General features: G+C 33.4%; 16 protein-coding genes across 27 annotated transcripts; 5 read left to right on the top strand and 11 right to left on the bottom strand.

Moving 5' to 3' along the window:
• Positions 1-3,054: 3,054 nt before the first annotated feature.
• On the bottom strand, positions 3,055-4,454 carry LOC111014369 (ethylene-responsive transcription factor ERF024). The gene has a single exon (XM_022289064.2). It carries the CDS (start codon positions 4,232-4,234, stop codon positions 3,680-3,682), a length of 555 nt encoding a protein of 184 aa, XP_022144756.1. The 5' UTR covers positions 4,235-4,454; the 3' UTR covers positions 3,055-3,679.
• A 15,654-nt stretch (positions 4,455-20,108) lies between these two features.
• PTL (Duplicated homeodomain-like superfamily protein) lies at positions 20,109-23,278 on the top strand. The gene is given in 4 exon segments (XM_022288923.2): positions 20,109-20,718; positions 21,514-22,039; positions 22,420-22,899; positions 22,901-23,278. Coding segments are annotated over 4 exon segments (1,491 nt in total). The 5' UTR covers positions 20,109-20,344; the 3' UTR covers positions 23,012-23,278.
• A 3,515-nt stretch (positions 23,279-26,793) lies between these two features.
• LOC111014312 (fructose-bisphosphate aldolase 1, cytoplasmic) lies at positions 26,794-29,511 on the bottom strand. Its single transcript, XM_022288992.2, has 3 exons — positions 29,341-29,511; positions 27,945-28,172; positions 26,794-27,821 (listed from the first exon to the last, which is right to left on the bottom strand). Exons 1-3 carry the CDS (start codon positions 29,366-29,368, stop codon positions 27,001-27,003), a joined length of 1,077 nt encoding a protein of 358 aa, XP_022144684.1. The 5' UTR covers positions 29,369-29,511; the 3' UTR covers positions 26,794-27,000.
• Positions 29,512-34,923: 5,412 nt separating this feature from the next.
• On the bottom strand, positions 34,924-36,916 carry LOC111014260 (DUF868 family protein, putative (DUF868)). Its single transcript, XM_088123680.1, has 2 exons — positions 35,720-36,916; positions 34,924-35,170 (listed from the first exon to the last, which is right to left on the bottom strand). The coding sequence occupies exons 1-2, from the start codon at positions 36,609-36,611 to the stop codon at positions 35,163-35,165; spliced, it is 900 nt and encodes a 299-aa protein (XP_087979806.1). The 5' UTR covers positions 36,612-36,916; the 3' UTR covers positions 34,924-35,162.
• Positions 36,917-41,432: 4,516 nt separating this feature from the next.
• On the bottom strand, positions 41,433-44,046 carry LOC111014264 (D-mannose binding lectin protein with Apple-like carbohydrate-binding domain-containing protein). The gene is made up of 2 exons (XM_022288928.2): positions 42,875-44,046; positions 41,433-42,318 (listed from the first exon to the last, which is right to left on the bottom strand). Exons 1-2 carry the CDS (start codon positions 43,713-43,715, stop codon positions 41,660-41,662), a joined length of 1,500 nt encoding a protein of 499 aa, XP_022144620.2. The 5' UTR covers positions 43,716-44,046; the 3' UTR covers positions 41,433-41,659.
• An 8,735-nt stretch (positions 44,047-52,781) lies between these two features.
• PSK3 (PHYTOSULFOKINE 3 PRECURSOR) lies at positions 52,782-53,460 on the top strand. Its single transcript, XM_088124288.1, has 3 exons — positions 52,782-52,985; positions 53,070-53,143; positions 53,228-53,460. Exons 1-3 carry the CDS (start codon positions 52,892-52,894, stop codon positions 53,339-53,341), a joined length of 282 nt encoding a protein of 93 aa, XP_087980414.1. The 5' UTR covers positions 52,782-52,891; the 3' UTR covers positions 53,342-53,460.
• Positions 53,461-54,618: 1,158 nt separating this feature from the next.
• LOC111014280 (pre-mRNA cleavage complex 2 Pcf11-like protein) lies at positions 54,619-62,198 on the bottom strand. Of its 4 annotated transcripts, none has more exons than XR_015790858.1 (9): positions 61,395-62,198; positions 61,245-61,304; positions 59,389-59,490; positions 58,785-59,039; positions 58,278-58,391; positions 57,738-58,190; positions 55,580-57,529; positions 55,160-55,332; positions 54,619-54,985 (listed from the first exon to the last, which is right to left on the bottom strand). XR_015790858.1 is itself a non-coding variant. In XM_088124001.1 (8 exons), the coding sequence occupies exons 1-8, from the start codon at positions 61,779-61,781 to the stop codon at positions 55,318-55,320; spliced, it is 3,336 nt and encodes a 1,111-aa protein (XP_087980127.1). In that variant the 5' UTR covers positions 61,782-62,198; the 3' UTR covers positions 54,619-55,317. The 4 variants fall into 4 exon arrangements, 2 of the variants coding, with proteins under 2 accessions (XP_087980127.1, XP_022144638.2); XR_015790857.1 differs by having other exon boundaries at positions 54,619-55,032; XM_088124001.1 differs by having other exon boundaries at positions 54,619-55,332.
• A 2,354-nt stretch (positions 62,199-64,552) lies between these two features.
• LOC111014381 (Ribosomal RNA processing Brix domain protein) lies at positions 64,553-67,207 on the top strand. Of its 2 annotated transcripts, none has more exons than XM_022289082.2 (7): positions 64,553-64,885; positions 64,971-65,080; positions 65,225-65,428; positions 66,027-66,272; positions 66,342-66,584; positions 66,669-66,734; positions 66,836-67,207. In XM_022289082.2, the coding sequence occupies exons 2-7, from the start codon at positions 65,012-65,014 to the stop codon at positions 66,953-66,955; spliced, it is 948 nt and encodes a 315-aa protein (XP_022144774.2). In that variant the 5' UTR covers positions 64,553-64,885; positions 64,971-65,011; the 3' UTR covers positions 66,956-67,207. The 2 variants fall into 2 exon arrangements, with proteins under 2 accessions (XP_022144774.2, XP_022144775.2); XM_022289083.2 differs by having other exon boundaries at positions 64,553-64,871.
• Positions 67,208-68,418: 1,211 nt separating this feature from the next.
• On the bottom strand, positions 68,419-71,689 carry HSFA3 (heat shock transcription factor A3). Its single transcript, XM_022289042.2, has 2 exons — positions 70,633-71,689; positions 68,419-69,676 (listed from the first exon to the last, which is right to left on the bottom strand). Exons 1-2 carry the CDS (start codon positions 71,200-71,202, stop codon positions 68,549-68,551), a joined length of 1,698 nt encoding a protein of 565 aa, XP_022144734.2. The 5' UTR covers positions 71,203-71,689; the 3' UTR covers positions 68,419-68,548.
• A 1,700-nt stretch (positions 71,690-73,389) lies between these two features.
• On the bottom strand, positions 73,390-85,730 carry LOC111014235 (serine/threonine-protein kinase CTR1). Of its 3 annotated transcripts, none has more exons than XM_022288894.2 (15): positions 84,935-85,728; positions 83,318-83,619; positions 83,096-83,237; positions 82,732-82,835; positions 81,894-82,102; positions 79,006-79,416; positions 78,822-78,862; positions 78,129-78,197; positions 77,942-78,042; positions 77,723-77,804; positions 77,491-77,589; positions 76,911-76,979; positions 76,691-76,822; positions 74,081-74,175; positions 73,390-74,010 (listed from the first exon to the last, which is right to left on the bottom strand). In XM_022288894.2, exons 1-15 carry the CDS (start codon positions 85,544-85,546, stop codon positions 73,899-73,901), a joined length of 2,580 nt encoding a protein of 859 aa, XP_022144586.2. In that variant the 5' UTR covers positions 85,547-85,728; the 3' UTR covers positions 73,390-73,898. The 3 variants fall into 3 exon arrangements, 2 of the variants coding, with proteins under 2 accessions (XP_022144586.2, XP_022144587.2); XM_022288895.2 differs by having other exon boundaries at positions 79,006-79,404; positions 84,935-85,727; XR_015790745.1 differs by lacking the exon at positions 73,390-74,010 and adding an exon at positions 75,288-75,389 and having other exon boundaries at positions 84,935-85,730.
• Positions 85,731-93,219: 7,489 nt separating this feature from the next.
• LOC111014286 (DNA glycosylase/AP lyase ROS1) lies at positions 93,220-103,873 on the bottom strand. 5 transcript variants are annotated; one of them, XM_022288960.2, is made up of 21 exons: positions 103,598-103,860; positions 102,566-103,192; positions 100,351-102,072; positions 99,881-100,273; positions 99,274-99,364; positions 98,660-99,176; positions 97,820-98,572; positions 97,647-97,726; positions 97,406-97,490; positions 97,241-97,332; positions 96,474-96,542; positions 96,326-96,362; positions 96,169-96,251; positions 95,140-95,616; positions 94,897-94,933; positions 94,726-94,789; positions 94,425-94,564; positions 94,260-94,325; positions 94,061-94,175; positions 93,952-93,990; positions 93,220-93,504 (listed from the first exon to the last, which is right to left on the bottom strand). In XM_022288960.2, the coding sequence occupies exons 2-21, from the start codon at positions 103,086-103,088 to the stop codon at positions 93,386-93,388; spliced, it is 5,502 nt and encodes a 1,833-aa protein (XP_022144652.1). In that variant the 5' UTR covers positions 103,089-103,192; positions 103,598-103,860; the 3' UTR covers positions 93,220-93,385. The 5 variants fall into 5 exon arrangements, with proteins under 5 accessions (XP_022144652.1, XP_022144651.1, XP_022144649.1 ...); XM_022288959.2 differs by having other exon boundaries at positions 97,820-99,176; positions 103,642-103,859; XM_022288957.2 differs by having other exon boundaries at positions 97,820-99,176; positions 103,598-103,859.
• A 14,532-nt stretch (positions 103,874-118,405) lies between these two features.
• On the bottom strand, positions 118,406-125,902 carry FK (Ergosterol biosynthesis ERG4/ERG24 family). Of its 2 annotated transcripts, none has more exons than XM_088124500.1 (13): positions 125,569-125,902; positions 125,330-125,464; positions 125,147-125,217; positions 124,819-124,891; positions 123,819-123,910; positions 122,995-123,042; positions 122,734-122,854; positions 122,595-122,641; positions 121,369-121,450; positions 120,550-120,626; positions 120,347-120,466; positions 119,654-119,728; positions 118,406-118,794 (listed from the first exon to the last, which is right to left on the bottom strand). In XM_088124500.1, the coding sequence occupies exons 1-13, from the start codon at positions 125,614-125,616 to the stop codon at positions 118,641-118,643; spliced, it is 1,143 nt and encodes a 380-aa protein (XP_087980626.1). In that variant the 5' UTR covers positions 125,617-125,902; the 3' UTR covers positions 118,406-118,640. The 2 variants fall into 2 exon arrangements, with proteins under 2 accessions (XP_087980626.1, XP_022144726.1); XM_022289034.2 differs by having other exon boundaries at positions 124,819-124,875; positions 125,347-125,464; positions 125,569-125,898.
• A 1,968-nt stretch (positions 125,903-127,870) lies between these two features.
• On the top strand, positions 127,871-132,680 carry HD2C (histone deacetylase 2C). The gene is made up of 10 exons (XM_022289059.2): positions 127,871-128,058; positions 128,975-129,045; positions 129,123-129,334; positions 129,478-129,491; positions 129,592-129,636; positions 129,711-129,886; positions 130,446-130,574; positions 130,688-130,778; positions 131,891-132,029; positions 132,405-132,680. Exons 1-10 carry the CDS (start codon positions 128,046-128,048, stop codon positions 132,466-132,468), a joined length of 954 nt encoding a protein of 317 aa, XP_022144751.1. The 5' UTR covers positions 127,871-128,045; the 3' UTR covers positions 132,469-132,680.
• A 1,706-nt stretch (positions 132,681-134,386) lies between these two features.
• Positions 134,387-135,322, top strand: LOC111014321 (Thioredoxin superfamily protein). The gene has a single exon (XM_022289003.2). The coding sequence runs from the start codon at positions 134,478-134,480 to the stop codon at positions 135,162-135,164; it is 687 nt and encodes a 228-aa protein (XP_022144695.1). The 5' UTR covers positions 134,387-134,477; the 3' UTR covers positions 135,165-135,322.
• Positions 135,323-135,790: 468 nt separating this feature from the next.
• On the bottom strand, positions 135,791-138,478 carry LOC111014319 (glucomannan 4-beta-mannosyltransferase 9). The gene is made up of 7 exons (XM_022289002.2): positions 137,827-138,478; positions 137,277-137,739; positions 137,051-137,187; positions 136,844-136,957; positions 136,563-136,762; positions 136,274-136,471; positions 135,791-136,150 (listed from the first exon to the last, which is right to left on the bottom strand). Exons 1-7 carry the CDS (start codon positions 138,142-138,144, stop codon positions 135,988-135,990), a joined length of 1,593 nt encoding a protein of 530 aa, XP_022144694.1. The 5' UTR covers positions 138,145-138,478; the 3' UTR covers positions 135,791-135,987.
• Positions 138,479-139,547: 1,069 nt separating this feature from the next.
• On the bottom strand, positions 139,548-140,548 carry LOC111014332 (plant/protein). Its single transcript, XM_022289019.2, has one exon. The coding sequence runs from the start codon at positions 140,397-140,399 to the stop codon at positions 139,788-139,790; it is 612 nt and encodes a 203-aa protein (XP_022144711.1). The 5' UTR covers positions 140,400-140,548; the 3' UTR covers positions 139,548-139,787.
• Between the last annotated feature and the right edge of the window lie 983 nt (positions 140,549-141,531).

Here is a 141,531-nt window from a genome sequence, read left to right on the forward strand (position 1 = left end):
TACATTTAACTAACACATAAAGTTCTAATTACTTAGAGACGAAAAGTGAAAAATGTACCTCATAAACAATTCCATATTTGTCTGAGTATATATATATATATGGCTAGTTTAAATTTATGTAGTGTCATTTCATCTCCAAATTGATATTAATAATTCCTATGATATTAATAGAGAATCATATAATTTTATTTCATTTTTCTTTATTACGCACATAAACCACTCGAAAAATAGTTAAAAAATAAAATATTCTCTCAAAATAACAAAGGGAATCACAGGACAGCAGCTCTCCAATAGAGGGCCCTTTGTTAAAGGCCTCTGTCCAATGAAATTTGGCTATCATTCTGGGAAAAAAATAGTAGAGGGGTAAAAAGGTACTTTGCTCCAAGTGTATATATATATATATATATATATTTTACCTCTTCTTTGTATGAAAAAAAAGCTCATGTATTTTTTTTTCCTGAAAATGATTCAGTGCTCTCTCTTCTAAATGTGCAAGAAATAAATCAACAAAATACCAAATCATATACTTATGAAAACACTCATAAATTCCTATCTATACGATCGTACTGCCTTATTAAAAAAGTTCATGAGACGTAGTTGCAATTTATTCCTTCTCTTTCGCCCTCCACGTCGAAGGTCTCGTCCCTTGTTTAAGCACATCCATTTATATAACCCGACACAAGTGTACAATTTGGTCATCTTCCATATTTCCTCATAACTTTGATTTAAAGTTATATGAAAAACACATCTATTTTTTCTTTATGTACCTATAAAAACTTTCAAATTACCCCCAACCACCCCTCTTTTTCACCTCATGGAGTAAGGGACCCCTTACAAACAATACCAAACTTAGAGTAAAGAAACATGATTGTTTAGCTTTTCATTTCTTTTCATCATGTGAATATAATTAGAAGTTTCAAAAGTTCTGCCAGATAAAAATGACTTAGGATCAATCTGACCCCTAAAATAACTCTGTCCTTGAAATATATTTTTTTTCTATTTCAATCAAGTAAGTTTTAAGGAACGCGCCATATCAAAAAAGCAAGACACCCATGAAAAGTACGTGCATCTTAAAATGAATAAACATAACATATATTATTATTCTTAATTACATGTCAAATTTGGTTGTAAATTTAAAAATCATGGACATATTTGATTCTTGTTATTCATAACGAAAGAGTTTGAAAGATATCAATATAATTCCTCGAACAACTTTACACTATCATTGAAAATTCTCGAAGCTAACCAAACATAAAAGGGATACAGGAGAATTTAGTTTTAAATTGAGGCGTAATAACTTTGGAATATATATGCGAGGGACAATAATCAAATAGATGCATGACTTTGGGAGCCATTGTAAAAGGAAGGTGGAGGGTCAGTGTTTCTTCTTATGCAGACATTCCATTCACTCAGTTTTCTTAGCTCATCAGAGTGTGAATGTGACACGTCAACCAATTACATTTTTTTTTTCTTTTGCATAGAAACAAATTCTATGGAAGGAAAAAAAGTGAAAAATGAGATGAGAGAAGTAGAAGACATTATATGGAGCAATGCAATGCAATTTGGAGCCATGTTTAGGAATATTTGGTTGGAGAGAAATAGTCAAGCACGCGGACAACAATAGTTTTCTAATTTTTTCAAAAAAAATAAAAGTTTTCTAACTAATCTTTGGGAGGATATAAGAGCTCTTCATCGTCCTCTAAATCAAAACTCTTGTGTAATTATGATATATATCTACCATTTCTCTTAATTGAAACGCTTTAAGCCTCCCGCTTTTGTATGTTTCTCACCTACCTTTAGGGATGTTCGTCTATTCGGGACGGGACAGGCAGCCCCTTACTTGTGGATCACCTGTGGTTACCAGACGGGGCAAGGTGGGGTCGGGGAGCCATCCCCACCCCTGCCCCCGTCCCTGAAATTTTGGGGGCAGGGATGGGGCGGGAATTCCCTGGAACTCGTCCCCGTTATAAATACATTTTTCTAATTTTTTAATTTAATTTTTAATTTTTTAAAATTAATTTTTGTTATTATTAATATAAAAAGTGAATAAAAAGTGGCTAAATGGGGTATTAGTTTGAGTTTTTTTTTTAATTTTAAATTATTTATAAAATTAATATATATTAATATTATTATATAAAAAAATAGAAAAAGTAATAAAAAATTAAACGGAGTGGGGGGACCAATCCCCGTCCCTGCCGGGGAACCCGATTGGAATCTCCGGTTTGATGCTGTCCCTGGTCAAACCGGGGAATCTCCTACCCAATCGAGTTGCGTACCGGCAGGTAGTTTTGCCATTCCTACCTACATTTAATGAGATGGTACCTCTAAAAAAAGAAAAGATAGGAGATGTTTTTTTTATATATTTTTTGAATGAAAGGTCGTGTTTTCTTTTAAAAAGAAAAAAAAGTTGGTTTGGTATATTTAATAATACTAGAAGATTAAAAGATAAGTGTTACAAAAATTAAACAAGTATATATGTAAACCCATAAATATAGGATTCACAATGGTATTCACATTGTTCTAGAGAATGCAATTTATTTTTTTTTTCCATTTTTTATTAATTTTTATTTTTTATAATCTTGGTGTGGGACCCTGAAGTTAGGAATCATTTTGACTAAATACCAACAATGGAAATGTGGGATGGGAAAGCAAGTGGCAATAATTAATTTGGCTAAAATTTTACACACCCCTTCAATCTAACTCAACTAGTCAAGGTATTAATAATTATTTATAAATTAAAAGTTCAAATTTTTACACCTATACTAAATAATACAAAAGTTAGCAAATAATCTACACCTATACTAAATTATACAAAAATTAGCAAATAATCTGACACCTATCTTTTGTGAATCGCCGTTAAAATTTTGATTGACAAATAGAAGAGAGAGAATATTTCTTTCATGACCTGTTAATTTTTTAGTGGCAGTAAAGAGTAAGTGGTAGTAAACAGTAAGATAGTAAGATAGATGTTGACGATAAAATATATTTTATCCGATTTAAAATCTTAGCAACCATAAAATATTTGATAAAATGCAAACCACACATGCCTAGAAAGTCCCTCGTTCAATCAAACTTCTCATTATTTCAACTGACTTAACCTCCCAACTTGCTTTGCTTTTGCTTGTTTCTTCACCAAACGACTGCTCTCCTTTTCAATGGAAACCACAGCCGCAGCTGAAAAAATTTACTCTCCAAATACTCATACTTCACATACTCAAAGATCTCTCCAAATTTTTCGGCCATGGCGGCCTTTCGAGTCTCCGAAGAATAAGCTTTCGAGGAAAAAGATAAGAGCAAGAGCTGCAGTTGATTAGGGTTCATCTCATGGGTTTCGATTTAAATTTCTAAAGGGAAAACAATCGATGGGTTCTGCTTGGCTATTTCTTCAAATTCTTGGCAAAAGGTCACTTTTTTCGTGTTCTTTTGGAACATGATTTGACTATTGCAGAAACGTACTTGAATTCATTGTTGAAGAAGAACCTGAGGATCAATAGGAAGTATAATTCGAGAGATTAATATGAAGGGTGCGATATAACAGCACCTCTCTCTTTTATATATATATATATACACACGAATATACAAGGTCTATGAAATTATATACCAGGTATATATATATATATATATTTGTTGTTATAGTTATATAATAATGGTGGGAGGTTGATATAATAATTTGGTGCTTTTAGGGAAAATTCCAAAGGTTTTGGTCTCCGTCGTCGTCTCCGTCATCGTTGTCTCCGCCGTGGACGTTGAAACGAGGGGGGCTGAGGAGCATTCCCTCAGCCATGTTCATTAAAACGTTAGGCATATCAAAGATCAAATCCTCGTCAATAAACTCACTCCCTGACTCCCCTTGATCATATCGTGCTCCACGGACGTCACCATAATGAGTTCCCGACGACGAATAGTTACGGGGATGAGAATTCCCAGCCTCCATGGCCGCGGCGGCCGCTCCGAGCGCAGCAGCAGCCGAAGCAGCAGCTGCCTGAATATCGGACGGGGAGCGGGAAGCAGGGACAGGGAGAGAGGAGGCGGAGTTAGGGAAGTTGAGCTCCGCGTCCTGGCCCTTGAGGGCAAGGGCGGCGACATCGTAGGCGACTGCAGCCATTTCAGGAGTGGGAAAAGTGCCGAGCCAAATCCGATTAGGCTTCCTCGGCTCGCGAATTTCAGAGACCCATTTGCTGGTGTTGCGGCGGCGAACGCCTCGGTAGACGGGGTGGCGGCCGGAGGAAGCCATGACAATTGGGAAAAGGGAAGAAGAAGAGGGTGGAGGTGGGAGTGAAGAAGGAGAGAGAAGCCATTTATGGAGGGATTGAATTGGGAGAAGAAGGAGAAGGAGAGTGCAGACCAGTTGGAGATGAACGGAGTTCTGTAAAGCCACAGGCGGAGCCAGCTGCTTGGTGATTTGGGCGACGAGAGAGAGAAGAGAGAGAAAGAAAGAGATATTTGAAACTTTTGGACGTCAAGATTGAGAAATAGTGGAGGATTTAGAGGGCATTATATGGAGTTTGAGTTGACACAGGATTTGGGGGAACATTTGGATTATCAAATATATGTGGAAAGTTTGTAAGAAATCCAATTAGTTCAAACATTGTGGGACATAATGGTGGCTTCATCAAGATCAGGCCATACGAGAGAGAGAGAGGAATATTGTTTTTTTCTCCTACAACAAGAGAGGAATGCTAAATAAAAACGCTCAAATTAAGTGATCGGATGAGATATCGTAGTTACAAAAAGAAATAGACTTAGAAGGTAAAGAGAAAGCTAAAACAATAATTGGAGACATCTGCGAAAGTTCTATTATTTCTCTCCAACTAAACTGACCATAAAATGGATCCCTATAGTACATATACTTATAGTGAAAACCCTAATTTGATTATTGTTTTTTTTTTCCTAATTATCCTATACATACTTACTTACAGAGAAAACCCTAATTTGATTTGTGTTTTTTTCCCTACTTTTCCTCTACATACTTATTATTTATAGGGAGAAAATCCTAATTTTTTTTAGTACAGGAGAAACTCCTAATTTGATTAGGATTTTTTTTCCTTCCTAATTTCCTATACTTATATATGCAAGAGGTCATTGATTGATGGAAGACTGGAAGTTGCTTTATATGTGACTTGAGAAAATCCTAATTTGATTAGGGGATTTTTTTTTAAGGATATACTATAATTTTTCCTATACATGAGGGAGAGATTTGATTGAAGAAAAACCCTAATTTCCCCATACATAGACAGAGAGAAATTACTTTGATTGAAGAAGACCCCTTTCTTTCCAATACATACATATAGAGAGAGGGACCCCTCATTTCTCAGAAAAAATATATTTTAAGAATCCTTTTTTGCAACATTCTCATTTTCCTTTCTCGTTTCCAACTTTTAAAAATTGCAAGTATTTGATAACTATTTTTTTCCTTTTCTGGTTTCTCATTTTTAAGAAATTAGTTTTGGAAAAAACAAAATAAATTTTTCATTTTTATTCTTTTGTTTTTAATTTTTTAAGTACATAATAATTATATGAAAAGATAAATATAAGATAAAATTTTAAATATTTAATTACAAAATTTAATTTTCATATAAACATTTTACTTTTTTAAATTTAAAATTTTAGGGAACGAGAAGCAATAAAAATTACCAAACAAAATATTTCGATGCAATATTTTTAAATAAAAAGAGAAAGGAAGAAACAAGAAATAATTAATAAAAGTAGTTGTGTTTCTATTTATTAAAAAAGAAAAAAAAGAAACACGAACGCATTACCGAATGAGTCATTTTTTTGTATTTTTTATTGAGATGACTCTATTGAAAAAATTTAGTTATCTAAAATTTAAGAGTCGATTTTAAGAGGGTTTTCTTAAATAGATAATTTAATAGTTTGATCAATTAGTCACATTATTAAGTAATTTGATTCTAGTCAAATTGGGGAAAGTACTGATTGATATTAACCAAGTTAGATGTAGAAATTACACATTAAAATCAAAGAAAAATTGAAGTGTAACACTCCAAATAAAATTATACAGAATTATATAAAACTATTGTATTAATGACATGACATCATGCTTGGCATAATGAAACAATTTAACAAGATAACTTATTAATAATTAAAAAAAAACTAAGGACATTATTAGTCTATTAATTAGATATCAATTTCTTTGATCATTTAATTTTTATCTTACCACACTTTGTGCAACCATTTTTAAGTTTTAACTAAATTCCAAAAAATGAAAAAAATTTCTTCTTTTTTTTTTCTTTTTTCATTAAGGAGAAAAAAAAAATTTCTCTGATCAATTACTCGTTTGATAATGTTTTGTGTCTTGTTTCTCGTTTCTCATTTTTAATTTTTGAGAAATTCAAGTGTTTCGTAACTATTCGTGGTTTCTCGTAAACAATATTTCTAAAATTGTGCATGAGTATTGTTTAACATAGCAAAATCAAGTTTCTAGTTCCTTTGGTTCTTATTTCTATTTTTTTTTTCAAAAATATTATTTTATCATTCTTGACTTATAAAATTCATGATTATAAAATATAAATAACATACCAATTTTGAATATTTAATAAAAATTTTAAATTTCATATAAAATTTTGATTTTTTTTTAATTAAAAAAAATTTAGAGAATGAAAACAGGAAAAAGTTAACGTAAACATGTTTCTCGATATCTTTTTTCAATGGATAAAAAAAGCACTAGTAAAAAGAAATAATTATCAAATGTAATTTCATTTCTATCTATTAAAAAAGCGTAAACAAGAAACGAGAAATAAGAATGTTACGTACCAAACAGGCCATTACTTTTTTTTTTTTTGTTATCTTTCTACACTTATATAAGAAAAAAATTGATTAACCAAATTTGTACAAAGGATTACCAAACATGTTTTTCTGTTTCCTTGTTTCTACACTCACATACCTCTTATTGGAATGGTTGGTATCTTAAAAAAAAAAAGAGAGAGACAAGAAAAGAAATTGTAATAATACTTAATTACTTGAAAAATTAATAAGGTACCTAAAAGATGTACTTTAAAAGTTTTTCTTTTAAAAAAAATCCTCAAAAAACAAATGTTTTAAATGTAAAAATAAAAATAAAAATAATTTATGAGTCCTCACATTTTTGTAATGTCTAATACCACAACCACAATTCTATTGGATTAATTAACTTGCATGTGAAGTAAATCAACAGTAAAGTAATGAGAGACCAATCACCTAATTAAAGTAGTGCTTTATAATTTCACCATCATTCTACTTTTTAGAATATTATTTAATTAGCGTATACAAGTTGAAAACGGGTTTAAGGAAATTATAAAAATAATTTACAATGATTTATTTTCAATTAATAAAAAATACACTATATTTGATCCCTAGTATAGATATTGTCGATCCCGAATTTGATCGAGGTGACACTTTAGTAGGCAAGCTGAAATGAACGATTCTGAGACAAGGGAGCTGATTGTTGAAATATAACACTAACTATCTAAAATCTTTTTGGAGTGTCTACATATTTCTCTTAGGGGTAATAGCGAGTCTTTCTAGATTTTTCTTGAAGATGGTAAATAAATATCTAAAAGAAACCGGTCTAGAAACATTTTAGACCTTTTCTTTAGGCTCCAACGGATTCTAGAGAAATCTTTTGGATAAGTATAGATAAAGAATTATCTAGAATATGTAAAATTTAGGAGAAGCCTAGAATGATCTTTTTGTTTAGGCTCCTAAGGATCTTTCTCATATAAATAAGAGAGATGTCCATGTGAATCGAGTGAAGAGAGTGAATCAAATGAAGTGAGTGAAGAAAGAGAGGAAGGTTAGAAAGTATGGGAGAGTCTTTCATCAAAAGAGTCCATATTCATACTTTTCTAATAAAAGTTTGTTTCTTCAAGTGATTATCTCTTTCCTTTTGTGCTAATTTATTCAACAAGTGGTATCAGGGCTGCGCTAATTTATTCAACACTGATCACCTGCAAATAGAACCTTGCACCAACATAATGCTCGATTATAACGTACATTAAAAACCTTAATTAATATAGTTAAATAGTTGGTCGAGCTGATATTTAATTAGCAAGGATGCATAGAATGTACTTATGAGTCCCTCAATGTTAACTTCAAAGGATCTATGATCTGTTGAACTATACTTTTATTATGATGTTTAATTTCCACTCATGTGACGTATGATGGGAAAAAATCTCCTGAGAAATTTAAAGAAAGTAATGAAACAAAGAAACACAACAATTAACTTGTAAAAACTTAACTAGAGCTGGTATACGAGACTTAAAAGTATTTCAATTGGGATAATTAAAACTCAAGCCCATGAACTCCTTTTATAGTAGTTGGAACACACCTCCTCATCTGATGTGGGACAACTCCTAACATATGGAGACCATCATTGTATTCTTTCAAACTTTCATTCCAATATTTTGCCAAAACCCAACATCATAGGACCATAACATAACTTTCGAGTTGTATATAGTGTGTTCAAACTACATTCAAAGTTGAGAGTTATTAATTCACGCCCTCGAATTTTCTCAAGCTATCAATTGGAACGAAAATTCCCGACCCGACTCGAGACAGACTCGGAAAACGATATATAGTATATCCTCTGCCGTCTTAATCAAATAAGATGAAGATATATGATTATGAAGAAGCGTGTGGAATTTTTTGACATAAAGCTGCCGCCATTGTGATGAACTGCTGAGATCTTCTATGTGGGACGCGTTTGTTTGGAGTTGTTTCAAATTGATACGACGTCGATTCATGAACTTAACCACCAAAAAAAACACTCCCTTTCCATTTCTTTGTCACTTTTGAGAGATGGAAGAAATTTTTTGACCATCTTTTTTTCTTCTTCCAACTTGATTTTGATTTAAGAGATGTGTTGTTTTGAACTAATTCGTCCTCAAGAAAGGAGACAGAACTTTCCTTTTGATGTTAACATATTACTCATTCAATCTTTTCTAACTTTTCCTTTTTTAATACACAAGTTTTGTTGGGAATTTTAAAGATTTTTTTTTCAATCGTCGAGAATGGATGGGAGTGGGTGTGGGTGAGGATTTGAATATCTGATCTTACAAAGAATGTTACTTTATGTCTTAATCAGTTGAGATATGATTGACATAGATTTTAATGAATACGAAAGTTTACAAGTAAAATTCAATGTTAGAAAAATATAGTGTTTTATGTGGACCTCTCACACGTGTTAGTGTAGTATATTAATGAGTTGAGATTTGTTGTTCGATGATGGGTTTGTAGCCGAATGGGGATACCCCTCTCCGATTTGAGCCCTGCAGAGTGTGTAATCGAGACTTTCTACCCTCCTCCCTCCATTCAGGTGCGAGTTCGACAACGTCAGTTACAGTGTTGGTTGGTCGTCGACACCCCTTGGTTATAGCGATCCAACTGGCAAAACCACACGACATCGATTTCGGGTTAACGAAAAAAAAAGTTTTGGAATTAAGCATATGATCATATTAAGAGTGAGTTTGACATACCTTTTAATTTAATCACTTCTTTAAAAAATATATATTTTCTTAAAACACATTCTAAACGGAAAATGGTTTTAATTAAAATATTTTTGTGTTTAGTTACATTTTCTTAAAAGGTGATTTTAATCCCATGTTTGTTTGGTTTTACACTACATCTAAAAGTAATCTTACAAAATATTCCACATTACTATAAAGTGATTTTAGAGTGACTCGGTCAATATTTTTTAGAAAATCAACTTTAAAGTTATTCTTCAAAAAAAATTATTATAAATCAATTTGATAACCCAAAAATCATTTTGGTTTATTCCTGTGTTTGCTTGCTACTCGTGCGGTCCTGCTTTCTCTTGCTGCTTAAGATGGTCGATTGCTGCTATCGGCTACCTATGCTTGCCCGCTTCTTGCTCGACCATCTCTCTACAAGAGAAACAAGAAAATGACCATGATGATGATCCTATATATGTTCGTTTTCGCCCTACCCCGATGATGTGCTCCTAGCTTGCGAAGCTACATATCGTACCAAAAAAGGAAAAAGAATCTCTCTATTACTTTGAGAAGAGAATCGTTGGTTTGACTGACAGACTACGTGGGAAATATGAGATCTAGGCGAGGCTTCGGGCAACAATTAGGGCCTTTTCAGATGCAAGCCCTACCTCTAAAAGCAACCATGCATGATACTTCTCGACCATGTCTCCGAGGGACAGTTGAACGAGCGACTCATGAATGTTATCGAGTTGGACGAGCCAATAACTCGAATACCTTCAGTCTATTTTCGGAGCAAGAATCACAACGTTACCTTACCTTCACCATTATCCCGTCGGCCAGAAAGGGATTTTTTCTATTGGCTTGATAGCTAGGAAAGTAAAGTCAGGGAGGAAGGCGCGGCAAATACTCTAGATTAAAAAAAGAAATAACTTTTGGCCCTTCAGAATCACTCGAAAAGTTAATCTAAACACACTCTAAAAATATATAAGATCATTAATATTTGCATGATGAAAATGTGTGGTTGTTCCATATTACACAGGTAATTAGCTCAACAATTGTATAGAGAGGCTTAAAAGTTCATATAATTAGTTGACAAAAGTCAATAACTAGGATTTAACCAACTGATCTTATTGACCACAACACCCTTCCGAAGTAGGTCATATGAAGGTCAAATTAGGAATTTATAAGCCTTTTACTATTTTGCACTTCAAAACACGAATATGTTATGTCGGGTTAACATCGACAAATCATGTGTGTGTAGGTTCAAACTGAAAAGAATATCACTAAGTTATAATAGACTGCATCGTATTTATACCCTGACATAATTTTATTGATAATTATAATAAATATTTCTATTCATTGCTTTTAACTTCTCATTTTTTACATTGAGACCAACATTAAAAGTGTAAAAACATTATACACAAATTCTAAAATAAAAATGATAGTTTAATACCATTAATTTTTTTAGGTTTTAACAATATTGAAGTTAAATAATTATCTTTGTCAAAATAAAAATTTATAGTACTATTTTTCAGGGCCTGCCAAATGGTCCATTTCTTGTGCTTTGGGCCAAAGCCAAACTTAGTATTGGGCTTTACTTTATTCTCCCTCCCTCTCTTTTTCCCCCTTTTTTTTGTTTTGAAAAGAAAAATCACAAACATGGTAGCAATCAACTTGTGTCCTTCCCTTCCTAATTATGCTATCTTTTTTTTATTATTATTTTGAAAAATAAAAAATAGAATTTTACAACTCTGCCTTTCCATATTTATGGCTGTGCTTAACCATTTTTCTCCTCTCTTTTCTCCCTCTTTCTTTTGTGTAACTCGAAATTTATAATGGAAGTCGAGCAGAATCCAGCCTCTCTATCGAGAACGTTTGAGACTTTATTATTGGTATATGATGTGTTTCACGCCATCCAAAAGAAGATTAACATGACTTTTTAACTATACGAATTTGATTCTTCTTCACTTTAAATATATACTTTCGGTTTCTTTCATATCTCGAATTTGGATTTTCTGTACATACCATAATGGGTCTAGTTTTTTTAACCTAGACCCATCTAGGAGATAAAAGAAAGTAAACGTTTAGACAATATAAAAATCAAATCCAAGCAATTAGGGATAAAGTTAATACTTTTGGTAAGGAAACAATTACATATTACATTCTAATTACTTATATTACACAAAGTGGATGGATGAGAGGGAAAACATTTAAACTAAAAATTTTGTTTTTTAAATATAAGACAAGCTAAAGAACAATAACCTCTACTCTTAGGTTTGAAAATTGAGATATGGAATTTTTTGAAGGGAGACAAATTTTACTGGTTGATGGGATTTGATGATTTAAAACAAAGATACTTTTGCCATTAAAAAGATACTCCTTTAATTAGTACTTGAAAATTAAAGCCACCAACTTTCTTGTAGTTCATGATTATGAAGTCCTTTCTATATGATTATATTTTATTATTATTATTAGGGGGTGACAACTCACTCTCCCTTATTAATTCCTTTTAACACAACTTTTAATTACAATCATCCAAAAAGCTAAGCCATGGTTGGTTTTGGTTGGCAAATTCATAACTAATTAATTTTCAAAATCATCCCTCTTGCATCAATACATAATTTTCTTTGCCAAATCGAACATAATTCAAATGGTTAAGGCATATATCTCTAACCAAAATATCATGAGTTCGAACCTCACTCCACAAATTGTATTTAAAAAAAATACATCATTTTTCTTTTCTTTTCTTTTCTTTTCTTTTCCCAGCCAGCCATCAAACCCCATGTTGACTATATTTTCTCTCCCTCCATTTAATTTGTTCTTAAATCCACAAACCAACCTCTATATGTTTCATAATCTCTTTTGTTTATTTTCCTCTTGTAATCATTCAACTCCTTGATATGTTATCTATAATAATATTGGTTCTCACTATCATGCATTAGGGGTACAAAAAGTTCAACCCCACCATTTGATTCAAATCTATGGATTGATTCGATATATCATTATTCAAATCATTTGCCGCTAAAAGTTTATATATATATATATAGTCGATGTAGTTTCAATTAATACCATAAAATATTCTAACAACTTGTTTCTAGTGATAATACTTAATATATCTTTCAATAAAAGTCACATTAATTTCTTTAGTAACACTTGGGATAACAAAAAAAAAAAAAAATCTAACATATAGTGTTATTTATCAAACTAAACGATTAAATTTTAATGATGTATGTATCAATATTCATAGGTTTCATCCCAAGAGTGGGAGTAGTTCATGTCTATTATTAACCTGTCATTTTTTTTTCCATATTAGGGTCCTTTAACAGTGTGATTTGTTGGTTCTGACTTCATTTTCTCACCAAAAACTCAATCAAACTGATTTAAACTTAAACTAAACCGGACAACTTTTACTATTCCAAACCGACCCAGTCAACCCGATTTTTCGAATTTCGACTCACACCCTCGCTAAATTTATTCCTCTTCTCCCCATTTTTTTTTTCTATTTCAACAATCAAGATTAAGAATCCGAAAAGGAAAGAAAGAAAGAAAATGGTGCTAGTTATTGAGTGCAAGAAAGTCCATTATATAGTCTATACGCATTGAATCTCTCTGAAACCACCTGATTTCCAATGGAAGAGAAAAATGGAGAACATAATATAGGCATCAGGTGGAGCCCACTCCCTTTCTACGATCCGATTCTACAAAAAGGCAAAAAATAAAGGGCCCCACTTGAAAAAAATTTACAAAAAAGTTCTTTTTTTTTTTTGTTCATAAACAATCTGTAATAGGGCATGGTGAGTGCCAGCTAAAAGGAGAGGGGCCCTGCGAAGGGAGGGAGGGGGTGGGAAACGGAAATAATGGAAAGTTGAGGGGGTGGGAAATGGAAATAAGGGAAAGTTGAGGGGTGTTGGGAGAAATTTTAGAGGGGCAGAAGGGGCAGCACCTGAACAGCGGAGTTTATGGGCCACTCGTGCATGCTTTTTGTTGTTATTATTATAAATAGTGAACTGTAGCAAATGCATGGATGGAACGTTCTGCTCTTCCAAAAGCAAACCTATCAGATCTCTCTGACCTGCTCTCTCTCTCTCTCTTCTTTCTGACTTCCCACACGCTCTCAGATTCTTCTGCAGTCTTACATGCCCATCTATCTATCTATCCATCTCTTCCCAATTTCCACTTTTTTTCCTTTCTTTATATGTCCATGTTTCTAGGGTTTCGGTCAGATCGCGTCTGGGTTTCTGTAACTTGTGTTTGGACTACTCGTGGCCGAGTGGTTTGTGGGAATGAGTAGGATGCGTTCCTACTTGGAGTTTTGGGATCTTTTGGAGCGGTTTAGTTTGTGATCCTGCAGGAGGATTAAGGGTGTCTTTTGTGTTCGGATTGCAAGAGGAAATCTCTTGTGATGGATGTGGAGGGCGTCGTATGTCTCAGGTTGCGAGATTGTAATTAATGTTGTAGGTTATATTTTTCCGATCTCGGTAGCCAAAATAAATTAAAAATAGATATATAAAAATTCTCATTTCTTGCCACACCCTCAAATCTAGTAGACAACTTCACTGTAAACTAGAAGAAAGCTGCACACCCAATTGACAGCATGGACCAAGTTGATCAGAGCATGAAAATTTCCTCAGCACTTTTGATTAAGCCTTTTGTACCTCTTTGAGTGTTGAATGGCTAGGAAAATAAATAAAATAAAATAAAAGTTGCCCCCCAATAAAATTTAAAAAAAAATTGATAATTTGATAATTTGATAATAAATAATAAAAATAAAATTAGAGTCTACTTCATTTATTTTTTTTATGTTTGTTGTGTTGTTTTCTCAACTTTTTCATTCATGAGAGGCCATTAGAAAGCGATTGGGAAAGCAACAGCTCCATAGCTAACATTTAATAAAAGAAAAACAACACCAAACCCTTCTCTTACACCAACTTTTCAATTAATGTTCTAAACACATGATACTTATTCATGTCTTCTTTTGATTTTCTAATATGGGTAAAACTAATAATCATCCCTCGGGTAAATTTCGATCCACCAAATTTTTTTTTCTTTTGTTTGAAAATTTAAATCTCTGTATCTTGTATGGTGTAAGGCATAATTTCATAGAAAAATGGGTAGATTTTTTAGCGGTTTTATGGGGTTGTGAATGGAGAGGAACAACGTGGTTTTTAGAGTGCTTGAGTGAGCTCGAATCTCCAACCAAAAGGTCGTGAGATCGAACATTTACCCTACTTGGAGTCTTGTTAGATTTCAAGTGTTTCTTGTTCAATCTTTTTGTAATTTTGCTTTATGGTACTTTTTTTTATTCGCGCTAATTGTGTTAATTGGCTCTCTTTCTCTTTCATTTGTGTTAATAAGCTAATCTTTTATTTAAGAAAAAAATAATGAACCTAAGGTATGCTTCTTGAGAGTTGGTTTGAGAGTACATAAAGTGGTTCTAATGTTCGTTTTAGATGAAATACGAAAGAGAAAGATGTTGTTGGGAGTCCATCCGGACAAGAGACCCTCAACATTATCATAATTGGTATGATATTATTTATTTTTGGCATAATAATTACGATTTTGTTTTTTATTTCACTCCACAGATGCTACACTGAAAGCACATTATTCACAACTTTAATCATAACACTGTACACTGTAAACTAATAATGAACCACCTAAAAAATCCAAATCGATCATATGTTTTCACATGGTGAATTTAATTTATGAAGAGAGGATACGTCTTAAAAACTTTATTTTCGAGCGTAACGACACGAAATGTTGCAATAATAAGTCAAGAGACAACTGGAAATGTTTTTGTCACAAAGTAGGTAAATGGGTCAAAAAGACACTCATTTTAAACGAAGTACGAAAGAGAAAATGTTCCAAACACCCTGACACACACATATATATTCACATCTCTAATCAGCCATCGTAAACCAAATAATGACGACCCACCCAATAAACTTCAATCAAATGCACATTTTCCATCCGAAAATTCAAAATCTTTCCAGGTCCAGGTGAACAACCAGAGGGTATATGTCTCAAAAAGTTGATCTGCGAGGCTCTACAAGAGTTAAACGCAATGTTATGAAGATGTTCCTTTCTGGGCAAGAACACGTAAACTGGCTCAAACACGTACACGCACTCGTGTTGGACGGAAACAGTGGGAAATGGTATTAAAGAAATGGGGAGGGAAATAGAAATAGTACAAAAGGTGATCAGAGAGTCGATAGGAAGATGTGTGGAATGGGGTTTGAAAATCACATGGGGTCAGGGTATGCGTGGTTTGAATTCATTGATGCAAATAAAAAAGAAAGAAAAAAACAGGGCTCCACTTGCATTCTGAGCCCAAAGTCGTACTGCCACACACCAACACAATAGGCAGCCGATCCCAGCCCCTGAAACTCTGAAACCCTTTACCCTATTCTCAGATATAGTACTTCTCTTCTTTTCAATTATTGGTCTTCCCCATTGCATTTCCTACATCATATCCTCACTGCCCTTTACCAAATATGAAATCGAACTCCGACGGGACGGGACGGGAACGGGGATGGGTCCTCCTCATATGTTTCGTGTAATGGTACGATATGGTTTACTAATTTTGACTTAAGAGAGAGTGCGTGGTTTTACCTTTTTGACTATGCCTGAAACATCTTGTATCAATTGAGATATCATATGGCTTTGTTCTTGTCTTTTCAATGTGGGATGCTTAACGTGCCCCCTTTAGATTGTGGCTCTTTTGGCTCATTGATCTTGGTCGGATCTCATTTTTGGACCGGATGCTCGTTTGAGTTTGTTGGGCTCTGATACTATATCAATACTCATGGGGTTCCATCTCAAAACTAATTGGCAATGAGAGGAGTAGCTTGTTCATGTCTATTATAAACCTTTGCAAGGTCTCTTTTCTTTTCAGTGTGGGATCCTTAACAACGACAGACTAATAATGATTAAATTTATCGTAATCCTTCCACTTAAACTTTTTGGTTGATTGGTGATTTAACATGGTATTATCAAAGTAAGAGGTCATTTCACACTTTTGAATTGATCGATGACTTCGACACAGGGAAACATTTGACTGCCCTTTGGGGTAAAAGTTTCTCTCTCTCTTTGGCATTCTAGAATGATGGATCCTCCTTGTGCTCGTGGTTTTATTTTTAAACCCCTCTATATGTGGAGTAGATCCTACCTTAAAGTTTTCCTGTAAAGATAGCGATAGAGATCTCTTGTTCTTACTCATATGCTTCATGGCCCTCTTTATTTCTAATCGACATAAGAATAAATCCACATTCATGATATATGAGTCTTCTTCTTCAAGAAAAATAAATATGAACAAATGCGGTGGAAGAATTTAATGATTGAATTATTGGTGTTATATACATGCATGTTACGAACTTTAAAATTACATAGTACCTATAAATTTAAGCACAGAATAATTGGGTTTATAAGCTTTTATAACCCTAGCTAGCTACCTAGAAGCTTGACCTCTACCAATTTTCCAATTCCCATGTTTTAGGAACACAAATTTTTTTAGTACAACAAGTGGAGTGAGGAGATTCGAACTCAAGACCTTTTGTTCAGAGACTGGTATCAATTACCACTAAACTAAACTCAGGTTTGCAACACAAATTGTTGATACTTCCAATTTTCGAAACATTTCTTTTCAAAATCAAAATTCATGAATAATAATCTCCAACCGCACAAGAACGTTTACTAATCATTTATCGCAATTTTTAAAAGTAATACAAAACTTGTAATGAAAAAGTGTTTGAAGTGGTTGAATCTTAGTCAAGGTGAATAAATAATATAAAGGAAAGACCCTAATTTTTTTCAATTAAAAAAACGTATTTAATAAAAATCTCATGTGGTATCAAAAAAAATAATAAAAATAAAAATAAAAATCTCACGTGGTATCAAAAAAACGTGAAAAATTAAATGATAAGAATATCTTAAATCCCTTTTAGAAACTAAAGTCGCTATCAAACAGATAATAAGTCATGTCAACTTGAGCATAATTCAATTGAATAAGGTATCTTCAAATATCATGAGTTCGAATAAGAGAATGAAAAAAAAAAAAAAAGGCAAGAGTTGATTTTGAAATAGAAAGAAAAAAAATATTTTTTTAAAAATAAAATAAAATAAAGGCACTAAAAAGGCAAATTTATGACCACTTTTGATGAGAGGTGGGTTGGTTGACTATTCCAATTGACCAGGTTTGACTGGGTTTGTGATTGGTGGAAGAGAAAGTGGGTGAAGCGACGTCGTGTTGGGTGATGACGTGGCGAGTGAGAGAGCGCGTAATTTTTTAGCTCGAGGGAATGCGACAGGTCAAAAGTCAGAATCCTAAGCACTGTACACGTCAGCAACAGGAAGCCCACACCCACACCCCACCTCGTCTTTACTCGACTTGTCGTTTGGTGTCGTGCTCTCTGCCAAATACCAGTATTACCCCTCCAAAACTTTTTTTTCTTTTTTTTAACACACAACTTCTATTTTTCCTTATTCCTCCCAAATTTCTCTCTTCTCTCTGCGTCCAAACACCCCTTAACCTCTAAAATAAATTTACTCTATCATAGCTCAATAACTAAAATATTAATAACCTACTCTATAGGTCACCTGATCTTAATGTTAAATTCTCATAAAAGAATTTAACAAAAAAAAATTAAAAATTTTAAGAAGTCATCGTTGAAGGAAGTTTGAATTGTATAGCTCGTATCTAACCTATGCATAGGTAAATATTTACCCATAATGCAAGATGAACAAAAGATGCACGTCTCCCACCAAATTTTTGCTAAATGATTTTTGAAAAATGAGTCGTAAAGAAAATTGAAATTGACCCGAACACAACGTTTTTAATAGGAGAATTGTAATGGAGGACAAATAATTAATTTGATTTGAGCCTAATCATTCGTCATTCTCTTTATCATTACTCACATGCTTCCTAGTAAAGCATGTGAGTAACCGAAAAGAAAGTTGCACCTTGTCTAGTAATTATCAATTATTTTAAGCATTTTCTTAATCATGATTTCATGGTCTCAGGATCCCTCTCATTCGAACGTGGTATTGGTTCATTTATATACTCCTTCTCTCTACTCGGACGTCACACATCGATACGAGTACTGTTAATATGTGATAGATTGATAGACGTGTTTATTAGTAATAAATCTATCTCATATTTTGAGTCAAATTGTTATAGGTCTAACTACCTCTTTTTTAGTACATATATATCAATTTTAATTTTTTAAAAAACCAAAAATACAACATGTCATTTAGTTTGTGTTAAATAGAAAAAAAAAAGATAGTATAATTTTTTTTATGATTTATGTATCATGTTTTTTTTTTACTAATTTATAGTATGAAATTGAATTATATTTTATTTATAAAATTAATGACGTGATATGTCCACCATAAAAATTATAAGAGATGATTGGCATAATTGACCGCCTCCTATCCTATAATTGAACTCCTCGTTTAAAAAATATCATTTACATTATTTGGTTGTTTTAATATTTTCTCGTACTATTTTCAGAAAAAATAAAATTAAAAACAAAAACATCACTGTACTCATAATTAAGGTTTTTTTTTTTCCTTCTTTTAAATATGGCATTATATGTGTAGGATGGGATAATTTGAGCTTTTAAACTATCAGAAAAGCTACTTAATACTTTAAACTGTTGGATTCATATTTAATTTGGCTAATTAAGACTACTTTAGTCTTGACCATTTAACATACATTAATTGGACAAATTCAGTAGCCTTAAAATCTAGAATGCAAGGTGGTGTGATCTCAAAACAAACTTAGTAGATAAATTGTACGAAAATATAATTTATCCTAAGAAAATATATCACAAAAATATAATAATCCAATCCTTAATTATATATCTCTATCCATTCCTTTATTTGTAATTAGTCCAAATAATTGTCAAACCATGACACATCATCCAAAAAAAATTATTTTCTAGAATTGATGTCGTGTGACTTAGTTAGTGGATCCTATAATTCGAGTCTCTGTTGCTCGGATTGAACAACACTATGACCAGTGTAGGACGGTTGAGCAACACTACGACTTGTGTAGGACTCAAACTTGAGACTTCAAAATAGGTGATACCTTAAGGTCCCAAGCACATGGTGGTATTCATGGTGAAATTTCAACATCTTTAACTCTAAACAAAATGCACCAAGTGTTTAAAAATCTTTTGTTCAAATCTATATCCAATCAATAAACTCTCAAATATAATCAAACTCGCTCATCCGATCCTCTGGGCACACAAGGACTGCATGAACCAAATTGAAGTAATCAATAGCTTTTTTGAGTTTACAAGTGGAATTAAGCACCACATTTTCTTTTCTTTTGGAGTTGGACGACGACCCTTTGCCCAGAACTATGTCTAAGTCAGAACTAAAAGAAAGTATGCAAATTAGGCGTGGGTCTGGGGAGAGTACGATCGAAGAGCCCACGAATTTATCCAACAAACCAAACCCCAAGCTCGACCAGCCCGCAAACCAAGCACAATCAATTGGCATGCTCAACCCAAACCCGCAAGTTCAAAGACCAAAATAGACACTCGAAACTCAAAACACATAGCCATAAATACATAACAAACCCTAAAAATGAAAAGGAAGAGAGAGAAAAAAGAGAGTAATAGTATAATAGTAGAAGTAGTAGTAGTGTTTTAGAGGGCAGAGAGAGAAGAGAACATACAGAGTTGTTTGACATAAGACATGGGACCATCATCCTGACTCCACTGCGTAAATTCTAGCTTTTTCGTGGACGACACGATCCGACCCTGCCGCTACTCTCTTCTTTTTCCTCTCTCTCTCTCTTCCTTTTTTTTTTAATCCTATTTTCTCCCCCTCTCGATCCCATTTTTTTCTTTTTTCTTTTTTTCTTTTTAATTTCTCTTTTTAATTCCCTCTCCCATATGGACATGGAGGATCAATATGGGCTCTCCGATCTCCGCCACCTCATGACCGCCCCCCCAGCTCGCTCCCATTTCCCCGGCCACCATGACCTCTCCGCCGCCGCCGCAGCCTACCGGAATCTTCACCCCAACTCCAACCCCTACGACCTCATCATGATGATGCCACGTGACCCTCTCCCCGACTTCCGCTCTGATCATTCCGCCTCCGCCACCGCCGCCGGGTTCGAAGGGGAAACCGGGTGCCTCGCCGGAGACAGCGGCACCGGGAGATGGCCGCGCCAGGAAACTCTTACGCTTTTGGAGATCAGATCTCGCCTTGATTCTAAGTTCAAAGAGGCCAATCAAAAAGGCCCCCTTTGGGATGAAGTTTCTAGGTAATTAATTAACTTAATTTAAATTCAATTTTCTTTTTTTTTTTTTTAGAATTGTTGATTAAAACTCCATAACTTGAAATTTTTACACTACTTCTGGGATTGTGAGCTTGTGTTGTGTGTGTTCTTTATCCTAATTTTATGGGGTTTTCTTTTTTTTTTTTTTTGATTTTTTGGTTTGGGTTTTTTCTTTGGTTTGAATTTTGAAAATGACCACACAGTCTACATGAATTCAGCTGTGGTTTGTTTGCTTTCTTAATGTTTGTCTTAGAATCCACTTTCCAGAACGAAGAGAGAGAGTGTGATAGAGAGAGAAGAATTGGGACTGTCTTTAATTTTTTGAGTCCAAAAAATTTCAAATTTTGTACTCTCTCTTTTTTTTTTTATTATTATTATTTCAAATTTTTTCTTGTGTCTGCAAGTTTTCTTGCTGTATTGTTATAAGAACACAACCAACCCTCTTAATGCCCAAGAACTCTGGTATTTTTTAAAGTAACACCCCCCAGAAAGAAGGAAAAAAAAAACACCCAAATGCCCAAACTCTCAAAATTAATCCAAATTTTCATCTTGTTGGTTAATTTAATGCACAATTTTAAGCAACAAAGATGAATTTGTAGCAATTTTAAGCACAATTCTCTCATTTTTGCTTGTTATTTTCAGTTTCTTTTCTTCAATTGCATTTCTAAATCTAGGGTTTTCCATAAAAATTGTTTCTTTTTTTCTGAACTATTCTGAATTTTTCTCTCTCTCTCTCTATGTCCATACAAATGAATAAAACTTGCTATATTTTCGTTTTAGGATCATGGCTGAGGAACACAATTATCAAAGAAGTGGGAAAAAATGCAGAGAAAAATTCGAGAACTTGTATAAATATTACAAAAAGACCAAGGAAGGGAAAGCTGGAAGACAAGACGGTAAGAACTACAGATTCTTCCGGCAGCTGGAAGCTCTCTATGGCGAAACCAGCAATGCCACTTCACTTCCAGACTCCCATTTCCTCGGAGACAACAACCTCAGATTCCAGCAAAATGGGACGACCAACAACCCGATCGCCACCGCTCCGATGAGCCACGAGGCTCCTCACAGCCTCAGCCTCTCGAACACGTCGGAGTTCGAAACCTCGGCCTCGTCCGATGAACTTGGCTCCATCGGCGTAATGGACAACGATTCTGTGGAGAAGCGGAGGAAGCGACGAGGCAGGAAATGTTGGAAGGCGAAGATCAAGCAATTCATCGACTCGCAAATGAGGAAGCTGATTGACAAGCAAGAGGCTTGGTTGGAGAAGCTCATGAAAACTCTTGAACAAAAGGAGAAAGAGAGAATGGTATTCCTCTCGTCCCTTCTTTTGGGTTTTGAATTTGAATTTTCGTTTATAAGAACAAACTCGTTGGTATATCTAACTGTTATAAGAGTGACATTTTATTCACATCATATCAGTTATTCAAATTTTCATTTATAAGAACAAACTCGTTGATCGTTACGAGACTGATATTTTATTCACATCATGTCAGTTATTCTAAAACAACGAAAATGCACATTTTCATTTATAAGAACAAACACTGTCGTATATATATCTAACCATAATTACAAGAGTAATATTCATATCATGTCAGCTATTCTGAATGACGAAAATGCACCTTTTGAGTATCGTAAAATCGTAATAATTTCAGTTATTTATTCGAGTTTACATGATTTGTATTTTAGATTCGGGAGGAGGAATGGAGGAGACAAGAAGTATCTCGAATCGATCGCGAGAGGAGCTTTTGGGCAAAGGAGAGAGCATGGATAGAAGCTAGAGATGCAGCATTAATGGAGGCATTACAAAAGCTAACAGGACGAGAAATAGGAGAGTACGACAACAACTCCTCGCCCGACCACCGATTAATGGCAGTCGAGCACCGTCAAAATAACAGCGAGAACCAAAACGAAGACGGGAGCGAAATACTAAACAACAGCACAGCTAGAGAATTACAAGACAACAATTACCAGAGAAAAATAATAGATCAAGGCAACAAGAAACGAAAGGAGACTTCAAGATCAGCCACCACCACCACAACCTACAACCTTTACTTCCAAAATGACTCCTCCCTCTACGGCGGCGGAGGCGGCAGCGGTGCCTACGGCAGTGAAATGAAAGAGCAAAGTCCGAATAGTTCCAACGCGGGCGGTGGCGGCAGCGGCCGGTGTGGTGCAAGATAGCTGCTTTCGTTTCTTGATGGGGGAGGGAGATCAATCTCAGTCTGGCTTGTGGGAAAATTTTGGGCTCAAACTCAACAATGGAGGTGATCAAACTTAATTAAGCTAATTAATGAGGACCTTTCTGCAAAACTTGGAAGATTTGGCTAACTAAGAGAGAGGGAGATTATTCACTTTGTCTAGGGTTAGCTTAGTAAGTTGGTTGGTTTTTGAGGGGTCATTTAGCTAATTATTTAATATATATATATATATATATATATTTAATTAATGGGATTTCTTCATCCAAATTAATGTGTTTAATTGGTGAAGAGGGCCGAGAATTATTAATATTATTGCAAATTAAATCAAATATTGTTGTATTTTTCTCGTTTAGATCCCCTAATCACATGTTCCATAGTTCTTGATTTGTGGATCATATATTTACATTTCTATTTGTTTACTAATTTGTTTCAATCATGTAGTTATATTAATTTTCATATCATTATTTACTTTTATAGACTATGATTCGCTTTCATTTTCTCTAAAAGTTTTTTTTTTATTTTTTTGGCATCAATTTCATTAAATAAATATTTGATTAATATTTATCGGCTTTGCTCTAAACACCCTTAATGATGGGTTACAAAAGGTTAATTTTCAAAGTTATATACTTTCACTGCAATGTGTTGAAAAGACATATAATCCACTCGTGACAATTGAAAATTAACTGTTTAGTAAAAAATTATATTTCAATAGAAAATAAATCGATTTAACGATGACTCAACCGACAATGTCTAACTAATTCAAATTTAACTTGGGAATTTCTTTTTTCAAAATTTAATTTTCCTTTCCTTGTTTATACCTTTTTCTAAGAAAATTAAAAATTTAACTATTTTAGTTGGATTTTTTATTAATTCTTTTCGGCTGCAAATAATTATCTAAAAGGTCATTTATAATTATATGTCTGCATGGTCAATTTTTGCTGCTATTTGCATGTGCTTTTTAAATTTATTACAAATTTTCTATCTTTGAGAGGACAAATAATGTAACTGTTCCCTACAAGTGGCTTTTTTCATTATTACATACCCTAAGAAAATAAAACTAAATTATATCGAGTTTATAATTAATTAAAGTTAATGCAAGAGCTTTACCTATACAAGTAATTAAACCTGACATTAATTCAATTTTTGTAGATTAAATTTATCATTTTTGGTTAACAAACTTGAACTTTTTAACTTCCGGTTCATATATATATATATTAATTAGTATTTTCTTTTGTAATGATTGAATCAATTTTGTGACGTTCTAATATTCTCTAAAGTTTATCCTGAGACATTTGACTCGTGGGTTGAATTTGTATGGTCTAGAGTTGCGAACTTCTAAGCCTACGTCTTTCTCAAATGCGAATAATTTACTTAAACAACTTCTATTACGGCTGTACGTAAACATATTTCAACCTTAGATGTGACACAAATCCAATCTTACTACACCCCGTGAGTCAAACATCCTTTAGTTGAGAAGGATCGGAAGATGCAAACGGTGATGTAAACGTTTACAAACGACCGTGAATCATTTGTTCAGGATGTTTGATTTTTTTTTTTTTTGAGGGTGTCATAAAATAGAAATAAATACATGGGTGAGCTCAACCCTCCTTTTGGCTTGTACAATCCTCAGCTTCCCTTAAATGAAAAAATGTCCTTTGAAAGTGGCAGAGATAGACAAAGAGTTGTCTCTTTGAAAAAAATAGTTCCAATGAATCTTACTTCCAATAGAGCTACCAACAGTTTTTTCCAACAAATTTCAGAACATATCATAGTGTTAAAAATACTAAATTAAATAAATTAATCAACAATAATAGCTAAACATATTTTCACAATTAATCACCCAACTCAATATAAATACCAAAACAAGGCATCTGACCAAAGTTGAACAACGTTAATTATACGGGTGTTTGAAACTTCCCAACTCATCGCAATCAAAAAACACATTTTCATGATCACCCAATAATCAAAACGAAATATCTCTCAACATAAATACGAACAGAAAACATCTTATAAAGACTAAAATAAAACAGCATTATATGGATGTTCGAGATTTCAACTAAACACGATCAAAAAACACATTTCCACGATCACTCAATAATCAAAACAAAAACTTTTTCAATATAGAAACCAAAACGAAAGTTCTAACACACAACCCAATACAATAATAAAACAGCACTATATAGGTGTTCGAGATTTCAACTAAACACGATCCAAAAACGCATTTCCACAATCACCGAATAACCAAAACGAAAAATTTTTCGATACGAAGACCGAAACGAAACATCTAACCCACGACCCAAGACAAATCAAATCAAAGTGAAAGAAAAACGAGAGAGGGAGAGAGAGAAGTATGCATATATATAGAATTATATATATGGATTGGATGGGATGGGATTGCATCATGTTTGAATGGGGATAACGTAAGAAAGCAACACAGGCTTTTTAAAGGGTGAGTAAATAGTAACTAATAGTGAGAGATATTGTGGATTTTGGGGAGGATGTGACTGAAAACTGAAAACTGAGGGTTTGGTCTCCTCTTTCCTCAAATTGGGTATCTGCCATTGTCGTCTGCTTCGAGAGTTTCTGGCCATTAATGGACCATTCATCAAACTTCCACTCACTTCTATTCCTAATTCTCTCTGTTTAATTGCTTCTTCTAAATCTTTCAAACTGGAAACCCTTCTCTCTCTGTGTTGCCTGCTTTTTCAGAGGTGTGCAGTGCTCAGTGAGATTCTTGAATCCATGTTTGATAATGCAAAACCATGGGCTTCCCTGTTTCAACTGTTGTTTGGCCTTTTGGACTTCTTTCTTGGCTTCGGCTTTATCTTTTTTAATTCTAACTTTACTTTGTGATCTCTAGTTTTGTTCTAGTTTTTCTTACTCTGCAATGAGTCTGGTGGTTCAATTATACTTGGGAAAATCTTCTAAGTTCAAAATCCGTTTTCGTTTCCTTGACAATGAAATAAATACTTATTTTATAAATTTTTGTTAGGTTTCTTATTTAGAATAGTCTATGATAATAGACTACAAAATTGAAGGAGTAAGAAATTAATTGTCATTCGGATTTTTCTTTTTTTATTGAGTTTTTGGAGATTTATTTAATGGTTATTCTAGTGTATTGATTTTGTAGGCATGATTTTGAGCATTGATTTGTTAGGGGGTGATGAAATCTAATTTAATAAAATTGAAAGTTTAGAATAAAAGTTGACTGGCAGGAGTTTGATTGTTTTCTACTATATGTGATTGCTTTACTACTTTAGTGTTCATACTGGTCCTTATGTTTTGAGATTGTAATATTTAGATCTCTTTTTATAACGATTTCTTTTTTTTTTTTAATTTATGTTTGTTTCCTCACAATTTTATTACTATATTTTTCATCCTTCTTTAAAAAAAAAGTTTAATTTAATTCTTAGCTAAATTTCAGAAAGAAAAAAAACATGGTTTTTTAACAAAAATATATAGAGATACAACTGTTTCGAGAATCAAATTAGAGGGCTAAAAAAGATATTTTAATCTCAACAGAATCCAGCTTGTTAAAATAGTAGTCACTTTTTTTTTCTATTTGTAAGAATTTTGGAATAGAACAATTTCAGCCATCTATTTGGGCTTGTGTCATGGGATCGGCCCAATATAGAATTCTAAAATCATGGAAATTTTGAGGTCAATTAGTGATTTATTATAGGAAAGTCATAGCCATTTCTGTGGTCAATTAATGTTTTGTTATAGGAAAGTCATTCAAATTTTACTAATTATCAGTAAGGTTAAACAATAATCTAATATTAGTTGATCAACCATTTATAAGCAATTAGTCAAATTGGTTTACTAATATGAGTTCTTTTCTTCTCTTCTTGGAAAAATAAAATGAAAAAACAAAGCTAAATTTCAATGTAAAGACAAGATAAATCCTTGCTTTTTCTTGTTTTCTTTTACAACTGAAATGGAAAAAACCAGCAGCTCACTCAACAATCCCAACAAAATCCAAAGCTGAACAGCAACACTTCTCAAAATGTTCCAACCTTATGCTTAAAACAAGCTACTACTTCAAAACATAAAGCACACAAGAACCATTTTAGTACTTGTAATTCTTTTCATGAAGGCTCACTGCTGCACCCTCGGCAAGCTCGGCGTCGCCCTTGTATGTTCCAAGTGTCGCCTCCGAGTTCACCTTGCACCTTGTAAGGAAGGCAGCCCGGGCCTTCTCAATGTTCTCCTCCCTTCCTGCCCATGCCTTGAGAGTACTCTGCTGAAGGGCGCGTCCGAATGAGAAAGACAATGACCATGGCTTCTTACTCTTCAGCTTGTTCATGGCATTGAGGTTGAGGGTTGCCTCCTCCTCGCTCTGCCCACCTGACAAGAAGACAATGGCGGGAACTGCAGCAGGGACGGTGCGTTGTAGAGCTCGAACGGTGTACTCAGCGATCACTTCTGGAGCAACCTTGGCAGCATCAGATCCAGGGGTAACCATGTTGGGCTTCAACAAAGTTCCTTCGAGAAGGACATGGTGATCGTTGAGGGCCTTGTAGCATGCAGCAAGAACCCGCTCCGTCACCTCGGCGCACTTGTCAATGCTGTGAGGACCATCAACCAGAATCTCAGGTTCAACAATGGGAACAAGACCGTTCTCCTGACAGATAACTGCATATCGAGCCAGTCCATATGCATTTTCATTGATAGCCAGTTGCGAGGGCTCGTTCGGACCGATCTTAAGCACAGCACGCCATTTGGCAAACCGAGCACCTGCTTCATAATACTTTTGGCAGCGTTGAGCAAGGCCATCAAGACCCTGGGTGGTTGTCTCACCATTGGTACCAGCAAGTTCTACAGTGCCCTTGTCAACCTTGATGCCAGGCAACACACCGCCTTCCTTTAAAACATCGACAAACGGCTTACCTGCAAAAACAATCAGATAGAGTAAACACTTCGTGAATCGGAAAATCTAAAAGTTACATTGTTCAACCTTGCTATCGACACAGCTAAAATTAGACTTCCTATTTTACTATTTTGACAGTTTACCTGCAGCAGTACTCTGGTAGAGAGTCTCTTCAAACAGGATGACTCCACTGAGGTATTGAAGAGCACCGGGTGTGAGGAAGAGGAGTTCACGAAGAGCACGCCTGTTAGTTTCAACATTCTCGACATTGATACTTGCTAGACGTTTGCCAATGGTACCAGTTGACTCATCAGCAGCAAGGATACCCTTTCCAGGAGTACCAATGTAGGCAGCATTGGCAATGAGCTCATCTGCACAGAACACAAACAGCAGAGATAAATCATAAATACTAAAAGAACGGTCTGAAGTTCTCACAGGAAGAATGATGATTCATCGGAATCGATTAAAAGATCATTCAACATTTCAGAGCCAAGATATTTTTATGTACACATATAGTAAACGCATTATAGGGAAAAAAAAATGGAATATTTATGTTCTATATATTCAAAACCCATGACTATGAACTACATTTATTAGTTCCCACATGTTCAGATTTTCTTCTTCATATCAGATTCCTTGTGGTCAAAGGTAACGAAAGAAAATTATTATTTCAGATTCCTTCTTCACGAAATGAAAGCTTTACTCTTCTGAAAGAAATCGGTGGAAATTTTAGATAGAAAGAAACCAGAAAATCTCCAAGAAGAAAGGCAAAGAGTAGAAGAAGATATCGAAGACAGCTAAATTCTTGGCCTCTACCTCTAGTAGGTCCACTCCATCCCAAAAAGGAAAAAAAAAAAGTCGTCTTCACAACACAGGACAAGAAATCCCCTTTACACAAAAGATTTATTCCCATTAATTTTGTCCCCACAACCAGAAAGTTTCCATATAAAGAACAGGGAGAACCAAAAAATCCCAATTTAGTGACAAATTCAATAGGAAGTGATTCTAGGCCCCAGGCTAAAACAAATCGAAGAAAGACTCAGGTTAATGAAGTATGAGCAGTAATTGGGCAATTCAGGAATCTAAACCAGCGATTTCCAACATCCAAGGACAATGAAATGATATCGAAACAGCAAATAAACACGAAGTAAAAAAAAATCATATAATCACTCAAGGAGGCTGTAACTTAAAATGTAAACAAACTAAACCTAATTTACGAGTTATTATAGGTCACTAGTTCGGATCAAAACAAAGGACGATCAGGTCCAATCCCCGGAAAATTAAACAAGTAAGAACTCTAGATCTCAGCAGTAACAAACATAGTAGTCATGAAACAGAGTACCACACCCGATTACTGGAAACAAAAGAACATAGAATCGAACAAATAACCCAGATCCGAGAAACTAAAGCAACAAACAAACCGAGAAAACAGAAAGACAAACAAGAGATCAAGGAAAATCCAAAAGTTCCAGTCCGATTGCAACAGGGGAAATCGGGGAAGCAGAAATTGGAAGAAATTGAGCAAGTGGGGGAGATTACCGTGGTACTTGCTCTTGAAGGCGGACATTTTTGGATGGAAATGAAGATCGAAGAAGCAGAATGAAGGCGATAAACGAGAGGGAAATGGAAGCAGAGGACAGTGAATGGGAGAGATTATGGCCGCTCTGCTCTGCGTTTATACTAAGCGGATTCTAGAACCGAGAGATCGTCGCCACTTGTTTTGGCGTTTTCTTTTTCCGCAAGAAAAATGACGGATTTTTCACGGAGATCACTCCTATTTTTACTATTTTGCCCCTCCTACCATCCCAAGAATATTCCAGAACATCAAATATTATAATCCACTGTAATTTTTTCCTCTCCATTTTAATATTAACTTTTCATTTTTGTATAGTTCAACCCAAAAAAAATTACGATATATCAACCTGAACAATCTTATTGATATCTATCTCCAATTATAAAGTTGTGAGTTCAAATCTTCTCAACCACCTAAAAAAAATCATGATATACATATATGTACACACTTGCTTTTTGTCACTTTCATATTTAGTCTTTTTACCATATAAATAAGTACTTAAATTGATATATTTTATAATCTTAATCGAATATGGATATTTGACTATATATATAGAAACAAGAAAAAGTAAATATTAAATATAGATACAGTAACCTTTTTATATCGATTGTGAAAATACCTCAAATAATCATAATGAAATTTTTAATGTTGATTGTTATATTCGGTAAGGTATAGAAATTATATTGTTATAAAAGAAAGTATTGGAACTAAAATAGAGAAATTGAACTAAAATTACATAGATATATGATATACTTAAAATGGGTGTGCTAGCATAATAAAATATTATTATGATCAATTTAATATTGACGAATTTAAAGAGTTGTTGGATATATCTTATTTTAATAAAATAACATACCATATAAAATATTATAAATAGTTTAACTCAAGGCTAATAACAATCTAGTTAAGCTAGTAAGCATAGCTCAACACATATATTTTGAAAAGGTTACGAGTTTGGAACAAAAATTAAATATCCGAATTCCTACTTAGATATTGCTGAATAATATTTCATTTGCTTTTGAAGGTTAAAATGGGAAGATAGAAAAATAGGTAGGTCAAAAGTTTGAAAAAAAAAAAGAAAAAAAGAAGAAAACAGAGAAGAGAGAAAACTGTGGGGGCAGATGGCGAGTCGGGGGCCACAGTTGGTTTGAGAGATACGGGGGGTTTGGCTTGTTTTGATCTTTTGGTTTGCTTTTGGAAACTCACTTTTTTTAAAGGAAAAAACTTCATTTCTCTCTCTTTATTTTATCACTCTTCATCCTTCAAAATTTCAAAGAGTTTCCGAGAGATGTGATGATTATGGTTCGTTTGTAGGAAAGAATAGCGAAGTACATCATCATGTGTATTGAGATGTGATATATGTTCGGTTGGCATGATTAAATATCCAATATATTAATTAAATTTCTCAATCCATCACCTTAAACTTTTGTGTTGGTTGGTAGTTTATTGATCTGACTACGAAGTCCTATGTTTGAACCTCTGCAATGTCATGTATAATCTAATAGAATTGGTCTAACTATACGAGCTGGTAAAGTTGCTAGATTAATTTATTATAGAAATCCCAGCCATATGACAAATGTCATTGCATAATTTTTGTGGTTGAACTAATTAGTCTAACTTATTATATACTTCGACATACCCTTATCTACATAATTACCAATATATGCAAATCCATCTCGAGGAAAGTATTTAGATTCACTCATCCTATATTGATGCTTCCCTATATCATGACACACACACGTCTTATGTAGTCCAAAAGCTCGAGTGCTTTACAATCCATCAGACTTAAAAGCACAAATCATCAATAAAAAAATTCACATCGTGCAGTCAAATTAATCTCAAGTCATAGGAGTTTGAAGGAAATGAGATTTTGTAAAATGTAAATAGACGAAAAGATTTGAAAATAGCTTAAGAAAAAAACGCTATATAGACCGCTAAAGTGAAGAAAATTTTTATGGCAATTGAGCTACAATGTTAGGTAGGGGCATTAATTTGAAAAATATAGCTACATATGATCATCATAGGGTTGGTATAGGAGTTTTGAAGTCAATGGTTAGATATAGGATATAAGACTAATAGCAAGCAATAATTTAAATACATTCTCAAATATTAATTTTAGTTCTCTATTATTTTTTTCCCTTTAGTTTCCAAATTTATACAAAAGTCAAGGCTAAATTAATATAATATTAATACTCAATACAAATTATTGGATCAAATTTAATGAGTGAAAAGAGTTCAACTTGTTAACATAGGTATATATTCTCAATAAAAAAATTTAAAAAAAAAGATCAGAGGTTCAAATCTTGTGCTCCTTGTTGAACTCAAAAAATAACAATAATAAGAAGAAGAAATGATGGTATGCTATTCGAAAAACATAATTTTATATGAGCTCAAAGTTTCTTAACGTTAAATATCTCATTCATCCTACTTAATTATAAAAGAAAAATTCGCGCGTCAGGTCATTGGTACCGGTCTTTATAATCAAATGGTAGTTCAAATCCTCCTACCCGCTGATTGTACTAAAAAAAATAATAATAAAGTCGTGCTAATTAATTTTTTTTATTTATTAGCCAAACTCTTCTTTTATTTATTCTTTTAATTCTTTCTTTTTTTAGAAAAGAATATATCCATCTTCCAACTCTAACCCTCTAACCCTGACATTATGTTTGCACTTGACTATAAATAGGAATTAACGCATAGAAAGTGACATTTTTTTTAATGTGACTATTAATTTAATATATTGAGCATAAGGTATAATTTAACTTCATTATATATACCATTTTTTTTTTATATTATATCCTCTTTACACCTCAGATTAATTAAATTAATTGGTGACTTTGAGCATGTTGGGACGATCCTACCACTATGTCAACATTATGCCCTTTTTCTGTCATTAAATATATGCCTTATACTATTTCAATAATTAAGAATCTTTTTTATGTCATGCTTCAACTTGGGTTTTTGCACCATATTCTATTTTGAGATATTTAATTAATATATTCTCTTTTTCTATAAAGTAAATAAGTGGTTGAGGGAACTATATGCTTTGTTATCAGTGGACATTTCAAGTCTTGGCAAAAACCTTTTTTCTAATATAATTTTATAATTTAAAGATTATTGGTGGATGGAATTAAATGAAAATATAACTTTATGTAAAGTAGTCAGCCTTGATTTTGGCTTGAAACTTATATGACGATTTTATTAATTTTGATATTGTTTGTTTTAATACAATATTTTGCCTAACCATTATCGATCTATCATGTAAAATAAATTTATAATATACGAACTATCAAATTTTTTTTATTTAAATACAACATGTGAGCTTTAGGAGATTCGAACAAACAACTTTATGGTTGGATATAGGTGTCTTAACTTGTTGAGTTATTCTCAGAGTTAGCATGAACTGTCAATCTGCCTTCGTTTTTGTAATTTGTATTATATTGTCAAATTAGTCTTTCTTAGGTTCACAAATGGTTGAGAAATATATCTTTTATATTATATTCCAAATATGAACCCATAGTCATACCTAGAAAGTAATTAATTAATTAACAAAAAAATTGCTACAAAATAACTAAAGATTATATTGAAATCTTAAAAGAGGAGGACATAATTCAAAAGTGGTTATGAAGTAATGAAAATTAAATAAAAACAATAATTAACATGCCATATAGTTTAAAGTTAATAATATTTACTTTTGAATTAAAGTTGGTCATATATGTAAACATTTTTCTGTATAAGGAATTTTTATTGTGCTTTTACCTTATTCTAAAGAAAACTTTATGCTAACATTAATTATATAAAATCTCTGTCTGTCAAATCCATATTTAAAGATGTTTATTTTGCTTATTGTAAACAAAGATTAAAAGGTACTAAAAAAAAGTGGAATGCTTTTTTCTATGTTAAATATATACATTTAAATTGTAAGAAAACAATAGAATTCTTTTAATTTCATGTCGGTGAATTTAATACAAAGTTTTAAATGTTGATATCGATGGAAATGTCGCGATGTCAATTTTATAGAAATATCGATAGAAATATCGATAAAATGTCGATATCGACGGATATTTCTGTAAAAGTTAGAAAAAATTTTAAAAAATCATAAAAATATTTAAATTGACAAATAAACATTTTAATATTTCTAAATTAGTTAAAAATAATTAATATTAATATTATGTATATATTAGTGACATTTTGTTGCTATTTTTCTTATTTTGTCAATTTTCTTGTAATGTGATGAAAATGTCGATTTGTCGATGTCATGAAAACATGAATTGTGTCGATAGATATTTAAAACCATGATTTAATATCACCTTTTTATTTTTTTTTAATAAAAATTTGATATGACTTTTGAAATTTTAAATGATGAAAAGTATTTCCTAATAGATTTAAATAACTTTTCTACAATAAGGTTTGGTTACATGGTCAAGGTGATTTAGAAAATATGTGATGTGCTTTTTCTAAAAGTACTTGTGGAAAAAAAATTTACTTAAAAATATTGTCCTAAAAATTTTTAAACTCTTTCAAAGAAATAAATTATTGGAGAAACCATCATAATGTAGCGGGTAGTTTTACACCGTTGAATATATGTGAGAGAAACCATAATATTCTTTCAAATTTGTATTTAGTAGTTATCGGGAACACGACCTCTTGGTTAGAGACTAATATCAATTATCGTTGAGTTAAACTCATATTAGCTTCTTTAAAACAGGTGAGGTGAGAGTGGATCGGAAAATGTGTTATTTAAGCCTTGCCAAAAAAAAGTTTTATTTTACAAGCTTTTTTTGACAGAAGGAGGTGCAATCTGGGATTCATGAAACCTTTGAGAATCAAGAAGTGGGCCAAAAGCCCACATAAGTCCAGATCAAAAAGCCCAATTTGAAAGCCTTCCCAAATCCCATTCAAATTTTGCTCTTTGAAAACAAATTTAAGAAATTTAGTAAAATTATTATTATTTTAAAATAGTGCTCTTTTTTTCCCCATAATTGTACTGTATGAAACGTCCTAATAAAGAAAAAAAAATCGTTTTCAAAAGGTTTTAATAGAGTTTTTAATGCAGCTTTAATGAAAGAAAATATTTAGTTGCGTAATATCAAATAAAATTAAAGATTTCTCTTTTATCTCTTTTAATTATTCCTTTTTTTTTCTTAAACGAATTATCATTAAACTATTATGATATTAGTATCATCTCATATTAAATGTTAATACTTTTATCATCCAACATTCACTTGCCCTTAAATGTTTAATTAGTATTAAAGTATTTATAACCTTAGTGTATTATGTATTAATCCAACTTACTAAATATATCTTTATAAAAATAAAAGATTCCACCTTCATACTTTTACTCATAAAATAGAATATCTTTACAAAATCAAATAACCCTCCCTACACTATAAGGATCGGCGATAAAAAATAAAACTAGCAAGTTGAAATTTTTGTGGGATCGAAGACGAAGACAAAATAAAACGACATCCCCTAATCTTGACCCATTATAAAACGACATCCCTAAATCTTCTCCAAACTCATCTAATTTGATCTCACCAATCTGAATATTTTTGAATTCGTAAAGATATATTTTTTCAATAAAAAAAGTAGAAGATTTGAATCTCAACTCGTACAGCGGTCGAACAAGGAAAAAAAAGCATACTATCTCCCTTAATATTTACAATTTTCATTAGGAATCTCCAAACTTTACCCTACATGAAATCAGCATCTCATGTATAAAGAAAAGCACATTACACATTTCCCTCTTGAGTGGAGAAAAAAAGGTTCCTAAAGAATCCTTCTCGTTTCAAGTAACTACATAGAGAGAAAATTAAATAAATTACTCAAATATAAAAAGATTAAAAAAAATTAAATTACCCATTGGGTTGATTTGGTTTGAGATTATTCTAAATTGTTTCTCTGCTATTTTCAATTTTCAATTGGATCCTCGCAACTTCACCTTAGTTTTTCTTTCTTTAACTTCAATTTATTCCTTGTAATTTTAAAAGTTTCAATTTAGTTCTCATAGTTGGATCAAATTTATCATCATTGTACTAAAAAATTAAAAAAATTTATCCTTATCCTTTATCTCAATACATATTCTATTTACATGAGATGTTTTTTATTGACTAATAACTATATTATGTTTACGATTTAGTAAAAAAAGATTTACGGACCATCTTTGAAATTAAAGATCAAATTTTAAAACCATAAGAATCAAATTGAAAAAAAACCAAAAAACAAGAGACTCAATTAAAATCTTTGGATCAAATTGAAACCCAATGGGTAGTTTAACTAAAAGTAAATAAGAAAAATCAAATCAAATTTAAAAAAAATTAAAAAAGAATCAATCAGGATTCTTACAAGCTCGAATCAATAGAGAGAATCCATCCCTTTGGTGCTTCGTTTTCTCCTCCAGCCATAGCCGGCTGTCCAATCCACTCCTCGTCCGGAACATGAACGCCGCCGCGGCCGCCGTCGCCGCCGTAGATTCCGCCTTGAAAAGCCAGTCATAAACATCCCACATCATATCCACCACCGACCCATCCAAAAAGATCGTTTGGTTCCCGCGAAAATTCCACCTCAATCTCTTCACTTCCAACACTTTCTTCTTATCAATCAACACCAACAGCGTCCGATTCCTCGTCCCCTGTTCTTCTCCGCCGCCGCACTTCACCAGAATCTCGTGCACGCCGCCGCCGTCCGAAAATCTCGCCTTCGTCGAGTAAACCAATTCCTCGCCAGAAAACTCCTCGCTCCGGGAAACCGGACAGAACTCCGGCAACTGGGTCTCCCAATTCGGCTTCAAAACCCCCAATTTCTCCAATTTCTCCCTCTCGTCGCCGATCAGCAACCCGATTTCCGAATCCACCGTCACCGCCACGTAGAACCCACTACTCGGGTCGGGTCCGGGCTCGAATCGGGCCTCCGAGAGATCCCAGTAAACCGAAATCTCCGAATTTTCTGAAAATTTGAATGACTTCACTCCTCTGCTGCACAGAATTCGATCAGAAATCGAATTGATTTTAATGGTGAAGCCTTGACCCATTTGGTCACTGCTCCAACTCAAAAGAATCAAAATCTGATTTTTTTGGTTGGTCGAAATCTTGGGTCTGTAAATTGAAGAAACAGAGTGCGGGAAATTTGGAGAAGGAAGCTTGGAAACGACATAGCCATGGCGGGAAGGGCCAGAGCAATAGGAATCAGAGACCTTAACGGCGTGATCACTGTAACAAGACGCAATGCTTCTCCTCATGAGGAACAACAAGAACAAGAAATGATAAAAATTGAAACTTTTTTTTTTCTTTTTTGTTCTGTTTTTGGAGGAAAGTTTTAGAGAGAGAGAGAATAATTGTGGGTTTGCCTGAAAAACAAGAAAAATGGGGAGAGAGAGTGAAGTTGACAAAAGGGGTTTTTGTTGTGTTTATGGGTTTGGTCCATGTGTGGTTGTCTTCTCCTATATTAATTGTGAGAGTCAGACAGATTATGAAACCTAGAGAGAGAAAATGAAATCCATGTTCTTGTTCTTGTTCTTGGTCTTGTCTTAAGAAAATAAAAATATGATTCTCTGACCTCAAAAATTCCTAATAAACATTTGAAGATGTCCAAGAAAATCCCATCTTTATTTTGTCTGTACTTTTCATTGAAATATTGTGTGGATAAGAGTAGACTTCTGTGTTTTTTTTTTTCTTTTCCTCCTGTCTAAAAAGGTTGCAGCTTTATGTTTATGTTTATCCAACAAAAAGGAAAGAAATTAAAAGTTTGACACAATCTTGTTCTTTGTCCGTGGTAAAATATGAAATTAAAGAAAATCTCACTTTTATAAATATTTATATATCGTTCAGAAATTTGGATTATTAACGTTATCAAATTTTCATCAATCTTCTACAATAGAAGAGATCAACGAAACTGGCAAAATAAAAGCTCTGATGCTTAAGTTATAATTGAAGTTTTATGTGAGGTGTAGAAAAGAATAGCATGCCTCAATTATGAATATTTTTCTTCTATTTATAGATAAAAAAACCTAAGATCAATACGATAGCTTCTCCTAAATCTACGAAAAATCTTAAAGTATCGAGATATCAAGACTATTAGGATATCTTCTCGATTTGAATTCCACTAGAAAATAAATGATTTTTCCTATACCTAACATATATTTTCTAAAAAATTACTATGTTTATATAAAATAAATATATTTTGACTATGAGAAATAAGCACCATGTGTTAAATTTTATTGATAATTTACTATGTTTATATAAAATAAATATATTTTGACTATGAGAAATAAGCACGATGTGTTAAATTTTATTGATAATTTACTATAGAAATTAATTTCAGCAAATGTAGAAAAGAAAATATTCATAGTTTTCTATTTAAACTAAAGATATAAATTTTGTAACGTGAGCTTATACATAGACTACCTTTTTGTGTGGTGTGAAGTTTTTTTCTATCGAAATCTCTATAGTCATTAGCAATGAAATAATTATGATATGAAAATTTGGGGAAAGTAGATAAATTCTTGAATTGGATACTTGATTTGTCTCTCCTTGGATCATTTTCTCCATTGAAGAAATTTTACGCAGTTTAAAATCTTCAAGAGCGGTTATGTTTTCAATTCCTATAAATAGGTTAATCGAGTTCATTCAAATAAAAACACGAAATACTTCAGGTTCTAACCTAATCAATATTTTGAATATCGATGCCAATACAATGTCAATGTCTCAATTCTATGGATTTGATACAATATCCACGTCATATATATTTTTGAAAAAAATATAAAAATAACACATCTGTTACAAATTTTTAAATTAATAAATAAGTCTTTCACACTTTTTTAGTAAATTACAAATTAGGTTAAAATGTTATTTTTGTCCCTATATTTCCGGCCTTTAGTTCATTTTAGCCCATATTTTCAAAATGTTCATTTTAGTTTCTATATTTTTAAAAAATTATCCTTTTAGTCCATCTCTACAAAATTTTAACACAAATTCTACACCAAAGGAAAACTATTTAGTATAAAGTAATTGTTATATTTTAATAAATATACTGTGTATAGTGTCGTGTATAAATTGCAATAGAAAAATAAAATTAAGAACTAAAATAGTCACTTTTTAAAAAGTATAGCAACTTAAATGAATTAAAGTTGAAACCAACATTTTGAAAGCATAGGAATCAAAATAGTATTTTAACCTACAAAGTATTTATATTTATATTTATATTATATCCATATTAATAATATTATGTTTATATTGTTTATATTTTATCAATGGAAATGACAATTCACCTCCCATATTGACGTCAATAAACATATAGAAATTCGACATGTTGACGAAACTTTAATACCCTGAACCTAACCAATAAAATGGTTAGCATGAACCTACTCTCTAATATTAAAATACTTTTATCTCTTCTAAAACGTCATAAATTTGAATAGATCCTCACTCCCTATTTGTAACGTCCTCACTAATAAAATATATTGTCACGTAGTGTCATCATTTTGGTGATAAGCTTTAACACGTAGGAAAAAGATTAATATACAAAACGAAGACTTCCAAAATATTATAAACGAACTTACTAAGGCAACAAAAAATATATATATATCTATTTTGGGTTTAGGAAAACGATTAATAAATTTGTTTATTATATTAGATTAAAAGTTTTAATTAATTTATTTTTATTTTTTTTTTTTGGAAAGTAAGATTTGAATTAGATAAATGTCACAAGCAAGGTGGAGGATTTAGGGGAACAACAACGTGGTGCCACGTGGGGCCATGATGGCGATGAATGGTGGATAGTGATGTCTGGGCCCACTAAATAATAACGGTTTCCTAAAGTTTTATCTACTTGCAACCGTAGACGATTATTATTTTATTATAATCTTGGGAAGTTATTGAGTTACATTTATTATACCAACTGATTTTTTCTTTTTTTTTTGCCGTTTTTAATTTCATAAGAGACATTAAAAGGCCGATTATTCAGTTTTTGTTTGACCCTTCTACTTCTTTCATAAGTATACATTTGCGTATTTAATTACTGTTATTAAAAATGGTTTTCCTATAACTAATCTGCCTTACTTTTCAATCTAAATTAATAGACTTTTTCTTTTTAAGTTTAACAATATGTGAGAGGAAGAATTTAATCCCCTTTTAGTACGACATGTGGGGTAGGAGATCGAACTCACATCATCTTGGTTGAAGATATATGTCAATTACCAATACGTTCGCTTTGGCATTTTTGGTCGAAGTTACGCTATACAATATAAAAACTTCGAATAGTTTGACTTACTAGTTAATTTTATTTTTCAATTGTACTAAAAAAAGGGGGAATGCCAAATAAAGGGATTGAAATTTATCGTGAGCAGTAAAGTTTTTATTTATTTTTATTATCCAAGAGTTGGCGGCTCTTTGGCCTTTATGTCTCTATACCTGGGATATGCACAGTGTCCTCTACCCGAACTCAAGACCTCAAGGTTATTCCTTGAGACCTCAAGTAACCCAAGCATCAAAGTTGAAAACAGTAGGAGACTTATTGGTTGGTCAAAGTTACCTTTAGTCCTTTAGTGATCGTTTACCCTATTCAAGGCGGAATTCATATACAATGTCTCCCCACCAATTAGGAGGACGACGAGACTGTTCCACAACGCCAATATCATGGAAAAGCATACCCCAATCTCCCTAAAGGTTGGAGGTTTAGATCTTCTTACCCTTGTTGAATTCAAATAATAATAATAATAATTAGTTTTTTCGGTTGATCTACAAAAGCTACCTAAATTTTATAGGATATAAATTTATAACCGTTAAAACTAGTAACCAAACAACTTGATTTTTTTATGTCTTAAATAGATAACCACTCTCTCCAAACCCATGACTTTAGAAGCATATTATATAGACATTTTCCTATTTTCCATCTATAAATTTGTGTCATCTTGAATCAAATGGCCACAACAACTGATCCAAAGAGGATGGGAGGCAGCCTTAAATGATGAAAATGATGGGGGTTGAAATATTTAAATTATATGATAAAAGGACCTTATTAATATGTGGTTATTGACAAATTGTAAATGTTAACACTCAACTATTAGCATTAATTAATAATTGATACTCTCAAGGGACTCCCAAATGAGGAAGTAATCTCTAAATTAGTGGTTTGGAATTTTGCTATGATGTTTTGATTACATAGGAAAGTAGAATAATTTCCATACAACTTGGCTATGAAACAAACAGCCCTACATCACACCTTTTTTTACAACATATAAAACTGACTTTTCTTTTCAAAAATAAAAAAATTCAAGTTCAAATGGTTGACATCTAAAAAAAAAAGTACAAGTTGGCCTTAAGTAAAAACTTTTTAATTAAAATTTTGAAAAAAATTACAAGTTGGCAATTTTGACGGCTTTGCCCTAAGCCCTTTCTGGTATTTTGGGCCTCGATCCATAGCTCAAAATTAAGACGATAATTTGGGCCGAGCTAACCTTCGATTGGATCCGGCCCAATTTGAAAATATGGCCCAATAAATAATTTTGCCCTCATTGATTCCATGGCCCATGTTTTAAAGTTGGACTATTTTCCTTATTTACCTCTAACAAAACAAATATTTTCAATATTTAAATCCTTTTACTATGAATTTTAACCATCTCGAGGTTATTGGTATACTTTTTTAAATTTATCTTTTATTTGCATGAATATTGAATATCGTAAAACTATCATAGCTCTTTAAAAGAAAAAATATTTGTTTTTATTCAACATAATATATAGAGTCGTTATCACTTACAGCATTAATATAATAATGGTATGTTTCAAAATATATATATATATATATATATATATATATATAATAATAGTAAGTGCAAATATATGGAGGAGGATCTAACCTTCAACTTTAAAGAAGATATCGAACCTTATTTACTAAGCTAGATTGATTTAGTTGTTGAACTTTAAAGTTTGTTTTCAGTACATATTCGATGACAAATATTAAAGTGATATGTTAGATACCATCACTAACTTGAACATAGCTCGTCTAATTTAGACCCTATCATGCTCCTATGAGTCCGATCTCCACCCGACAAGATACTATCGTGTTAATTTAATCAAAATTAATTTAATGTACACGTGACATTTTTCGATGGTTAATATTCAAAAGTCAACAAGAAAGCTCCTCTCCATAATTCAAATCAGGGGGCTCCCCAAGCAGTCCACCAAAATAAAGGCCAAAAAGTTACTGCTGGGACCCACCACGGTCGGCGTCTACATCACTGCCGGTCAAATTATCATTTCCCAAAACCCCCAAACGACGTCATTGATTACGTCACCGACCAAATCCACTACCACTTCCCATCTCTATGGATTTGAAACTCGCGGATCCCAAATCCTTATACGGGCCGGGCGAAACCGACCCGTCATCTTCCCCTAAAAACCGCCGAATTCCCCTCCGCCGCCGCCACAGCCGGAAACCCGCGAACCCAAGAATCGCCACCACGATTCCGACGATTCCGCCCAGAATTCCGAGCCCGATCTCGAGACCTACCTTAGCTTCCGCCCTCGCCGGCGCTGCCCGGACCTTGAAGTAGCCGGTCTTGGTTTCGTCAGCGACCGTGACCACGGTCCGGACCGGGTAGTCGACGGTATAGCAGAACCGGGTGGCGTTGTAGAAGAGCGCGGCCCAGCAGGAGCAATTGGCTTCGCAGTAGCTCTCGCATTGGTCCATTGTGAACCCGGTTCGGTAGCTCATGAACTCCTTGAAGGGTAATTCCACTCCGGTCCTTCGCAGAACCCAGAAGTTGTTTTCAGCGATGCCGCCGCAGAAGTCACCGGAATCATCCGGGAGACAGTGATCGGAGGTGAAAACCGTCCGGTTGTCCAGACATGAGCATCCGGAACCGGGTTCGCACAAACCGTATGAACCGCATGGATTCGGGAGCTCGCACTTCTCCGATATTGCTTCGTAAACCAATGCCCATTTGGAACCTGCTCAAACAAATTTTAGCCGAAACTTCAATAACGATTTTTTTTCTTTTTTTTATTCAAAATAACCCATTAATTTTAATCTTAAATTTTCGATTTAATTAATTTGAATGCTAAAAATTTTAATATTAATATCTCATCAAAACTAAAATTAAAAATTATTAACATGAAATTAACTGGATGGATAATTGGCGCACTAATCTATGATCTTGCTTATTATATTAAAAAAAACTAAAATAAAAAATTACATGCTTATGGAAAGGACAATTACCCTAAAATTTTAAGTTTCTTTTTTCTTTATTTCAAGTCCTAACCATTTATAAAATTGGAAGATTATATACATAAAACTGTAGGACTGAAAAGTGGGCGGGACTCATGCGGGCAATTTTTCTCCATTTATTTTTTACTCAATTAAATAATCTTAAATTTAAATTAATTACTTAATTTTAAAAATTAAAACCTCATTTAAATTGTTTAGTCCTTCTATATATATATTGGTTAAAAAGAAAAAAAGCGAAATAAAAAAAAAACCTTTGGTAATTATATTTTGTTTACGAACCTTCCCAGTAGAATCCTCTAAGGTTGCCGTCGGGTTCGAGCCGGAGCCGGAGGAACCCGTCCGCCGATTTCTGGAACGTGTTGAATGCTTCCAAATCCACCGGCATGCTTCCGTTCTGGTACATACCGAGATACCCGTCGGAGTTTACCAGGAGGTGAACCGGTCCTCCTCCGGGAATCACCTGAGCTCTGGCTTGCAATGCTCTGCGTCTGTAATAAATCTGCCTCTTCCCTTCGTTGAACTCTGCATAAAATCCGATGAAATCGTCCCCCAATCGGACCGAGAACATTCGATTAGAAGAAACAAGCGCCATTTCCGAGCTCAAATTCTGATTCTCCACGAGGGTATCGGCCGGAAAGTCGAAACTCTGCCACAGAACCACCGGCGGGTCACGGCGGAGCTGAATTTGCAGATTCGACGAGTTCAGAAGGACGGCCCTGTCGCCGCCGGTGGTGGAAGTTGACCAAAATACTCTCCCATCCGCGTCGGAAAGTACAAAACTGCCGTTGAACCGGAACAGAGTCCGGTCTGACCAGGCCGCCAAGGCGGTCGGGTTAGCGGTCCAGATGGTCTCCGACGACGCCACGTGGAGAACCGCGACGGCGAGTTGAGACGCGTCGACTCGGAGGAATCCCATCGAGAAGTTTCCGGTCGGGTCGTTGAGGAGAGGCTGAAACGACCGGACCGCCGTGTCCGGCGTGGCTTGGAATCCGGCGGCCAGCTCCTGCGGAGGCGCCGCCGCGGATACCCGAATGGGCAAGTGGATGAGGACGGCAATCGCGACGAGAATTGAAACAGCAAGTGACCGAGTCGCCGCCGAGTTACTGACGAGTCCGTCCATTTTCTGGATCGGAAAACGGCGGAAGAGAGAACAGAATCGAATCAAAATTTTCAGAAGTCAAAAGTGGGGATTTAAAGGGATAAGCAAAGTACCACTAAGAGTGAATATATACAATTCTTCCAACTTGATGATCTCTAAGCACGATGAACAAAAAAAATAAAAAAACAAAACAAAACAAAAGTAAAAAATAATATAATATTCTCAACTTCAAAAATATTGGATTTTTATGAAAATATTATTCAAGTTAAAAGGAAGAAGCTGATAGAGATGAAAATGGAAGCCAATGGGCCATTTGCATATCCACTTGAAATTAAAGTTTGTGCTTCAGTGGTATATATTGTTTATGATAAAGCCCCACTTTAGAAAGTGAATCATTATATTTCTATAATGTATTGAGGCTTTGGGATAGATGATATTATTCAGCTTCAATTTAATTCTGTATGTTTTATTGCTTATTAACTTTAGTTAAAATGTCTCCTACTAATGAAAATATCACATTTTGTTTGCATAACCATTGGTTATTTATGTAAAATATGATACCTGTGAATGTGAGACTTTTTCGTATCTCTAAAAATTATTGCAAAAAGAGTTAGGAGTTGAGCGAAAAAGGAAGGAGAGCAACAATTGTCCCATCTGCTAAAAAAATAACAATAAGAATTGAAATAGTGTATCTATAGAAAGTTACAATATACAATTTTTATCATTTTCTAAGACAATTTTGGACTCCACATCTAAATGATGGCATTCTCTTAAGGGTGAGTCTGGGTAAAAAATTACGAGAGACTTGTAATGTCATTTATTTGACTAGTCGAATAAAATGGATTTATAGATGGAGTTGGTAGCTCACTTTGATCAATGGTAGACCAGTGAGTTTGTACACCAGCAATAGCAAGTTTCTTAAGCTATTTGCTTCTTTTACTCTTCCTATCTTTATTAAACTATCGTGTTTGTCATCTCTCTTATGTCCTTGTTAAACCTCACAAACGAGTAAGACATTTTGCATTGTTGGGATTATGGAGCCAAAACAGGAAACCTATATCCTATTGGGGACTTTTGTTGGACCTCTAGGGGATATTTTTTGGAAGAGTTTTCTATTCCAATCCTTAAATAGTTATTTGTCGTTATTCTTTTACAGTTTTCTTCCTATTTGCATATTTTTTTTGTTGTATTTGGATATTTTTGTGAGGAAGGGTAAATTATTCAGGGTTTTCAATTTCCCAACAAGTGGTATCAGAGCTGTGAAGACAAATATCACGCACACCATTACTATGAAGGGGTTCTGAAGTTCACCGGAGAGAATTTCAGTTTAGAAGATGCAGGTAAAGGATCTTCTTACGTGCAAGAAGATACACAAGACTTTAGGGGAGATACCAGCAGGGATGATAGACAAGGATTGGAATGAAATGGATGAGCATGCCGTTGCAAACATCAAATGTCGTTGTCAATGAATGTTTGTAGTCTGGTGGCGGAAGAGACTACAGCGAAAGAGTTGTTGAAGGCCTTGCAAGACAGGTATGAAAAACATTCCACCAATACAAAAATCTTTTTCCCAAATATCGAATTTCTTAAACTTGTCATATAATACATTCACATTCTACCGAGTCTCTTAAATCTCGCATCACCTATTTTTCTCGGTACTATTAATGGCTATATTAAACGGTATAGGAACGGTTGGGTTGGTTGTGACAATCTAGAAAAGTAAATGTTTAATAGTCAAAACAAATTAAATTGAGAGTCAAAGCCTTCACTCCTTCAATTTCATCAACCACCCTTAGAAAAGAGAAGGAAAAAAAAAAAAACAATTTATCGGTTTGGTTGGTGTCCAGTTGAACTAATTGACTCGTGACTCATGCCCCAAAGTGTTCGAGTCAAACTTGGTGAAATAATATCATTTGAAAAATGCCATCATTCCATTTATTTTTGGTTCAAATAAAAAAAACATATATATATATATATAATTGAGAGTTTAATATTTGAATTTTTTTAAATAAAAACATATAATTAGCTTAAATTTTATGCACTCCATCAAGTTGGTATTTTAACCATGGGAGTTAGTTTAAAATTATTTCAAAAAAAAAAGAAAAGAAAAAACAATAGTGAACTAGTATTTGAATATGTAAGTCATTATAATATAATTAAAAAAATTTACGAATTTGTGAACAATAATTTAAGATATACAATACTCAATCTTCTATAACTTATATCTAATCTAATCCTAACTATATAAAATAATTCTACAAAATAAATGGTCATAACATAAAGAATTCTCACGTAACATGAACTTACTATTGTCCATAGTTTTACCTTTTCACATAAATTTTTACGTAACATTTGTCAATGTCCTACATTATTATTGATTTTTCAACCGATGTTAAAATGTTTCAATTTAACTTTTATATTTGAACATTTTTCAATTTAACCATCATTATAAGATAAAATATTAAAATTAAGTGATGATAAACTTATATGAAATCATACTAGGTAAATTAACAAAAAGATTTAACGAAGGAAAAATGTCAACTAATTTAGAGAATAAAATGTTTCAATTTCTTTCTCTAAATTTCTAATTAAAAACTCCATAGAAATTTTAAGCTTTCTTTTTTTTCTTTTATGTTCTTTTTCCTCCTTTAAATTTTAATAGTTCTATTATGTATTGTATAATATAAATTTATCATCAATCCATATGTGACCATCTAAATTAAAAATTGTTAAAATATAAAAAATTAAATTGAAAAGATTTATAAACGTTCCAACTAAATATTTTAAAAGAATATATTTGGAAAATAAAATTTTTATTCCAAAGAGGAGTTGAGATTCTCGATAATGGAGAAATTATTGGGATATTTTACAAAAGAAAAAGTCAATGAGACTCTCTGTACAGTTTGACCAAAACAGAGGACGTGCAGTGACATTTAAAGTTGAGGTTTGACTTGTGTTTAAAAGGTTGGAATAATATATTTTTTTTTTAGTAAAATACCTTCTAAAATTTTATATTGTTATACATATTACACAAACGTCAACCTCCAACTTTCTACATTATAAAAATTGAGTTACGTTCGGTTAGAATAATAATAATAATAATAATATTATTATTATTATTATTATTATTATCGTCATCATCTTTATATTTAAGATACAACGGTGAACTCAGTTGAATTATATTCAAATTGACTCGTTATATCTTGAACTTAAGAACTATGTTATATGTGTGCCTAATGTTTTTCTAATCTAAGTATATAAAGATAATATAATTGAATTACTCATTATGGAGGGACTATACTAAATACTTTGGTATAAGAAACAAAAAAAAAAAATTAATAAAAAGAAACCCTTATGGCCATTATAGGTTTACAAATGATTAAGTTCAACCTTTGAAACTGCTCATTATTGGTCATTTTATTAAGTTTCCTGTTAACTGATTCTTGTACATTGAAAATAGATCTAAATTTTTAACTCACACAAATAATATTTTATGTATCAAAGGACAATTGGTAATTCATATGAAATGATATTTTTCATTGGTTCATTTAATTTGGGAAAAGCAATAAAATAATATCACATTATTTTTCTACAATCTCCCACGGGCAGAAAAATCGACGGCCCATATCGGGGCTCTCAAGGCCCAAAGTGTAAGGCTTTGTCAGCTGGACGGTTTACTGGGCCTGTTGCTCTGGTTTCGGCCCAATAAACAAACACAGTTCATCTACTTTTCATAATCATAAAATAGAAATAATCACATTTAATTTTCATTAACTTATTAAACGAGATTTCGTAATTATTAAAACATATTAGTAATAATATGCAATAAGCTTCTTTTTTTTTTTTTTGGTGTCTGTCGAATTTGAATCATTTTACAATTTCATAAATTTACGTATAAAATTTAGAAAACGCAAGAATAGCTAGTTACGGAAGTTCCAATAATATTAAAAATATATTTATGAATTTAGTTAATAAAAAGTTTTTTATCAAAAAAAAAAACTAGAAAAAGGTTGCAAGAAGATAAAAATTAAAATTATGGTCAGAAAATAGACAGCAGTCCCATCAAAATTATTCTGGAGTGTTGCCAAAAATCCAGATCCTCAGAATCTCAGTTCTTCCAAAGCCATTTTGATTTTTTTCCAGCCATCCTCTTCTTTGGCCTTTCCCATCTAATCTCAAATTTAATTACGTTTCCATGTAGTCTTAATTTGGTTCTCATGAATCGAGTTTAATTTTCATTTTAAGTGAAGATTAATTGAGATTGGAACTGATCGATAAATATTATTAGGTCTTTTTATGTTTAAATTTAGACCTGGGATCTTTTAACAAACTACAACTTTTTGATGGGTACAAAGGTAACATAAATCTATTTTTTTCTTATTATATTTTATATTACATTTGGATATTGAGTTTCATTTGAATTAGGTTTATTTTTGTAAAATTTCAAATTTTTGCCATTTATGAAAATACATATTTATTTTATATATTCAAGTAAATACCTCTTTTTATTTTCTATTTCAATCTTTACATTAATATATAATGTTTTTTTTTTACTTTCTATACATTAGGAAAAAAAAAAACATAATAGAGTGGGGTTTCTTATTTTTTAATAAAATATTTATTCTAAAAGAAAAAGATATTAGATTTATAAGAGTAGAAACAAAGTCTTATATTGGCTAGGGAAAATATCATGAATATGTACATGAGGGACAACATCATTGAAACTGAGATCTTTTGGATGAAATCAAAAGTAAAGCCGTGAAAATTATGCTAAAAGCAGACAATGTCATATACTATTGTAAAATTATGCTTGTCCGGATGGTCTCCCAAACGTAAGAAACAATCATATTAGAAGGGAAATATAATAAAATAAAATCACTTTGAAATATGACAATGAATTAAAACCACTACCAAAAAAATTTCAGGAGTTACAAAAAAACTTCAAGCTCAATAAAAAGTGAGCTTTGAATAATTGTACAAAAAGAAGGATCAAAAGAAAAAAAAAAGTGAGAAAAGATGCTCAATTTTTTTGATTTTATGTCACAACTCCTAAAAAGGAAAAGAAAAAGTTCAAATAATATTTTGGTATATATATACCTTCGACTTTGGTTTATTTAGTCTCAATACTCTCAAAACGTCAATCTTAGTCCCTAAATTTCAATTTATAATTTTAATTTAAAGTATTCATTTTGGTCTCTATACTCTTAAAAGTCACTATTTTGATCTCTATTTATAAAATGTTCATACAAATTTTATACACAATAAAAATCATTCTATACAAATTTAATGCTACATTTTAAAAATTTCTATAAATAAAATATCATACTATAATTGTTGTGAAAATAAGTGAGATAAAAATATGATACGGAAAAATCAAATAAAAAAATAGATTTAAAAAATACATAAATTAAAATTAAAAAATCAAAATAAATATGGTGAATGTATAAGTCTTGAGGAAGAAAATAGCATCTCTCATTAATATTCACATCGAATAACACATTAATAAAATATATCAATTCCAATTCCCAATGTAAGAAAATGACATCCATGCATGGACATGTCATCATCGTTTTCTTCTTCTTTTTTTCTGTAAATTTTGTCGGAAAAAACATTAAAATTAATTCATTAAACAGCTCTAAGCCAAACATGGCCTTGTTTTTTTTGGTTCAATAATATTCCCAAAGCTTCTATTTTTAAGGCTCTGCGATTCTGAATTGCTTTATTAAAGGGATTTTGATTTGTTTATGAGTGAAAGAAAGAAAGAATCAAATTCCAATGATATTATTTAATTAAACTGTTTAAAAAAAAAACAAAAAGAATTGCAGTCACGTGCTTCTCTGAAGAAAAGTAGAGAGAGAAAGAAAGAGAGGAGAGAGAAAGCTTGTTGTGATTTTGGCTATGGCCAACAGCTGTCGTCCATGGCAGTCCAAAGGTTTGACTTCTTCAACTATTTTTCTATTCTTTAACATCCCACTATTTTTGCTTCTTTATATTATCTTGGTTAATTATTATTATTTTTATTATTATTATTATTTCACTTTTTGGCTCACGGACTAAAAAAGTTCATTCTGTATATTTTAATAAGCGAGTTTGGAGATTTGAAGATTTGATTATGAGTTATTAATAGAGAAAAATGAATAAATTTTTAATTTAAGGACGATTGAAGTAGAGGTGCACTTCAATCAGCATGCACGACTAGAGTCTTTGTAGTCTTAATGCTTTTTGCCGGATGATTTTATTATCACAAATGACTCCAAAACTGACTTGATTACAAACATGTGTAGAATCCACGTCAAATCATTATTCAACGAGTTTGCTAGGGAATTCTAATTGATCTACTTAATTCAGTCGTTACGTTCCGTACTATACTACATCGTCCGCCAACCGAATAAAGGATTCCTCACACTGTGTGCTAACTTGATTTTTGTTTTGACTTTTTGGTGTAGTTGTTACTGTGGTTGAAATAGACATTTCGAACCAACTCAAACGAGGAAGGAAAACCTTAATATCAAAAGAGAAACGAGCTGATCAAGATAGACAACTAAAATTGAGTATATCTCAATTAAGATATATATCCTCAATCAAATGATATGGTTAGAGGTCCACTTTGTTACTCAACTAAAAAAATAAAAACTCTAAATTTTATTAACTGAGTTGGGTGAATCACACTCGATTTCAAATTTTCAATTTCATCAAAATAAATTATAATCCGTAAAGTTAAAAGGTCTAGATATATACAAAAAAAAATGTTTTAAAAAACTCATGAAGTCAATTATTTAAAATTTTTTAGATTTATAGTTCATTAGTATACTTTTTGTGATTATTAATCAATTATTCTATGTAATTATTTAATCATAATACAATATAATAACGACTACTAAAATATAATCCCAATACAAAAGAAAAAAACCTTTTTGGTTTCTCTTTGGTTTGAAGTTCACATGGAATACCAAGACTTTGATAAAAATAAATAAATAAATAAAATAAAGAGGAAGCAATATATAATATATAATCCCAATAGAAAAGAAAACTCCTTTTTGGTTTCTCTTTGGTTTTGAGGTTCACATGGAATTTCATAAAAGTAGCAACCTTTTTTTTTCTCTTTACTTTAAATAAAGTTGAATTATTTCTTTTAGTATTGTCATGTCAAATTTTGTTTTTATACTTCTAATAAAAATTTAATGTAGCAAATTATTTAAAATGTGACATATGAGGCTTATAGTATGTCATTTTGTAACAATAATATAGGGATATAGTAAATTTATGTGGTTGAAAATATGAATTAGATTTTTAAAATGGTACTTTCAAGTTAAAATGGTACTCGAATATTTGGAATAGAGAACCAAATTGAGATTAAAGTAAAAGAATAGAGACCGAAATTGTAAATTTCAAATTTTAGGGAAAAAATTAAATCAAATTTAGCATTAAAATTTTAATTTTCTCAAATTATGACTTAAACATGAAATATATAGCTTTGTTGGAAGTGATTTATCAAGAGATACGTGTCTGCATTTTATACCTGTCAGACGACTCACTGCTATCTTAATAGTATAGTGAGAAGACCAATTCCTTAAAAGTAAATTAAATCACTCAGACTTTGTAAAAGTCCGAGCTGATGTCTAAATTTATTCGTTGTTCAAGGTTTCCTAGAGGTTAGGCCGACCAAGGAAGCTTCTATTAGCTCACCCTCATAAGTGACATGTTGATGCTTATTACATTGTTTGTCGCAGATCAATAGTTGTTTTTTCGACAAGGCATTGTGATTTACAGAATTCAACAGTTGTTGGAAGATCAGCATCTATAGATAGAGAGTTCTACCTCATTTTCCATGTACATGAAACTATATCACACTGAGTATAGATTGGACCGAGACTAACTTGAGTGTCGAAGCTGTTTGCTCTCTTTTTGAAGGTTCCTTCGTTGTCAGTCACCCGAGTACGAACATTGTAGAAGTTGGTGACTTGTTAGATGATTTTTAACTCGATTTCTCATCTTCGTAAGTTTAGATTAGTGTTACAACTTAAAACAACCTAAACAATGAGTGAATATTTAAATATACGAACTTTAAAAGAATATACTATAATTTTACCTAGTTACGCTTCAAAATCTAAAGATATGTTAGCTGTGAAAATAAAATTTTCTTGACATCCTATGGTGCTCTGATCAAATAATGACATGAAAAAAATAAGATTAGATAATAAGTTTTGGTAAGCAAATTTTCATGGTTATTGTGTCTAATAGCCTCCAAATTTTTCATGTCGAGTATAATAAATATCTTTTAACTTTGTATCTAATAAATCCTAACTTATGAGATATCTTTTAAAGTTTATCGATCTATTGGACACAAATTCAATTTAAGCTAGATCATTGATTTTGTTTTTTTATTTTCTACTTTTTGAGATTAAGTTTGTAAAAACTAGTTTGATCTATGTATTTATTTGTTTGTTATCAACTTTTTAAAATATTTTTAAATTAAAAATAATTTTTTTGAAAAAAAAAAGTATTTTTCAAAGTTTTATCTTTGCTTTTGAAATTTGTGAGCCACATAATTTTAAAAAGTAAGATCAAACGGGACAATTTTATTAGATAGGTTAAAGAAAAATTAAATAACTATAAAACAAGAAATTTGATAAATATATTATTTCATTTTATAAATTCATTTTATTTTTTCAAAATTAAAACATCTAAAATATATTAGATTGTAAATAAGTATAATAATAATTCTATAAAACTTATAACCACAATATTAATATATTAATTAGTATTATTTCTAAACACACAACCACAAAAAATTCAATTTTCAAATATGCTAAAGAAACACGAACCTATACTAAATACTACTTTTTTTTTCAAATCACTTATTTTTAAAATTATGTTTTTATATCGATTATGAACTACAAGATTAACTCAACGGTAATTGATATATATCTCCAATCAATAGGGTGTAAGTTTGATGTCCATGACAAAAAAAAATAAGATTAGAAATAAAAATAAAAAGGAAAGAAATTTAAAATGGGTATGGCCCACCAAGAGCATTGGTATTTGTAACATTGTTTGGCATTTTTTAAGCCTATAAACTGCCTTCTTTGGGTGTCTCCATGTGACTTGAAAAAGGCCAAAACCCTTCTCTCTCTCTCTCTCTCTCTCTCTCTCTCTCACTTCAAAAACTCCATTAAGAGTGAGTGAGGAAACAAAAAATGAAGAACAATTTCCATGCCTTCTTCTTCTTCTTCTTCATTTTCCTTCTCCTCTCCCAATTAGCCTCTGCCCGTTTCCCACCATACAAACAAGGTAAAACCCACTTCCAAAAACTCTTCCTTTTTCACTCTAATTTCCAATTTTATTTTCCTTCTGATTTTCCCGGAAAATTTGCAGGTCAGGCAGAGACCCAGAAGAAGCTCAGCCATGGAATCGCCCAAGAGAATTCATGGCCAGAAGACTTCTCCTATGTAATTAAACGAGATTTTTTTTTTGCCTTCTTTTTTTTTTTGTTATTTGGATTTTAATGGGGCTGTTCTGCTTTTCTTCTGTAGATGATGGGAGGAAGAGAGAAGGGAGAAGATGAAGAAGATGAAGAATGGGGGAAGAGAAGAATGATGCAACAAGCACACTTGGATTATGTTTACACACAGATTGAAAACCCTTGAATTTAATTCTCAAGATATGTTTATGTACATATCCAAAATACTAAAACAAATTGTTGCTATTTTCATCCTTTTATTATATGATATAATAATATCTTATATATAGTATTTACAAGGGTTCATATATTAATGTTTCTTTTTCATTAGAGAATATATATATATATGTATATTATGATGATGTTGATGGTGTGCATTTATTTATTCATTAGAAAAGACCACTAGTTTATCAATTCAAGTGGGTTTCTTGATTTCAAGATAAACATTACAAAAAAGTGAATAAATTTGACCCAAATCAACTGATGTTTTGCAAAAAGGGGGGGAGAGAGTTTTTATTGGGTGATGTGTTTGGAGGAAATTAAAGAGAATAGTAAGATTGAGAAATTAAGAACAAACAAACAATATGAAAAAGTAGGATTGGGACATTAGGGAAGAAGAAATTTAGCAAGTATAAGACTAGTCAATTCATTTTGAACACGGAATCTTAAGAGAGAGACCAAAAACTTCCTCTAATTTTCCATGTGAATGCCAATTTCCATGAGAGAGTGCAATCATGGATTTAAACCTCAAATCATAAGAGCATGGTTTAATTTTCCCATTCTTAAACTTTGTTTTTTCTTGTTGAGTATAATAATTGCAAGGATAGAACATTGAACCCTCCTTTCTCGAGGGAAGGAGTTAAGTGCTTGATTGCTGAACCAAGTTCATATTAACCGATGCAAAACCAAGCTCATATGTTGCAATAAGTTTAGTTTCGTAGCGTTATTTTATAAATTTGTGAACTTGTTGAAAATATTAAATAAGTCAAAAATCTGTTACATGCAAAATTCAAAAAGTATCTATTAAAAAAATTGAAAATTTAGAAATTTATTAGAGACAAATAACAAAACAAATGAATAGGTATTAAATTATAAATTTATTCCAGTTACATTAGACTTTAACTTGTATACTTAATCTTCATTGTCCGTCAACACATCATCTTTTGTAACCTTACAGAGAATCTTTTTCTAAACTTCAATTTTCCTTCTTAGTTCAAAATAATTACACATTTAGAGGTACAAACAGAGCAAATTTATAATAAATAAATAAATTCCAGTGTGAGGAGGTGGCATTTAGGTAGCAATCATGGCTTGTACCCGCTATAATTGGTACACAAAATTATGTCCAAGTCCCAAGCAAAGGCTATGGATTTATGGAATTCTTGCAAATCACTAGCCTTTTTTCAACGCTCTAGTGGCCATCCAAACAAAAGAAGAAAACAGTTCATCATGTGAAGACAATGATTGTAGCAAAATCTACCATAAGAACCACAATTATCGGCCATGCCATGCCATTGCCAAGCTTGTCCAATCAGTCAAACAAGGTGGGGGCAAATGATAGAAGCAAAAAGAAGCAAAATCCAACATCATCATAATCATATCCAGACCAGACCCGCAACACAAGTGAAACAACTCTTCTCAAAGGCTGAGAGAATCTTAAATGACCCTCCATTACTGTCTTAACATGATATGCAGGGATAAGAGAAGGCAAAATTACAAGGGGAGAAAAAGAAGAGATGGTAAACAAAAACCACTTCGCTACTACGATTTCGATAATACAAAGGCATGTCTCGATGGAGATTCCAAGCGAGCGGCCGGGACCTGAAGTGCACTGCCTCATATATATAGCAACAGATATTGATGTTAAGTGAAAATCCGCTGAGAAACAAGATGGTAAAGATCTGAATAATGATTGATCATTGCATTGATGTATTCTTCTCAACTATTTATCTTTATAGAAAAAAGCAGAAAGAAAACAAAAAGGAATTTGGAAGCTAGAAAATACCAGTATAGAGCTACCACTCCCCTATTATCTCTTTTGGCACTCAACAGAACTACCACGACCGAAGCACTCGTGTTCAAACTCCCTTTTCGCATGCCGCCAATTGCACGAGCAGGTTGTCCACCAGTGTAGTTCCTAGAGGAACTATTGCGTAGGAAGCATCATACATCCATTTCCTGTAGAAAGTTGGACATAATGCAAAGAAGCTTAAATTATTAATACGCGAATACTAAATCAAGAAAAAACAACCCGAAGCATCAATATAAAGCAGGGATACAGATTTGAACATATTATCAGTAGGCACTATATCATGTAATTTAACGTTGTGTCTAGGAATAGCACAAAAAATCATTAGGGAGAGTGATGAATGATAGTGAAACCAACATCCAGTTTTGAACATGTATCAAGGACCAAGAACATTACCATCTTAATATCAGTTGCCAGACCCAGGTCATATACTGAACTTTCAGTTAAACAATATGTGTGCACAATGGATCCTCTAGCACCTTGCTCATTTGTGCTTCCTAATTCACTACCCGCTGATGGGCTGGTGATGTACGTTGCTCCTTTGAACATCCAGTTACCTAGCTTTTGACTAAAAAAGTCTTCAAAAAGTTCACCGCATAAAACACAAGCAAATTGATCCTCATCTGCAGGAACCATTGGCTCATTATCTTCTTCCATCTCGTCGGACATGTCCACAGAGGTATCAGCATCAAGTCTAAGTCTAGCAGTTCTACAAACCCAATCATCCGAACTTGGATACCACCTTCTTGGTGCCCTATTTGAAGTGTTTGCCTCAGTTCTTAACGTGTGCCACTGCAAGTGCGTGTTCAACTGTTCTTCAAGTTTCAGTCTAAGACCACAGACCTTACACTGGTATGGAATATCATCAAAGAGTCCACTGACCACAGATGGATGAAATTTGCGGATAACATGTGAACTAAAATCGAAGCCTATGAGGTTGCTTATCTCAGTTGTAGCTGATGGAGGCAGAGTAGTGGAGCTCTTAGTAGCAGGTTCTGAAGGTGGTTCAAGTCTCTTAGATGATATACTGGAAGAAGAAATAGGGATGGAAGGAACTGGTATAGAACTAGTCACAGCATCACCTTCTGACTTCAAATTTTTAGGTTGTGAAGACATCTGGGATGTCACGTTATTTGTTAATTCTCCTTTTGAAGCAGATATGAGGCCCTTTGCAACCAATGAGCTCAAAAGGTTAGAAATTGGACTAGAAGCATCGTTTGCCACATTTGAAGTTTCAGTGGATGAACTATGCATAGGAGATGATGGTGGTACCGGATCAGATGGACTAGGTGTCTCTTCTACCTTAGTCCGAGATAGCTTAACCAAAGCTGATGGGCTTTCACGAGATGGAGGACCTAATGAAGATTCTCCCACAACCTTCAGCTCTGAGAGTGTAGACTGAGTATGGGCAGGAGAAGACCGGCTTGGTAGAGGAGGTTTAATGCTTGAGTGGGGTTGCAAATTCCCCACATCTTGGAAGCTGATATTCTGCTGCATGCCACTTGTTAATGAATGATTGGAGAAAATTCCACTTTTCATTACAGCAGCCAACAAACTACTGGTGCTTGGCTCCCCCAAAATTTCTGCAGGTAAACGATCTGGAATAGAATTCCCAGCTGATAAGGATGGTCCAAAATCAGTGACCAGAGTTGATACTGTACGCTGACTAGAAAGTTCCGGCTGTGTGACATCAGGTTTAAGTGACTCAGATAAAGAGAATTGGTGCCTGGGTTGAGAAGCAGGCATAGATGAAGCTGGAGCAGGTAGATCCTGAGGCTGTGGTTTTTGAAGGCTATCCGGCCGAACATTGGGATGCAGGTTAAGGGCAGCATCCTGAATATGCTTTTTACGTGGGTCAAGATTGGAAAATGAAGTTTTATGGTCGTGCATTTGATGAGGAACACGGTGATCCACTAAAGATGGTGAAGGGGGACGTTGGTGCAAGGGTGGCTGTCCAGGTGGGAATGCAACACCTCTTGATGGAAATCTTTGATGGCCTATAGTCCCAGTGGAACCTGAACCTCCTTTATTCAGAAACCCATGCCCTGAGGCTCCAATATTAGATGATGTGATCTGTGTTCGACCTCCCATTTGATCCACAGAAGAGCTAGCACCTGATAGTGTGGTAAGAGTGGCACCATAACCTCCTGAGTGGGCTAAATTCTTTCTAGGAACCCCGCCTCTCAGCCCGTCCATAGATATTGACTCCTGCACTTGCCACGTTGATGACCTTTGCTGTCCAGAATCCCCTAGTTCTCTCTGCTCAGATGATTGTGAATCACTGGAAGCTTCTCTATCAACACTTGCTCCAGCATCCCGTACGCTTAATGGCTTATTTTCAATACCCTGCACATAGAAACCAACTCCACAATCAATCATCCATGACATGGTCAATGGTCCATAATTGCGCACCCCTGAAAGAGCACTACAAAAATTGAAGTAGTACGTAGCAAACACTTTTTGCTTTCTTCCACTGCAACTAGTGAAGTAATTGGTATTAAAATATATCATTCACCAGGACAAAGTGGTTTCCATCAATTATATTCAAGCTTACCGAATTATCTGAATCCTCGGGACCCCATTGATCTTTCCCCATGCTACTAGCGATGGTAGGTCCACCATGACCTGTCAACATAGAGTTCATTTCACCCCACATAAATTCCTCTTCCTCAGAGTTCTTCCAGTTAGTAGACAATCCTCTGCTGCTGCTACTGCTTGAAAAATTTTGCATGGGCAGTAGCCGTGCACCAGTGTTTGCAGATTTGGGTGCAGGGTAATTTTCATATCCATGCTTGACGTTGAACCCATTTCTTTGGCCAGATAACTTCTCAGCCACATTGGATCCAGCTGCAGACCAAGGTTTGTCTCGCCCTTCGTCAATGACCCTTCTTCCGATACCTGGGGTCCTTGAAAGATCAGAACCATATTCGTAATCTGCGTATGCAGCCGTGATATTCTTCTCTTGTGCCATATCATTTGGTGCATCTCTAAGTGGACGCTGAATGTCCTGAAAAATTTGTCATAATGTTTATCATAAGGCAACCAAAAACTAATAACCTATATGAAATTTATATATACACACACACACACTTACAAGCACTTTTATTGGAGCATCTGCCCACGGGCGTCCAGTACTAATTTTGGCTTGGGCAACATCCTGAGTTACATTTGTTGTTACCCCAGTGGCATCATCAGCCACTCCCTTCACCTTCATCACATAACAAAATTAATCAAAGTAGAATAAGAAAAAAAGGAAGAAAATACAAATCCACTTCACAAACTAAGAATATTCATTCGGGGAAAAAAGTATAGGTGAGCACCCCTCTAAATCTTTAAGAAATCTACTACATACAAGCAAAGATGAATGGAGAATCATTTTATGTCAACGGAAATAATGAAACATCATAATTTAGATGGAAACAGGAAAACATCACCAAGTATCAGTTTGTCCACTATAATAAAGGCAACAGATATCAGTTTATAAGGCCATGTAATAATTTTCATAAGACCAAGAACGACTTCAATCTATGAGTAGAAAAAATGGGCCAAGGGCTGCACTTGTAACGATCAAAACTGAGCATGGTAGCAGAACATCACTAACCCTGCCTGACTGCTGAAGCCGTTGCCTCTCTATGTACTTGGGATTTACATGGATGCTATGGGGTGGACGTTGTGTCTGCAAATCAGGTTTTGAGGCTATGGTCCCAGAAGAAGAACTACTGCTGGGCATGAAGCCAAGTTCTTTCTCAATAATCTGCAGAGCTTGAGGAGGAAACACTCCTTTCCAGGTTCCAAAAAGATGTCTCATACTTGGATGTACAGAAGGGTCAACCTGCCTATAAGCTTTGATGAATACCTAAAAAGGATAGGAAAAAACATTATAAATTTGGGATAATTGATAAGACAATGAATAAAATGATGCTGTCCAAGCACAATAAAGAATGTTGTACTTGATTGGGGCAGGTTACTGGTCAAATAATGCAGGAAAATGACATACACATTCATGACTTCATATCAGTTTAAGTCCACCACCCCCACATTATGTACTAACAAAACTACATATCAGTTTAAGAAAATGAACAAAAATACCGAAAGGGAGCATCAAGGAAGCATTATGAAGCATTACTTTGGAAGATGGGATACAAATTAGTTTTGTTCAACAAGAGTGTTTTTCAGTACGGAGAGGTAAACAAAGAAAATCTAACCTCGGGCAGTCTTGCTGCAAAGTATTTTATATAGTCTCTTCCAATATTCTTTACGATACTGTCCAATAGATAAAGTGACGGTAGCTTCTGCTCACTGGGAACCTGGAAAACATTTTAGAAATCAATATAGCAACAAGATTGCCAGTTGAATCAATTGTAGGGCCAAACAGAAATGCCACATGAAAAAGAATTGAACTCTATCACATACCCACACAGAAACAAGTTACTGATGGCTTAAAACAGCTGAGAAAAATGACCTTATGTAATTACTAACAACACTCATACCCGATTTTATAACAAAAGTCATATAATACTAAAATAAGAATACATAATCAGATACATGTATAGAAGGGAACTAAATTGTCTATACACATAAATAGAGATAGATATCACAATAAAATATTGGTTGAGATCTTCGAATGAGAAAGAAAGGTTGTATCATAAGAGTCGAGGCAACAAATAAGAAAGCTAATTCCTCTGTTAAACATAAATGGAGACAATTACTACATTACTGTTGTAATTAATGGCTAATCATGCTTCAAAGATATCCTGACTATTGCCGACCTCTTTCAAATTTACCATGTGAAATAAACCTTTTTACTCCACAAAGTTATTTCTAAAATCCCAATTTTGTTGAGATATAAAAATAATCTCCTACAACTATACAAACATGTTAACTGCTCAAGATTTCTCTAGCAGCAAACAAGTTATGTGCACCGTGCATTCAAAGACCTCTACAAGCACCACGCATATCAAGGGAATTAAACCTCCAGCAGTCCTCATACCAAAGAAGTTCTAGAACAATAGTTCTAAAGATCAATGCTCAACCACTCCCTCCAGAAGCATTCATAAGTATGAGGAAATTAGGCGCAAAGTAACCTTAGAAAATCAATTCTGCTTGTTAAAAAACTTAGGGCCTGACTATATCTATTTTCACTTCTGGAACCATAAGCTATGGGGTGTACAGGACAGAAAAACTCACTAATCCTTCTAAGTTGCATTTCACATTTCACGCTTCCCTAGGATCAGGAGAATAAAAGAAACATCACAAGGAACCCATGAAAAGAGCATTATTAGCATGAATGCAAGGCCTAAGCCGTCAAACTTTACTAGAATACAAGTCCAACTTGCAACAACTCCAAGCGTCTGGAGAAGTCCTGTGCAACTATTATTCGAGTTGAGCAGAGAGCTTCATTCAACATACACAGATTCACCAAAACCACGAGACTTTATACAGTCCAAACTCAAACCTGCTAAACTTTTTTTTCCAGATCAATGATCTCTCATATAGATCGTTGGCCTCCTGTAAATGCAATCACCTGTTAACTCAGATTGATGCTTATATTTCAATTGGATAGTCTTATCCACAAAAATATATATATATTTCAATTGGATAGTTTTACTGGGTACAAATTTCTGGATTGTCAATGAATGATTTATTTATAAACAATATAAACAGACAGCGAACCAACAAATATAACCATCCATTTCAGTACACAAGGTAGTCAATCAATTACAGAAGACAAGGTGCAGAGTTATTTAAACTTATTTTAGAAATTAAATTTTCAATTAGCTCAACAAACAAGGATTACTAAGTTATTATCGCAAAGTATGATTTGATGGCTGCAGCGTGGATCATAGCCACAACAAACCCATCACTGTCACCAACCTCCCATTGAAAACAAATCTGTTACTAATAAAAATTATGTGGCATCAAGTACTAAGATGATAGCGCATTAATAAACATATTATGGGAGGTATTTATATATTCCACGAACAAGACGTTGCACTTTCCACAAAAGACAACTAAAAATTGCTGTAAAACGCAAAGATTTCATTAATCCCAATACACTTACAATTTTACTTCTGCACTTCAACGACAAGGCATTTACTGTATTTCCTCTTTTCCTTCTACACTAATTCCCAATACAATCATATTCACACAAAAAGAAAAATATCAATCAACGGAATGCAAAACGCTGCTACACAGTTTAAACTGGGTTCACCTCGATAATGTTGGCGCAAACAGTAGCAGCGACCGCTTTTGCAGCCTGGAGATTTTCACCCGCGATTATGGTCAAATTAGTGATGATGGGTTTCGAGTTAAAAGTCAGCTCCGCAAGGGCAGTCCTGTACTGGCTCACAAGCTCCTGGTGCTGCGGCGGCTGAGGCTGATACCCCCCTCGACCAGAATCACTGCTTCCCGAATCTCTATCACTCGCTCGAAATCTGGGTTGCACAATATTGGTCCCCGAAACAACTGGTCTCTGCGGAAACGGCCGGCCATTAATGTTCCCGCCGCGCTCAGCCTCATCGGTCAGTCGGGGCTTCTTCAAACCGGGCTCCCTCGTCCGATCGAATGCTCTCCGCGAGCTCTCCATTTCCATTAGCATACAAAAAAGGAAATCAAAACCCTAATCCTAAACCTAATCTAATTCCAATTCTCTGTCATTACATCATCGATACAAACGAAAACGAACAAAACCAGTTGAAGAGATCTCAAGAACCTCCCTACCAGCGACTAGTTCGCCCAAAACCAACATGTATTACAGATATAGCAGAAGAAAAAACCCCAGTGAACACTGAAATTGTACAAGAAAAAAGCGAGAACAAAACCCTAATCCTACAAAATTACAAGAACGTATGAGATTTACAATGATGACTGATAAGAAAAGCAAAAATTACAGCAAAAATATGGCGGAAAATTGCAAGAAGCCGGGAAGATTGGGGAGCTTTGGATTGAGATTCAGTCCGGGCTTGTTATATAGAAAGAGCGCGCTTAACCCCAGGCGGAGCTGTCCCTTTTTTCTTTTCTTTTTTAATTTATTCGTTTTCCTTTTTTTTTTAAACTTGAGATTTTTAGTAAATTCCCCTTTTCGCGGGTTTTATCTGGTGCGGTCACGACTATCAAGAGCGTTGGACCATTTTCCACGGTGGCCGCGTGGCGGGCGTTTAGTTCGGAAAGTTTTTCGATGATTGGCCACTAGAAGTTTTTTTCTTTTTTTCTTAATTTTTTTAGAAAAACATGGGGTGGATATCAACTGTCTTCATCCGTTCATCTATGCTCAATTAGCGACTCTCTTTTTTTTTTTTTATTAAGAGGTAAAATGAGCTTCCTCCACCCTATTCAAAGAAAATTTTATTGACACACATCTTGTTATAATAAACTTAAACTTTATGACGGAATTTGAATGAAACACTTGACGACAAGTAGACTCAAGTACAATTGTCATTCTATCTCCAAATTGAAGGTGAGATTGAGCCACTAAACTTGGATCTACAAAATTAGGATTTGTTTGTTTAGGGCACGTTTCCATAACTATTTCATTTTTTATTTTTAGTTTTTAATTTTTGTTGTATGATAACAAATTCAATTTTCTGTTTTGTATTTTTCAAAAATCATTTTGAAATTATAAAAAAAATTAGTTTTTTCAAGAAGAGGTTTTTCTTTTTCAAGATTTTTTCTTCTAATACTCAACTTTTTTTTCATTCTCGTATTTATCTCTAAAAAAATTATTTCTCATTCTAAATTTTTTTATTTCTAAATTTATCTCTACAAACTTTATTTTTATCTCTCTAAAATTTTTATATTTTCAGTATTTATTATTATTTGTCTCTCCAAATTTTTCTATATTTTTTTTCTAACTTCATTTTTCCCTCTAAAAATTTAATATTTTTCCTAATTTTGTTCTCTCTAAAATATTTTATAATTTTTATTTCTCTTCGTAATCTATTTTTCCTTTGAAAATTATATTTTATCGTTCAATTGTCTTTCACTATAATTTTTATTTATCTTTGTATTTATTTATTTTCTCTAAAAATTATATTTTGAATCTTATTTTTATCTCTAAGTTTGTTTCCACTCTAATTTTTCTATTTCTTTATAATTTTTTTAACGTATCTTTTTCTCTCGACTTTATTTTTGTTCTATATAAATTTTCTCTTTTTGTTTTAACTTCTATTTCACTATTTTTTTCTAAATATTTTTAGTTATCTATCCAAAATTTATTTTCCAAAAGTTTATTTACATCCTTCTAAATTTTATTTTCATATATGGGAAAGACAAAAATTACTGTAAGTCGGGTCCCAAAAATAGGAAATGCATGTCCTGACCTCGTCCTCCATTTCTTTTTTTAAATAATTAATATATATTTATTACACTTTTTTATACTTAAATTATAAAAATAATTGAAAACAATTATACAAACGATAATTTTTCTCCATAACGTCTCTCGAACCCAAAAACGGGACAGATACGGAGACTAAAAATTTTCATTCGCACGAGAATAAGTGAGAGCATCCTCACCCGCACTCACATCATTGTCATCTTTACTCTACATAAAATTTTATCTCTTCAATTTTCTAACTTTTTAAAAACAAAAAACAAAAAATATTTAGCAAATATGTTTTGTTTTTCTGTTTTTTAAAAACAAAAAGTAAAACATTGTTATGTTTTTATTTTTTAAAAACATAAAACCAAAAACTAAAAACTAAAAACAAAAAAAACTAAAACAATAACTAAAATGGTTATCAAACGTCCTAACCATTCAGATTATGTTTATTGTTTTCAAATTCACTAAATCAAATGGTTTCAGTGAGTATGGGTTTGACCACATTTGTCATCTTTATTTTTTAAAATGCATAATTATATCAAAAGATAAAAAATATAAAAGTTTTGATAAATATATTATTTTATATTATAAACTCATTTTGCCGTGGTTAAAATCAAAATATTTAAAATATAATATAATTATATTATAAGTTATATAACATTGAAAAATAATAATTGTACAAAATTTATTAAAAAATGTTAATAAATTGATTAATATTATTTTAGATTAAACTAAATATTTAGTTGATAATGTTATTAGTCTACAATATATTTCTAATTAGGTTGCAACGAAATCAATTTTCAAATTTAAATTCATATGTTGATTAAATTCATTATTTCCTGATTTTTGTTTTAACCAAATAAATGAATTTTGGAGATTTGTTGGAGTTTATAAAATATGAAAAGGAGAGAAAAAATTACTACTTTTTCTATTTATTTTACTTTTTTTTTTGTTTGAGAATACTATTTATTTTTCTTTTAAGAAATAATATTGTTTTGTAATAAATGTATGAGCTAAATAATAACAATAATAATATATGGGTTTAGAATAAACCCTAGCCCCCTTGTTTCTTTTATTATCTCCCTCTCGCAAGCTTTCAGTTTTAGCCGCACGCCCTCCGGCGTTTCTCTTCTCCCTCTCTCGTCCGCTATTCACCGCCGCCTTTGTCCTCCATCTCCGGCGAAGCAGCACGCGAGCGGCGGCGACCTGTAAGAACTCACCACGCGCCTTTCCCCAGCGACGGCGGCAACGGACGACGTGAACTCCCCAAGCAGCCGCGGCGGTTCAACCCAGACAGCGGCAATCTATTCCCTTAGACGACGTTCGGCAGTGACCTTTCCACACTGAGCCAGCGAAGACCCGAGCCGTTCGGTAAGGACCAATCGGTAACGGCTCGTTTAAACCCTGTTTAGTTTGTTTAAAGTGTTCCAAACCAAATCCTAACTCCGAAATCTTATATCTTTTGTACAGGAATCAGTTGATTGAGCTTGGGTGTCTCGCCGCCGTGAATCATGTTGAAAGTTAGAACTCCCAAAAATGGAAAAGTTAAACGAGAGCTGGAGAAACGCGCTCCCAAACTTGTAAGTTCTTCCATTACCGAGTTTGTTTGTAGGGTAGTCTAGAGTTTCGGGTGAATGACTAAAAGCATGTTAAAGAAGTTTGTATGACTTATTAATTGTTTTTTTTCCTGTGTTGTTGGATTGGGTTATGGATTTGCTCCGCAGGTAGAAACGGGGAAGAAGACGCTGATACTTCATGGTACAAAAACGAGCAGCGTGCTGAATGCAGTATTGACGGAGATTTATCACCTGAAGAAAGAAAGCGCTGTCAAGTATTCTCGTAAGAATGATGGAATTAAACCATTTGAAAGTGGCGGCGATGCATCTTTGGAATTTTTCTCTCTGAAAACTGATTGCAGCCTCATCGTGGTTCGTACAATTTGTGCTTAATTTTCTTTGAACTATATTTGCTTAGTATAGTAGACGGTATTCTAATAGGCATCTTAATCAATTTATTTAGCTTATTGTCTAGGAGTTCTGCAGTGAATGCTTTTTTTTTGTATTCTATTTTACATTTCAGTTTTGCATAGGAAGCTGGTTTCTTTGTTCTCTTCATTACAAATGAAGAGCTATTTGATCTAGAATTAGTTCTAGCTGCGTAGAATTTCCTTTTAGATTAATTTTTGTTGGGGTGAATGCTTCTAGTTTTTCCCTAATTAAACATCTCAAATGATCGATGAACTTAGCAGTTCTCAAATGGATGAACCTTTGTGAAAAAGTATAACCATGATGTGCTTTTTCTTTGGGCAAGGGTACACAAAGAATTTAGGGAACTTCAGTTTAGGAGCCATCCTATTTATGAATAGGCAAATCTCTGTTTGTATGAGTAAAAATTTTGCAACCTTTTTCCTCTTAATGAGAACATGTACATTATTTTGTTCAATCTATGTCAAGGGGTCAAAATACTCCTCTTCTTGCTTTCTTGTTTTGAGTTCTCTGTTGATGTATTTATTGCACCTCTTTGCAGTATGGTTCTCACTCAAAGAAGCGACCCGATAACCTTGTCATAGGGAGAACCTATGATCACCACATCTATGACCTTATCGAGGTTGGGATTGAAAATTTCAAGTCAATGCATTCCTTCGCATACGATAAGAAACTAGCTCCAAAAGTGGGGTCGAAGCCTTTCATCACCTTCATTGGTGAAGGATTTGAGAGCGTAGAAGAGCTGAAGCATTTAAAGGAAGTGTTGCTTGATCTATTTAGAGGAGAGGTAAAAATCCTTATGCTTTGACTGACTTGAGTGAATGGTCAGATATAAAGATATGTATGGTTTTTGCAGGTTGTAGAGAATTTAAATCTTGCCGGATTGGACCGTGTATATGTATGTACAGCCATCTCACCAAATAAAGTATTTCTCACTCATTGTGCATTGCGATTGAAGAAGTCAGGTACACTAGTCCCAAGAATGGAACTAGTTGAAGTCGGTCCCTCAATGGATATGGTAGTTCGCCGCCACCGACTTCCTAGTGATGGCCTAAGAAAGGAAGCCATGAAAACAGCCAAGGATCAGGCCAAGAAGAAGGTCTAATGGCTATCTTTTTAGATAAATGCACTTCATTTGTGTCTACTAAGTTGTTTGTCTAATCTTGATGTTTATTTCTTCCAGGAGAAAAATGTCAGCGTGGATGCAATTCAAGGCAAGATTGGAAGGATATATATTCCTGATCAGAAGGTATGCACATCTCTCTATCTCTTTCTGTACTTGTGTTCTCTTCACTCCTTTTGCTATGTCGGTCATTTGACTAGTTTTGATACTCTTTTCTGGCCTCATAGGTTGGAGAAATGGCTATACCTAACAAATCGAAAGGAGTGAAGAAAGAACGCCGTGAAGCGAAAATGAAAAATAGCACTGATGGGCCAGCACCTAAAAAATCAAAAGAAGATTCAGAATAGTTCCAATCAGTGTATTACTATTTGATCGAATTCTTTTCGCTAAGTCGAGTCACTGAGCAGACAAAAGAAATTTTTATTTGCTTTTATACAATTTTGTTTTTGGTCTTCAACTTGGATTCTTTTCATGCTAGTCTACCTTTTATCATCTTAACCACTCAGGTTTTTGCAAAGTTTGATTGTGAACCTCATTTATTGGTTGGCTAGGAACTAGCAAATGGAATGATCCTTCAAGATCAGTTGTGGAAGGAGATATCTTCATGTGTTGTTTCTGTTATATTTCCTATTGCTTTATGCAATTGGCATAACTAGCGAAGTTGGTCTAATTATCTGGCTCTTCCTTACATGAAGGAATCTGGGAAGTATTGTTTTAGGATGCCAAACAAATGCAACTTCCTAAAATGAGTAATTTTTAAAGGAGATGTAAGACTTAGACAATGTGGTCGTCATGATGACTTAATTGATCAAGCCATAAATGCCTTGATCAACCAGGTGTGTGAGATTCGAATAACCTAAGACTTAGGTTCATATCTCTTATACATGGGTGAACTCAAAGAAAAAAAAAGTTGCATCATTATAATGCTTAAATATGAACACTTGATGATGTAGTTGGCAGGGAGAAAACTTAATTTGTTAGGGCATTTCTTTGTCTTTAAAGTTGGAAGTTCGAATCTTTCTGGTTGAACTAAAAATTGTGACGTGATTATTTTAATGCTTAAATATGAACACTCAAATCATATTTTTAATAATTTATTTTAAGACTGTAGGCTTCAAAATCCTAGTGCACTTCTTTTTTTCTATAACCCATAATCAAACTCATAATCGATGTCATGTGGCTTCACCAGTTGGATACGTATAATCAGGAGGTGTCGATGGCTACCCAACTAACCGACATTGCAGGAGTCGTCCTTGAAGGAAAGGAAGTCCCGGTAGAGCTTGAACTGAGAAAGGGGTATCCCTATTCGATCACAAGCTCACTGCGCAACCACCCGCCACACCCTTCTAATTGAGGCCTCAAGCTCTTCTCTCTCTCCATCATGGCTTCCTCTTATCTGCCCCCAGCTCACCACTTTATCCTGCAAAACCTCTCATAATGTGGAACTCCATTGGCCAATTCCTCAATTTCTTAAAAAAGTTTCAAAATTCTTACCCATTTCTGCAATCATTCCGACTGCAGCTCTCTTCTGGACAAATCCATCAAGCTGAAGGAGAAGAGAATCATGGTGGACCGAGGACCTGCCTTTTATTACTTCCATCTTTATCGCTGCATCTTTCTCGTGGTTATTAGTCTCTTGCCATTCTTCCACTGAGTCCGCTTTCTTGTTGAATAGGATGCCTGCAACTTATATATGTGTTAGCAAGATGAGCTCACAATGGCATTGCAGCTCAAAAGGAAATCCAATCAATCTACATAATTCTCTGGACATCCAAATGGAAGTTAGAAGATGAAATGAGAGAAGATGAAATGAATAAGAAAAGATGCATGTGCATAATCAATTCATTTTCTAAGTAAATAAATCATTCAGTTCATAGTTCCTGCAACTATATATAACTAGGAATCATAATAGCTGCAAAAGTAAATACTAAATGAAGCCTCTATTCTCTATTCTCAGGGTCATGGCCATTCTTGGGATTATCTTGACCATCTGGCTCGTCGAATGGGAAACCAGCAGCCGACCACTTATCCGTGCCCGAAGCTCCAGCTAAATCTCCAGCCTGCAGGGAGCCTAAATCCCAGATTGGCGACAATCCGCTAGAAACTCGCAAAAATGGATCCTCGAAGATGACTGCATTACTCCACAACTCGCTGCTCGAACTGGACATATCAGCACCAGCATTCAAATCTGCACTCCATATTTCTTCTGGTTTAATGACACTTCCAGTTCCAAGATGTGAGGACTGTAGAATATCCTCTGCCAAAGAGACAAAGTAGTCAGGATTGAACTCTTGTGGGGGACTCCCAATAGCCTTTCCTTTGAAATGTTGATCCTCCATTGTCATATTTGAAGCCTCCACCCTCAGCTCTTCTGTTGTTTTTGTAATTCCATGATGGAATGCTAATTCCTCAGACGCCATTACATCACTTGATGAAGCATTCTCAAACTGAAATTTTGACATGCTTTCTGATATTGAACTCAATTCTCCAGATATTCCCTGCAGAAGGTTAGCAGAAGGTCCTTCGATAAGGTTTGGATTCAGATCCAGTGCCATGGAAGATACGGCGAGATTTTCCCAATCAGGTTGGTATTTCACAATCCGCCCTTCCATGGACGGCGTAATATCGTCTGTTTCATATTGATGCTGCTTAACAAATTTTCGTTTCATCCTTGGGGAATCAATATCTTTCTGTTCCTTCTTTTTCTGCAGGCGAGATAAGAATGATGGATTCCGAAGCAACTTTGACAAGAAAGAAATCATCTGTTTCTGCCTCTGCTCGGCAGACTGGAGACGCCGGTTCACCATATTCACATGCCGAGCAGTTCCCTTCTGTTGCTGTTGCAATTCAACAACCTCTTGCATTAACATGCTCCTCTCTTTCTTTAACCTACCAACCTCATCTTCCAATCCAGATTTCCCTCCTGCAGTAGAAGGCCCTATCAAGCTTCCAATTTGCTGAGAATGAAGTGATTTGCGCCTCTGAATGTTCTTTAACAACTGCCTCTTCCCTCGTTGGAAAGCTTCATTTGCAAATTCCCATCTGTCTGTATCGATCTTGCGGAAGCCCTGAATTCAATGGCCAGGAGTTATTCAAAACATTGAAGGACAAATCACAAGTACAGACACTACATACAAACACATCGACATACACCGATGCACATATGAATGGTATGTGTATTTTAAACAAAAAATGATCACACAACACAATTGGCAGTTGAAGCTTTTCTTGCACAGAGGAAGCTCCACCACCATTTGAAATCTCTAGTCTGCAAGTAAACCATAAATTTGTTTCTGCTGACATAGAGAAAAAGGTAAATGAATATAGTAACATCAATTTGTATAGCAGCACTGAAGTGCGTATTTTAACGAAAACCTGATTCTACCTGCTGGAGATGGAAGTCCTCAGCCCCCTTCACTGACAAATGGAGGGGAGTATTTCTTCGGTCTGCAATATCGAGCAGGAAAGAGTGCAACCCCTTAATTCCTACTTACAATCTAGAAGCAAATGGCCTAGCAACTCTTGCATTAAACCTTAGGTACTAACAACATGATAAGTTGAGTAAAATCGATGACAAGATAACAAACATACAATAGCTCAAAACTGACATAAATACATCAATCCCATTACAGAGAATCATCAACCTATGGCTAGTACCAGAATGGACCAGTAAAAAATGAAGGAAAATAACTCTGAATTCCCTTAATTGAAAATCTTGTACAGAAACATGAGAGTTCAGTTCAGTACATCCCAAGAGATATTCCAAAAGTACAAATAGGAGTCAATTACATATTGAGATCGAGGGAAAAAGAAATCTCATCCCCATCTGCCAGCACTGGTCTTCGTCAAGCCATTACACAAAAAGGATAAAAGTAAATAAAGATACAAAAAAGAAAACAAACCAAAAGGTAAAAATAAGCACATCAAGCAAACTACAAAAAGGAAAAAAGAAAGAAAAGGTGGAACAAAAAAATTACATACAGACCACAGCAGCCAAAAGAGGCTGTGTTATTGCAATACCCACATAAGTGTTAAGCTGTCTGACAAAACTGGAGAAGTTGTTGTGCTTGAAATTAGAAGGAAGGATAACTCTAGAAAACTCCACTGGATCCCAAACCACAAAGCTCTGCCCTGTAGAACCCCAGGACACAATCGAATCAAGCGCAGGATCCTCAACAAGATCGAAAGTCTTCCACAGAAATGGCGGAACTAGCTGGCCCTGAAGGCATTCGAGAGGTTGAGGCACATCACTCCCTGTACACGACACGACAAAAGGATCCAAATCTCCTCCTTTATCTGGTTCAAGCTTAACGTCGAACAGGTGGGGTGCAGAAGAAGATGGCATTGGAATTTCAGCCGAAAGGCCAATGCTCACCATCGAAATCCCCGCTGCAGTATCATCAAGAAAAGACCCACGAGGAGAAAACGGTTCAGAACCCATTAACTCCCGCGAAAAGGGCGATAAAAATTCACAAGCCGAAGAAAACCCAGCGGCATCAGACTCCGATTGAGCAGAAGAAGAAGAAGACCCCCCAATCGGAGCCTTGCCTTTCTCAAGAGGAGACATCGAATCGCCCTCCTCCGTGGGGTTCATCTATAAAACCCAAACAATCAAACCAAAATTAACGGTCTGGGAACGATCAAAGAAAGCCCCAGCCACGGATTCGTCTGATTGGGTTGGTAAATGGAGCAGAGGATATATAAGAAGAGCGCAAACAGAACTTTGCGCCGACAATTCGAAAAAAATCAGGGAAAGAAATTCAAAGGCGGTGGAGATTGAGACTGTGAATCGAGCCGTAGCTCTACAGGTACAGAAGCGTCGTTGCTCGTGTCGGGACCCCATTAAGATTTAGCCAAAAAAAAGTTATGGCTTCGGATTCTCTGCAAATTGAGAGGAAACTACTGCTGATAAGCACCGACCTTCATTTCTGGATTGTTTCTCAGAACCTACGCTCTTGGGGGAGGTCGTTATTGTGGTTGGTTAGCGGGAGAGGAGCGGTCTAGACCGGGATTAAGGTAATTTCCCGTACGGTCTTTCTGGACCGGTCGTTTTTTTCTTTATTTGAAAGTGACGTTTTGGACCGGACCTTGCTTAAGGAGTAAGTTAACGCGACTGACCAATGGGATTTTGAAGGTCTCTGTCGTATGATTATTCCAATTTTTAATAGATTTATTAATCTAATTAATATTAAAAAAAAAAGATATTATTGGTGGGCCATAAGATGATTTTAGGGAATATAACGATGGATTTTTTTTTCTTTTTAAACATTTTCATAAATGAATTTATTATGTTTATATTTAACTTTAGTCACCTTAAATTGAACCATGAATTAATAAAGTAGAATTAAGACATATATATAGTGTGTGGGTAGAGAATATGTTCCGATTTTATGATAACTACTCAGCTAAGATATTAAAATCCTATTATTTTTCTAACAGTTAAATATTATAAAGTCAATGTTACTCTATGATGTTATAAAAAAGAGAGAAAATATTGAAGTGTTCCAAGTTAATTTAAAAAAAAAAATCGACAAAAAACTAAAAACTACTCTCTAAGAGAAACGACCAGCTCTTGAGAAATAATGTCATGTGGGTGGTGATCTTCAACTAATCTTCCGTCCTTGAAAACTATTCTCTTTCTCCTAAGACGAGCGACGAGTTCCTAAAAATCAATATACGCAATGGCCTCTAACCGGTCTTGATCTAAATGAAACTCTCGCTCGATGATATAATTAATTTTTCAAACTTCCCCTCATTTAATAAAACCAACGTCCATACAATCCCTTTGGAGGATTCTAGAGTTAAAATTTTCAAGGATGCTCAAATCGATTTAGTAGTTTGAGTGAAGGATCCATTTTGTCAAGAATCGTCCTTTTAAAATTTGATTAAATTGTCCCTTTCTAATAAATAAACGAACATGTTTGGTGCACGTGTACCAACTAAAATTTATGACAATATCGAAAATATTATTCTATTAATTTGAAAATAAAAACATTTGCTGATGCCAAATTTAACTTACATGTAAGGTATCAATAAAAATATCGATAAAATGTTGATATCGATGGATATTTTTGTAAAAACCATAGAAATTTAAAAATCGTAAAAAATATTTAAATTAACAAATGACCATTTTCATATTTCTAAATAAGTTAAAAAAATAATTAATATTGATATTATGTATATATTAGTGACATTTTGTTGATATTTTCCAGATTTTGTCGATTTTTTTGTACCATGATGAAAATGTCAATGTCAAACCCATGAAAACATAGCCATGTCAATAGAAATATCCACGACGACAAATATTTAGAACTATGTTTACATGAGAAGGTTGGATGTTTCTCTCTTCGTAATGTTGCTCTCTGTTCCCCTTCTTTTCCTTAAAAACAAAATTCCACGTTGATATAATTGATTTGCCCTTTTTTGGGGTCAAAATCAACACTTTTTGATGTACACTAGTCACAAGAAATTGTCATTTATGTACCCTAGTTTAAGTTTTGAGCAAAATTCTGATCCTTCTAAGTTTTTAAGTTGACATCATATGGACTTGAAATTACGTTTTTATCCATTTCTTTTCATCTTTTGCACGGGCTAGAACCCTAAAGCCCAAATTTTAAGGATACAAAAATGAGCAATTTCCCACTATTCACTACACTTCTCCCTCTAAAGAGAAAAAAAAATTAAAAATGCAAAAAAAAAAAAAAAACTCCTCCCCTTTTGAAACCTCCTCTCCCCATAGACTCGTGAATGGTGAATAGTGAGTGAATGTTTGAACTACCTGTTAAATAACAATTATGGTATTTCCCTAGCAAACAGGCCAGACACCAAGTTCGGCTGAATATATGATTGTACCCAGCCACAACTAATCACTAGTATGTACAAAATTAGTTCCTGGTTCTGGTTCCGGTCGCGTCCCCGTCCCCGAAATAAAATCAATAGTTATACAAACAAATAAAGGTGTGGCCTGCAATCCGCTTGCTTATCAAAATAGCAAAAAGGTTGAAGCTCCCTTGTTTCTGAGCAGTGAAATGATCCACTCTCTTTATGTGCTTGGTTGGTATTGTGTAGCAGTCGAAGATTCCTAGCGCTTCTCCATTCCTTCGCAAAAACCCGGGAGAAGCGCGGTACAAGATCTTTGCTCGAAAATAGAACTACTAGTAATGACAAAATGAAAGCTTTGACTGGGAGTACCTCATATCCGTGGAGTATCATTTTAATCCTCCAGATATCTCTTAGAAGAATAGCATGATTAGCACACGAAAACGTCAGGCATTCCCATGTTACATATCGTCACATAATTGAGAGCGGGTTAGCACGACTTTGTTGAGGAGGAGGTGGCTGTTTAGTCATTGGCTTCAAGCATTCCATTATGCTGGAAAAAGATGGACGTTTCCAAGGCTCACTGCAATATTGTCAGTTATTGACATTAGTCGGAAAACAAAGATGCAAAAAAGCCAAACATAACAACTCACTTGGCCCAGCAAGCCTCTATTAAGGAAGCCACTTTGGGATTTACATCCCTTGGAATCTCAAGCCTTTTGCCCTTAAATCCAACAGCTGCTACAACCTATGCAACAAGAAAAAATATTGCTCTTAAATCAAACAAAGTCAGCAGACGGTTATCAGAGAGGTGATGCCAAAGGAGGTAGATTTATGCCTGAGCAACAATGTGCGCCATGAATATCACAATCCATCAGTTATCACATAGGTGAAGAGTGTACGAAAGAGGAAAAAAAGGAAAAAAAACATCTCAGAATTTGATGAACTCTGTGGTATAAAGAAGTCCTGACCAGCTCATATCAGCTGTTAAAAACTATGTAATTCAGACAAAAACTGAACCTACAATCTACCATTACTTATTTATTTTATTATTATTATTATTATTATTATATATTTTTTTTTTTGGGTGTGGGGTGGGGGGGTGGTTGTGCATCCACTGCTAGTGCACATCTACTACGTTATTGGTTTTGTTTTTCACAAAGCATAACAGAAATCCATCTATAAGAAGTTCACACTGCACAAAATGGAGAGTCTACGTTATTCAGTAGGAAACTCCTCATTCACACTGACCAAAAAAGTTGGAAGTATCTAACAAAGCAAAGGTGCTTAGCACGGAGCATTGAAGTGTCTAGGAAGTTAGTCAGAAAACTGAGCTTAGGAGTGGTAAACTCAAAGATATTTATTACTGTTTAATTCTTTAAGATAGAAGTACAATGAGGATGTGCCTTGCTCTTTCATCTTTCTTAGACTATAATAATATGCCACTCAAAAGAAGAAACGACATATGCTTATTGAAGATGAGAATGTGGATGAATGAAGAATCCTTCAATTCTCATTAAAGGGGAAAAAAAGATCCCTCCAATATCACCATTTTCTACATCTTTCACCAGAATCAGCTTAATCCTCAATCATCACAAGGAAAGAACACAAGGGATCACCTAGCCTCAAGTCCCTAAAAGTGACAATTTTACCTCTTAGCTAGTATTGCCTACATCTTGACACAAAACCTTTCTTTCCTAGCATTCTGCTTAGGAAAGACTATAATAAGCCTTTTCCAGATCTAATGTAAACACCCCCCCTGTTTTTAACTTTTTAAAACGTCATCAGCCACCAGAATTGGACCAATGAATTATTCAATTGTAACAAAAGGCGAGAAAGAAGGATAGTAGAGGGAAGAACCTCACTGAGCCTCTCTGCCAAAACTTTAGCCAAGATCTTCTAGGTACTAGTAGTGTGGCCTTATCAGCCAAAAATCTGCAATTTCGGTAATTTTCTCCTTTTCTGGAATAAGAGCAATAAACATCTCATTCAAAAACTACAGTTGATAGTCCTCTATGAAAAAGTTTTGAAACATTTCCATATTATCTTCACTAACAAAATCTCAATCTCAATCTCCTAATCCGAATTTAGTGTTACAACCATAAGGGCTAAGTTTTGCTGGTTCCAAGGTTTTCTTTTGTAGCCATCCTCACTTCATCTTCTACAGGCCTCTTAAACCACGTCTTTCATTAACAAAACCAGGTCCCCACAGAAGCCCGTAGGGAATATATCTTTTCCCAGAAGCTAGGAGATAATCTCCTTTTCAAAGTTTTCTAGGTACACCAATCACCGAGTTGATGATGACATTTTTCCTTCTTGCCACGATATTGTAAAAAAAGTCAAGTTTTCATCTCCTTCATTTAACCATTTAAAAAAAAACATTTTATGCGCCAAAAAATATCTTCTTTTAGGACAAGATCCTGCAGCCTTATTTTAAGAAAACTTCTTTGTTGTCCCTTTTTCTTCGTCTAAACCCCATGATTCTTTAATCTTTATGTTACTGAGGCTATTAATATTGGTAGTTGACTGGTTTTTTCTGGTAGGAAATACTGCCAAGTTCCTTTCTATTCCATGATATAAGATTTTAAGTGAGAATGGCTATTCCATTCTGACTTTTGACTTCTATGCTAAACATACTCTATAGTGTTTAGGAATGTTGCAATGAGTGGTCTCTTTGCGAGCAGAACTTTGAAACTCAAGAAGACCTCCTCTTTCTCCACTGCTGCTTTGTTACAGTGTTTTGGAGCCACATCTTAGTCTTTTACCGTTGGGCCTTGCCAATGGACAACAACATTTCCTCCAATCTTCAGTCGCTTATGTTGTCTCACCCCTTCAAAAAGAAGGCTAAAAGGCTTTTGGCTCAATATCATCTGAAGCTTCTTTTGGAATATTTGGCTAGAACGGAACAATAGACTCTTTGGATACACATATCTTTCTAACCACATCTTCACAGCCGCCTCATTGTGCAAGTTAGCAAAATGTTTTATTGTTATTCTCTAAATGGTATTTATGCTAATTGGAGAGGCTTTTGTAGCCAGCTTCTGTTCGGTATTTCATAACATTGATGAAATTTCATCTCTTCCAAAAATTAAAAACCAAAAAACAGAGATAGGGAGAGAGAGAGAGAGAACATCTGATATTTTAAATCAGGAAGCTCTCTCTCGAAGAGCTTCAAAAGATTATAGTTTAAGGTGAACGTTAGCTTTTGATAACAATGCAATCTTCTTATCTGATAATGTAACTATAAGAGATGGGAAAAAAACCTGAGCTGGGTTTAGACTACACCACGGCTGTTGCAAAGTAGCCAACTCCCACAAAATCACTCCAAAGCTGTAAACATCTGATTTTTCATTTGAGGGCTCATCACGGAGTACTTCTGGAGCCATCCATTCAGGCTAAAATTGCATAGTTAAACATTAAAAATTGCATATACATCTTGTATGCAGAGTGTGGCAATATATTGCTACAAATCCAAGAACTCACTGTTCCAGCTGCAGATTTTGATGAAAGAAATGTGCGTGCCTTCAAACGGGAGAGACCAAAATCACAAACCTGAACAGAGATAAAATGAAGACATTTAAAAACTGCAAACTGAAAAGTTCCATTATAAAGACATTCGTCATTTTCTCCATTAATTCTTCTTAGACTCCAATTTTGAGCTCTGTTTTGCCAATCTTATCTTCTGATGGCATGAATGAAACTTTTTATTTTGTTTTCGATGTTGTAAATATATGTTCCCCTCTCTCCCTTGAAGCTTAAACTAAGATTCTTTGCTTACAAATTTTGGAACATTCGTTATCATTTGTTACCATGTCCTACAATAGACAAGTAAATTCCAAAAAATACAATTCAAAACTTCTTGAATTTTTTTGCCAACAATTCATCTCAACTCCGACAATTTTAACTCATGAGCCTTATTTACAATTTTATCAAAAGTCGTGACGGGTAGATGATCCACCAGGAAGAGTATAGATCAACTAACAAGAGATAGAAGGCCAAAAGGTGGAGAAATGGCATCCCCTAGAAGAAACCTCTGTAAGCTGAAAGTTCAAAATTTAGCTACCTTTACTGTATACTTCTTGTCTACCAAAAGATTTGGAGATTTTAGATCACGATGAACAATTGGTGGATCACGTCTATGGAGATAGTTCATTCCCTTTGCCTGCATAAAAACAAATGACCAAGCCATTTACCAAAAGATAGATGACATTAAAAATGAATGTAAACCGTGCATCACAGGACAAAAAGTGGGGGCTACTAGAATAAAAATGGTCAATCAATCGAATAATACATACTACATCATAAGCCATGCTTAACCGACGTGTTTCATCTATGTCTTTGGCACCTGACTTGTGCAAAAGCCTATACAAGCTACCTCTGCAAACAAAACCAAGTCTTCAGTTTTCAAACATTTTTCTCTCTGTTTTTTTGGTATATGCATAGCAAAATTCACAAAATATTTTATGCTAACTTTTTCAACTTTGATTAATAGAAAGAAGATGGTAAAAGAAAACCTCGATAGATATTCAGTAACAATGGACAAGTTTGGTGGCTTAGTCACCGCACCCATAAACAATACAATATTAGGATGTCGTAAGGATTTCATGATAGCGACCTAGCAAGCAGAAAGGAAAAGGACAAAGTCAACAAATAATCCATCCCTCTTGGATGTATATAATTGAGATTTCCGCCACTAAATACCTCTCTCAGAAACTCGTTAACGCGTTCAGGATGGAAGTCTTGTTCTGTGAGGATCTTCACGGCCACTTCCTGACATGCCCATGATAAAATGTTAGAAATAATGGTGTTGACCACATCATATTCATATTAAAAGACAAAATGAAAATGCAACATTTGAATCAAGGCTTTATGCCAAAATCTTCAATTACTCAATAACTGCAAAATATAGTTGGATCAAAGAGTACAAAGACAAGATTTTTGTTTAAAACCAAAGGAACTGCAACATGCAAAAAAAAATGCTCCCCAAAGTGACAGATATATGCCTCATATCATATTACAAAATAGTATCTTCTGGTGCAATGGGAAAAGGCAAGGGTATTGATGGGAAGTCTCTTTACCTTTCCAGATTTCTAACTAACTATAAGAATTTATACAACAGATGTTCATGTATCAAGTAACATATAAGACTGTGATGTGGTTCTATGGCTTAAATCTCAGACTCACCAAAGAGTTGAGCGTCACATAAACAAGAACTGTGTTAGTGTTATGCATCAGAACAAATATTTGACTCAAAATCCAGTAAAAACAATAATAAGATAAGTCAATAACATTGAAATAATATCTTTCAACTTTTATGCAAAATGCAATCCACATGCTTGTATAATAGACTAATTTGGGACTTAATAATCATCAACCATTTCTTGCATGACTCACCGATCCATTCCAATCAGCACGATGTACAGTTCCAAAAGAACCTGAAATTGCATCAATTATATGCTCAGAATGAGCTTAAAAGATTAATTGCAATGAACTCTATAGATAGATTGACATTATTTCACGGTGAGCCAATTATCATATTCAAAAATTCATAATTTTTTCAAAATTGCAGGACATATACCTGCTCCAATTCGCTCTTTTAGAACAAGATCATTCCATGGAATGTCCAAATCCTCCGCACCAAGGGGAACTGCTTTACTCCGACTGCTTGGTATTAGCTGACCTCCCTGTGCAGTAGAATCCATTCTTGGCTGGGGCATGTCCAAAAGCGACTGAACACTTCTACGGATATTATGAGGAGCATAATTTAGTGGGATTGGATCCCCAACCAGGGCAGTTGATTGTATAATGTTATGGAAATCTCTGTCTTGGGAGTTAGGCTGAGAAGTTTTTGCATGCATTAAAGGGGATTTTTCATCACTATCACCAGTGATAATCATTGGGTTGTTTCTGTTTGTGAACTTTCTGTCAGACTGCTTTAGATAGGGGAGTGCCCCATCTTCTCCATCCACGGTAATTTCTGTCATTGTAACTTTTAAAAACTTGTCACCAAAAACAAATAATATACAGGGAAGGCTTGCCATATTACGTGTCATACAAGCTTTTTCCAGAGTAAGAAAATGTAAATACAAGCTACAACGAGAATTATACAATCTGGTGATATTGCACAAATATTTAACTTAAAAAAAGAGTTTGTCCAAATCTACTCATCTCAGCTCAATTGCTCCTGTGCAGACACCAACTGCGGCCTTCTTAAATACTATCTTTAGCCACAAAATCTACTATATTGTAACAATGAAAACTTGCCCCCTGTCTACCCCAAGTCCGCCCCTGCCAATCGCCTCGCTTCGAGGGATAAAAAATTTCCAAAAAAGATTAAAAATAATAAAATGAAAAAAATTATGTTGCGAGTATTACATGGAAAAGTCAACACTACGGATCGTATCCAAATGTGCTCTTCTTTCTTTTTAGGGCCGTACTGGTGTGTGCTTTGTAAGAGTGCTTCGAAGGATCTTGACCACTTTTTGTGGCATTGTCAGTCGCTCGGGTATCTGAAGTCGGTTCTTTAAGCTGTTTGGGGGTCATGGGGTTCATAACAGGGATTGTCGGGCTCTAATGGAGGAGGTTTTCCTCCTAATCGGGATAAGGGAAGATTTATGTGGCAGGCTTGTTTCTTTGCTATTTTGTGAGAGGTGTGAATGGAGAGAAAAGATAGAGAGACCCTGAGAGTATGTCTGAGAGCTTATTAGATTTAATACTTGGATTGGAGTCCCTTGGGTCTCTTGTTATTGGGCTATTTTTTCCTTTATTTTATGCCTTTGTATATTCATTTTCAATAAAAAGTTCAATTTTCGAGTGGTTGGCTTCTATTACATGGCAAGGTCAATACAGAAGAGGTTCTACAAAGGAAGACTCCTAAAGAGGTTCTACAAAGGAAGACTCCTACAATGGCTTTGCAGCCAACTATCTGTTTATTGTATGTTGAGAAGGGGGAAGTTTGAATCATGTTTTCTTTTTCTGCCCATATGTTTCTGCTGGTTGGAATCTTTTCTTTCGGATGTTCCAATTATCATAGGTGTGGGACCGTGAGGCTGCTAGTAATATTTTTCAGCTTCCCCATGGAGTTTGTTTGGTGCCTAAAGCTAATCTACTTTGGATGAATGGGTTTAAGACGATCATCTCAGAATTATGGTTCGAAAGGAATCAAAGGATCTTTGATGATACTAGTCATCCAGCATTAGAATGCTTCAACATTGTCAAATTCAAAGCTTCTCAATGGTGTGCTTTGTCCGATGTTTTCTCTTAGTATTCCCCTAGTATGATTTGTATGAATTGGGAGGCCTTTATTTCTCTTTTGTAGTTTTGTCCTATGTTTTATATTTTATTTCTTGTTTTTCTCTTCACTCCTTCGGGAGTTTGTATCTTTGAACAATTTTGTTCAGTTTCATCTATCAATGCAAAATTTGTATCTTGTCAAAAGAACAAAAAAATTGATTTTTCATCCAAAAAAAAACAAAAAAGAAAACAATGAAAACTTGCCCACCCCTTCCACCTTACCATAGCTTTCTTCATACATGTCTTGCGCTTGATATTCCTCATGTTAATGAAAAGTTAGGTTTTCCACTAAAAATAAAAACAATGAAAGTTTGCCCACTCCTTCCACCTTACCATAGCTTTCTTCATCCAAGTCTTGCGCTTGTCATTCCTCATGTTCTTAAATAAATCTTAGTCTCTGTTTCACAATGAGTTATGCTGAAGTAACAATGATTACTCCATTTATCCTCCGCTCCACTCAGGACATTCTTCTTGCTAATATGGTCTCAAATTTTACGGCATGGGGCACAAAATAACGGGAATTTTTAATAACTGCAGTTTGATTAGACAGTTAACACTATATACATCTTTGTCTGGTTGCATCAGCTTTTTTCCTCGGGTATCAAATCAGAACTCCTATATCTATCCTGCAACTACAAGATATCTAAATTTTGCAACTACCCAAAGTAACACCACTGCATAATCTTATCCATTGATGAACTGATGATCCCGAGCATCCAATGTCTAATAAGTATGAGTGTCATTTCCGGGAAGAACCATAGAAAATATATTTGATTATAACTTACACCAGCTTTTTTCCTCAGGTATCAAATCAGAACTCCTATATCTATCCTGCAACTACAAGATATGTAAATGTTGAAAATACCCAAACTAACACCAGTGTGTCATCCCAAGCATCCTATGTCTAATAAGTACGACCATCCAGGTAATTTCTCCAGGAAGAACGATAGAAAATATATTTGATTATAACTTACAACAAGGACTTAAAAATAGGAAGTAATCTCATCCCAAGCATCCAATGTCTAATAAGTATGACCATCCAGGTAATTTCTCCAGGAAGAACGATAGAAAATATATTTGATTATAACTCACAACAAGGACTTGAAAATATGAAAATGCAAATTAAACTATAAATATAGTTCCAAATTCATGCCTAAAGATTCAAATAATCACCTGAGGAAGCTTCATCAAAAACAATATTAAGCAACTGGCAATCTGAAAAGTACTGTTTGGCCAGTGACCTGAAATCAACGGCAGGCTCAACTGGCTTAGGTCGTGGAAATCGCAATGGCGAGGAGATCAAGATGGAGGATGGACCATTGAGTAAAGAATCAGGCTCGTATAAGCAACCAGGATTCCCAATCAAGTCAACCAGATACTCCCTGAAAAGATTAAATTAACCCCAGCACATATCACTGTTTTAATACAATGAGGAACAATAATCAGTTCCACAATCTTTCCTACATTCATAACCACAAAAGATTTAAATAAGATGGAAAAGAAATTATTGCTAAAAATAAGCTGGGTTAGCAAGGAAAATATAAGAATTAGTCAAATGAGGAGGGTTATCATCAAAAAGTGCAATACACACCTTTAAAATAAAAAGAGGAGCTCTAAACTAATAATTTCACAACTTAAAACGAAATAAGTAACAGCATAAAAGCCAATATTTCAAAGAAGAGTAAAATCAATAAAAACTCGGTAACCATTGCCTCCAAGTCATTTTTTATCCTACCTATCTTGCCCCATTTTGAAAATTTTCACCGTGATATTGTCCAACCCATTTTGATCTGAATTGGATTGCTGAGCTGTTTCATTATCCTACTGCAATTTTTTTCCCAAGATGACGATGAAGATTGTAATAGTACATCTTAAATGCATTATTATACGTCAATTAATGGCAGGCACCAGCTAAATTCAAATATGTTATTTGAGCTGCGTATTCTATAAAATAGAACAGTAAATATTACAGAACTCTTTTGAATCAAGTAGTATTGCAGAGAGAGCATACTTGTCAAGCCCAAACTGAACAAGACAAGAGGAAGCATCGTGGCACAAGCAATATTTACAGCCCTTGGCTACTCGACAGGGTAAATCAATTGTGTCAGCTAACACCTGAAAATATCATACTCTTGGATAAGCAAACCCTGAAATTATATCAATTAATTTGACACACTAAAAGATAATTTATATCAAATAGTAGCTATCCAAATTAAAAATACAAGACTAGAAGTTTACCGAATGCCAGATGCAGTTAAACGAGCAGAAAATAATATATGAAGTTAACTACTATAACTGCAGGAACAACAAAGCCTATGCAAAAGGAAAAACAATTTTAAAGAGTCAATGAATGTGCTTCAAAACTGGGATCTCACTTTGAAAAGAAGAGCACGATGCCGGCAGAGTCCTACAGAGAGGCCACCAAGAGGAACAACCACTGAGCCTAGGGACTCCTTCAAGTTATCACTGCACTCCCTCCAGATGGACACCAAAACATCTTCTCCAGAAACTGAGCCACTATTGAAACCAACAGAAAAGAAGTTACCGATGTTGAATGAAATAGACAAGTTTCCAAATTAAAAGTGTGGATGTCTCACCCCAAACTCCTGCAGACAAGTTTTGCGAGCTCATCTACAACCTCTTTTGTGGTTATAGAGCTGCTAGATATGCTTTGGACCCAATTTTGGAGGTCTTTTAAGTTGGGATCAGTGCACCGATCAATCAGAACAACTTCAATTGAAGAATCCAAGCTAGGATCAACAGACTTTAGAGACTCAATTGATGGCATACGATCATTATCAAGCAGGCTGGTGCACACAGTCCATACATATGGATCCATTCCGTGGATTAGATAAAACCCGTCAGGAATTTTGTCAAAGTATGATAGACAGCCATTCACCTGATACATATTAAATAACATGACAGAACATCGTGTTCAAAAAAAAAACATAAAAAATAAACTACTCTGTTATGCTGGACCAAAGAAAATGTTCCTCAACCACATTCTCAATTTGATTCAAATAAATCAAAGAAAAATGTCAAAACTTCAATATTCACTAAACGTGTAAATGTATCACTAGTTACATGTCCATGTTGAAGTGGCATTGCTCATTCAAATCTCAGCTTGCAAAGCCTAACCTAAATTCTATAACTTTTTTTGAATCTTTCATGGCTCCTAAAATCCAGCCAACTTGAATAAAGTAGGAACTAATCGACCCATTGACAGACTTTTGGGGTGTAGACTATTACGATGATACAGCCTGCAGCTAACTTTCATTTCAAGTAAATATTGACATAACAAATCTCAGATGGACTAAAGCTATCCATTCAGAGCATTGACCGCTAAAGACTAGCCACTAAAATTGGAAAGGAGGCAACTGAAACGTGGATCTTAAACTCTTAATGACTTTCCGAACTGATATCTTCACTTTGACAGTGGTACTCTAGCTTGGATAGCACTGCTACCTGTTAAACAGTCAGGTTAAAGCCTTTATTTTTTGTTTTCATTCTGTTATGTTCTCTGGTTTCTGATCTCTGCTTTATTTTATTTTCTTAGGTGGTTATTTTATTTGACTTACTCCTATGGTATGATGTCACATGGTCCTTATGTAAATGGGGCTGCTCATTTAATGCAGCCCTCTTTTCTGTCTTTCATATATGAAAAATCCCAGACGTGTCTTTTCTTCCTTTTATCTTCTTTAGGGTTTGTACCCTTTTATTACCCTTTGCAAAACGTTTTGTGAATGCCAGAGACCAAATATAAGTTTGATTTTAAAACGGTAAACTAATACTCGTGTTTTCTTCATCTGTCACCACCTCCTAGATCAGATCAATAGTCCCCTTTCTACTTCATCCACCATAAGCCTTCTCCTACAAAGCAACCAACACTTCAGCAACATCAACAGCAGAAATCTATCACACTTCATGAGTACAGATATAAACTTGAACTCAGACTATCGATCTAAGATCTACATTATGCCCTATGATTCATCATTGGCAATCTCACAAAGAAAACAGATGTTATGTCAGTATGTTGTTGGGTAATCGATATTTTACCCGATTGTCAGAGTTAAAAATCTAGTTGCTATCTAGACCAGCAATGCCAGGCTAAACAAAACGTGAATTAGCATTGTCACTGAAGTCAACGCAACAAAACATGATCAAAATCCATAAGCACGAATCATAAAATTTGATCGATGGAAAACAATTTCTACCCAAAATCGATGTGACACAGCCTTGGCAGAGCTTATCGACCTCCTTAAAGCCGAATCATCCTGATATGGATTTAAAAAATTAGGATCATCAGCACAAGTTGCCTCTGATGAAAGCCGTAGCGCCAATGCCAACTGCAGTTGATAACTCTCCTCCGTCTGTTGCGCCCAACTCTTACTAGAAGATCCTCCAATCCCCGCAGCCATCTCAGCTGCCTGTGCTCTCGAATCACCTCCGATCCTAAGCACATCATCGTGCGTACAACCAAAGGCATCCGTCTCATTAGCCACCGTTGTCGATGGTGTCGGTGCATAGTACTCCCCTGATATCGAGCTCTCGCCAAAGCTGCTTCCACTCGACTGCCTCTGCAAACCAAAGGCTGAGTACATATTGCCGATCCAATTAACCTGCTGCTGGCTCGCCCTGTGATCACCACCAGCTTCCCAATCCAATCCTTTTTCCAACTTCCTCTTGTCGTTCTTCCCCTCTCCAGATGAAGATTCTATAAAATATGTTGAAGTTCCGGCTCCAGCCACGGAAACGCCGCCACTGAATTGGTCGTCTGGAACTTGACTGAGAAGCGTATAGTTCAACCTCCTGCCGGGCATTTCCATCGAGATTCTGAGAATTCCGATCACCTGGAATCCCTTTGAACCCTAAAATTCACCATGGAAGCGATGAAGAATTCTCCCTCCGCGGATTTTCCACCTTCCCGGTGTCTGTCTCTTTCTGGAATTCGATTGTCGGAGAGAGAAGCTGAGAACCATACAGGGCCTTTTAGGCGCAGTGGTGTTTTCGTAATATTCTGTTGTCAAATAAATTCTTTAAAATTAATTTAGGTTAAGAAACAATTTAGTCTTTTACTTTTAAAATACCTTTTTTTTTAATCTTACTATCTCATTGTGTTTATTCAAAGATTAATTTTAAAGTACTCCAATTTTTTTAATTATTTTTATTTATTGCAAAAAATAGTTTTATAAGAATAAATCATTAGGATGTTGTACTAAATACTTTCTAAAAAATAATATCGTAATCTTTTCACATGTGTTCGTATAAAAATTTAATTTTTATTTAAAATTTATTTTTTCAAGAGTGTAGTAAATGTATTATAAATATTCCTAATTTTAACAAACCTACAAATATATTACGTGTTTATAAATATAGTTAATTGGATTTATGTTGTCAAAATGAACATAATTTAGTTGTAATCGACATATATCTTAACCAAAGAGTTTGTGAGTTCAATCATCCACTCACATATGTACTAAATAAAATTTTGGATTTATGTTATTATTACATAATAATTATAATTCTTCACACAATATTTTTTTATAAAATTTAATTTTTGGAGTTTAACTTGAATATTTATATAGTGTAGAAATTACAGTCACTGATGTTACTATAGTTCTTACCTGGAGTCGATTCAAGGGCTCTTGTCAATGTTAGAGCTTTTGGCTTTTAATTTGTTCAATATCTTCAATTTATAGCTCATTGATTTACTTTAATCGTATTAGTTTGTTGATATCGTTGAATCGACTGAAACGATCAATGTCGTATACGCTAATGCTTTCAACTTGTATTCAAAGTGATTATATCTTCAAAGTCTTCTAATGTTTAAAGGTATTGAATCTTCAAAGGCTTCGATGGAGTTCCTACTCACAAACCCTAATAAATGATGTCTCCTACAGTTATAAAGTTTTCCACAAGTTTGAGTGGGTATGAGATTGGGCTATATTTGTACCACATGCCAAATTCTCACATTTAAAGAGTATTGATTCAAATTACTCTTAAATCCAACACTTAAAATTGGGCTCATTTAGACATCGAGTCTAGTATACATTAAATTATGAATAAAGTCAGTTATATTAATCAATTGTAATAACTTTAGGGCTAATTTTAGTATGGGAATAATTTATCATCCATGAGGTTGTGCTCATTCGATATAGGATTAAATTGTCACATGACCCAATTTAGTTGTTCAACATCCTGTGAATGTGGCCATTTACGATCGACTGAAATTTATTATTCAATGTGGGTGGTAATAATTTTTTTTTACCACGTACACCGTACGCGATATCTTCAGTTTATTTGCTTATATATTAAAATTAGTGGCAAACCTATTAATTTATATTGAATAATTAAATTTTGTGTAAGAATTAAATTGACGGATTCTAACCCTACATGAATTTTTAGAACAAAATTAATTATGAAATATATGTTTTCAATCCTAACAAAATCTACCTCAAACGGTTGTGAGAAACGAATGAAAAAAGAGCCTTTATAGCTATAGCAAACGAAAGAGTGACATAATATCAATAAATAAATAAGAAAGAAATAAACGAATTGTGAAGAAAAAAAAACTAAAACTTTTGATATTAAAAAATTAAATATAATTAATTGTTATAACTTATAATTATTGAATTAATTTATGCAAGTTAGAAAACAAAACCTTTCATATTATATCATATGATTTAAATTAAATATCAAATCTTAAAAATAGATCAAAATATTTAAAATTAAAGAACAAATCATACATATTGTCTTATATTTATCTAAAGAATCGAGGTGAAATTATGGACAAATGACTTGATTGAATTGATAGAGATAATTACTCAATATCTTGTTCTCTAAACAAAATTTAATATTTAAAGTAAAAAATAATGATATCAAAATTAACTACAAAATAATGCAAACTTAAAAATAGCAATATTGAAGAACAAACTCAATGCGTTTATCCTATGTTTTCATAAAATATATTTACTTCTTATCGATGTTTGAGATCAAACTGACAAATGCTTGCAAGATACACACAATGATCAACAATTGCTAAACAGCGCCGCTCTACAACATAAAAAGAATATTGAAAATGTTAGTGTTCTATCACTAAATCTAAAAACCACGATTAACTAAAGATAAAAAATGTATAAAAAAAGAACAAATTAGTGTAAAAATGAGGAGGAAGATAACTACTTTTATATAGTTATAGGAAGTAGAAAAGTTATAAAAAAAAAACCTTCAAGATTCTAACACTTTCATATTACACCATTCAACCTAATTAAATGTAAAAAATTTAATTTTAAAATTAATTTATATAAATAAAGGCAAAACTTTTGATATTATCAACATTTCATGTTTCATTAATTCAATCCACTTTGTGATGCATTTAAATTTTGTTCCCTACAATTTTTTTCAATATTCATAATTTGTTTAGGATAAATCTTATGAAATTTTTAATATCTCCCTTTAAAAACATGAATATTCTCATATTTTACTTATTAATAATATATATATATATATATATTTTGCTGTTGTTAACTTTCATATATATAATTTGTATTTACTAATTATTAATTTAATATTTTCATTATTATTGTGAAAATAATATTTCAAAGACTAATTATTACTTAATAGAATAATATTAAATTTTTTTTGCAGAAATGTTCAATATTTATGTTAAATCTTATTAAATTGATTTTAATGTCTCAATTTAAAAATATAGATATTCTCATATTTTACTTATTAATTATATATTTAATCGAAATTTAATCAATTTTTATTTGTTCATTATTAATTTATTTTTCGTTATTGTAAAATAAAATTTCAAAGATAAATTATTGCATCATAAAATAATATTAAAATTTTCTCCTACAATTTAAACTAATAAATAATAAAAGACAAAACTAAATTTAAAATCTAATTTTGTTAGAAAATAGTATTTTAGACCTATCCTATTAATTATTAATAAATTGTTAACTAATTTAAGTAATATAATAATGTTTCAAGAATTTAGATGGTTGGGGAGAGAATCAAAAGTTAATGAGAAAAATTCTAAAAAGACAAGAATGAAAAATATCATTAAATATGGGAGAAATGAATGAGAAAAGACGAGAGAGTCTCTCGTAAAAGAGGGGAGGAATTGATAAAAAGAAACATAAATTGAAGAGAAGGATAATTTAGGTATCACAAAAAAATAAAAGTTAATATTATCCAGAAAAATGTTTGTTTCGTATCCGTACTTTTTAATATATTATAGATATAATAGATATATATAATAATACCGAGGGACAACGAGCTTTACAAGCAAACATAAATAAGGAGGAAGAAAAACTCATATAGATTGTCATTATTTAATTAATGAATGGGCGATTTAAAAAATTCACCCATACCACGTGGATGTTGAATATTGATCAGCAGTATTGCAGCAACGTATTGGATAAATGCAATAAATTGACACTAAATTAAAAATAATAGGTGTTGATTTATAATGAACAAATTGTCCAATAATATTGACAGTATTAATATAAAAACAAATAAGAAGTAAACTTCGTGGTTGGTGGCCTAAAAATAAATATTTAAAACTAAGGTATTCAATGAAAATAAAATTATATCGATGTTTTAAGATATGCATAGTAAATTTAAAAACTGATTATCAATTTAAAAAACTCTTAACCATGTTTAATAATATATTTGTAAACTAGTGATACTAAATCTGTAGTTGAATCTAAAATTCAATTATGAAAATACAAGTTATAAATTGTGTTATATAATTTATAATATGTTATATTTTACATGTTTTAATTAAAAAAAAAGAGTTTACAACATTAAAGAGTACGCTATCAAAGATTATGTATTTTTAAATGCAATTTTGCATTTTTAAGTTTCGAATTCAAATTTTGAAAAAATTGAAAACAATTTATAATATTTGAATTATAAAATTCGACAATAATATTTTTGAAAAAATACTACAAATGGTAAATCTATTTGTTTTAGCGAATCCGAATTATCTCTACTATGCCTTTAGTTAACTTTATTTTTTTGTTTATTATTAGAAGTTACTTAACTTTAACATTTTTTAAATGGTTAGACATATACGTATGATCCAACAAAATTTTAAAATTATAATTTGTTTTACTTTTTATATTATTCATATTTATTGGACATGCAATTAGCTTGAATCAATTTTATTTTAAAGACAATTATTTGTTCGAGATATTTATTGGCATAAGGGATTAAATATATCCGTTGACATGTCGATGTATACGTAAATAAGAGGATACAACATCAATATTAAAAATCAGTCGATATATTTGATAACTCGTAGTCCCACGCGAACATAAATACGATGAGGATACCCATACGTTATTTAGAAAAGTGAACAAAATTTGTTAGTGATTGAAATAATTTTTGTAAGACTGTTCATTTATAGGAATATTCGATGCCAGTATTTTTATCAATATATATGTAAACTTTAAATATTAATATCAGCGTCAATCTTGAGATCATCTAACACCAATATTTTAATCATTGGTTGGTATTAATATTTTACATTTATATATATAAATATTAAGTTCAACAACTTTTTTAATGGATGATATATTCTTAATCAGGTATATATATATATATATATTATATATATATTGAATACAATAGGTAGAGATACGAGTGAAGTGTATATACCAATTGAACTGCTCATTTTTTGATAAAATTTTTTCTTTTAGGCACATTGATAATTTGAAGAAGTTATTTTTATTTTTTATTTTTTGATATATATATTTGTATTGATCGAGTACAAACTTTGGCCAATTATGTACAAGGTATGCATTACTTTCAAATTTATCTTTTAATATTTGAAAAGATTTAATTGTACCCAAGCATTTGATGTGTTTTGAAAAATATTTGTTGGTGAAAAAACTTAAAAAACCACCAAACTATGAGGATTTTTTTTTTCAAGACAAATGAAATGGAATTTATTTTTTTTTAAGGGTGGGATGCATTTAATAGAATTTAATTGGTTATGATTTTGCTACTTAGTCAATTTGAAAGTAGTTTTGATTTAGACACACTCATCGTGGGAGACATGTACTATTTATCACTGAGCTAAGTTCATGTTGATAAAAAATGTTGAGACAAATTTAAAGGGCATTAATAAATAATATATTACTGTTTAAGATTATCATTAAAAGGTTAAAACTGGAAACTTAAAAACATCAAGGGTAGAATCGTATATTTCACTTAACTTAGGGTTAGCTAATTTAATTATTTTAATTGTCGAATATTAAAACAGCGGTGTATTAGAAATTAGAATAGAGTGGAATCAATAAAACTGGGCGGGAAGGACCAGAAATTTGGCGGCAAGAGGCGATAACAGCCAAATTGCTCTCGTTCTCTCTCACTCGCTAACTCTATTCCTTCCCGCTTTCTACCATTTTTTTTTGCTCTCCCTCGCTTTCTCTTCAGCCCGATCCCCCTCCGCGATTCGATCCTCTCCGCGCCTTCGCTTGCATATGCATTCGGATTCAAGGTATGCTTCTTCACTTGAAATAGTGGCCCTGTAACGATGTTTCGAGCTCTAGTTGAAATCGGTTGGCGACCGATTTATCTGATAATCGAATTCTGCTTCGTTGTTTAATCCGATTTAGTTTCTCGAATTATCCGCAGTTTACAATTTCAATCGCTAGGATTTTGATATATGCGTCATTATGTTAATTTTTCTCCAGCCTAGCAACTTAAGATTTTAGAATTAATGGCTGTTTAGGAAGTTGCGGCAAGATATTTCGGTAATATATGGATCGACTACTTTTGTTTTGTTTATTGGTCGATTTGGTAACTGTCCGAGCTCAATCTGCTTTCTCTCCAGTTCGATTTCCCTCCGCGTCTGGAGTTCCATATGTGGTTTCACTCGCATCATAAATTCGGAGTCGGAGTCGAGGTCCGCTTCTTGTCCTGAAGTAGGGATTATGTAAAGATGTTTCGAGTTATGGTTGAAACTATTCGGGGGTCGGTTTATCTGATAACCGTAGTCTGCTTCGTCTAATCCACTTTAGTTTCTCACATAATTTGCAATTTGTGTCGATAAAAATTGAATGTCCGTGCCATTAAGATGATTTGCTCACGCCGAACATAAGATTTTAGGATTAATGGTTATTTAGGAAGTTACGCAAGAAATGTTCACTACTATATAAGTCCGGCTAGTGTTCTTGGTCAAAGTTTGGTAACTGTATGTGTTCAATCATCTTTCTCTTCAGTCCGATCTCCCTCTGCGGCTTCACTCGTATCACGGAATCAGAATGAAGGTACGTTTCTTGACCTCAAATGGTAGTCTCGTAATGATATTTTCAGCTTGGAATGAAATTGGTCGGGGATTAGTTTACATGATAATCGTATCCTGCTTAGCCTAATCCAATTTAGTTTTCACATCATCTGCAATTTGCAATTTCAATTGCTAGCAATTTGATGACCGTGCCATTAAAATAATTTGGTTGGAGTTCCAACCCAGCAACTTAGATCATAGAATCAGTGGTTGTTTTACTTCGTTGCTCGGTCGATGACTAGTAACTGTACGTGCTTAATCTTATTTACCGCCATTTGAAATTCACGAGATCTAATATACAAACGGTGTTAATTAATAAAATTACTAGGCACATCAAAATTTTAGTCGCGATTAATTTTAGTGCAATTCGATTGAACTAGAGTATGCTAATTTTTACTAACGATTTGTTCCTCTAATGATTAAAGTCATTTTTTTCTTGAATTTGCAGGATAGTGATTTCCAATATAAAATACCCTAAACTTATACAAATTACATAAAAGTTTGCTTTTAAATAGGATTTTCTTTTTTTTGAAAAAGAAACCTATTTTTTGAATACAGCTCCCAAACTACCTCCTAACTTTTAATTGTCATACTTGGACTCATGAAGGGGTTGTATTTTTTGTCTCACAGACAGACACTGAATACTCTGCCTCTGAGTTCTATATTCCTCTCGTTGCATCTTCGCTGACCTTTATCTCTTATTAATCATCTGTTTGGAAGAAACAATATCTTTTTCTGAACGCTCAGCAAAATTTCTGATGAACTGAAGTTTGGACAGTTGAAGTGCAAGCTTCAATTATGAAATTAGGTGTAGATTGTGCATTCCATTTCTTTTTGCATTATAGGTTACTACCAATATCCAATTATATGAAACTAAGCGTATTTCACAATCACTTAAAGCCATAACTATATTGTCAATCGCCTGCACCAGTAGGGGTGCGGGGAGTGCTATCGTCATGGTCGGAGTTAAGTATCCTAAATAAATTTGCATGTTTCTTTGAAGAGTTACACGTGCTCTATTAGGAAATGAATGTTAAGGCTTTAGGTAATTCTTCAGAAAAATTTCAGCCTCCTTGGTTAAAAGTCCGCTGTAATCTGCAGTTTGCTATTTAACCTGGTATCTCACATCTAGGGTTGAGAAATTAGTAAATATCTCATGGTTAGTGTTGGTCGCTATTTTTATATGAATGGTCCATATTTGAGCTTGAAATGACTAATTCTAATCTTGTTAATCATGTGTCAAACACGAATTTACAAATGGATACTAACTTATTTGTGATGAGTTGGATGGTGTGTCACTAAATGTTGATCTTTTCTTACTGCTATGTTGTTCTTGCTGCCCTGGTTTGGGCTTCTCCTCCTCTTACTGATTCTCTGCCTTACCTCTTCCTCTGTTCAATTTGCTGGCTGGGAAATGAAGCCTGGCCATCAAAGGTCGGGGCGCCCTTGATTTTTGATCAAAACCTCTTACACAGACGTATCCTGAAAATTACATTGAATACATTTGAGTGAATATAGAATATTTCAAAATTTTTGTTTTCGGTAGGGTATTCAGATATGCTGGACGCTGATATTTCAGATATCATATGACCGCTCAATTTATAATTCTACATACCCCAGTTTGGCTGGGATAGCAGAATGATAAGGTTGCGAGATTTTTTGAGAATATTTTAAATATTTATGACCAAGTCATTAATTCATGCAAGCACTAGATCGGTAAATCCTAAAATGTTGTACAATATGTTATATATTGTATAAGATTAAAATATTACTAGCATTCTCACATTTTGAACCTTGTATTCTGTTTAATAAATTTTACACTTGTTCATATATTATCTGCAACCGTATGTATATCAGTGACAAATTACATGCTATTTCTTAATGGTGCATATATAGATAAGAGGACAGCAATAAATTTAAGAATAGTACCTCTCCAGAAACAGTGTTGGATGCCTTGTGTAGATAAACCTGGTGGACAAGAAGAAGCTGTTATTATTTAAGTTATCACATTATAAGAGGTATATGTTCTGTGAGCAACCTTTAAATATTGTTGGTATGGAGGTCCCAAAGTACACGGTGCGCCTAGGCAGATTCCATATCCAGTCCCTAGGAACATCTATTGGGTTGAGGCTTGAATCGTGATCTGCAAACACCTACAAAGGAATATTCATGGTTAGCTATGGCACAAAGCCTAAAAAAGAACATGATAATGTGTCATGTAGCGTATTCAACCTTACCTCATTGACTTGAAAGTAGGTACCATTCAGTGGAAAGCTTCCTCTCATTGCTGTTCGACATGGTACCTGTTTTTTTTTATTGGTTTCGGGAGGGGGGGGGGGGTATTGATTAGGATACGGTATACTAGGTATATTTGAGCATTACCACTTCAAGACATGTCTCACCAAAATAGTCCCTCGAACCATGTGGGACTTAGCTTCTCTGACACTGTTGCACGAGAAGCACTCGGCCTCATGACACAATTGATGGAGTTCTTGATTACTGCACTTTTTTTCTGGTAGTTGAATGGAATTTGCTGTTTCACCTAGTGATATCAAGTATAAAACATATCACACAATTTCATGAGCGAACATATGTCAAAAGTCTCCATAATTTGTTGCCTTTTAGTTAAGTCCTCTAGAATTACATTCAGTTCAACTGGCCATGACTTAGAGAGTAATTTGTAATGTTTTGGAGGTATTCTACCTGGTGTCCATATAGCCAAAAGGTATGAGCAAGGATCATCTGGTTCTCTTCTATCCAATTTCAACTGTATTATAAGAAATACCCACATAGTTACAATGCTCCACATTCCCCATAAAACATACCAAGAAACAAAGTAAAATTGTTTGATCTTTAGGTGTAAGAACCACTAACCTTTTCAAGAAGAGGGTGGGAATCTGGCAGTTCATACCTGCAGAAGGTGAAATAAATTAGTGCGCAAAGTAGGATACTTCCTTTGCAATGTGATACTCTATAGGTCGTTGATTTTAGACATATTTAAGGTCAAACCTATTTTCTGAACTATTAATCGCACTCAATTCACTCCCTAGCGATAACATCATATATTGGAGAATTTGAATGACCTTGATGAGTGAGGGTAGCAAATATTGTGCTTACACTTGGTGCTCTGTTCGTAGCCGGCTGAAATTCTTAAGTTTGGGCATGGGAATTGATGCAGCTTCTGGAGTCAGTGCAATTAAGGCTTTTGACATGTCGCCTTCTTGAAGTTCCATATTCTTTTGAACGTAGTTCTGTAGATTTTGTGAGAACTCCTCAATGTTTAGTTTTATTGTAGGAATTTCACCAGGCTCTTCGAGGAAGGCATCCTCAATGTCGCTGATTGAAGCTTGTGCGGTGCTTTCTTGCTCTGGTGTTGCTGGTTCTTCAATAATGGGTACGCATGTGCCAATTCTAACCTTCTCATCAGATTGATGGCTTAATTCGGATGGTTTGATCTCTTCAGATGATACTGTTGAGGGAGGGAGGGACAGCAATGGTTGGTCAATGATTCCAGCTTGACTATCGTTAGGTTCTCTGCGTTCAGTAGTACTGACTATTCTTTTATCTTCTGGTGCTGGAAGGCCAAGCCTTGCACTGGATATGTAAGAAGTATGTCTATTAGTTACCCAATTATCCATATTTAAAGCTGTAAGAATTAGATTTTAAGGTTAAATTAAAAGTTTGATCCCTAAACTATGTTTAATAGGTTCCTAAACTTTCAAAATGGGCTCCAATAGGTCCCTGCACACAGAACTATTGATTTTATGTCCACATGTTCTTCAATTTTAAAAAATGTCTCTTTAATTAGAGACTTATTAGAAACATTGAAAATTCATGGACCTATTAGATTTTTTTAAAAGTTTAAACACAAAGTTAAAAGTCTTGGGACGTATTAGACAGTTTTTAAATAGGGGTCCATAAGACACAAGAAAGTATAAGAACCCATTAGACTCAATTGTAAAAGTATAGAGACCAAGTTGGGTCTGTGCCCTTAACATGTGATTTAGAGATATTCCGGAAGAATTTAGTAAAAAATGTTGTTATTAGCTGGTTAATTGTGTTGCTTATGTGCACATTCTCTGTCTAAAAAAGAGAGGAGAGAGAGAGAGAGAAAGACTGCAGGTACTAGGATAAAGATGGCCAAACCTTGCAAATGCGCTAGCAAAGTGCCTACATTCTCCTCTCATTGGACAAGCATTACAATTTGGTTTACTTTTTGTACAAAAGACCTGTATCATACAATCCTGCTAAGTTCGTATATAAGTTTTCTTATGTTAGAACCAAAATTTCCAAGTAAAATTACCTTTCCGAACGTAATCATTTGGTAGTGCAGCTCATACCTGCATCCATATTTTATAGCCAAGTGGGAATTTAGTTTGAAATTCTAATTTCCGCAACTAAACGATAAAAATTGCATACGTTTCTAGTTTTGTTAGTAGAAATGTGCTTACAGTGTTCTCTGGTCAAGCTTGCAAAGCCGAGGCCAGAGATACTTCTGGATTGACTCCAACACAGGGTACCTGGGTGGGGCAGCAAGAAAAGCTTCAAAGAGTAATATTATTATTTCGTGGAAATGATGTATGTTCCACATAGGTCAGCATATTTTTCTTTTCTTCGCAATACTACACGTTTTGTGGTTTTTGTTATTTATTTGGAATAACAGTCATAATTAAAACCTCCTTAAAAGATCAATCTATTTCTGTTCTCGTAATAATGTGTTGTAGTAGATGAAAGTTTAATTTCTTTTAAAACAGCGTGAAAATCAGAAAATAAAGGGGGTTCATGAAGACTGCAAAATATCAAATAGATATTATGATTAGAATTATTAATCCATGTATGTATTAAGTTTCAAAGTTTATGTTACTTTAAGAACTGAAATTATAAACTAAATTATAGTTAAAAAGAACACTTGTTCTCATTTTATATTTTTGAAATACATGTAGTGTTCTAAAGTTCAGTTTATATACAATAACAAAAATAGAATGTTGAATTTTATGTTTTAAATATGCAAATCATTGATAAATTATGCTTATATTGCAGTGATATAGTTTGAAATAACTTATAGCATTAATTGAAATAAATGCATGAAATAAAAATAAACTGAGTTTTTCTTTAAAATTGTTAACTTTTAAGAATGGACAATGAAGAATATTTTTTCTCATATCTTTTATATGGTAAATATGTATGATTTGCTAACATATAGGCTTGTCATACTCACAATTCTAGAAGATGCAACTGTAGGGATTCTGGTAGTGGTTGAAGGGGTACCCATCCCAGTCGTACAGCAATACGTCCAACATTCGTGTCCACCTGTTATAGATACAAGTGACAATTATACATATATTTAATTAGCTTTTATATCAATGCTTCATTTTGAACTTACTGGGAAGGCAAGATGATGAAGAGTAAGAAGTCGCACACACTCCACGCTTTTTAGTCCCAATCCTCTGAAGCTTAGTAGATATTCTCTGCACATTTTCAATTTATGTGTAATCCCAATGTACGAGTCATAAAATTTTGGTGGATCTCCTATTCAACATATTCTCAAGTGCAGAAGGTAGCATTATCATTATTCTTCAGTTTTTATTTTTAGGATTTGACATTAAGTCATCAAGTAATCTTACTTTGCTTGGTCTGGTGCAACATCCCTTAACCATTCGAGATCAATGCTCCCATGATCTTTCACCAATCGGTTTAGAAAATCCTGAACAAATAAATTACTCATCCAATACTCAACTCGTCAGGGATTGAATAGAATTTTAGATCATGTAATTAGAAATCAATGGTATATTGATACCTTGATTCGTTCAGCAAGCATGTTGTTCATGCCCCGTTCTCTGATGGCGTCTGCAATCTCTTTCACATCAGCACATCTTACAGCTTCCCAATCCAATGAGTCCATTGTATTTTCAGTTCTCTGTTGCGTCTTTCCATTGGCCACTGCCTGTTTTCTCAAGTGGTCCCACTTAATGTTACCTTCTCTCTCCTTTCCAACTTGTTTTCTTGAAGTAGCAGGTTTCATCTCTTTGAACTCCTTGCTAAATGAATGATCATAGTCCTTTGGATTTGACTGTGTTGCTATTTCTGTAGGAGTTGGCAAAAAATTTGGTGGAATTTCATGCAGATTATTTGTACATTCTGCTGGCGATTCAACATTTTGAGGGTCTTCAATCACACTGCCTTGAGACTGTAAGGTCAAACTTGGCTCCTTTACATTGATGCTTAATTCACTACTAGATAATGGAGCTTCATGGATATCTAGTTCTATTTCAACATTGGTACGATTGTCGGATTCAACAGTCAGTGTACTTTGTTCAGACTGAAAATGTTCGTCCTTGTTCTGGCAAACATAAGAAGTTTGAACTCCATTGCACGTCTGACAGCAGTCATCCTCCAATGATTCCGAGGTGTGGTTTATCTGCATTTGATAGCCACTCAAATGATTGGCAGAATCTTTTACGGCTATTTCATGATCATCTGGTTGGAAAGTGTCTTCTATTCCATCGTCACGCTTCTTTCCCGCTAATTTGTTGTTGTTGGTGTTTTCTGACTGATCAACAGAAGTATCAATAGTGAAATGAGCATTTAAAGTATTTAGTCCAGCCATCTGCATAAGCCCCTCTGATGAAGAGTCTACCTGTGCCTCTTTGGAACAGCTTGGTAGATTTTTTGAGTTGCCTTCCAAGGATGGTTCAATGCTCTCACTGGTTTGAGAAATTGATGAATCCAAGCAGTCTTGAAATGAGAATAAATCAAATGTTTCTCTCTCTCCAGAGAAACACGCTTGCATAGTGCTGGTTCCAGTCAATGATATTTCTCCCACATAATTGTTACATGTCTCAGGAGTGTTATGAGATGAACTAAAAATTTTATTTTCTGGTTCCTTGTTTGAGCTCACACCCTCAGCATTACTTCCGGAAGATTCATTGTTGTCAAGAATTATTTGTCCTTCACCTTTTTCCATTTCATTTTTCATCAAGGAGCCCTCTTCACTTATTTGTTGGAGCATTATATGTTTGCTCAATTTCATGTCATCCTCTAAATTCAACATGTATTCTTCCGGTTCATCCAACTCTATAATTGGCTCTTGATAGCATGCTTGGTGATACTTTGGCTTAGGAGGAAAGCGTGCAGCAAGAGACATGAAGGCAGAGCTGCCAACATCAGAAGGAGTTAGTAAAAGCAAGGGGAGAGATAAAGATTACTTTGAATTATACTACTTAGGTCACGCCATTTAACAGTCTAGCTTACCTAGAAAGGTGATCTGAGACATTCTGAGTCAGGAATACTCCAACCACGGAGTCCACAACAGATCCCTTCCATTGAGAGAAGCGCCTGTCTCCTGGAGAAATGCAATTATGTCAGTGCTCGGCTTGATCGTCAAAGTAGTTGCTACAGTAACCAGTGAAATATGCCTAGACTAAACCTTCATGCAAGTTAATTTTTAATTTGGTTTTTAAATACATATATCTGTGCAGAAGCAGGAGACTTCCAATCCTAGGAACTTGATTTTCTGTTTAATCCCCTCCAACAAGGAATATACAAGAATGTATGTCACAACTCACAAGCACAAACTTCTAAGTCGAGGAATTTGACTTCCTGTTTAATTCATACAAGAAGGTATGTTAAAGGTGTTATTTCTCTATTAACCTTCCTCTTACTCTCTCTTCTTTCTTGCCTGGATTTGTTTTCCAGGATTATTATAATACTCCACAACTCATAATTGCAATTGTCTTATGAACTTGTCCTAATGTGAAGCTAACGCATACATTGGAGTTTGTTATTCATTTGATGTCTACGTGGAGTTCAAGAAGTAACTCTCAGTGGTTGGTTAAGAGTTGAATAATTTATGTTGTACCTTGAACAAGATGCATCCGAGCAATAAATGAATCTGCTCGCCCTCTAAACACCCTCCTCTCTTCTTCCCACCATTTGATCTTTTCTTCATCTGTTCCATCAATGCCTTCGCTGTTTATATTTCCCATCAGAAGCTTCCATACTCTACCAGTCTCTTCATCAAGCTCGACTTTAGGCCGTGGGCGTCGTTTCTTTATAGGATTAAATGGCACAATAGTTCCATCTCTTCCATAAATGACAATGGCATTCTGCTCCTGATTATGCATGTTATAAGGTACGAGTGCTTCCTCTGTGTATACAAAATTGTTGCTTTCCTTGTTGATGTCTAGATGCTTTAATTGTTCAACTATGGCATCAATAAAGCACATTTGATTGCCATGTTCTGAAGTAGTGCCTGTATAGGAAAAAAGAAAAATTCTTTAAATGAGTGAATATCTTGAGCATTGGGAAAGAAAGTATTAATTGTGGTACCTAATGTTTTGGGAAAGAATTGGTAAGGATTGAAGGATACAAATCTGCTGTCCTGAAGACCTTTATTCATATTGAGAAGTGCTGAATTTGTAGGAAAGTTCTTCTTGCTTCGTTTCTTCTTTGCCACTGTTCCATGCAACTTCTCGAATAGTGCATTTATGCATGGTCGAGATGTATTGATGTTTTTTTCAGCATGTTCCACGGGAGGTCGATTAGTTGGATGTATTGGCTCTCTCTCACAATCAGCAAGTCTTGCTGGTGGAGCCAAGTCACGCAGTCGTTTGGTTGTTCTGGGTCTTTTTTTCGTTCTCTCAGTCTGACCTAAAGCCGTGATACTTCCATATATTTGCAACTCATCCAGAAGGTCCTTTCCTCCACGTGCAGCTGCAGTTTTACTTTTACAAGTATTTAACTGAGTTCCAGCTATCCAGCAGTGGTTGGATTTTGATAACATGTGATTTTTCTGGGGATCATTGATAGAGCATGCACTTTCTGGCCCCATGAAATGTGTTGCTGCAGTCGCACAAGTAAATGCACTAGATGTGACTGGGTTCTGCCCCTTCTCAGTTCTTTTTTTCTTGTAAATATGGGGAAAATGAATCCAGGACATCGACTGATATGCAGATAATGTATTGTAATGGGCCCCTGTTAAATTTATGCTCCCGCCATCTGCTTGTTTGATGGTCTGAGAACGTTTTCTCTGGCAACAAGGTGCTTGCACCTTCTCAGTCAAAGTGGAGTTCGTGCAGGAGATAAGACCATTTGGACTTCTTGGTAATGATTGATTATCATCATTGAGCATGGTTTCTACCATGTTTCCTTTTTCAGAACTGGAAATTACTTTATCATTTTGTTCTGTATTGTTCTCAATTTGGTTGTTTGTAGGCAGTCTTCTCTCAGGAGAACTATGTACAGCTGAAATTCCAGCTGACGAGGCTTGTTTTTCAGGCAAAGACTTGTAGCTTTTTAGAATTTGATTCATGGACCAGTTTGGATCACTGGAAGAGCCTACTTCTTCAAGCCTCACTTCCACAAGTCCTGTAGTTGATTCAATGTTCTGGGTGAGTGAATCTTGTTCCAGTGGGCCTGAATTGAATGATCTGCACAAAGTGCTTTCATCTCTTGTATGGGCATGAGAGTCAAAATTTATGGCCCTTTTGCATGACTTCATCTTAGGCTTAAGCACTTCTTGGTCTGAGGTTTCACCTGTTACTTCTATTAGGGGAGTTGCTGAAGGCTTACTGGGTCCACTTTTCCTGACACGCTTTCTCGAACTTGGATTGGAACCAGGGGTCTTTGAGTTTGGTCTTGTTCTTTTAGTTTTTCCTTCAATTATAACCTTAGGTCTGTGTTTTCTCCTTCTCTGTCTTTGTGCTGGTGTTTGGTTCAGGTTAACAGTATGCATACCTTCTTTTCCATCTGGGGTACATGTAACAGTAATTGTTGAATGTATTGCAGGTTCAAGAAGTTCTTTATCTTTGCTCAGGTTCTCACCATCAATTGTTATTGAATTATCACAGTTGTGGTTCTGTTCTCTCTCATCTCTGATGTTTTCAGTTGGTAGCTGCTGTACTTCTGCCGCCATTTCGGTATATTTACTCTTGCCCATATCTGGTGTCGGAGGTGCAAACTGGGAGGTGATTCTAATAGCAGCTGCATTTGACTCTGTCCCAGATGGAAAATTGAGGTCATAAGCATGCTGGCAACGATCAGATATTTCATCTGTAAATTTTCAGGTACTAAATTTCAGAACACTGAATGTCAACAACGATGAACTTAGAGGTTTGTCATATTATTCATAATAGGAACATATTATAATTACATTCTTTTTTACATGGCACAAGTAGAAGGAATATGACTTTAAACTAATTGAAGCATGTAACAGCAGCCAGAAAAACAATGGAAGAACTTCACAGAATGCTGGAAAGTGAAATAAATAAAATGTACATGCCAGAAATCAACTAATAACCGGAAGTATCCTCCATTTTCTATCAGTTTTCTCCCACCAATTCTCTAATATTCTGTTAGATTGGCTCAATTTCCCCAAAGATTTACACTTTTTATACTATAGCGCTGTTCTGATCTCACCAGTGTTATCTTTTTATTGCTTCTTGTATTTGTACATAAAAGACTATTAATTATTCAAGCATCAAAATCAAACCATATTTAAGAATCCCAAGTGTAAATTACTTTGATTTAAACTAGTTGGACTTACACCCTGCGGCTTCAGGTATGCAGCTGCCATTGAGACGACCCTTCATAGAGCTAAACTCCAATCCAATTTGAGAGCTGGACCCATAATCGAATAGATCGCTTGAATTGCCACCCAATGCGGCATCAGCACCCACAGTAGTAGCCGCATCTGCCAGTGCCATTAGCTGCAAAAAAGGTATGCCCCCCAATGCTTCAATAGAATTCATCGCCACTGTTCCATTATCATCACTGGGTACTTGGAATTGCCCAGCTGAAGCTGCTTCCCAGACGTAAGAACCATTAGCTCCCATGGAATTAGCTCCACCGTAACATGCAACTCCACTGCTGGCTTCAGCTTCGTTGGTAGAGCCGGAGGAGAGTCTCTCCGATCCCAACCAGTGCGGCCTTGGTTGATTCCGGTCCATCCTTGCATAGATCAGCGGCTGCAGCGGCGGTTTTGGTAGAATGGGCTTCATGGGTGTCGCCGGAATCCAAGAACCACCTTGAACATGGACTTCATTTCCTTCAGGTTTGCCGGAATCCATTATTTTGCGTTTACCCAAGCAGAGGAGCCAAAATTGTCCTCAGCTTGCTTCTCTTTTCCCGGCAAAGGTATGTCTCTCTCTCTTTTAATGTAATTCTCTGTTCACTGTGAGAAAACGCGACAAGTTTAGAAATTTCATGGAGTTTCTTAGGACAGAGAAACCCAAAAAGCCAGTTTTGTGTTTCAGCTCAAACAGATCGTAGCTGAAATTTAGTACAAAATTAGACTTGACGATTAAAAACCCATCTGAATTAAAGATCTCCCTTGAAAAACCCTGCTCCTCTTTCATGGCAACATAAACTGCCGACTTTCAAAAATGGGTGAAGGTAGAAGAAAGTAGAGAGAGAAATAGAGCTCCAGTCCACAGCTTCAATGATCATTGAAATAGAAGACGAGGAAAAAATAAAAATGAAAATAAAAAAAACCCAGAAAGCCTCAATATTTCCCCTTCCCTTCCATTACTAGATTAATTAAGCTGAAAAATTAGCATACTTTCAGGCGAATAGTTACCGGAGGACTGAGTCAATGTCGGCGAGATCTGAGTAACTACTCACCGGAAGGCCCAGAAATCTTTATCTTCCTCCAACCCTTTCACTCTCTATCTCTTGTTAGGAGAGAATTGATAAAGAAAACCAAACAAAAAGATAGAGGGTTTTATATATTTGCAGAGCTCTTTGATCAGTTGATTACTTATTTTCTTCTTGGCCATTCTCACCTTATGTTTTCAGTACCGTATCAGGAGCTGTACAAAAGTTTCTTTCGTCCCATGAAGATATATCATGCATGGTTTGTTAGGTTACGTTCTTACAATTCTGATATTAAAATATTCGTAAATATTTTATAAATTTCAACGAGACCTTACCATTCTCGTTGACTTTATTATATAATATATATAATTTTTTATTTCAGTAGGTACCTTTTGATGCATAGTAGATTTGGATAGATTTCTTTCTCTTTTTTTTATTTTTATTTTATTTAAAAAGTAATTGTTTTGTTGTTTTATTAAAATAATAATTTAGTTATTAAACTTTAGTATGAAATCATTTAATCTTCAAATATTAATATGTAATAATTTAATTTTTATAATTTAAAATTTGTAATAATTTAGTTAGTATAATACAAAATTTTGTGGAGTATTTTATATGTGTGCATCGATAAATCGATGAGGGATCAAATATATTTATAAATTACAAAAATTAAATCATTATATAATAAAAATCAATATAGATGTTTTAGGGTAGGAATTAAATTATTATAAATTTTAATTATAGAGATTAAAGTTTAAGGGATTAATTGTTATTATGGACTACCTTGTTATATATGATAGTTACCTCCGTTAAACTACATGTACTAAATATATTTTTTAACCTGTAATTTTTTATTGGCTACTGATAATTGGGGGTGGGAACCAGGCACAAAATTGGAAATATAATATAATTAACCACCACGGTACATTAAGCGTCGAAACTACGAACAAACACGTGAGCTAACGAAAAACTAAGAGGCTGACGTGGCAACGTAGTGTTGATATTTGGCGCGTGTTAGGGGTCAGAAGTCCCGAAGGTACGGTCGTCCGATTTTAACGACAAATCTACGACGTTAAAGATTTGACGTTAAGACCAAGAAAGTGCTATATGTATTCCCTCTTATCCAATCGTAAAATTCCATGCCGTGACAGAATCGTTAGTGGTCCCCCTCTGGGCTTTGGAGTAGTAATCTAATGTGGACACGCTCTTTGCTTTTGATGGCTTGATGATGATCGTCATCAAGCGGTGGTGAGTCGTCTACATATTTTATTAATGATATGCAATATTCTTGGTTACTTAAATGCAATAAAATATTTATTTTTTTACGTACAACTTTTTTAAAAATAATCAATAGTCTTTAGAATAGATTAACAAAATTATTATTATGGAAAAATGTAACTATAATACATTTTAAGTTATTTACTTTATTCTAATCTCTAATAGACTATTTTCTGGTTTTATATTTCCATTATCTTTTATTCATATGTTTTAAATGATTAATTTTAAGTCAATAATGAATTTAACTCAAGGATAATTGATACCTGGATCAAGTAGACAGGAGTTTGAATTTTTTTATCCTTATTTATTGTATTGAAAAAAAATTAATTTTAACAACTTTTATTATTATTTAATTTTGAACGAGAAATTTTTTAACTCAGATTGTAGGTTTGTGACCTATCACGTTAGTTAGTATTTTTTCTCTTTGGGGTAATAGACAACTATTTTGATCTACTATTGGGTTTGAATTTTTTTTTTTTAGCATTATGGTAGTACAGATATTTATATTTATGGTTATGTTAGTGTTATTTATGAGAAAATTTTCTTAGGCCATAATAAATTAAAATATATAAATGAAATGGAAACTTTAAAAAGTGAAAATTGAAAATAATACAAAAATAATTTTAACTTTTTTTGGGGGTTGGGGGTTGGGGGTGGAGGAGAAAACGGCAATCGTTTGGTAACCGTAGTATGTAACGGCAACCTGGTTGAATACGGCAGGCAAACGGAAACTACCGAACTTCGTCAGCAGACGGTGTAATTTCTGTGAGTCAATACCTCCATTTGCGTGCCTTGTGAGTCTGAGGGAATCTTCCGAATTTTTCCATCTTTTGGCCTATTCTAATTCATCTTGTTTCGGGGATTTGATAACTTCACCCGACGAATCACCGGAACTGTGTGCTACCATTCTCCATGATCGACACGTGTAATCAGGCACTGCGCTGGCCGCCTTTTATTTTCCCAATCCCGGCCCATTGGCCATACCTTTCTTCTTATCTCAAAAATTCAAAATTATTATATATTATTCCATTGTTTTTATTAGGTTAAATTACCAACGAAAAAAAAAACACCTCTCAACTTTGCTCTTGGTTTAAAAATAGTCTTGCTGTTTCATTTTATTTTATCATTTTAAAAGTTTTAATACAATCCTTGATTCTTTAGAAACGTTTTAAAATATCATTTAAAAAAATATCGGTTAATATTTTAAACAAAAAATTGACATGGCAAAATATAGAATTATATGAAAATTAACGTCTCAAATACGTTTCCACGTTAATTATCACGTCGTTTCAAATTTGTTGTGTAAAATATTAGTGGATATTTTCTTAAAAGGTATTTTTGAAAATTTATGAAGGGTTAATACTAGTATTGAAACTTTTCACTTTTTTGAAAGTATAAAATAAAATATCTTTTAAACAAAAGAAAATATTTAGTGATATATTATGTAATTTAGCCTTTTTATCGTGGAGTAAAATACAGTATATTTAATTTCCGTTTGATAATATTTTGTCCTTAGTTTATTTTCTAAGAATATATATTTTTTTCCCTCATGTTTTCATTATTTTACTTTTCCAATTTAAAAATGCATCTAAACTTTAGCTATATTTTAAAAATAAAAACTAGATTTTTATAATTTTGTATATTTTTTTATGCAAAGCAAGTTTTTTGAAAATAAATAAATCAAAACTGTACCGATTATTACTTAAAAGATAGATTTTTTATACTATCAAAATTGATTAAATATTTATATGTATGTGTATGCGTGCATATGTTAGGAACTTTTTTAAATAATGTTTTTTCTGGAACTATTTCCAAAAATATACTATCCACCAACAAAATAGATTGTCGTCTCCTCAAGAGACAACAACCTAATTTTACATGGCAGGGATGATCATCTCTTGAAGAAACCACTGGTTAGCTTTTTTTTCTCTTAAATTTCAATATCTTTTCTTGAAAAGACAACCATTGCTTCAATTTAGCCACGTATTGAAGAAGATATGACTTGTAGTTGTTTTTTTTTTCCCTGAAAATCTCTTTACGGCACTCCCAAGATTTTATTTAAAAAAAACGAACTTTAAATTAAATTTAATTAAAAAAAATCTAACAAAATCTTAAAACAAACCAATTAGTAAGAAATCTATTTTTTTAAAATAAACTCTAAATTAAATTTAACTTAAAAATCTAACAAACTCTTAAAATAATTCAATTTAAAATTCAATTTAACTGATCAAGCATTCAAAATTTAAATTAAATATATCGATAAAAAAAATTAAATCAAATGACACCTTCCCATAAATATTAATGGAAAGGCTATCATGAAAAATTTTTGTTTAGAATTGTTATGTGGATGTTAAGTCTAGATGTCGTGGTGAAGGGAACACGAGTAAATGAGTGATTAGCCAATTAGAGATTCAACACTTTATTTGTTGGTTGAGAATCCCATAGAATAATTATAACTAGAATCCATGCTACATATGAACTAATTAAAAAAAAATAGATTTACAATTTAAATGTTTAATAATAACGATTTTTTTTATTAGTTTGTTTCTAAGATTTTGTTAGAATTTTTTAGTTAAATTTAATTTAAGGTTTTTTTGTTTTTGTTTTTTTGGGTTTTAAATCCATCTTTCTATATTTGATTTCGGTAAGATTTTGATAGATTATTTTAGTTAAATTTAATTTAAAATTTATTATTATTATTTTAAATTTATCTTTTTATAATCAATTTATCTTTTAAAATTTTGTTATATTTTATAGTTAAATTTAATTTCAAATTTGTTTAAAAACATAGATTTTTTTTAATAATTGATTTGTTTTAAGATTTTGTTGAGTGGTTTTAGTTAAGTTTAATTTAAAAACAATAAAATCTTGAAAATGTCAGGTATCGGAAAGGCCTGCAATAGGTATTGCATGTTGGCCACGTATTGCAAGCCTTTTTTTTATTGCAGTTCTTTTTTTTTACAAGTTGTTTCTCCTGTAATATGTACTGCATGTTGGCCACATATTGCAGGTTCTTTTTCTCGTAAAAACAAACCTACAATACGTATATTGGCCATGTATAACAGATTTTTTTAAGATTTAAAATACGTGACCAATCCCAAAAACGGACTATGTAATGTACTTTATCTGCTGGGTTACGGGTGGGCATTTTACCAGAGGTTTCTATTATATCAATCTACCATTGTTTAATTCCTGTTGGAGCATATACTCGGAGGGTGGGTGCAGGGGACATGTAGAGATGACATATTGGAAAAAATAATAATAAAACTCAGTTACCCATGTTGTTTCTTTAAGAGACGACCCACTATTTTATTATTCTTGAATAATTTTGTGGAGAATATATTTTATGAAAGTAGTTTAAGAAAAAAACATTATTAAAAAAAAGTTCTCGTATATTCTAGTATTAAGATTGTATGCAATCATAAACGATTTATTTAAGATTTGTTAGATTATTCTAGTAAATTTAATTTTAGGTTTTTTTAGTTTTTTAAATTCTTTTTTATAATCGATTTTTCTTTTAAGATTTTGTTATATTTTATAGTTCAATTTGATTTAAATTTGTTTAAAAAACATAGGTTTTTTTTAATAATTGATTTGTTTTAAGATTTTGTCAGATTGTTTTAGTTAACTTTAATTTAAAGTTTGTTTTTTTAAGAAAAATAATATAATATTGGAAGTGAAAATAGAAACAGTTACAATACTTGCGTATTGCATGTTGGCTACGTACTGTAGGTCTTTTTTTACAAACCTCTTATTGCTTGTAGCCAACATGTAGGGATGAAATATTGAGATTTAAAAAAAATAAAATAAAACTCAGTTACTCATGTTGTTTTAAGAGACGACTCACTATTTTTATTATTCTTGAATATAATTTTGTGGAGAATATATGGGTGAAAGTAGTTTTAGAAAAAAAAAACATTATTAAAAAAATTGCCCTATATTTGAGTATTAAGATTGTATGCAATCATAAACGATTTATTTAAGATTTTGATAGATTATTCTAATTAAATTTAATTTCGGTTTTTTTTTCAAATTCATCTTTTTATAACAGATTTTTCTTTTAAGATTTTGTTAGATTTTATGGTTAAATTTGATTTAAAAAAATAGGTTTTTTAATAATTTATTTCTTTTAAGATTTTGTTAGTTTATTTTCGTTAGGTTTAATTTAAAGTTTCTTAATTTTAAAAATAATAAAATCTTGGGAGCGAAAACAAAAACAGTTACAACTGCAGTACGCATTATATGTTGGCCACGTATTGTAGGTTTTTTTTTCCTTGTAAAAACAAACCTACACGTATGTTGCATGTGGGCCATGTATAGGAAATTTTTGTACCGAGTTACCCATGTCTCTTTTTTAAGAGACGTGTTTTGTGGAGAATATATATATTTTAGTACATTTTGTGGAGAATATATTGGTGACATTAGTTTAAGAAAAAAACATTATTAAAAAAATTCCGGTGTTAAGATTGTATACGATCATAACTAATTTATTTAAGATTTTGATAGATTATTTTAGTTAAATTTAATTTAAGGTTATTGATTTTTTTTAATTCATCATTTTATAACCAGATTTTTCTTTTAAGATTTTGTTATATTTTATGGTTAAATATGATTTAAAAATTGTTAAAAAAATAAGTTTTTTAATAATGGATTTGTTTTAAGATTCTGTTTCTTTGTTTCCGTTAGTAAGTTTGTTTTTTTTTAAATAATATAATGTTGAAAGTGAAAATAAATACTGCAGTATACATGTTGGCACGTATTGCAGGTCATGTATTTTTTTTTTTTTTACAAATTGTCTCTTAAGAGACAGCTTGCAATACGTATTGTATGTTGGCCACGTGTAGTGTATGTTTTTTTCCTTATAAAAACAAACTATTGCATGTTGGCTACATATTGTAGATTTTTTTTCCAAAAAAAATTCTAGATTACCACGTTTCTTTAAGAGACGTGTTTTGTGGAGAATATATTGGTGAAAGTAGTTTAAGAAAACAACATTAATAAAAAAAAAGTTTTAATTTAAGGTTCTTTATTTTTTTTAATTATCTTTTTTATAACCAATTTTTCTTTTAAGATTTGGTTATATTTTGTAGCTAAATTTGATTTAAAATTTGTTTTAAAAATAGGTTTTTTAATAATTGATTTGTTTTAAGATTTTGTTGGTTTGATTTCGTTAGGTTTAATTTAAAGTTTGTTTTGTTAAAAAAATAATAAAATCTTGGGAGTGAAATTAAAATAAAAACAGTTACAATACCTACGTATGGTATGTTGGCCATGTATTGAAGATTTTTTTTCTTGTAAAAATAAACCTACAATACGTATTGCATATTGACCATGTATAAAAGACTTTGCATATTGACCATGTATAAAAGACTTTTGTACCCAATTACCCACGTTGTTTCTTTAAGAGACGTGTTTTGTGGAGAATATATGTATATATATATTTTAGTACGTTTTGTGGAGAATATACTTGTGAAAGTAGTTTAAGATAAAAAAAAAAGTTCCCGTATTAAGATTGTATGCGATCATAACCGATTTATTTAAGATTTTGATAGATTATTTTAGTTAAATTTAATTTAAAGTTCTTCATTTTTTTAAAGATTTTGTTATATTTTATGGTTAAATAGGATCTAAAATTTGTTTAGAAAAATAGATATTTTAATAATTGATTTGTTTTAAGATTTTGTTCGTTTGCTTTCGTTAGGTTTAATTTAAAGTTTTTTTTTTAAATAATAAAATCTTGGAAGTGAAAATAAAAGCAATTACAATAGGAGTAGTATTGTATGTTTTGCATGTTTTGCATGTTTTTTTCTTGTGAAAGATTTTCTTTCTTGTAAGAACAAACCTACCATATGAAAAATAAATCTGCTATACGTGGCCAACATATAGGGATGAAATATAATATTATTAAAAGAAAAAGTTCCTGTATATTTGAGTATTAAGATTGTATGCCATCATAACTGATTTAATTAAGATTTTGATAGATTATTCTAGTTAAATTTAATTTAAGGTTTTTGATTTTTTTTAATTCTATCTTTTTTATAACCGATTTTTCTTTTAAGATTTTTTTTATATTTTATGGTTAAATTTGATTTAAAATTTATTTAAAAAAATATGTTTTTTTAATAATTGATTTGTTTTAAGATTTTGCTTTCGTAAACTTTAATTTAAAGTTTGTTTTTTTTTTTCAAATAATAACATCTCGGAAGTGAAAATAAAAACAGTTACAATACCTGCATATGTATGTTGGCCACGCAGGATTTTTTTCTTGTAAAAGATTTTTTTTTAAAAAACAAACCTACAATATGTATTGCATGTTAGCCATGTATATGAGATTTTTGGACCCAGTTACCCCTCTCGTTTCTTAAGAGACGTGTTTTGTGGAGAATATATATAATTTTTTTTTCTTTTTTAGTATGTTTTGTGGGAAATATATTGGTGAATGTAGTTTAAGAAAAAAACATTATTAAAAAAAAGTTCTCGTATTATTATTAAGATTGTATGCGATCATAATCAATTTATTGAAGATTTTGATAGATTATTTTAGATAAATTTTATTTAAGGTTCTTGATTTTTTTTTAATTCGTCTTTTTATAGCCGATTCTTCTTTTAAGATTTTGTTATATTTTATGGTTAAATATGATTTAAATTTTGTTAAAAAAAATAGGTTTTTTTAATAATTGATTTGTTTTAAGATTTTGTTTGTTTATTTTTGTTAAGTTTAATTTAAAGTTTGCGTTTTTTTAAATAATAACATCTTGGAAGTGAAAACAAAAACAGTTATAATACCCACAGTACGTATTGTATGTTGGCCACGTATTGCAGGTGTTTTTTCTTGTGAAAGATTTTTTTCTTCTAAAAACAAACTGGCCATGTATAGGAGATTTTTGTACCCAGTTACAACATTATTAAAAAAAAGTTCTCATATTAAGTTTGTATGCGATCATAACCGATTTATTTAAGATTTTGATAGATTACTTTAGTTAAATTTAATTTAAGGTTCTTCAGTTTTTTTTTTGATTCATCTTTTTATAATCTATTTTTTCTTTTAAGATTTTGTTATATTTTATGGTTAAATTTGATTTAAAGTTTGTTTAAAAAAATATGTTTTTTTTAATAATTGATTTGTTTTAAGATTTTGTTAGATTGTCTTTTGTTAGTTTAATTTAAAGTTTGTTTTTTTAAAAAATAATAAAATCTTGGAAGTGAAAAAAAAACAGTTATACTTATTATATGTTGACCATATATAGGAGATTTTTTTACCCAGTTGTCCATATTTGTGGATAATATATTGGTGTAAGTAGTTTAAGAAAAAAAAAACTATTAAAAAAAAGTTCCCCTATTAAGAATGTATGCAATCATAACTTATTTATTTAAGATTTTGATAGATTATTCTAGTTAAATTTAATTTAATGTTCTTGATTTTTTTTTAATTCATCTTTTTATAATCAATTTTTCTTCTAAGATTTTGTTATATTTTATAGTTAAATTTGATTTAAAGTTTATCTTAAAAAAAGCATTTTAATAATTGATTTGTTTTAAGATTTTGTTAGATTCTTTTGGTTTCCTTTAATTTAATGTTTGCTTTTTTTAAATAATAAAATCTTGGAAGTGAAAATAAAAACAGTTACAATACATGCATTACTTATTGCATATTGGCCATTTTTATTGCAGGATTTTTTTTTTTTTTTTTTTACAAATTGTCTCACAATAGACAAAATGAGATACGTATTGTATGTTGATCACGTATTGTAGGTTTTTTTCTTGTGAAAGGTTTTTTTTTTCTTGTAAAAACAAACCTACAATACATATTGCATGTTGGTCATGTATAGGAGCTTTTTTTACCCGGTTACCCATTTCTTTAAGAGACGTGTTTTGTGGAGAATATATTATGAAAGTAGTTTAAGAAAAAAAACATTATGAAAAGAAAAAGTTTCGAGTATTAAGATGGTATGCAATCATAACCTATATATTTAAGATTTTGATAGATTATTCTAGTTAAATTTAGTTTAAGGTTCTTGATTTTTTTAAAAATTCATCTAATTATAATCAATTTTTCTTTTAAGATTTCCTTATATTTTATGGTTAAATTTGAATTAAAATTTGTTTAAAAAAAGTTTTTTAATAATTGATTTGTTTAAAGATTTTGTTGGATGGTTTTTGTTAGGTGTAATTTAAAGTTTGTTTTTTTCTAAATAATAAAATCTTGGAAGTGAAAATAAAAACAGTTACAATACCTACGATATGCACATTGCAGCTCGAACTCGCTCTCTCGGATTCCCAGTTTAGTTCGAGGTCAGAAATCATCGTACCTATGGGTGGTAGTCCCGCTAATCTCGCGACGGTTACACCCGTTAATCACGGGACCGTCGGTTACACCCGACAATCTCGGGACTGACGGTTACACCCAATAATCACGCCGCTAATCACGCCGCTGACAGTAGCTCACCTCGGCCCCCACCGAGCTTCTCGGTAGATCGGACCTCGGCCCCCACCGAGCTTCTCGGTAGATCGGACCTCGGCCAGGTTCACCTCGGCCCTCATACTTAGCATCTGTCAACGCTAGTGGTGGTGATCTCGGCGGTCCGAGCTGGGCATGACTCATGGGTCATCTTGGAGCACCAATAGGGATCCTCCACGTGTCCAGGGTATTCTTTTCCCAAACACCTACAATACTGTATAGTATGTTGGTCACCTATTGCAGGTTTTTTTTTTATGAAATGTTTTTCTTGTTGTAAAAAATAACTTACAAACATACCATACGTATTGCATGTTGGCTATGTATAGCAGATTTTTTTTCTGAAAAAAAAACTGCAAGGCCAACCTGTATGGATATTGGGATTTATAAAAAAATAATAAAAATAACTCAGTTACCCATGTCATTTCTTGAAGAGACGACTCACTATTTTCATTATTCTTGAATATAGTTTTGTGGAAAATATATTGTTGAAAGTAGTTTAAGAAAAAAGAAACATTATTAAAAAAAAGTTCTATAAGATTTTTGTTAGATTGTTTTTTTGTTAAGTTTAATTTAAAGTTTGCTTTTTTAAAAAAATAATAAAATCTTGAAAGTGAAAATAGAAACGGTTACATTGTCAGGTTTTTTTGTGAAATGTTTTTTTTCTTGTAAGACATATTGCTTGTTGGTCATGTATAGCAGATTTTTTTTTTTACTTGTAAAAAAAATCTACAATATGTGGCCAACATGTAGGGATGATCATTTCTTCAAATTTTGGGATTTAGAAAAAAAAAATAAAAACTATTTATCCATGTCGTTTCTAAAGATGACCTACTATTTTCTTGACATTATTCTTGAATATTGTTTTGTGGATAATATATTGGTGAAAGTAGTTTTAGGGAAAAAAAACATTATTAAAAAAAAGTTCCTATATATTTGAGTATTAAGATTGTATGCAATCATGATGATATAGATTTTTTATTTTTTTAAAATTCATCTTTTTATAATCAATTTTTATTTTAAGATTTTGTTATATTTTAGAGTTAAATTTAATTTAAAATTTATTTTAAAAAAATAGATTTTTTAATAATTGATTTGTTTTAAGATTTTGTTAGGTTGTTTTAGTTAAAGTTTTATTCAAAGTTTGTTTTTAAAAAAAAATATTAAAATCTTGGAAGTGCCATGTATGGGTAAGGAGATTTAAAAATAAAAATAGTTACAATACCTATCGTAAGTATTGCATGTTGGCCACGTATTGCATGTCTTTTTTTTATTACAGGTCTGTTTTTCAAGAGACAACCTGCGATATACGTATTGCATGTTGGTCACGTATTGCAGTTTTTTTTTTTCCTTGTAAAAGGTTCTTTTCTTGTAAAAAAGAAACATGCAATATGTATTGCCTGTTGGACATATATTGCAGGTTTTTTTCCTCGTAAAAAAAAATCTGCAATACATAACCAACATGCAGATGGTCGTTTCCTCAAACATGTTGGGATTTAGAGAAAAAAAAAACAATTTATCATTTCTAGACATATTAATTATTTTCTAAACATCATTCTTGAAAATAGTTTTGTAGTTAATATATTGGTGAAAATAGTTTAAGAAAAAAACGTTATTAAATAAAATCTCATATATATGAATATTAAGATTGTATGCAATCGAATATTAAAAAAAAATTATTGTATGCAATCATAACCTATATATTTAATTGAAAAAAAATATACAAAATACATATGATTAGATTTATAAGATATGGTTGGAAACGTGTCCCATTGTAAATTGGATAAGATGGGACACTGAAAATTATAAAGACTGTGTCCCAAAAAAAAATCTAGTAGGCTTTCAAAACCCTTTAAAATAATACCATTTTTTTTTTATAAATAGATTTGTGGGACCCATTAACTATCTTTTTAAAATTATTAACTATTTTTTTTCCTGATCTTTGAGGAAAGTCAACTCAAGTTATTTTATTTTAGTTATTAGCGACGGCTCAACTAATAAAATAATTTTAAATTTAAATTTCCAGGTAAAGTTTAAGAACAAAATGGTTTTTTTTTTATCTTCAAAATTATGAATTAGTTTTTTTTTTATGTCACAAACTTATTTGGTAGAGTGGTTTTTTTAAATGATTTTGAAGGAAAAAAGGCTGTAATTGAAGTGTTTAGATTTATTTTTGCGTGTTTTCTTTCAGGTTTCAAATCTCATTTAATTTAATCTATGAATCTTTTTTTCGCATAAAATATGAGATAGAACAATCTATGATTAGAATAATTATATATGAAAAATAAATATTTTGAAACATAATTTATAAAATCATCAAATGCAGCTTGTTATATGTGTCTCAAAAAATTTTAAATATTATTTTCAAACATGTACAACATTCTTAAATTGTTCAATTTTCATGCATAATTTTATATCGTATATATTATTTTTCTCTTTTGAATTTATATAATTCAAAATTTTTATAATCCTTGAGATGTAATTTCTACCACAATCTCTATTTTTTTTTCTTTATTATGATAGGTTTTTTGGTACTTATTTATTTTGTGAAGGTTAAACATCAACCGTAACAGAATGAGTCTTTATTGTTATGTTTTTTTTATACAATTCACTTTTTATTATATCAAAATATTTATAAGATGTATGTATTTATTAAAAATAAGAGAAATAAAAAGTGTTCGATAAATGAGATTTATTTTATTATTTGAAATTATAATTAAATTAAATAATGATTTTTGTAATGATTAAAGTTTTAAAACTTGATCATATACAAGTTTAATTACTTTATATTTACTTCTCCCATGCCCACCACCATCATTTCCACCTTTTATGGAAAATAATTATTTACTACCTAAAATAATTGAACATAACACCATATGTATGTATGTTCGTTATTCATCAGAAACAAAGACACAATTTTTAAAATTTTCCAAAATTGTCAACTTAAACATAGCTTCAATAATTAAGATATTATCTCTGATCGAAAACGATCATGAGTTTGAATCGTCGCCCTACATGCTATACTTAAAAAATAAGTTAAAATTGAATGTGAACTAAGAAATGACGACAATCAAATCAAACAAGTTAAAATGTAGTAGTTTATTTTTTTTATTTTATAAGGACAACCATTGGTATTTAACTTTAATTTGAACACGGTAAAAAAAATTTTGGAAGAGATAAAGATTTTTCTTAATATAATAAAATGAGAGCCAGCTTGAGCATAGTTTAACTGTTCAAGACATCGATTTTCAATCAAAAGGACATGAGTTCGAATAAATCTCCCCTCCAAATGTTGTAATAAAAAAAAGGAATAAAATGAGAAATAATGTTTTATAAAAAAGAAATCATTGAATATAATTAGTGCTTTATTACATCCATTATGTATTTGATAGTACTTTATTTATTCAATTGTGTAGTGATTATTTCTTTGTTTCAAAAAATAAAAAATAAAAGAGTGTAGTGATTTTTCTTTTATAAAAAAGTTAAAAGAAAATTATAAATTGGGAGGCAGAGTTGATGGAAGGAAGAATTTCAACATAGGAATCAATGCAACCTTTACTTTTTTGAAGGCAGAGAATCTGTGTCTTTGAGTGGAATTTACACTCAGAATTTCTCTCAAGGAATAAATTCCTTAAAAAAATAATTCATAAATAATTACGATTTAAAATATACTTGTTTAAAGCGTTTCAGTTTAAACGTTTCTAATCTGACTTCTATCAATTACTATTGAGTTATGCTTACGTTGGCACACATAATTACGTCCATCATTTGCAATAAAAAAAAATCATAACTTGTATTTTAAACAAGGATAAAATACACTGTTGGTTCATGAAATTTAGATTTAGTGAGTTTAATAAATCATCATTTTTGCTTTTGAGATTCAATTTAGTTTTAATTAATGCTTGAAATTTCAGATGTGACGTGTTTTAATTGAGTTTTTAATTAGTTTATGAGGTTTGAATTTAGTTTCTAATGGGTCATTGAGTTGAATTAACCGTTAATCGACCTGATGAGATAACGACGTAGTAGCTAACATATGTTTGACTAGACTTTGGCGATATGCAATTTTTAAATGAGCAGAAAATTTTTATTATTCTTTATTCTCTTTTGCCTTAGTGACATTTTTCTCGACATCCAATCAAATTTTCCTATTCATTCATCTTTTGTTTAACATTTAAATTGACTAAGTTCTAATTTATACTGTGAATCAACAAGTTTCTCGACAGCCAATCAAATTTTCAACGCTCGTATTAAATCATTTATGCAATCTCTCATTGTCTAGTCAACATATATTAACTGCCACACCATCGTTTTGTTAAGTTGACTACCAGTCAACTCAACTCAATAACCAATTAGAAAACAAACTTAAACCTTAATCATGGACTAAATGTGTCACATTTGAAACTTAAGAACAAAATAAAAACTAAAAAGTATATTTTACCATCTAAACAATATATATTGAGTTTGATATCGAATTAAGTAAAACTACATATGAGAAAAATTTTGAAAATCAAAAGAAAGATTTTAAACCAGCAAAAAGATAAATAAGAAAGTTGAAGAACCAAAATTGGATTCAAATCAATATACCTATTATTGTAAAATAGTTCACCTTCGCATTCATTAATTATTTTGTTTGGAGTTTGTAGATTTAAGCTTCATAATATGATGTAATAGAAATCAACAATGGCCAACATGAGTTTAGCTCAACGGTAATTAGCATATCGATCTCCGTAATTTATAAACATATTTAATCTCTCATCGGTTTATATATATGAGAAATTTCATAAAAATTTTCACGATAGAAACTAAATCGTTACAAACTTTAAATTACAAGAACAAAATTTTTAAATTTTTACATGGTTCAATGATTAAATTGTTACTAATTTGAAAGTACTAAGATTACACAGTTACACTAAAGTTAGAAAGACTAAATTTTTACTTCAATAAAAAATATTAGGAACCCAAAGTATTTTTTAACTTTTATATATAAAAAAGCTAAAACGAGCCTAGCTTGGCGGTAAATGGTATATACCTCGAAACTTTTATATATAAAAAGGATGATAATAAAGACGTTAATATTTATACCCATTGTCACAAAAATTTCCAACAATTCTAGAAAATGAAGGGCAGGGCAGACCAAGTTAAGACAGAATGAGCAGACAAGAAATAACTTAACATAGACCTTGTAAACTACAAGCAATCCATGTACCTAAAAAACATGTGAAAGTTGTGTTCTAAACAAGCATAGAAGAAACAACACCCAACAAGATGAATACGAACATCTGCGTAGATGCTAATAAACATAAGGCAGTATTCTCCAAGGGACGAGTTTGGTATACTCTGCCCAAACGTCTTTATATTTCTCAGCACAACGAGCTTCGTCTCGTCTCTCTCTCCATATTAGCAGAATGAGGAGATACATAGGATAAAAGTATGGCATTGGGGAGCTGCAAAAATGAAAGGGAGATTTATCTTCATGGGTTTGGTATTCTTTCTTCCTTTTTTGTTTGGTTGGTAAAAATTAAAATACATTTTTTGGTTTCTAGTCGTTCTAAATGGTCCTTCAACTTAATTGATCGTTAGTCAACTAATAGAAATATGACGTGAACATCATTTGTTGATTGGGCTATGATTACGTGGCAAAATATATTAGTTTTATATTTTTTTTTTTTGTTGTCATGTGACGTGGGAAATGAAGTTGCATCTCCTTCCCTCTCCTCCCTCATACTTCTTCTCCGGTGAACTACCGCCACCGTGTCTCCGCACCCTCATAGCTCCTCTCTCCTTCTCCGACAAACCACTTTCTGTCGCCGTTGCCCCATCTAGAATGAAGTGGAACAAGACCCTCATTACGAGGAGTTTCGTTCCAGATCTGGAACGAAGATTTCTCGTTAATGAGGGAGGGTGGTCAAAGTGGAGATGGGACGGCGGTTGAAAGATACAGCAATGGCTATGGCGGTTTTTTGGAGAAAGAGAGGAAGTACGAGGGAGAAAGGAGGAGAGGGAAGAAGGGGAAGTGGGGAGGAAGAAGATGCCACATCATTTGCGACATCATAAGATAGTAAAGAACAACAATATAAAATTAATATATTTTGCCACATAACCATAGCCACGCCATTTTTCTCTTAGCTGAGCAATGGTCAATTAACTTTTAGGATCATTTAGAACCATTTTTAAAATCTCATAGATTAAAAGTATCCGTTTTGAAACATCAGGACTAAATATACACTAAATTCAAACGAAAGTATATTTTGCAATTTTTGTTTCGTTCCCTCTCTTATTGAGAAAGAGAAACCACAGAATTACCTTATCCCACATGGTAAGCTGAAAGAAAGTGCAAGCAACAAGTCTCCAAGGTAATTACAGTGCCGCGCAATTCCCCTGTTCGAGAATAAGTATATATAAGAAAATAAGAAACAATACCCATGGTTCCAAATTTATAATACCTATTCCGATTTCAGACAATAAACAACATCAAAAGATTTCTAATTCCGATTCCATAAAATTTATAGTAAACAACGTTAAAGGAATAACATTTTCAATTCGATTAATTTCGTTCCGATTCCTTGTAAGTAAAAATAATGGGGTCTTCATAACATCTCCATTTCTCAATTCTCATTTATTGTTTCTAGACTTTTCGTTTCTCATGTCTAATAAATGTTTCTAAAATTGTATATAAATTTTGAATATTTTATTTCAAGAAACTGTTTTTCAAGAATTTTTTTTAATTTTTTTAATTTTAAAATATGAAATAACAACAAATTCTTACCAGACACATTCTTCTTTCTTTCTTAGAAAATAGAATCAGGAAACAAAAAAGTGGGAACAAATAACCCAAAACAAACTATCAGAAAATTTCCATCCCCTCTCCTGAAGAGTCTATTAAGGACAGAAGTTGATCATCCAAATAATTTCTTGGTTTTCTTTTAGTTTTTAGAAGAAATATATGTGGAAGTTATGCCTATGATGACAAGTAAATCAAAGAGATGAAAATCTTACCAATAACCAGAAACAAGCAACTTCCCTCCGACAACTTTCGGAGGCCTACCCCATATAAGCGCTTTGTTGTTCTTTTTAAACATGTGTTTCTGCTTGTTAGATCCTCTAAACACAGCATATCTGCCCAAAATAGTACACAAAAAGCGTTTAGCAAACCTTCATGACGAGAAAAAGAGTGTCATAAGCCACGTCATGGTACCTACCCCATTATAAAGACTAAACAGTTAGCTATGGTAGCAGCTGTCGTTAACTCTGCCTTGTTTGTCAAAAGCCACCAACCCTATAAAACAAACACAGACAGTCTTTTCCAGAAAACAAGTCTTACAAAGTTTAGGTATATTAGTGGATTTTCAGGTATGCATCGACAAAAACTTCCCTGAATATGAACACAATGTTATTATCCTTACAATATACATATAGAACTTGCATATAGAAAAAGAAAATATATATATATATATATATATATATATATATATATATATTTGACATGAAACAGTGCTTGAGTTAAGCTCTAAAAGATAAATTTAAGGATGAAAACAAAAACAAGATCTTTCAGAATTTTTGAAGTCTTTTGAGTAAATTATGAAAGATAAAGGAGGTCTTTGTGGGAAGCTCTTGAGTATTCTTTTTGGTTGTGCTTTCATGGGGTTTTTAACATTAAAAAAGTTTTGTGAGGAAGAAGATCAATTTGCAAGTTCTTTCTAGTGGGGATGTTTTCTTGTATTTTACGGTTTTTACCTAGTGTTCTTATAGTTTTTTTTCCTTGTTTTCTTTATGTACGAAGTGACTTTGTACATTCCTAAAAGAATTTTTTCACTTGGTAACTTTTCACCTTTTAATGAAGATCGAGTGCATGCACATGATTATAGGTGTGTTCGGCATGCCTTTTAAAGTGTTTTTAGAGAAACCATTTGCACAATTTTCTTCCAGAAGTCTTAGAAAAAGAGCATCACACTTTCTCAAAAGACATCCCACAAATCAAGTGGCAGTAGAAAAAAATTGGTAAACTACTTCATCATTACCTGAATACTAAATGTAAAAGGAATCCAAACAAGATCTCCAAATACCAGCATGAAGCCTAATCTCTCAGCAATTATGTCCCATCTACAAAAGACAAACCATTCCCCAATATTCAGTCTGATTGCACATAATCACAAGTGTAACGAAGTGAGTGTGTGCTTAAAAGGTATAATGAGCACAATTCGTATGAAGACAATAAATAAGAATTCGTGATGCCACAAAATCGAATGAAGACTATTTTCGATATTCAAGCAGAGGTTTTATTCGTAGCATAACAGAGACCAGTCGTTTGAAATGAAACATAGAAGAAGAGTGATAAAAATAAAACACATTTTTCATACGATGTATTCCAGCTTTTGGTTAGTGCGAGTTTGAGGAGAATTTTAAAAATAGTGCTTTTAAGTGAGAAGTATTTCTTCAACTTCAATAAGCATTTTTTGAATAAGTACTAATTAAGTGTTTCTCCTAGTACTTTAAATATTTTTACAATTTTTAAAATCACTTTTCATCATTTAACCAAACACCATAAATTTTTGTTAACCTTTTAATGGGTTAAAGTCACATTTTACTCTTTCAAAAATTATTGTAAACTTTTCCTTAGTTGAAGAGCATAATCAAATTCTGATAGGAATGTCTTTTGGGATAATTGGGTTTATTGATAGAATAGTAAGGAAATATTAGTAATTAGTTAAGGAATTGGTTAGTAGAGATTTGTTATAAATAGAGTGATGGGAGAAAGGATGAAGGTAGACAATTGTTTAGTGTGGTTTAAGCTTGAGTAAGAATACTCAAGGGAGGGGAGCGTCCAAGTACCTTTAAGGCTTTAATTACTTAGACAACTTTTGTAGTCCTTCTATCCTTTAATCTTTCAATATATTTTAGCTATTTGGTTTCTATTAGATTCATCACTGTCTCCAAGTAACCAATTAGGGTAAACAAAATTTTAGAAGCCAGATAATATGGATAAGATTTAGAGTCTCCAAACACCTCAAACAGAGAATTATTATAATAACAATAAGCACAACTAGGATTAGACAAGAAATGGTAGTCTAAGATAGCAACATATAAGCTTCAGCTCTTAGATTGCTAGAACATTTTTACAGATGCCATCCAATTTTTTTGACATGAAACTTCACCACTTAAAGCTACTTGCTACACTGCAAAGAAACTGAGGTAAGAAGCATTTCAAATATATTGCGAGTCAAGAAGGATCTGAAAGCACACTTACGTGGAGGTCATGTACTCCTCGTGAACGAAATAGTCCAAGACATATAACTGAATACCATTTTAGACCAAACGCCCAATTATTAGAGGCCACCAAAATAAACATACAAAAAATGAAGGAATACTTTGGACGATCAGTTTACCGCACAAAATGTCTGGTAGAGGATCATGGATTGGCTCAAGGTGGTGTTTAAAACACTTCTTGCAAGAACTGATAGGTTAATCAGTAGCCAGCCCATCATTCCAGCTCTAACAAAGAAAAATCTACATGAAGAATTTCAGCATTCTTGTTAACATAGACAATAATACCACCAAAGTGAAACTAAACAAAAACTTGTATGAGTATTAAACTAATGACGTTATTCATGCATGGCACACCGAAAAAGTTAGAAAAAGTTGCATACTTGAGGTCAATGCCCAAAAAGTGAGGATTCAACTGTATACCAAACCACCTATTAAGCAAGCAGCATAAGACGGCGATATTAAGATAAGTGGTCAAATCAAATTTCTAGAACTTAGCAAACAAAAATTTAACACTTAATTTTTGGAAGATAATAAACAAATTTGAGGATATATCCAAATTAAACCATACTGATTTACAAAAATAAAAGCAAAATTTTCTGGGATAGGAGATTGAAATAAAGAATATAAAGATGAATGATCGTCCTTTCTCACAGATCTCTCAAGGTACTTACATTCTAGTTGTAAACTACCTTAACTAGTAACCTTTCTGAAACTCAAATAGTCTTTCACAACCAACGATAGAACTAGAAAGCTCTGTGATATATAATCATGCAACACTAACAGGCATTTAGCTAAGAAACAAGCTGAAAGTCCTAAAGTCGTACATGGTATGCCTCGGTAATTTAATTCTAGCTATTACATTTAATAGATTACTCAATAGAATAGAGAAGTAAAATTTGGTGTTCATATATGTTATGGCAATATGTACAATAACTGAAGAAATTCATATTTCTCTCCATCTCTTTTTAGAAGGGTAATATATAAAGATTCTTAAAACCAATCTTTCTTTTACATCTATAATGTGGAAATGACAACGTTAATGAGAAGAAAAATAAAACCAATTATATGCAAGGAATTGATTTCTTAACATTATGCACTTGATTCCTTACTTGATTTAAACATCTCAGCTGAGCAAACAAACCACAAAATGAGATTCAATTACATTAAACATATATAGAAAAATGATCTAAAATTGAAAAAGTACCAATCATGAATAAGATTTCCTGTGATACGAGGCTTTAGAGAAGAACTTTCACTACTTGAACTGTATCCAGCAACACAGAGTAACAATGTCGCCTGAAAGTGAGAAATTAAGTAGAGTTTAAAAAGGGGAGTTAAAAATGAAAAGTAGTTGATAATAGAAGATCAGAAGACTCAAAGACCAAACTTGACAAACAATGGAAAGGACATGTTAATAAGAATGTTCTCTTAGTAAAAGAATGATGGTATTGGTATTGCATGTTACTGATAATTGAGTAACATCAATTTTTTACATGATGGTTCGGGATTTGGGGACATAGAAACAAGTCTATCGATGGCCATCATAGGAAATCTTCCAAGGAACAGTTACAAGCCAACTGAATCTCAAAATTAACTCCACTTGTAACATATAGAAGGTCCTCTCAGAATTAAAATGGAAACCTTAAGAAACCACTTAGCATATTGAGGTACAGAACTAGTTACTTCGTGTTGATAGGGAAGCTTGTCAACACGATAAAAATAACCACCTGATAGTCAGTGGTCAATGTCTATCGTATAAAGAGAATGAGAGGGGTGGGAAATGATCAGCAAGTACATACGAAGATTATTGCATTGGGGCCCATGTGGCTTTTATGATGTAGACTTCAGTAAATACGAGAGGAATAATTTAAGTGCATCGCTTAGGCTTAGAGGGTTTTTTTTTTCTTTCTTTTATTTGTTAGATATACTTTTGGCTTAGTAGAAATTAGAGCTCTCGGAATCTCTCTTGGCTTGTACCTCTCTATTATCGAAGAATTATTCTCTATCCACCCACAGGGCCACACCATTTAAATCTCAAAAGGAAAGAGGTAAGAGTAAAACGTCAACAGGGATGTTGGCAGGATATCAAAAGACCACATCTACTGGAGAAAGATATCAGTAAATATCATAGTTCAAACAAAAATATGTTCAACAGGACAAAAGTTAGCTCTGTAGCAAATAGTTCAGATGTTTAACTCCCATACCAGGAAACTAAACCAGAAAGTTGCTGATAGCAGCTCCAGTCCTCTATCTGATATTGCCTGCATATAAGTTGTACTAACACACTAATCATCCCAGAACAGTCATCTCAGCAGGAAAGGCACGTATCAAAGTATCTTCTGTCCAATTGATATCAATAATTTATGTGTTGTGAATCAAATTAATATTCAAGCATAAATAACCTATCAGTTTAAGCTAAACATTGTTTTGAGTTTTGTGGTGATTTAAGAATAATTTTTCCGTGAAAGAAAGAAATGTGGAGCCAAACATGTAGAATGATCAATACACGATGAGAAGCAGTGAAACACTTACAGTGGGAGAAATGTAATTCGTTTGAACACCAATCCCAAGAAGGGCGACGAGCACCAAAAGAGAGAGTAGACCTGTAGCAGCAACAAAAAAAAAAAAAAAGACAAGAGGGAGATTCAAATTTCAAAACTCGCCATGGAATTAAACTCTCAGTGATATCAAACTTCATAAACTGCATTGATTTACGTATGAGATAACAGAACCATTGCAGCGATATTGAAGCCTGGTGCGGTCAGGCAAAATCACTCCAGGGATTATTCTTCCCGGCAAAATAGATCCAGCAATCGCCAAGTAAGAAAAGAAGATCAAGAGAATAGCAACCTGATTGCCCAATAACAAATAACAGGAGAATCTCAAACACAGTGAAGTGGAGAAAACATGGTTATAATGGATAGCGGATTCACAGCAAGAGAATCAACACTTACAGCTTCCCAAGAGGGAATTGATGCTTGAAGAAGAAAACCCAGATCCATTTTTCTGAAGAATTGATTCTTCCTCCACCAGATTAACTGGGATTATCTCGCCCGGCTGGAAAGTGACAATTTGCTGTGTTGGGTCTTTGAAAAATGGAGTTGGTGTCTGCTGGAGATTGTCTAATTTGAAGTGTCCGCGGCCTTTCGCTCGAGCCCCGAGTGTGTGTGTCCCTTCTCCTAAATCCACGGTCGCTGGCTCTGGCTGAGCTGCTGAATTTTTAAATTGTCGATCAGCCGGCGGGGACTGCTGGCTGGCTTTCGCTATCTCTTTGGCATTTCTCAAGCTCCTAATACTGAATTCGATATCAATTCTGTACAGTTCGATATATGTCAATTATTATCGAGTTAATCATCATTTGACGTTAAAATTATAATACCCGCCCAATTAAAATAGAGTAGTTATATATTTTGAAAATAATTATGGTTGATGTTTGATTTTTTTTATGTTGTGAACCTTGTTACGTAATTAATTAAATATCTTAATTCAATGAAGTTACTAATTATCTAATTAATTAATATATGTTTGAATTAGCTGTTAATGTAAGTACCACCATTTTTATTTTAGTACAACAAATACAAGATAAAAGATTAAATCTTCGTTCAAAGATTGAGTCCGATTCTTTAAGGGTGGCGTTAAGAAGTCTCTTACCTAGCGCTTGTTTCAATATACAAATTTCATCAAGCAAGAAGGATACAGTACAGTTCATATTTTGGCAAAAATAACGTTGGACTTTCATGAGAGTCGTATTTGACTTGACCCTTAATCATGATCTCTAGGATGCTGAAGATTTGAATGTTTTTTCTTTATCTAAATAAGATATTCCGACCGAAGTTGAAGGAGTAAAGTATTTTAACCAGTTACATAGTTTTACTAAATGAATCAAATAAAATTAAAGTGATATAATGACACTTCACATAATTGTGTGAGTTATTCAATTTTTTTCCCCTCGAGCGAGTTAAAGATCATCAAGTTTCTGTCAATTATCATATTTATTGTATTTAAACACTATTTAAAACCCTCGTTGATTTCCAAAAAACAAATAAACTATTTTTATTTTATTTTATACTTTCTTTATTGTCGGCGCTTATTATTATTGTTTTTTTAAATGATTCAACTAAATAAAATGTTCACATTACTTGCTAGGTTCGTGGTTACTTTTTTTAAAGCCATCGTATTATTATTTTATTGCTATTGATTAATTTACTACTCCAAAACACAAATTTTAAATGGCACGTGTATAATTCCTTATTGTTAGAATTTGATTTTAATTTTGTTTGCATACTTTTAAAAATGTACTGTCTTCTCTTAAATATTTCAAAATGTTAGTATGATGTGACAATTTTCTTACTGGACATCGAGGAAAATGTGCGCCTGTGTTCTAAGTTGGTTAAAAAGGTGATATGTTTTTCATGTTAAGTGAATTTTCTCTCTCTTGCACATCCTCAAAAGTTACTATACTTATGTGATGTGGCAAGAAATTAGAGAGCAAGAGTTGCCCGAAGTATAATACATCGTGACAAGGAGTCCAACCTATAATTCTTTCTGAGTGTTGACCTAAGTTGAAAGATGAGCTTGGTATAACACAATCGCTCCTTAACTCTTAACTTGCCACTAACGCTGAATTTATGTCGATATTCACACGATGTGCTAAGTGGGCAATAAGTGGGACCCACTCAAAAAATATATAAATATGAAGGTAAAGTTCCTGACAAATCTGATTGTTTGCTTCATATTGAGACTAACTTTAACTTTAGAGTATCTTATTTTTGTTTTGCTCGTTATTTTTGTATTTATGACAACACCCAACTTGTAGAACAATCAGCTGAAACATCCACAATTCCAAAAAAGCTAGTATTTTGTTTTTTTTTTTAACAATCTCTCTCATCCTATCCTAAATCTACGCGATTTCATTTGTTATCAAACCTCAAACTACAGTAATAATGGCCCAATTCATCATATATTTTTGCTAGACTTTCTTTTTAAGAAGCACTTTATTGCAATTTCTACATATTCATTATCAATTAAAATTTCAGAAATCTATTAGATAATTTTTTATATTTTATTGGTCATGAAATCTAAAGAACAAGAACTATTAAACATATTTAAATTTTTTAAAGATTAAACATAACTGTAATAAAAAAAAGAAAAAGAGAAAGAAAAAGAAAAACAATATAATTTTTATTTTTATTTTTTTCTAGTCCAACTCAGCAAGTTTTAGAAGACTGCGGTGTTACGCGCATCACTTGATCGCAATTTCCACAGAACTTCACTCTTCACGGCGCTCCCCATTTCATCTCATCATTGCCTCGATAAGGAAAAAAAAGAAAAAGAAAAAAGCAATCGAAATTAAATTTCGCAGAGAAAAAGAAAGGGAAATCGGAAGCAAAAACCCTACCCACGACTTCCCAGTGATCTCTGGTTCTCTCCAATGGAGTTTTGGGGTGATTTTCTCTCTTCCCTTTCCTCCTCTGCTTGTTTTGTTTACTTACTGCTTCTTCTTTATCGGCTTCTGTCACATCTTCCGTATCTTTTTGTTACTCCCTGTTTTCCACTCTCCGTTGGGTGAAGAAGATATGAGACTGGCAGAGAAAGGGATGTTTGATAAGTGGTTTACGTGTTCCTACTGTAGAAATGGTTTAGGGAATTGACTTTTGCTATCTGTTTATGCACTGGGATTTTGCTGTGTGTTGTTGCAAAGGAAATCATAGGAACAAGTTCAATTTGAACTGATATTTATGTTTTAAAGAATCCGTCCCAGTTTCGTTTTTATGTATATGTGATGTGAATTTGAACCTTACAATTCCGAAAGTAGAAGGTTATACTATAAATGAGTGAAGTCGTCATGTCCCGACTGCTCGAATGTTTGTAGACTCTCTTCTCTTTGTAGTGAGGTGATTATGGACGCTGTTGTTTGAACTTTAAAGTGCATTGTTAATTTACCTGTGTTCTGTTTGACAAGATAGGAACACTAAATCCGCAGCCTTATGTTTTTTCTTGTGCTGGTTATTTACTCCTGTTGTTCATGGACGGTTATTTTAGTAATGCCACTAGTTTCAACTATCTAAGGAATTCCTACTAAATCATAATGCGTAAAAGTTCTTTTAGTTTTAACGAATCATTTACGAAAAACTATATTGTTGGAGATGAGAGCTTGAAACAACAATTTCTGCTGGAAATGAAGAGGGGTTTGACTGCCATGTGTCCAGTATTTCTTGGTGAATATGCTGGTGTAATGGTGTTACTACATGTTCTCTTGCATGTCAATGTACCTAATCGAAGCACATTGTTATATGCATATAGAGTAATGTGCTGGCACTACGTTTCCTTATGACCTAGTGGTATCGACATGTTATGCAGGTGCTGAGGTTAAAGTTGGGGAACCTCTCTTGGTGAGTCCTGGGGAGGAGAAGATATTGCATCTGTCTCAGGTATCATCTGTGGGTTAGTTTGTTGGTCTGTTCATAAGAAACATGTAGGCAGTCATTGAGTTACATGTTTTCCACAGGCCTGCCTTGGAGAGTCCAGGGGCAAAGGAAGTGAACCCGTTTTCCTATATGTCAAGGTTGGCAATCAAAAGCTTGTTCTGGGGACACTCTCCTCAGAGAAATTCCCACAAGTGTCCTTCGATCTAGTGTTCGACAAAGAATTTGAGCTATCCCATAATTGGAAAAATGGAAGTGTCTACTTTACGGGATATACATCTCTTCTTCCAGAAGAATATCCTTTCTCCGAATTCTTTGTTGTCTAAGTTTTTATGTTATTTTTCTCTTAAATTCATCTTCATATTATTTAGTTTAATTGCTATATTTGCATTTTCTCGTGTTGTTTCCTTGACTAGTTTGAGTTTTTTTCATCGCCACGGAAGAATCTTCTTGTAAGTTATTGATCAAAACATTGTGAGATTGGTATTATCTTTTAATTTCATTAAAACCAATGAATTAGTTGACCGGTTTGATGCTATTTTTCAAATTCAGATACTGATTCTGAAGAGGATATTCCAGTAGCTGCCGTTGACAATGGTAATGTTTACTCTCTTGTGCATTTGCCATTTTAATTTAGCAACATTAACATAGGCTACAACTGTTTGGTGCAGGAAAGCCTGAGGCACAGCCTAAGAAGGATGCAAAGCCTGATGCTTCTGGAAGTAAGCGAAAGGTGCAGATTGTAGAACCAAACAAAAGTGGCTCTAATTCAATTATTGACAGTAAGAAAAATGATGATACTTCTGACGAAGATGATGATGAGGATGAAGATAGCTTGGACGATGAGGTACTCTTATATGTCATTATGCAGGCTACATACATCTACATGATCTTTTCTTTGCTGAAATATCCTTTTTCGCTGCATTAATTGGGTAAGTGCATTGATGTTTTCAAATTCAAAAAAAGAAAAAAAAAAGAAAAGAAAGAAAGAGAAGAAGAAGATGACACACAGCTCTTGTAAAATATGGAGCAAGAACTTAATTATATTAGCTTTTCTCATTTTCATTCCATGTGAAGCTAGATGCCTGTTCCGTGGTGATACACTTACGATTTCTGATTGAAAGAATTTTGGCTATTCTAATTCGTTTTCTTCTTTGGTTAATGTTAATCCACACCACTTCAATTTAGCCAGTGTTTGTCTGCCTAATCAAGTGTGGTAATTCAACATTTTTCAATCTTTGTTCTGAACAATGATCATAACTCCAGGAGCATAATTTCTTTCCGAGCTACTACTTGATATTTGCTCTGATGTAGGCCATATAAGGAAGTTAGTATCTTAGAATCTACTTTACTAATATGGCCATTGAGTTTTAACTTTTATTACCATCTGTCTTGGTTTTCTTTAGAATGCGAATGGAGGCGAAGAAGATGACACTGACGATGATGAAAATGAGTTTTCTGGGGATGACAGCGACAAAACTGATAATGAGGAATCGGATGACAGCTTGGCAGAGGATGAGCAAACACCGAAAAAGGTACTGGGCTGCCATCTTTCTCTCATCGTTAGAGAAACTTGATTGCATTGAGCTGGAAGTTCTTTTCTTTTATTTGCCATTTTTTAATGAAATAATTGTTGACACCATTGAAGGCTGAGGCAAGCAAGAAGAGACCTCTAGAGTCTGCTAATAAGACACCTGCAGCTGATAAGAAGGCGAAACTCGTTACTCCTCAAAAAACTGGTTGGTTTCTTCTGTCTTTTATGAGAACCTGATTTACTTTCAGATTTTTAGCCTTTATATTAGCCATCATGGTGTGGCCTAGTGGTCAATAAGGGCCAATGTAAATAGTAAAGGGCTTAAAGAGAATGGGTTCAAACCATGATAGTCACCTACCTAGGATTTAGTATCCTACGAGTTACCTTGACATCAAAACGTAGTAAAGTTAGGTTGTTGTCTCGTGAGATTAGTTGAGGTGCGTGAAAGTTGGCTTGGACACTCATGAATATCAAAAAAAAAATTAGCCCTTTATATTGCTGGGTGAAGTCACCAGGATTCTGACAGGTTTCTTCTTACTGATTAATTTGTTCAAGAAAACTACAACTATCAAATTACTGACCAATTCAAGAGGGTCATCTATCTCTCCATGCTACTTCTCAGTCTTTACACATAAAAACAACACTTTGAAATCACAACAAACAACATAAAAAAAAAAAAAGAAAAGGAAAGAAAGAAAGACAAACAGGGATAAACAAAACTAAGGAAGTTAGGGAACTAACTAAAACCCCCCAATATTTCCTAATTTTCCCTTTCTGAAATAAACCTTCAAGACTGGAGGATTAGAAGTTTTTGTTTAAATTAAGCAGTTTTAGTTAGTTTCATGGGTTTGAATGTTATTAAAGTAAGCTGTAAGCTGTAAGTTGGAACTTAGTCAGTTATGTTTATCTACTTTTTTATTTTTTTTTTATGTTGTGTTTTGAACATTTTTGGACTTGTCAAAAAGTCCAATGTTTACTAAAGTATAAATCATTTCATTATGAATGATCATATATCTAATAGAAAATCATGTTATATCGTAGCATGACCAACACTAAAAACTACTTTCAACATAGTATAATGACCACTTCAGAAGGTTTTTTTTTTTAATGTATGAAAGTGAAAAATAGTGTGGAGAGATAGATGCCCTCTCGAATGGGTCATTAGCTTATTGCAACCTAAGTAAAGAGATACCTATCTAATTGCAGTTCCATTAGTGTTTACTACCATCCACCCATAGAGGCAGACTTTGGGGTGAAATTCAAATCCTTGAACTGTTGAACAAATTACTAAGATGGCTTTTTTATTTTTGGTCACAGATGGCAAGAAAGTTGTAGGTCATGTAGCTACTCCTCATCCTTCAAAGCAGGCTGGGAAAACACCTGCTGCTAATGACCAAAATAAGCAGCAGACTCCCAAATCAGCTGGTGGCGCATTCCCTTGCAAATCCTGCAAGAGGTATGTATCTCTGTAATTGCCTTGGGAAATCAAATTGATCACAATTTCTTTACTATTTATGTGCGCCATGTTTTCACTTTCTTCAAAACATTTGAATTCTTAACTAATTTTTAAAAAGTAGATAGAAAAACAGAGAAAAAACCAAAATGGGTATGAAAAGGATCCTTAGTTTTTTATTTTCTATTTTAGAAAAATTATGCCTCCATTTGAATTCTTAATCAAATTTCAAATGCAAAATCACATTTTAAAATTTGGTTTAGATTTTGAGTGTGTTTTTAAAAAGTAGATAACAAAACAAAGAAACAAGTCAAAATAGTTATGATTCGGGATCTAAATTTTCTTTAATTTAATTGTGGGAACACACTTTCATTGAAGGGCATTCGGGTCAGAAGGTGCTTTACAATCCCACACAAAGGCTAAGCACAGTGCTGAGAAGTGAGTGAGCATGATAAATATTTTGAACTGTGTTGGTTTCTCTAATGTGGGATTAACATAGTTTGAATTAGGCTCCATCTGATCAGAGTTATGATACTGGATGGTTGTGAATTTTCTACCCCGACCCCTTTTGATGATGTTTCATTTTCTAAGTGTTCTGGTGTGACTTCAAATCTTATTATTATTATTCTTATTATTATAAGCTTTTAGTGTATAGACACTGGTATTCCTAATGATGGTTCCTCTTAGACATCGCATGTGCTTGTATCGACCCGTGCCAGTGCCAGTAGAATATTTTTTAACAATTATTTAGCTTGACTTTGGCTTATTATTGATGTTTTATTCGTCTTTTTTTTGGTGGTAAAATTCATCTTTCATTTCGAATTAGAATTATTAGTTCGGAGTGAATTAAATCTTCTCGGGTAGGATTTGACTAATGACCAGATGTTAATGGTTGTCTGCTTTACCTCTAAGCTATTGAGGAACAAAGAGAAGTCTTGTAGGAGTTGTTTGGAAATGTTCATATTTTTTGTTTTCGATTTTCGATTTTTGAGAAATATAAGTGTTCGGTGATTGTTCTTGCTTTTTATTTTTAAAAAATGAGGAACATTTTCAAAAAGTGTATTAATTTTATAAATAATAAAATTAAGTTTCTTGATTCTTGTTTGGTTTTTCATGCATAATAAATATTAAAAATAAATGACATACAAAATTTGAATATTTAACTTATAAAATAAATTTCTATATAAAATTTTTACTTTATAAATTTAAAATTATGGAGAACAAGAAATGTTCACCAAATCAGGGTATTGAATTTTTGTGGTGATGTTGGATTTGATACAAAGAAAAATCGACATTTATAGTATTGAAAAAAATTGGCAAAACATAAAAAGTATCAACAAAATATGGTTAAAAGACACATTTCCTCCTTTATTTTTTTATAAAGTAATGATTTAGTCCCCATATTTTTATATGGGTAGCAACTAAAAATTTTAATATGTAATAATTTAGTCTTTATAGTTTAAAATTTTTAACAATTTAGTATCTACTACAAAAAATTCTTATCAAAATTAAGTGTAATTTTTTTTTATTATATGATGATTTAATTTATAAATAAATTTGATCATTCATCGGTTATATATATATATATATATATATATAAAAGGAATTTAACAAAAAAATTTATACGGAGATTAAATTGTTACAAATTTTAAATTTAAAGGACTAAAATGTTACATTATAAATTTCAGAAACTAAATTGTTAATGGATTAAATCGTTACTTTTGGGTTTTGAAAGTTTATGAACTAAATCATCACTCCAATTAAAGTACAGGGACCAAATATGTAATTTAACCATAAAATATCACTTGAAAATAATATTAATATTAATAATTTGTAACTTAAAAATTGTGGAATATTTACCTGATAATTTAATTATTTGTTATTAACTTTTTATTTTTTTTATATATATCTATAGACATTTTATCAATATTTTCATGATATTTCTATAAAATTGAGATCTTAACATTTTCACCGAACAATAATATTACCATATAGACTCGTAAAATTAAATTTTTACTTTTAACCTAGGATTGATATGAGCTTGAAGTTTCCTACCCAACTCTTTGAAGGTTCTCAAAATTTCTCAAAACCTCTCTAGTAGCTCCATCCCAAGCCTCATTCATTATCCAGTGGTTTATTTTTATTCATTTAAAACATTTTTTCCCAAAAAAAAAAAAACAAAACTATAACATCAACCTTATCCAGTGTATTAACTAGCTGTCATAGAGTTGGCTTGAAATTTATTTTCATGAATGAATTTTTAATTGAATTTAAAGTGGTTCATAATTCATTCTTAGTTTTTGCAGAAAATAAAAAGTAAAGGTAAAAAAAAAGAAAAAAAGGCCGGCCCAAATCGTCCAGCCTTCTTTCTTGTATCCTCCGTCGACCAAAAACCAAAACTGAAAGTTGAAACCACTCGAATTTCATCTCTTTCTCCCGTCGACGACAACAATGGCGGCCGCTTTCTCCATTTCCAGGCTCTCTCTCTCCATCTCCTCTTCCACTGCCGCCTCTCTACTTCCACCCAGAGCCTCCGCCCTCTCTCCCAATCTCTCTTTCGCTGCCCTTCCCCTCAAATCCCCCCGCCCTTTTACCCTAAACCCGCTCCGTTTTTCCTCCTCTTCGACCTCCAAATCCACGATCACCGCCGCCATTGCCGTCGGCGACAAGCTTCCGGAGTCCACGTTTTCGTACTTCGACCCGGCCGGCGAGCTCCAGACCACCACGGTCTCCGACCTAACCAAGGGCAAGAAGGCAGTCTTCTTCGCCGTGCCCGGTGCATTCACCCCGACTTGCTCCCAGAAGCACCTCCCCGGCTTCATGGAGAAGTCGGCCGAGCTTAAGGCCAAAGGAGTCGACACAATCGCTTGCATTTCTGTCAACGACGCCTTCGTGATGAAGGCGTGGAAGGAAAACCTGAATGTTAAGGACGAGGTTCTGCTGTTGTCCGATGGGAACGGGGATTTCACTCGGGCGATCGGTTGCGAGCTTGATTTGAGCGACAAGCCGGTGGGATTGGGCGTGAGGTCGAGGCGTTACGCGCTCTTGGCCGAGGATGGAGTCGTGAAGGTCTTGAATCTGGAGGAAGGAGGTGCGTTTACCTTCAGTAGTGCTGAGGACATCCTCAAAGTTATTTAAATGAGATCAGATGAGACAGGACCATAGCCTTTTTCTTCTTTCTCCTTTCTTTTCGTTTGGACGCTACATTTTTCCTTCTGCTTCTTGTTGGTTCACTCACAGGCTAGCAATTTCAATTTAGGCCAATAAAAGGAATAAAAATGCGTCTCTTAGAAGTAGTTTCTGAGTTCATCTTCATGTTTCTGGATTTTGCGTGTTTTTTTTTTTTGATTTTATTGTTCTGGGTTTTATTCTTCATGTTATGTTATGAGGAAGAATGATTAATCTGGAGCACAAATAATCTGTTCGACAAAATGCCTCAAAGGATCCCACCCCAGGACATGAATTTTCTTTACTAAATATGTCACTGCCTCAGCGAGAAGTACATACCATCTTTTAATTTCATCTCCAAAGTTCTTAGATACTTCAATCAAATCACTTCTTAATTCTATTGAAGTTGCTTAAATCCTGTGATGTCTTATTGAATTTATTTAGCAATGAAAAACTTTTAAGGTATTCGTAGTGAGTTAGCAGCTCAGCATACTTGTAGTTGGGTCAAATTTCCAACATTTTTGTGTTGAAACCCCATGCATAACGAGGGAGGGAGGAATTGGATAAAGAAGGGATGAACAGTTCATTCTTGTCTCTTATCCAAAAAAACAGTTTATTCATGTCAAATAAAACTAAAAACAAAAAACAAAAAGCTTCCACAAGTGGAGGAGCCAAAAAAGAAAAGGAAAAAATTTCAGCTCCACCAGCCTCCATTGTCTTTCTTATTTACATCTTCTGCAATCTCCATTCACTTGCTAAAACAAGCACTAGAATCTACATCATGGTTGGGACACTAAGAGCTGGGAACAATAGTGCCAACATACCCAAACCCCACAATGAAAAATGAAAGTGATTGGACAAAAAGGAAAATGAAGAAGTGGTTTTTCCCATAGAACAAATCATAGTATCCACAGAAGAAGAGATAGGCTCCAATCCCAAGCTCCCAAATATGAATTCTGTCAATACATAAAAACAAAGCTCTGGTTAGATGCAGTAAGTAGTTAAAGGAGAGTTAGAAAGAGAGTTTTATTGGATGCACAAGAGGAGAAAACAGAAGTTGGGGAAGAAGTGAAAAGTACCTCTCTCCAATTACACTGAGCCTTGGCTTTTTGGGTGCTTTTGAGGCTGCTTTGCCCTTGAGAATATCTCCTAATTTCTCGGTGACAACCCATTCATTTGCTCGACTACCCTCTAATAGGCCGATGAGGGTGGCCTTGGCTCTGTGTAAGGACATAACATTTTCGAACATGATCCAGAAAACCGTCAAGTGGAATGACCTGAAACAACCCGGTAAAATCTCAGAAGTTGAAACAACGTTACAAAACATAAATTTGACTTCTAACGTTGGAAGTTTGAGAAGAAACATACTTTGGCGTTCCGATGGCATTAATAATGGTAGTTGCCGTAGGAATATACACAGCCCCCCATTTTGGAATCGAAACTTCAGGCACCATAACAGTTGCGGGCAGAACAACACAGAAGAAAAGAAAGGTGTTGATATGGGCTATGATCTTCCTAACGAAGAAGAAGCTATATATCACATACACCTTCTTCCATAATGTCACTCTCTGCAGTAAGAAATTCCCACATCTTATCATTTTGCCCAAAAGCTTAAAACCTTTTATCAGTCTATTATGAGTTTGTGATACCTTATTTCTTGCAATCTCCAAGACCATTTTCCTGAAAAGATTTGCAGGGCCACACGACCACCTGTGCTGCTGAAAACGGAAGGCCTTGAAAGTGCTTGGCAATTCATTTTTAACCTAATGGTATGAAACAATGTTCCATCAGATGTGAGATTTGAATATCGAATATCTTAAGAAGCGAAAGAGATTGTTAGAACTTTGAAAGATAACCTGAAGATCGCCAAGGTATAAGAATTTCCAGCCCTTGAGACTGGCTCGCACGGCCAAATCCATGTCCTCCACCGTGGTGCGATCCTTCCACCCCCCGGCCTCGTTGATTGCCGCAATTCTCCAAACACCTGCCGTACCTGTTCCAATGTTGAGCAATGATTTTAGAGAATGAGAAACTTTGGAGTGCCGACATGAATATATTGCTCAACTTAGAGTTTGTACGAACCATTGAACCCGAAGAAGGAATAGGTCGAGGACCCGACTTCTTGCTCCACTGTGAAATGGTAGTCCAATGACATCTCTTGTAGTCTTGTCATCATGCATTCGTTGGAGTTCACAAAAATCCAGCGGGCTTGAATGAGGGCGAGTTCTGGGTTATGGACAAGGTAAGGAATAGATCGCTGAAGAAAATCAGATTCTGGTTGAAAGTCGGCATCGAAGATGACGACGTAATCGCACTCTTGGGCATAGCTCCGTTTCATGCCTTCTTTCAGAGCACCGGCTTTGTATCCTGTCCGGTTGTCTCTCACTTCGTACTTTATGTTAATCCCTTTGTTTGCCCATTTTCTGCACTCCATCTCCACCATTTCCTTGATCACTGGATCTGTTGAATCATCCAGCACTTGTATGATGATCCGATCGGCCGGCCATGAAAGCCCACAAGTTGCTCTAATCGACCATTGATAGACCTGAGATTAAGATCAAACAGAGTGTGTGAAAGAGAGGAGAGTTTTCAGAGGGGGGAAAACAGAGCAGGAAAAACAGAGCCAGAGCACCTCTTTTTCGTTAAACATTGGGATTTGAACAAGGACCATGGGATAAGCCGAGCTTCCAAGCTCGGAGTCGTCTTTCATCGCTTCCCATTTGAAGCGCTTCTCCGGCGTCCGGCCGAGTAGCTTCACTAGAATGATCACCACGCCCATGTAGATCCTCTCAACGAACTGCACTATCGACAATGTCGTACAGATCACAATCAGGAAGCGAAGCAGGGGAGCGATCAATGGTGCTCTGATGGCCTCCCAGGCCATATAGAGCTCCACCGTAGAAATGCCATTTCCGGGAAGAAGGGCCACCGCAGCCGAGAGCTGATCCATTGTTGAAATTTCCGGCTCTCTCTGTCGAATTTTGTTTTAGTGATCCGATTGAATCCTGGAGAGCCGGAAATGTGGAATGTTGTGTGTTCCTGGTTTCAAAATAGAAGAAGAAAAAAGGGTGGGGGGAAGAAGTTGGGGGAAAAGGGGTTGTTCTGCTTCTGCCACTGCAGAAGCAGAAGCAGAATTAGAATTGAAATCAGAAGCAGAAGAAGAATGGAGGAGGAAGATGTGAAAGGTGTGAGAGTGAAGATGGAGAGGGAAGGTTTAAATAACAGCAGAAGTTGAAGAGAGAGGAGATTTGTGGTTTGAAAATTTCTGTGTTTGAACTATAATTACTCTGCTAATAGTGGTTCTGAGGCCTCTTGCAATTGTTATTAATAGAATGGTGGGTTTATTTTCCCCAAAAAGCTCTCCTTAATATGACTATATGAGAGAGAGGGAGAAATTTTAGGTAATTTTGAAGCCATTTTAGTTTTCATGTATCAAGGAAAATGATTTTTATTTCAAGTAAAATAGTATTTATAGAATGACCAATATTATGCATAAATATTAAATGAACACTATCTTTCTTAATCTTCACCTAATTCCAGAGTTCTCAACATTCCACAACACCCAATTATACATTCGATACAAACAGATGATAAAAATCAGAATTCCTAATTATTCTCCAAGCCCACGTGGAAGCCGTCCCCCTTAATGTTTAGCTATAGAATCATTTGGTCTAGTTTAAATGGTCACTCCATCTTTTTAAATTTTCTAAACGTGATCGGATGGATAAACATGACGATTTTAAAATATCGTGGAGTTCTTCCCTTTGGTAGCATTACACCAAGATCTTTTCTTCATGTAACGGTGTTCATGCAATGACCCTCCAATAACATTATGAACGTCATGATATTGAAGTTATAACTACATTTAGTGTTAATACCACGGTGTTTATCTTTAACGTCATGATTATGAACGTCATAATCATAAAAAAAAAAAAGAAAAAGAAAAAGAGGGTTGAAAACACGACTTTTTTCTTTTCCTTTTGGGTTTATTGTAAAATATTTCATGAACTATATAATAACAAAAGAAAATATTGGAACCGGGAGAGAGAGAGAAGAGTGAGCAGTGGCATTACAAAATGCAAATACACAAAATACAAATCAAACTCTTTATTTATTATTTATTATATTATTCTTTAGCTCAACGGAAAAAAAAAAAAAAGAAGTGTCTTAATTAATTCTCAAAAGCAATCAATTCTTGTCTCGAGTTAATGGGCCCAAGAGAGCCCAAATCAATTCTCGTCTCAAGTTAATGGGCCAAATGAGCCCAAATTAGACGCTGAGTTTGAGCCCACGCAAATGGATTAACAACCTTTAAAAGGTCTTAAGAGACACGTTAATTCAGACAAAGGAAGATGAAATAATGTTGAAAACTTTAAACCATTTGAATATCTACAACAGCTCCCGATTATAAAGCGAGCACTGTGACCCTTTTTCTCGAAATAAAAAGAAAAAAAAAGTGATTTATTTTATCATATTTTCAAATTTTACTTTCTTTGCTCTTTTTTTTTTAACAAAAGTAAAAATGGAAAACCCTAAACACACAGCTAAATGCAAATTACAGAAACTCAAATAAAAGAGGGTTTCATTTCATATTCATTGCAATTGAAGCTGAGGATCGATCTCCACTCTCGAAACCCCCTCTCTCGCCGCCGCAGCCTTCGGCACCTCCACCTCTCCGATCACCGCCTCCTCATCGACGAAGTTCGGATCCTTCTCGTCGATCGCGGCCGGCGTCGGCGACAACTGGTTCTCTATGGCACCACCGGGGCCCTCCCAAGTGTACTTCCCTCCGCGGCCAGATTTCGGCGGCGGTTGGCCGATTCCGCTCCGGCCGTCGGCGGGATGCCGATCCAGGCGCTGAACTCCCTTATCGATCAGCTTCTTCTCCACGTATTTGACGGTGTCGATGCTGTGAGTGTGGAGGTCCGTCTTCTCCACTCTCTTCTTCCCCTCCTCGTCGCGGCTCTCCGCTCGAATCGTTACCTTCTCCTTCCTGCTGTCGTCGGTCGGCTTCATGTTTCTGCACACGGAAATTGGAATCGGAGAATCGGAGAATTTGAACTGAAATCTGAGGTTTGTTTCGCCGGAATTTATGGTGAGTAAGGGGAACGGAGGTCTAGGGCCTAAATAGGGGTATTTTGTGAACTGGAAGATACTGGAAGGGCATGGCAGCGGTGGTGCTAGAACTTTCTGACACCTCTTCATCCACGTTTTCTTTTGGCATGCATTATCAATTCTAATATCTTTTTTTATATTTTCTTCAAATTTCTAATTTTGATAATTTCAAAATATTTTATTATTATTGTTTTTTTTTTAATTTGAACTTCGACCGCTAGGAAGGTAAGAAATATTTTGACCATTGAATCATGTGTTTACTATTATTTTGTTACGTTAAATGACTTATGTTATACTATATATATATATATATATATATATATATATATCTAAATCATTATATTACCATACACGCTTGAAGTCATGAATTAAATTGGACATTTTGAAAATTTAGTGATCAAAATAGAACAAATCTAAAGGTGTGTTTCATCATAATAATGATCAATTTTGCAAAGTTCGGACCTAGATGAGATCGATGAACCCAAGAACTTGTATAGAGAGAGTAAAAAACCCTAATGCTCAAGTCAGTTTTGGTTCGATCTATTGTTCGAGAGAGAATAGTTTTGGGTATTTGAAAAATAAAGTGCAACTTGAAGAGCAATTATCGTCCTGTAATTTACGACGTGTTGTTGAAAAAAGGGTTGAGTGGTTTTGTAGTACAGCTCATTCTTGACTGAGCTATAATTTGAGCTGAAGTGTTCCGTGGTCGAGCTATAAATCAAGATCGAGGTATTCTATGGCCGAACTATCTTTTAAGGTCGAGGCATGGCTTAAAATGAGTTCTCATACAGTTTTCAAGGTGGAAATAGAGTTGAAATTTAGGTTGTTACAAAATATATATATATATATATATATATATATATATATTGTAGTTATTTAGTCTCTATATCTAAATTTATTTAGGGTGCAGGTTTTTTGTTTTGTTTTGTTTTTTTCGAGTACAACCAGAACAACTAAAATTAAGAAATAGAAGTAGAGTGTTTAATGTGTGAAATTTCTGAAGGCCAGTAGAATATTTGTATGCCAATATTTAATTACATCTAAAATAATATCCACTAAATATTTAATTACATCTAAAATAATATTAACTGATTTATTTTTATATATATATATATATATATATTATATTTTACGGTTTTAGTTTTAAAAAAAATGAGATGAGTTTATAACATGATGTAATATAGGATAGTTTTAATCTTTTTCAATGTAATTCTACATTTTT

Source organism: Momordica charantia, assembly GCF_013281855.1.
Source record: "Momordica charantia cultivar OHB3-1 chromosome 5 unlocalized genomic scaffold, Mcharantia_2.0 BLBB01000005.1, whole genome shotgun sequence".
Taxonomy (NCBI): domain Eukaryota; kingdom Viridiplantae; phylum Streptophyta; class Magnoliopsida; order Cucurbitales; family Cucurbitaceae; genus Momordica; species Momordica charantia.

Coding starts and splice junctions, on each gene's coding strand:
- LOC111014369 (XM_022289064.2), bottom strand. CDS start 4,234: ATGGCTTCCTCCGGCCGCCACCCCGTCTACCGAGGCGTTCGCCGCCGC.
- LOC111014312 (XM_022288992.2), bottom strand. CDS start 29,368: ATGTCCGCCTTCAAGAGCAAGTACCACG. Junction 28,173..29,340: donor CTTCAAGAGCAAGTACCACG/GTAATCTCCCCC, acceptor TGTTCTGTGCAG/ATGAGCTCATTGCCAATGCT. Junction 27,822..27,944: donor CTACCAGAGTACTGCTGCAG/GTAAACTGTCAA, acceptor TTGTTTTTGCAG/GTAAGCCGTTTGTCGATGTT.
- LOC111014260 (XM_088123680.1), bottom strand. CDS start 36,611: ATGAGGAGAAGCATTGCGTCTTGTTACAGTGATCACGCCGTTAAGGTC.
- LOC111014264 (XM_022288928.2), bottom strand. CDS start 43,715: ATGGACGGACTCGTCAGTAACTCGGCGGCGACTCGGTCACTTGCTGTT. Junction 42,319..42,874: donor TAGAGGATTCTACTGGGAAG/GTTCGTAAACAA, acceptor TTGTTTGAGCAG/GTTCCAAATGGGCATTGGTT.
- PSK3 (XM_088124288.1), top strand. CDS start 52,892: ATGAAGAACAATTTCCATGCCTTCTTCTTCTTCTTCTTCATTTTCCTT. Junction 52,986..53,069: donor TTTCCCACCATACAAACAAG/GTAAAACCCACT, acceptor GAAAATTTGCAG/GTCAGGCAGAGACCCAGAAG. Junction 53,144..53,227: donor GGCCAGAAGACTTCTCCTAT/GTAATTAAACGA, acceptor TTTCTTCTGTAG/ATGATGGGAGGAAGAGAGAA.
- LOC111014280 (XM_088124001.1), bottom strand. CDS start 61,781: ATGCTAATGGAAATGGAGAGCTCGCGGAGAGCATTCGATCGGACGAGG. Junction 61,305..61,394: donor TTTGCGCCAACATTATCGAG/GTGAACCCAGTT, acceptor ATTGGGAATTAG/TGTAGAAGGAAAAGAGGAAA. Junction 57,530..57,737: donor CCGAGGATTCAGATAATTCG/GTAAGCTTGAAT, acceptor TTCTATGTGCAG/GGTATTGAAAATAAGCCATT.
- LOC111014381 (XM_022289082.2), top strand. CDS start 65,012: ATGTTGAAAGTTAGAACTCCCAAAAATGGAAAAGTTAAACGAGAGCTG. Junction 65,081..65,224: donor AGAAACGCGCTCCCAAACTT/GTAAGTTCTTCC, acceptor TTTGCTCCGCAG/GTAGAAACGGGGAAGAAGAC. Junction 65,429..66,026: donor CTGATTGCAGCCTCATCGTG/GTTCGTACAATT, acceptor ACCTCTTTGCAG/TATGGTTCTCACTCAAAGAA.
- HSFA3 (XM_022289042.2), bottom strand. CDS start 71,202: ATGAACCCCACGGAGGAGGGCGATTCGATGTCTCCTCTTGAGAAAGGC. Junction 69,677..70,632: donor TCAGACAGCTTAACACTTAT/GTGGGTATTGCA, acceptor CATTGAATTCAG/GGCTTCCGCAAGATCGATAC.
- LOC111014235 (XM_022288894.2), bottom strand. CDS start 85,546: ATGGAAATGCCCGGCAGGAGGTTGAACTATACGCTTCTCAGTCAAGTT. Junction 74,176..76,690: donor GTAGTCTAAACCCAGCTCAG/GTTTTTTTCCCA, acceptor CTTGTTGCATAG/GTTGTAGCAGCTGTTGGATT. Junction 74,011..74,080: donor ATAGAGGCTTGCTGGGCCAA/GTGAGTTGTTAT, acceptor ACAATATTGCAG/TGAGCCTTGGAAACGTCCAT.
- LOC111014286 (XM_022288959.2), bottom strand. CDS start 103,088: ATGGATTCCGGCAAACCTGAAGGAAATGAAGTCCATGTTCAAGGTGGT. Junction 97,333..97,405: donor TTCATCATCTTGCCTTCCCA/GTAAGTTCAAAA, acceptor TATCTATAACAG/GTGGACACGAATGTTGGACG. Junction 96,543..97,240: donor CAGTTGCATCTTCTAGAATT/GTGAGTATGACA, acceptor TGCCCCACCCAG/GTACCCTGTGTTGGAGTCAA.
- FK (XM_088124500.1), bottom strand. CDS start 125,616: ATGGATCTGGGTTTTCTTCTTCAAGCATCAATTCCCTCTTGGGAAGCT. Junction 123,911..124,818: donor CTTTCTGGTTTAGTTTCCTG/GTATGGGAGTTA, acceptor TCTCACTTTCAG/GCGACATTGTTACTCTGTGT. Junction 122,855..122,994: donor TTTTTGGGCATTGACCTCAA/GTATGCAACTTT, acceptor TTCTTCATGTAG/ATTTTTCTTTGTTAGAGCTG.
- HD2C (XM_022289059.2), top strand. Junction 129,887..130,445: donor AAGATAGCTTGGACGATGAG/GTACTCTTATAT, acceptor GGTTTTCTTTAG/AATGCGAATGGAGGCGAAGA. Junction 132,030..132,404: donor CCTTGCAAATCCTGCAAGAG/GTATGTATCTCT, acceptor CTTTCATTGAAG/GGCATTCGGGTCAGAAGGTG.
- LOC111014321 (XM_022289003.2), top strand. CDS start 134,478: ATGGCGGCCGCTTTCTCCATTTCCAGGCTCTCTCTCTCCATCTCCTCT.
- LOC111014319 (XM_022289002.2), bottom strand. CDS start 138,144: ATGGATCAGCTCTCGGCTGCGGTGGCCCTTCTTCCCGGAAATGGCATT. Junction 137,740..137,826: donor CAATGTTTAACGAAAAAGAG/GTGCTCTGGCTC, acceptor TCTTAATCTCAG/GTCTATCAATGGTCGATTAG. Junction 137,188..137,276: donor TTCCTTCTTCGGGTTCAATG/GTTCGTACAAAC, acceptor ACATTGGAACAG/GTACGGCAGGTGTTTGGAGA.
- LOC111014332 (XM_022289019.2), bottom strand. CDS start 140,399: ATGAAGAGGTGTCAGAAAGTTCTAGCACCACCGCTGCCATGCCCTTCC.